Below are 144,179 nucleotides of genomic sequence, written 5' to 3' on the forward strand. Positions count from 1 at the left end.
TAGGCGTACGTCCACCCGCACAGCATAAATGTGCACGCAAACAACAAACAAGCTCAGACGCCAGGATGAACATACCGTTCCTAGCAGCAGTGGCCGTGGGATACTGCAGGAGAAAGAGGAGGATAGTCCGGGCCGGAATTTTTACACCCAGAACCAGCCTTTTTGGGATGCCTGATGACCATGTGTATGGGAGGTACAGGTTTCCACCTCACATAATACTCGACCTGGTCAGTGAGTGGGAGGATGACCTCACATCAACCACCCTGTGCTCCCAAGCACTCAGCCCCCTGGAGAAGGTCCTCAATGTACTGCACTTCCTGGCCACTGGATCATTTCAGCGGACAAGTGCCATAGTGGGGGGGGTGTCACAGGCCACGCAGTCACGCTGCCTACACCAGGTCTTGGCCATCATCACTGCACGCCCATCAGTCCGCAGGCACATATACCTGCCCAGAACACCTGCAGAAAGGCAGGCTGTTGCCCAGGACTTCTACAGGGTGGCACAATTCCCCAAAGTGCTAGGTGCCATTGATTGCACCCATGTGGCTCTCCCCCCAGGGCAACTGAGCACATCTATAGAAACCGCAAGCACTGGCATTCCATCAACGCCCAGGTAGTATGTGATGCCAAGGGAATCATCACCTCAGTATACGCCAACTATCCAGGCTCCACCCACGACAGTTTCATCTACAAAATGTCTACCCTAAACCGGGACATAGAAGCTGGGCGGCATGGCGATACATGGCTGCTCGGTGAGTATAAATGCCACTGCGCATGCATGCATGTCAGATACTGAGTAATGTCACAACCCCACTGATGATACCCATCACCACCTCCCCAGGGGACAGTGCCTACCCTCTCAGCACCCACATGATGACGCCAATTCGGAACCCCACCACACCACCCCAGGTAAGATACAACACAGCCCACATTGCAACCCGGGGCATCGTGGAGCGCACATTCGGAGTGCTCAAGTCACGCTTCCGCTCCCTTGACCGTTCTGGCGGGCAGCTGTTATACGCTCCCCCAGTAGTGTGCAGGATCATAGTGGCAGCATGTGTCCTGCACAACGTTGCAACACGCCGGGGCCTGGCCGTGGACATGGTGGTGCCCCCACATCCCCAACCACATACATGCCCACTGCGCATGGGAGGGGAAAGGGCACGGGGTGAGGCAGCCCGTATGCAGCTCTTGGCTAATTACTTCACATAAAATCACACCCCTGTGGAGTGCACACAGCCCTGGAACATACCAGCTGACAATCAATGATGATTGTTACTGACAATTATGATGTGTCAATGGACAGTCAACTGTCACAACCATACCAGCCTGAGATTGTACATCTGGAAGTGTTCCATTGTGTGCTTCCCAAACTACACAAACAGCACCAATGCTGTGTACAAAAGACACACTTCTATGCTGCTGAAATCATTACCCCCTTGCAAGACACAACATGACAACAGTGCCTTGTCACCCAACCCCTCCCCAGCACCGCCACCCAACACACCATGGCATGACATGCCATCTGAGAGCATACAAAGTCATCCCCCAAACATGACACGTGTATCAAAGTACAGTGTCCCTAATGGAAACTGGCCACACACAATATGCCCACATGAATGTAGAAACAACAACACACATGACCAAATACTTACCACAATACAATCGACATAGCATAAACATGACAGTACTAAGGCAAAGGATACGTAGTCTTACAACATGAGAATGCCAGCACATCCACCACCTCCAACTGTACAGTGTTGTTGCCACGCACATCTGGAAGTCCACTGCTCACAACATGAGCCCCATCTCCAAAGTGGACGGCCTTGTGAAGACATGAGGAATGAACCTGCAAATCAGGAGGGATACATGGATGCACAAGCACACATCAATACACCATGCAGTGCACAATACAACAACAATATGCACTAGGAATGTATACACAGTATTGACTACAGACTGCCCACACAGCTCATGGGAGTCCAACGTCACTGTGTAATTCACAGTCACTTGGGCACACCCTTTGCAAGCCCATGGAAACGGGAAGCAGGAGGGGTGTGTGTCTCACTGACCCAAGCATCTAACCCAAACTCAGGACAAGCCTGCATGTGCCCAGCCGGAATACAGTGGATGCCCACGGGAGCCACACAAGGCAACACACTGCAACAAATAATCAAAAATCAAAATTCAAAAATCAAAAATGGCCATGTGTGGGCCATGGGGGGTGGGGGAGGCCACCCAGGAGGTCCGAGGACAGGGTGCCCACCAACAGTCACCTGCGTGAATGTTGCGAAAAAAAAACACCTCCATGGGGTCATGGCCTGCACGGCTACTAAATAGTGGGAGATTCACTGCTGGATTCGCTCTCCTCAACCTCTGCTGCTGCTGCCACAGGAGTTGGTGGTGCCATGGGAGGCAGCCTACGCAATGCCCTAGTTTGGTCCTCCATGGCAGCAAGCATGCGGGCCTGGAAGGCCTCGTTCTGGAGGGATATGGTGCGGAGATCCCCATGCAACACCCGACGTGTTGCCCGGACCTCCGCCCGAGTTGCCTGCATCTCTGCTGAGAGCGTACGGGTGACGCGCTCAAGCAGCTGTTCCGTCCTGGTGACAGTGGAAGCCTCAAGGGCCACAAGAGTCTGCCTGAGGTGCCGGACCTCTCCCCTCAGGGCTTCCGTCTGTCCCTGGGCATCTATAGAAATTGATTCCCTCATATTGTCCAGGGCCGCCTGTCTGTCCCGCCTGTCTGTCCCTGTTGGACACCAACATGTCCTCCCTGACTGATTGGCAAATGGAGTCTGTTGCCTGCTGTAGTAGCTCCATCTGCCTTTCTGGGTGGACAATGGAAGTGGCCACCCTCTCCATGGCCTGAGCAATCATTTCGGATGATGCTGCCTGTTGGTTGGCCATACCGTAAATGGATTGCTCCCATGCGGTATTGCCTGGTGGCGGACGGCCACCATGTTGGCAGGCACCACACCTGTCTGGGGCAAGGCAAACTGCGCCTTGCTGTGTCGGCACTGCCTGAGGCTGCAGGACTGCATTTCCCCTCTGAACTGCTGGCCCAGGAACAGGATCAGATGTTGCGGAGTGTGGCCCTGCATCCGTAACCACCACAGGCGCACCTACCAACACTGACATCCGCATAGTGGGCTCTACCCCTGGTGCATGTGGGTCGGACAGAACAGTATCCCTTCCATGAACACATACCTGCGAATCCACATAGGCCTCATCCGAATCAACACCTGAAAAGAGTTCTGGGGAGGTGCAGCCAGGGACACCCCGGGACAGTATGGCCTGCAGCAAGAGAGGGTTCTCCCCCACCACCAAACCACGTCCCCCACTGGTGCCTGGTCGTGCTTCAGATCCCTCCTGGGCCTGCACCATCCCCTCTCCCTCAACAGCATCAGGTGCGTCATCCTCTGCAAAAACAAGAAGGCCAAGAAATGGAAACAGGCATTAGCACCATGGCACGCTATTAGGCCAGACAAGCTACAGTACCAGTACTTGATTTACACATGTCCCACATGACTATAACCCTCCCATGCATGCACTGTCCATGAGTTGGAATGGGAGGAAAATGTCAGACACTGATGACACCAAGATGGGAGAGCAACACATCAGCTGCATGCTGGCTAGCAGTGCCATCACACATTGGCCTGTGAGTGGCATGTCCAATACACATACATGACACATGCCATCACACAGATGGCATGTACCATAGGCATGACATATATGTGACAATGGGGCAAAGTGATGCGCAGTAGAACCAAGTGAATTCCTGCAATCAGCCTGAATGAACACAGCTTAATACGGAACAATGTGGTAGCAAGATGCCACTTCAAGGGCAACTGGCGCAATGTAGTGCAAAACGCCTACTGTGGCCAGAAGGGAGACTGAAATACCCAAATCCCGGGGCGCAGAATGCATTGGATTAAGCACATGGGTGGGACAAAACACTCAGGCACACACACCCTGACCTGGCACTCAACCGAATCCCCTCCCACGAACTACATACACATGGATCACACACACATGCATGTGCACTCACCGGACAATGCCTCGTAATCTGGCAGTTCTCCCACACCTTGGATCTGCTCCTCTGTGACGTAGGTCCCAGCAACATGCTCATGTAGAGTGAGTTCTATGTCCTCTTGTGGAGACCCACCTCCAGTCACCAGAGTTGCGGCATGACTTGAGGCCAGCTTTTTCTTTGCCCTACGCTTAAGGTCGTTCCAGCGCTTGTAGCACTCAACAGCTGTGCGCCTCATAAACCCAAGGGCACTTATGCTGTCCGCGATGGACTGCCAGTGTGCCTGACGTCGAGCAGGTGTAATCCTACACCCTGAAGTGACCAACATTTCGGCGTCATGTTCGGACACATACTGCACAAGTGCATCCAGTTCGGCATCATTGAAGCTAGGCTTCCTTGGTGTGCCGGACCATGCCGTGTCGGGGTCATCAGCCTGTACTGGACGAGCACTCTTCCTCTTTCTTTTTGTGGGTGGTGGGGATCCGGAGTGCCCTACGCCGCTCTGGACACTAGAGGCAGGAGCACCGGTGGACTGTGTGGTAGTAGTGTGCGATGGCACACTGACCACATGACTTTCTGCAGGCATTAGCTGAAGTGTGATGATGGCAGGGGGAACCTCAGTCTGATGTACCGGGACCAACACTGTCCTTGCTGGGGGAGTCAGAGATGCGGTGGACGGAGCTGCAGCTGCCCCTGCAGCCTCCCCACCCCGCCTACTGGGGCAGCAGATGACATGGCTGCCCCTGTACCACGTGGCCTGGTGACACTGGCTTGCGCCGCCACCCGTGGCCTAGACTTGGCGACCTGGAAGTCAGCCTGGGAGTCACCCTGTGCTAGGTCAGGTGCCACAACGGGCCGGTCCAACAAGGGCTGAGCAGGGATGGTGTCAGCCACGTTTCCCTCAACCATGGGGGGGGATGTGTGTCCCTGACCGGTCCTCCACACGTGTGGGGCTTGGGGGAGTCTGCAAATCCTGGCCACGTCCCCTTCCGCGCCCACCACGCCCACCTCTTGAGGCTCGGCCACCTTTGCCAACCTTATCACTTGCTCGCCTCCCAGCCATGGCACTGATGGAGTTGTGCGTATGGGAGTTGCAGTGGACAATTGTCCTGGGCAATTGGGGGTCAAAGGGGTAGGGTACTAGATGGAATTCGTACCCAAGTGCTCTAGCAAGGCTGTATGTAACCCCTGGGGAAAGATGACGGGTCACGCAACGCACAGGCACCCCTAAAACAGAAAATGACGTGCACGCGACCCCTCGTAGACCACGTGCGTGGGAAAAGGAACCTGCACTACGCTGTGGCACCCAGGAACACAAAAATGAACGTATGCGTGTCACACGCCGCCTACAATGACCTCTGAAGGGGTACGCTACACACGGGGCTAGCACAGTTGGTAAATACGTGCGCGACTCACCGTCTGCCTGGGAAAAGAGCGTGAAAAATACGCACGTGTGCGCGTTGGCAACACCCCCGCCAAAAGAAGAATTGTACACTGTCTGAGGAGACAGGACAAAAGGAGAAGTCAACGCTGTTTGAGGAAGCCGGTCGGAAAGAAAATCAGAAAAATACTGACAGAGGTAACAGGGAGTACGAACTGGAAACGCTGTGAAGTAAATCGCGTGTGAACCGACAAGAAGTACAGATTTCACCCGCTCGCTCGCCACGGGAAGCACGTACAAGGAAATGACGTACTACACGCACCTTTTAAACCGCAACACACGTTCGACGTCACTTCCGTGTATACGCACTGAGGCACTATCCTCCAATCACGCAGGCTGACACTCGGACGTGGGTACAGGGACACGCCCGCGCGTGTCACGTCACAGAGGCGCCTGCGCTGTCAGGGCCTTTGGTCCAATGGAATTGTGTACACAGGCCAATCGCGTGTGGAACTTCTCGCGCACCCCTGAAATACACGCACATGCTCCCCCAGGGCCGATCGCGTGTGAAACCACCCGCGCACCTCTGAAATACACGCGCCCAGGCCAATCGCGTGTGGAACTTCTCGCGCACCCCTGAAATACACGCACACGCTCCCCCAGGCCAGGCCGCGTGTGTTACTTCTCGCACTGGTACAGGGTTGGCGCAGCCCTTTGCGATGGTTTTGCGATCTTCATGGCTTTTCCTTGCGCGAGGGCGTTCTTGGGGGCGTAACTGGCGCTGCTGCAGGGTCGCTGCGCCACTCTGCGCCACGTCTGCTTTTGGAGGTGGGAATCCATGAATACGCTGTGCGCGGAAATTGATTTTATCGCACGCGGCTGGCGCAGACATTCGCACGGGCACGCTGTGCGCCAGCCGCGTGCGACACTTTTGGAAGGAATTACATGAATCGGCCTGTTAATGACAGCATGCGATTTGTTACCATGCGGTAAACACATAATAACGTCATTGTAAACAACTGGACTAATACGCGCCATAGAACGGGCTTGGGTCCAAGCACAACAGCAGATATCAGTTGAGTGTGTACGTTAAGAGGTGATTCTGTTCAAAATGTGGGAAGAACCAGTAGCCCAAAGTGAGAATGCCCAGCCATAAAGCATGCACTGTGAGGAAGCATGTGAGAACACCAACTGGTGTGGTATTTACAGATAAGTAGAAAATATGGGCCCATAAAAGGGCTTTAAAGTCTGAACCTAATACCAATGATACGTCACACATGTATCCCAGGTGAAATGTCTCCCAGATACGCCAATGGATCTATATAATGGACTCAAATACCGAAATGCGTGATTACTGGGATGCCAAAAACTCAAATAATGATGCTCTACCAACAAATTACTTATGTCACTCAAGATGTTCCGTCTCCGACGCCTTCAGTGCAGAGATGTACTGCTCTGGAGTCATCCTCGTCGCCAGTGTTAAGTGGTGCAGGCTATGCCAGGGCCCCCACCGGCATTCATACGCAGCTGCGCCCACGCATACAAGGAACCGCATGGGACGCATGTGGACTGCTCGGTTCCCCGGCTCCAACTGCCGGGTGACCGTCTTTATTATCAACTGCGCATGCGCGAGCCTCGATCCCGCTCGCGCATGCGTGATAACTGCGTATACACCACGCAACACCACCCACTCATCAAACAAACATTATCTGGATGTCCACTCCTCCACTGCAGCCAGTGCGCGACGGGATCGGAGCTCCTCCTGCACAGCCAGCACCCCGCAAGCAATATATTCAATTGATTTTGCATGCACCCAAACTTTACTCTGCTGCCCTGCTCGCAGGTCGCTCGTCCTCATCACAAGGGTGCAACACTCAGCAGAGCAGCAGGCCGGTGCACTGAGGTCACTTTGCATGTGTCTGGGGGACCCTCATGCACCGGCGCGAGGCAAGCCCGGCCGTCCCCTGTCATCAGCCCTGTGGGAACTGGCTAGGAAGAAAACACATGCGCCAGCAGGCGACAGCCAATTTCATGCGAACCACCCATGCTGGCTGGGTGATACTTCTGCTACCGCTACCCAACGAGGCCCTTTGCCCTAGACCTACCGGGGAAAGTCCTGGTGTCCCGGTGGGGCAGTCCAGCCCTGTCTAATGGGAATGCACCAAAGACAGTAAACAAACATTCCCAGTAGTCTGAGGACACCAATCACTGACCTGGAGGAACTGTAGGGTGTCAGAAACCAGGGGGTGCCTCCTAAGGTTGGGTACAGGAGAAGACTATCACAAAGCTCTCCAGCAAGAGTGAGCCCTTGACAGGGGGCGATAATGACAATGGCCTGACAATCCACCAACGACCATCGGGTCGAGGTTACAGTCGCTCGTCTATGACAGAACTGAAGAGCCCCCCCATGAACTGTGAGTGGCTTCGGATTTTGAACTCTGCTACCGAGCCTTGTTGTAATGCTGAGGAGCACTGATGAAAAGTTGACAAAATGTCAAGACCCTTTTTAAAGACAGGCTTGAAGCCTTGTGAACAATCCCAATTACTGTATGGGGATTGGGATCCGTTGATATCTGGCAAAGGCATGGAAGGCCTGGCTTTTCTGATTTGTATTAATTATTAAAATGATGCCTGTATTTCTGTCTCAGAACGGTGGTCTGATAACCAGACCACCCTCTCATTTGGCTCCGTGCCAAAAGCATAGTGGCACATGGGGATCAGTCTCCCGATCTGCAGCTTCTTCTCTCCATTGGCACAGGGCAGGTCCAAAGGTCACAGGTTCCCAGGCTGACAGCGTCTGTGAATGAAATGTTACTGCAGTGCTGGGCTACATTTAGGATGTGCAGCTCTGCTCCAAAACTGCATAATTATGATGAACCCTCATCCTGGTGGCAGTGCAATCTTTAAGCATAAGCCACACCTGTGTTGGGCTATGGTGGCTGAAGATTCACATAGCGTCACGCGTCTTGGGAGGGTAGCTCAGGGGCAATGCGCTGGCCTTGGAAGCAAGACGACACGGAGCAACACAGGTTCGATCCTTGGGTCCGCACTTAGAAACCTCCGGGTATTAAATGCGTTATAAATAACCAATCATATTGATTAAAGCCACATCTAATTCATAGCATACCAACGTTAACTCTGTGTGCTGAGATAGCAAGGTAATGCCCTCTTATTGAGCCTGTGATCTCCTCACCAGAGACAAACGAGAGCCTGGCATCAAAGAGCTAGGTGCTTAACAAAAGGCTGCCTCACATTAGAGGGTTGCACAGCGGGAGCCTTTTAGGTTGCAGGCTGAGAAGTGGGTGGGATTAGGGCAGCCAGAGATAACAGGACAGTTGGGAGAAAGTTTCTTCCATCTTTTCTTCTGTGGGCATTTCATTCCTTCTTGTCCCAATCTCTTCGTGCTGAACAAGACACTCTGGGTATAACCTCAGAAGGCAAGGGATACTTGTCTCAAGGATTGGAGTTGGACTTAAAGCAGGCTTGCTTTCCACCAATCCCCATTGGCCCTGTGCCATTCTTTGACACATTTCTGGATCATCCAGTAGATAAGGACACATTGCTCTGGACCTCTTTCGGGAGTCTATGATTTTTCCGAAGCCCTAAGCCATTGAGGTGAAGGATTGTCTAAGGCTTAGGCAAGCCCTGCCCCCCACGCACTACTAGGGCACATTGGGGATGACTCTGGCAGAGGACCAGTAAATGCAATACTGCACCCATTTACCTAGGCTGGGAGAGCAGAACCTGAAAGGTTCACCCTGTCCTAGTGACCCTGCATTGGGCCTCACTGCATCTAGAGAGCAGGACCTGAAAGGGTCACCCTGTCCTAGTGACCCTGCATTGGGCCACACTGCATCTAGAGAGCAGGACCTGAAAGGGTCACCCTGTCCTAGTGGCACTGCATTGGGTCTCAGTGCATCAGGAGAGCAGAACCTGAAAGGGTCACCCTGTCCTAGTGACGCTGCATTGGGTCTCACAGCACCTGGAGAGCAGAACCTGAAAGGGTCACCCTGTCCTAGTGACCCTGCATTGGGCCTCACTGCATCTAGAGAGCAGGACCTGAAAGGGCCACCCTGTCCTAGTGACCCTGCATTGGGCCACACTGCATCTAGAGAGCAGGACCTGAAAGGGTCACCCTGTCCTAGTGGCCCTGCATTGGGTCTCAGTGCATCAGGAGAGCAGAACCTGAAAGGGTCACCCTGTCCTAGTGACGCTGCATTGGGTCTCACAGCACCTGGAGAGCAGAACCTGAAAGGGTCACCCTGTCCTAGTGACCCTGCATTGGGTCTCACTGCATCTGGAGAGCAGAACCTGAAAGGGTCACCCTGTCCTAGTGGCCCTCCTAGTAACCCTGCATTGGGTCTCACTGCATCTGGAGAGCTGAACCTGAAAGGGTCACTCTGTCCTAGTGACCCTGCATTGGGTCTCACTGCATCCTGAGCTGAACCTGAAACGGTCACTCTGTCCTAGTGACCCTGCATTGGGTTTCACTGCATCCTGAGAGCTGAACCTGAAAGGGTCACTCTGTCCTAGTGACCCTGCATTGGGTCTCACTGCATCCTGAGAGCTGAACCTGAAAGGGTCACTCTGTCCTAGTGACCCTGCATTGGGTCTCACTGCATCCTGAGAACAGAACCTGAAAAGGTCACTCTGTCCTAGTGACCCTGCATTGGGCCTCACTGCATCCGGAGAGCAGAAACTAAAAGGGTCACCATGTCCTAGTGACCCTGCATTGGGTCTCACTGCATTCGGAGAGCAGAACCTGAAAGGGTCACCCTGTCCTAGTGACCCTGCATTGGGTCTCACTGCATCGGGGAGCAGATCCTGAAAGGGTCACTCTGTCCTAGTGACCCTGCATTGGGTCTCATTGCATCTGGAGAGCAGAACCTGAAAGGGTCACCCTGTCCTAGTGGCCCTGCATTGGGCCTCACTGCATCCGGAGAGCAGGACCTGAAAGGGTCACCCTGTCCTAGTGACCCTGCATTGGGCCTCACTGCATCCGGAGAGCAGTACCTGAAAGGCTCACCCTGTCCTAGTGACCCTGCATTGGGTCTCACCGCATCCGGAGAGCTGGACCTGGACGGATCACTCTGTCCTAGTGACCCTGCATTGGGTCTCACCGCACCTGGAGTGCTGAACCTGAAAGGGTCACCCTGTCCTAGTGACCCTGCATTGGGTCTCACCGCATCTGGAGAGCTGAACCTGAAAGGGTCACCCTGTCCTAGTGACCCTGCATTGGGCCTTACTGCATCTGGAGAGCAGGACCTGAAAGGGTCACCCTGTCCTAGTGACCCTGCATTGGGTCTCACTGCATCTGGAGAGCAGAACCTGAAAGGGTCACCCTGTCCTAGTGACCCTGCATTGGGTCTCACCGCATCTGGAGAGCTGAACCTGAAAGGGTCACCCTGTCCTAGTGACCCTGCATTGGGCCTCACTGCATCTGGAGAGCAGAACCTGAAAGGGTCACCCTGTCCTAGTGACCCTGCATTGGGTCTCACCGCATCTGGAGAGCTGAACCTGAAAGGGTCACCCTGTCCTAGTGACCCTGCATTGGGCCTTACTGCATCTGGAGAGCAGGACCTGAAAGGGTCACCCTGTCCTAGTGACCCTGCATTGGGTCTCACTGCATCTGGAGAGCAGAACCTGAAAGGGTCACCCTGTATTAAACGAGAAATCATATTGTGCCTCCTTTCGATTTATATTGGCCTAAGCATAATCGCTCTGCGAAGAAAACCACGTTGCAAAGTTCAGATTTTAGATCAAATTTGCTGCCATTTTAGAATCCCCGCCATTTTCATTTCTGTTTGTATGTTATTCTTGGTTCTAAAATGGTGGACTGTGTTTCTAACTTGCAACCAAGCCTTCCTGACCTATGAGTTCTGTTAATGGTTAGACCTTCCGAGGACTGACTGTTTAGACTAAGCAATAAGACCTTGCATCGAGCATGACTTGTTGTCCTAGGATTGTCTGCACTAACAAGCCTCACCCACGAATATACATCGAGGACAATGTTATGTAAATGTCGAAAGTGGACACTGGCAGAGCTACATTGTGAAGGGATATGTACTAAGGCTCACTGCTAAATCCAGAAATACACTTCGCCACTGTAACTTGTTGGAAGTACAAACCTATGTAATCCATGTGCATATTATTGTATGAGCTATATGTGAACTCAGCACAAACTCTAGACTGCAGATTATTAACCTGTAGAGGGGCGGGACAATAGTGTTGCAAATGTATAAAAACCCGAATGTTTAGATGTCCAGCACTCTCCCTCCTCACTCTGATGGGCTGGTACTCATTGCGAGTGTTGAGAGCCTGATAGTTGTCTGTATCAGATCTGTGTTTCTTTGTAACTCCACAGTATTAAAGATCTGTTTATCTTTATAGCCCGTGTTTGGTGTATTTCCTTTTGTGGTACTCAGCCTCAGTATTTCCTTGCTTTTACAGATGATGCCCAAATAGGGACCCTCAAGATTGATGCCATCTCATTGAAGTGTTGACGCGGCTATCAGACCGGGATCGGTCGGTGAGAAAGGTGGCCCCTTCTTGGATGAGACGCGATACCTCAACAGTACTGCACCACCCGATCCCTGGACGGGGAGCCCGCAGTCCGAGATGGCATCTTGATGAGGATCCATGTATTGAGGCGGGCAGTTTTGCCGAAATCACCAACCACGAGGGTCCTTTGTTGTCCTTTGTAATCCGATCGGACCTCCTTTAGTTCTTTGGTCAGGTGAGTCGTGACCCGATTCTTAAGTATCCTGATAATTTGATTTTGGCGTATTGTTCTCGCGAGAACAATTATTGACCAGGTAACACCAGGAATGTGATATGCCTAGGAAATTGTCTGCCTGTTTCAGGGCATTATTCCGCAGAGACAGACAATCTTTGGCATTTGGCCGTCTGTTAGGCAGAAACTTGTGCATTTCCCTCTGGGACCACTGCAAAAGATTCAAGACTACAGGTGGTTGGCAGTAAACCCAATTGGTAGCAGTCTGTACCACCCAGATTTACCTGGTAGCTGTGGCTGAGCAGTCAGACTTCTCTCAAGAAGAGTTAGGCAGCATACAGAGTATTCACAATAGGTCAAAAGAACACAGTAGAACAAGCAAACACTAACCAGAGCTTGGTGTAAAAGAGATAAAATTATTTATTTAAAAGAAACACATCTAGTTAAACACACCGGCACTAATCTCAAGCAGTTTAAAAACACCGTCACTAAAAGATATAGGGCCTCATTACACGGATGGCGGTAAGGATTTACCGGTACCGGTAAAATACCGGTATCGGTAAATCCTTACCGCCTTACTACGAGGTCCCTTTGCGGGTTGGGGGATTTAACGCCTGCTTTTTGCAGGCATTAAAAACCAACTCGCAAAGGGACCCAGGGAGCTAATTACGGTACTGCAATTTGCGGTACCGTAATTAGCGCCTTCCCCATTCCCATTGAGCCGTATGGGGCAAAAATGGGAATGGGGAAGGGCAATGGTGGAAGGGGAAATTACCGCCCTGCCAACCTTGGAATGGGGCGGTAATTCCCCTTTCCGCCAAGGCGGTGCCGGTATTTTACCGGCATGAACCATGGCGCTAATAGCGCCATGGTTCTCCGCCATCCGTGTAATGAGGCCCATACACTTCCTTCAACGATTATTAGACAAGTCTTAAGTAAAGCAACACTTATTTTCAGACAGCGGTGAGCGCTTAACGAAGATGGCACTCTAATCAATCGGTTAAAAAGGGAGAGAAAGGCAGAGCAAAGATAGAAACAGATCCCAAAACTTTCAGAAGAACACAGTAGGAGAAGAAGGCAGGTCGAAACCATAAAGTCAAAGTTAACAAGGCCGGACCCACTTTAAGAGGCTCCGGTCGAAATGTGTCCAATGTCACATAGTTTAAAGTGTCCAAAAGTCTTGCAATAGTTCAGAAGGATTTGGACCAACAGAAAGGGACCAGTTAGATGGTCAAGGTGGCCAGGCCAGTCCAGAAGGTTAAGGGATTATTGTTACCTTGTAGCAATCTTTAGAAAGGGAGGCCTGGCGGACACGGTACCTTAAAACGGTGAGAACGCTGCAGCGGGGGCAGTTGTTCCTGGCAACGGGTGCAAGTCAGTGCTTCGTCCGGGGGAACAGAGGATCTCGTCGGGGAGGAAAGCAGGAGTCTGTTGCACTGCCAGGGAAGAAACCAGCCGCGGAGTTCTCAATTAAAAGGAGTGGTCCTTTTATTTGCGGTCCAGTGGTAAGTGGCTACCCGGTTGCCGGGGTGCTTTGCACGGGCAATTCGACCACAAGAAGTCCTGGAATGCGAGAAAAGAAGGTAAACTGGTTGTGCCCACCAGTCAGGGGAAGAAGACTCTCCAGCAGGGAGATCTCCTCTGTTGTTGGGAAGTGGTGAGTCGGTTCAGCAGGGCTCCACCGGTGGTGTCATCGTGGCAGGTCGGCTCAGCTTCTCCCTCGTCGGATTTTCAGGTCCTGTGGCGACTTCTGAAGTTCCAGTCCCAAAAGCCCTGCTTTTATGCAGCACACCCCATTCACTCAGCCTAGCCATCAATCAAACCTGATAAGTGGTGAGCCGGCCTGCTCACCACTTGGGCCAATCACACAAGAGTCCGACTTGAGTTACCAAGGTAACTCTGTCCAGGGTGCCTAAAGCCCCTCCCGCAGCCCCTGTGGTACCCAGACAGAGTGGCAGCACTTTTGGAGGTTTCTGTGGAGAAGCCCGCCAAAAAGTGGAACAAAGGGCTCGACCTTTGGTTTGGAGTTAGAGGCGAACACAAATGCCATTTTAAAACCGAGTTCTGGCAGAAAATACCAACCGGTGAATTAATATTAAATAAATAACCGGCGGTATGTCAGAGGCTATGTTAAAAAATATTAGCCTCGAACAATGGGAAAATCCCATAGAGATATATTCGCGGTTGAATATAAAAAGTAGTATCCACTGCCACCAGCCAAAACTCAACGAGAGGGGACGGGACAGTGCCCCCTCGAAAAACAGACCCAGGGGCAATCGAATTGCCCCTACCAGTACATCCACAATATGATGGTTTGTAGTGGTTCTGTTAGTAATTTGGGACTGGTAAAGGCAATGGTGACTTTACATGCCCTGGGAGACAGTAGTCAGTCCCAGGGTTGGGAGTCTATGGTGGGGGGTCATTATGACACCCCTGTGTTACTGCACGGAGGGTGCTGTGTAACACACATAAAAAAACATATGAGACCCTATGGAGTAAAAGACCCCATAGCCCATGAAACACATTAACATTCAAAGGAACACCATAAATCATGTCCACGAGTGGGAGGAAAAGAGTCTCACTCTTGGCAGGAGAAAAAAACAATCTCCAGAAATCCAGCAAAGCTGCTGGGGGACTCACTAGGTTAGGAAATTCAGCCTAAACAGAGAATTCTCCCTAACACCGTCTAGCACCACAGGAGGGGTCGCCGGCGTGTACTATGTACTGTAAGCACGGCATAGGTAGTATAGTGTTTAATGATATTTGGCACAGACAAACTAGACATGCTTCTGAAACTTCAGTGGACAACCAATGGTAGCTTTGAGATTCCTTGTATAAAATATTTAGAGTCTATATTTTTAAAGAAAAAATATAGACCTGCAGCATTTGATGTATTACAAAATTGGAAGAAGGAAACTATGCAGCAACTTAAAAGTAGAGAGTAACATACGCGCCGACATATGTCCAACGCTGAGAAAGCGTTATTGTATGATCAAAGTAAACAGTCAGAGTCAGTTAGAAATATGGATAGGGCTTTTCAACTTGGTATTCAGAAATATATCCATCTAAAGATTTTCATGTGTCTGATGAATTAATTGAGAAACCTCTAAATGAACGAAGGCCTGGTGCCACTGCGCCACCTCCGTATGTACCTATCCCTGCTGCTTTACCTCTTCCTGCGGCTGTTCCTCCTCCCGTAGTAATTCCTGCTCCTCCTATCGTTCCTCCTATTGTTCCTCTTCCTCCGGTTGTTGTTCCTCCTCCTATCGATGCTCCTCCACCTGCACCTCCGCCTTCGCCTACTGTTACGGGTCTGGTAGATCTGTCTTCTGCACCAGTGATAGCACCTTTGTTACCGGTTGTACAAGATTTGTCTACTCTTCCTCTTCCGAGTGATTCTGTTCCACTCGTAGTTGATAAGGGAGTGGAATCTAAGATTGTAACTCGCAACACAGTGTCTAAAGAGAGAAATCGTGATTTGACTGCATGGGCTAGACAATGCATGGAGAAAGATGAACAATCTGATGTTTTTGCTACACTCTCTAATCTAGAAAGTTTTCCTGAGAAAAAAGTTTTAATCGAAGGACTGGGATTTCTTTTATCCGTAATGTGGAACAGACTAAATGATGTAGATCTCCCACATGACTGCATTTACACCACAGAGCAAGAAACTAAAGGCAGGATTGATCTGAAAGATACACCTCTGAACGACCCAAAAGGGGAGCTGCTTTGCGATGGCTTCTGCTTCAAACTACAGGATGGTACATCCACAGCTGCTTATGCCATCACCACACCAAGCACGATTGTGGAAACCAAAATAATTTCATATAACTCTGTGCAGGCCGCAGAGATTATTGCATTGACTCGAGCTTGCAAACTTTCCGAAGGGCTTAGAGTAAACATATATACTGATAGTCAGTATGCTTTTGGGGTAGTTCACAACTTCTGTAGACTTTGGGCAGAATGAGGTTTCTTGACCTCACATGGAATGAAGATTCAATATGGCTCCTTGATAGTGCGGTTACTTTCAGCGCTTGCACTTCCCACTCAGTTAGCGATCATGAAATGCGCAGCGCATCAGAAAATCATAAATGATGTAGGAAAAGGGAACGCTTTCGCTGACCAGATAGCCAAACAGACTGCTACTGATCTCTATTCAGATATGTACACTACAAGGGAAGCCACAAATGTCTGTACCATAGATGAAGGTATTGAATCTGTAAAGAATATCCAAGCCGATGCCACTTCAGAGGAAACTAAGCAATAGGCTAAGGCTTTGGCAAGGTTGGATGATGATGTGTGTTGGGTGGATAAGTTAGAGGGAAAATGGATTCTGCCAGATGCGTACATTACTATGATGGTCGCAATGGCTCATGGCCCCACCCACATCTGTGCCAGGAAGATTAGTATAATGTAAGAAAATGTCTGGGTAAACAATAACATCCCAAAAACAGCTGAGCGTTTTGTCCAGAGTTGCATGATCTGTCTACAGCACAATATGGGAAGGGCACATCAACACCAGGGGGTAGTTTTGGTCCACCTTCTGTCCCCTTTGAAGTGATCCACTTTGACTTTATTGAAATGGAGCTTTGTACTAATTTCAAATTCGTTTTGGTTGTTATTTGCACCTTTAGTAAATGGGTTGAAGCCTTTTCTGGGGAAAACCATGCGTAAGGAATATTTTCCTAGGTTTGGTTTGCCAAGGGTCATCTGGTCGGACAATGATCCACATTTTATCGCTGCTGTAATTCTGCAGATATGTACAGGATTACAGATTGATAAATGGTTCCATTCAGCTAGACATGCTCAGAGTGCTGGATTGGTAGAGAGACACAATGAGAATTTAAAGAACAAGCTCACTAAAACGTGTGCCGGCACCAATTTGAAATGGCCGGTCGCCTTACCGATAGTGTTACTGTCAATGTGCACCACCCCACAGACTAAGACTGGGCTCTCCCCATATGAGGTGGTAATGGGTAGGCCAGCTAACATTTGGAACCTCCCGAAACCCAGGGCTCTGAGGAACATTGAGCATGTACTTCTTTCCGATTATTGTGATCGGTTAACTAAAAATCTGTATTTGATTTACCAACCAGTGCGAGAAGCCCTCCCAGCAAAATACGAGGGGACAGGTTATAGCCTCCGACCTGGGGAGTGGGTGCTTGTTAAGGCATTCTGCGGTGGAGAGGGCCCCAACAGGTCCTCCTGGCCACACAGGCAGCGATTTGGGTGTAGGGCAAGAAGCACTGGATACATGCGTCGCATGTCAAGAGGATACCCTTCCCTTTGCCACACGACAAAGAAGATATGGAGAAACGTACTTGCTCTGCTCCCAACGATCAGTCAGCATTGAGCAGTACTGTGAGTGCTTCGGAGACACTCTCTGAGTCTGTGAAGCATGGGGAAACACCTGCTTTATCTCCAAACTCTACTGCAGATCATTTTGCATCTCTGTCTGCTTCTGCTGCAAATTAATCACTTCATCAGGAAGCACTGACGCACCGTTCACAGATCACACTGTACCAGGAGTCACAAGGTACAATCTGCGTCCATAAAGCTAGACTTACTGCATGATTCATCTCTGCCAACAAGGAAAATAATCACAGGGTTTGTCCTTCACCCCATCTTTGCATCTGGAAGGAAAGTTGTTGGCTGGGGATAGGGAAAAGACTAAGAAAACATGTGATCTGGAGATCACCAGCAAAACGGACTACGGTATTTTCATTTCAAAGGAACAATGCCTGTTATCGCCTCTACCCGTACAGAACAAATAAGTGACTGTGTGGCCAGCAAAGACAATGGACGATCGAATACATGGTCTTTCAAAAAGTATGGTTTTCTTGTAATTATGTTAACCGGTTTCACAATAGTAATTGCTTTAGGATTTTTATACATGGAAGAAATACGTCCGCTCAAAACATTTTTGCCCACTGAAATTGTACCCACTGTATATATGCCTTTTGTGCATCTGCACACTCTATCTCCTAGAGACTCTCGACACAGACAAAGTTACCACAATAACACACTACTGCTTATAATGAATGCAACACATGCCATTTTGAACAGGTCTAACTGTTGGGTCTGCTCTCATTTACCACATCATGGAGACAAAGGGTTGGGCTGGCATATTCATCCTCTGCCTCTAACTACTGCATGTTATGCTTCTCTAAGGGCACTATTCTTTGGCCGATGGAATGAAATCATCTCGGGGAACTTTTATGGAACAGTGAGGCAGAGGCAACAGTTTCACCTCACTGATGATGCCCAACAAGGCTGAAACACGTGTATGGGGTTACTGATGGTACTCTTGTTCAGAGGAGAATTGCCTAGCTTTTCGGCGCTGGACTGCCCCTGGGCAGGACAAAGGCTGATATGCGGGGAAATTTCTTCTCTGTGAAAAGGACAGTGAGCTAAAGACTTGGTAGAGTCTTTCCCAGGGGTTATTCACCCAAGAACAGGTCATTGGGCTGTGTTTGTGCTGGTAGAGAGATTCCCAGACCCCCCTTTGTTTGCATTTGTTGGAATGTAAAGCATGCATTCCTCCATGATTACGCCTGTCCCACTGCCAAGGACTATCTGGGGGGGATGAACAGTGTTTAGACTGAATCCTGCCTGTAAGGGGAATCCAGGGCAGGGTACAAAGGTCAGGGTCCTTAGGGTGACGTCTTCCTCTCTGTCCTTCTTAGAAGTAGTCTTGATAGGGCGCGTGGTGCTGTCTGGGTGCTGTGCAGAAGGTCATTGGGAACACCTATACAGAGGGTGTAGGAGTGGTCCAGTCTGGATAGTAGTGTTGCAGTGATTGTGAGAGTTTTGCGTAATAAAATGATATGGAACGAGACACTGAATAGATCCTAGGCAGCTGTCACCACATTTCATTTCAATGGAACTGATCAAATTGTCAAAGTCATGTTTTGAAAGCACAAGGTTTAGACGTTTTACAGTCACTATTAGTTCTGGCATTTACTTGAATGTAACAGCAGTGGGTGCACAACCCTTTTCAAGTACATTGTTCATATGTAAATCACTTCCTGGTGTTGTCTGGCTCCTAAACATGTTGCTCTTCTTTACTAAACATTGCTAGAACATGTGTTATATAGAGGAGTACAAGGAAACAATAAAACGGCAGATGTATTACCTCTCGGGGCCAGCAGTGCCCTCTTCAAGCCATTGTGCAGTCCAGTACGAGTCCATAAATCACATTAACAGGACAGGCCAGTTCGATGGCCAGGCTGATCCACAGAATGAGAGCTGTCTTCAGAGTCTCACACTTTCTCAGTGTGAATGGTAGGATGCACGAGTGAATGGCTGCCGGGGGTGTCATCGGCCACCGATGGCTACATGGCAAAGGTTGCCAGAGAACAAGGGTAGATGTAGCCATCTGCGACTAGAATGAAGAAAACACTTTCATTCTGGGACAACTGTCACTTTCCCCTCGGTATTGAGCACGCACTGCTTCAGCGAACTGTGTGCACATGTGCAGTAGCTATGTTTAATTTAGATAGTTTTACCTATTTCATTAACCAAGAGAAAGACATTTTAGGACTGGACCTGTGTTCGGAGTGGGGTCTATGTTTAAGCCTCTCAACAGGTAAGAGAGATTTGCTAGATACTTGTTAATATGGCCGCAAATTGCTGCGAGGCAGTGGGTAATTGTAGGTCCATCCTGATAGCATATACACCAGATCAGAAATCCGAAACTGGGAGCCGCTGAATCGGGGGTCATTCAAGAGAAATAGACCACCCCCTATTATTTACAACTCTTGACATTCAAATCTATTGCCTATCAGTGTCATTGTTCGTTTCAGCCACAGACAGTTTTTTCTTTAACCCGAGGCAATGCAAGGCAGGGTGTCGGTGCCGTAAATACCGGCAGTCAAACATCTTTTTAAATTTGCTGAGGGTACCTAGTCCCCAGCTTTCTTTTTTCTAATTTTGCAAACTGGTTTTCTAGCTTAGTAAACCGCTGCGTTTTTAGGATTAGGTTTTAGTTGTATTACGTATATATGTGCTCAGGCTGTTGGGAAAATGGACCCGTTTATTGGAGTTGTGCCCAAAGAATATTGTACGGTTTTGCAATAACTGATTTTACACCCACGCACCTCGTAAATTAATGAACTTGCAAGCCCTGTAGGCAAATTGCAGAGCCGCCGAAGCCAAGCTGGCAACGCTTTCCTAGGAGTCGCTTCCTCGACTCGGGAGGATAGCTCAGGGGCAACGCGCTCGTCTCAGAAGCAAGAAGATGTGGAGACAGACTGGGGTCCGCGCTTAGAAACCTCTGGGTATTCGGCGTGTTATAAATAACCCATTACAATTTCAATTACCTGTTTCTCCTGGCGAAGACGCCCCAAGCACAGGGACCCCCGCAGAAGCGCCAAGCCTGGGGACCCCTGCAGAAGCCCCAAGCACAGGGACCCCCGCAGAAGCGCCAAGCCTGGGGACCCCTGCAGAAGCCCCAAGCACAGGGACCCCCGCAGAAGCCCCAAACACAGGGGCCCCCGAAGAAGCCCCAAGCACAGGGACAGCAAGCTCAGCTGTCACTCTAGATGACCTCCAGCAGTAATTGCCCCTGGCATCGTGACTCTATGTACACTACCCACTGGGCATGGCCTCAACCGATGCCCAGCTAGCAATGTGCCCAAGGCATGTACTCACTAACTGGCATTTGCTACAGACAGATAGTTTCAAACCAACCACGCCACGGTTTGCCTTCAAAAGAAACAGAAACATCAAAGATCGGCTGGTACACACGTACCCCACAGAAAAACCCACAATCACTGCCCAAAATACCCTATGGCATTTACCCCCGTGGTTGGACACTATCGCTGTGGCAAATGCTCGGTATGCCGCCTCACTCAAGACCAAAAAGAAATATCCCTCAATGGTACCATATGGAAATATAAGACCTTCTCTAACTGCCTCACAACATGGAGTGTCTACCTAATCAGATGCCCGTGCAACCTATATCATATAGGTAAAAGCGAGCGTGAAATCCGACAAAGGATCTGTGAGCATAGGTCCTGTTTGAAAAACAAAATAGAGGACAAACCAATGGTGGCCCATTTTGTTGAAAAACAACATAAACACACAGAACTGAGATGGTGTGTGATCCAAACAGTTGAAGCAAAAGCAAGGGGAGGTGACAGAGATTTAGCACTAAGGCAAGTAGAGCAGAAATGCATACATCGTTTAGATACGGTGAAGAATGGGTTAAATGTTGCCATAGAGTGGAACCTCTTCTTGTAAAACACATTACGATTGTCAGAAATTGTCAAAAAACCTTCATAGAACCTCCTTTGTCTAAAAATTTCAGAAAAAATACTCTACGTTTGTCAAAAACTGGAAAAATTGTATACAATAAATGATGTCATTGTATGACAGTTTTATACATGTGTGAGGTTCTGTATGATGCATCCATAAATATGATACAACGATCATATATGTAAATTGTAATCGACAATACAACAAATATATGGTGATGTGGAAATATGACGTACCGGGATGCCATCGTATTTCATGCGATAATTAGCGCATAGACAGCACCCATTCAAAAATGAAGGAAGGCACACCATGCCACTACATGCAGCAGTTATTGGCCCCGAGCTCATAGACATCAGCCATGCCCGCGACCAAGACACTATTCCCCTCGGACAGTGAGTAAAGACACTACTTAATCGCGCAATCTGGGCGCGAACGAACGAGTAACGCTAGCTGAAATATTCCCTACGCGTGCGTAACTTGCAGACACCGCCGATGCTACAGCAAGCTGCAGTTACAATATGCGACGGTAAGGACATATTGCCGCTGGAGAGCGCCCCCCCCGCCCGCATTGAACTAATACATATTCGCTGATAGAGGGAGCACTCTTTCCAAGCTTATAGAGGTCTCTCACGGTGAACACACAGTAATCCTCAAGGAAATGTGGAGTATCCACCCACTCGCTTCCAGGCTTATACACTAAGTAGGCACTAAGCAGAAGCATGCTACATCAGTGGTAGCATTAACATGCCGATTTCTGTAAGTCGCCATCACAGCCTCTAGGCGCTTTCTTCATCAGATATTGATTTCTCTATCCTTGTTCCAGCTACCGAGCTGACGATCACATTCTAGATGTACAGGATTCAACAATTCCAGCGCACAGACGGCGCTAGAAGCAATGAACTTTAACCAGTTTCAACGCTAACCTGTCACACAGAACCGCTACGGCTCAGGTAGGACAATGTCCAAACACACCAATACAGGATTCTTGTCCCTGTAAAGACACACGCATCCCTGATCTCCAATTTTTATCTGTTTATATTTTAGATGTCCCAACCAAGTGACAGCTCAAGTCCACTGAATTTATCCTGAAGACGGCACCAGATAGAACACTAGCAATTGAGTGCCAGAAACACCATTCATGTGTCGACTAGACAGATGTGAAGTCAAATTAGACCACATTCTCAGTCACTGCCTCGTACTAACCCTCACTACAAAACAGTGAATGTAAAGAAGCAATGTGTTTTTGTTTTTATAATGCCTTAAATGCTGCAACTATCCACGATTATTTTGGTTGACCAAACAAAAGGGGCTTTGTTAATAGCTATGGGCCTCATTACAACCCAGGCGTTAAGGGTTTAATGGCGCCGTCGGCGCCGTTAACCCTTAACACCTGATTACCATTTTGTCGCCTGCTTTTAGCAGGCGTTAAAATGCAAGGCGCTAACCGGCCTTGGTGCTAATTACGGCACCGTAATTTACGGTGCTGTAATTAGTGCCTTCCCCACTCCCATTATGCCCTATGGGGCAAAAATGGGAATGGGGAAGGGTAAATGGGGAATGGGGATTTACCGCCCCACTCACCTTGGAATGGGGCGGTAAATCCGCCATCCACCATGGTGTAAACAGAGTTTACACCATGGTGGTAAAGTAGGGAACTTACCACCTGGGTTGTAATGAGGCCCTATGTCATGCAACGTGTTTTAAAATAATATACCAATAAATGTAATTGTACTGCATACAGTTTGGGTGTTTTCGTATGTGCAGACTAACTGAGATCTGTTAATTGTGTGTTGGACCCATAACCGGCCAGTGTGAAACAGGTGGGGAAGCCTAGGTTCCTTCCTTTGTTTAACTGTAATACTCCTCATAAATTATAAGTATCTATAATTGCACAATCACTTGTTGCCTTACAGCAGTGGCAGCCCTGACTTACTGACCGACAACACTGCGGCCCTTTCACAATTAGGGCTTTAGATGTAAGAGTCCATATCTAATTGCAGTTTGTCCTTGAATTCATTCTGTAAGAATGCTTCCCCTGTGTTTCAGTTCATGTCTTGATTACTGGTGAGTTCATTACAAAACGAGTTTACTAGCCCCCTGAATAGCACCCATGGGTGCTACTATATGGTGGTTATGGAAAGAGCTGTTGGATTGTTTCTGGTATTCACCTTTTGGGCACAGTTGAACAACTCACAGAGAAAGATGCAACATTCAGGCATTCGTTATTAGGAGACTGCAAACTAAAGGGGGTCATTTAGAGTTGGATGAATATTTTTACAAAAATTGCTGGGGAAAGTTACCACCTCCACAGTTGGTATTTCAGATAATCTGCCAAATTCAGACTTCATCATTGGCAAAGCTGGTATTTCAGGAGTATTTCAAGATCAGTAATACCAGCCCTGCCAGTGGTAACAAAAAGGTGTTTTTAAGTTTTTTCCAGACCTTTCACCTTCAATTTGAAGGTGAAAATGGATTATCTATAATTACGTATGCCAGTAAATTCTGATGCTTTAATATGTTGCATGGGTAAGGTGGTTAGAGGGAGGAGTAAGGTGCCCATTGTTTCACACTCTTAACATGGCCCGTGTTCACCCTGTTGAAGGGAAACGTCTGTACAGAAACAAAAAGCTTAAATAAATTGGTGGCAAATTTAGATTTTTTACCACCACCTACTAGGTGGAGGTAACAATGTATGGTTGTTCTGTAGAAAGTCTGGCTAAAATCCCTCTGCTGGTATTCACATGGAATTCTACTGGTGGAATTTGATGAAACCCTGAATTGGGAGATGTTATTTGCCAAATATTGTTAATTTTCCTGCTTTGACTCTACTCTGAATGAACCCCTGATTCTTTGATACTTTGTTATTGTCTTGCCCAGAACACTCTTATGTGGACAGCAAAGGACACAGCAGCAAATCAATAGGAGTCCAGGCACAGAGTCCCAGTCTGCCCCAGTCTCCAATTGTTGTTCTTGGCAAGAAGAGCTGCACAACGCTGTGTCCTGTTTCTATTTCCACTAGTTGTGACTTTAAAAACCCCTCCTATGCACGGAGCACAGCGCGGAGTCCAGGCACAGAGTCCCAGTCTGCCCAGTCTCCAGTTGTTGTTCTTGGTGAGAGGACCTGCACAACGCTGTGTCCTGTTTCTATTTCCACTAGTTGTGACTTTAAAAACCCCTCCTATGCACGGAGCACAGCGCGGAGTCCAGGCACAGAGTCCCAGTCTGCCCAGTCTCCAGTTGTTGTTCTTGGTGAGAGGAGCTGCACAACGCTGTGTCCTGTTTCTATTTCCACTAGTTGTGACTTTAAAAACCCCTCCTATGCACGGAGCACAGCGCGGAGTCCAGGCACAGAGTCCCAGTCTGCCCAGTCTCCAGTTGTTGTTCTTGGTGAGAGGACCTGCACAACGCTGTGTCCTGTTTCTATTTCCACTAGTTGTGACTTTAAAAACCCCTCCTATGCACGGAGCACAGCGCGGAGTCCAGGCACAGAGTCCCAGTCTGCCCCAGTCCGCCACAGTATGCCTTCTCGCTGTTCCAATAGCGCATTTGGGCATAATGACTTTAACTGCTGAAGGACCTCAAACCCGACGGAAAACGCTTCAACATGGACGCATGCTGAACCCGTGGACAGCTATGAAAGCTACTTCGGGCTGGTGTGAAAAGGTAAGCAAGTGTGTACGTTGGCCCTTACCCTTACCGTCATCATCATTGTCCACATAACAATTGCTGAGTTACTCTGGCGGAACGAGTGGTGAATCTGAAAATGTTGTCATTTATTCACCCCATCCATCTCAACAAAATCAGCACTCTTACGACTGTTCGGCTGCCCAGAACCGCATGCAAAATTGCACTCCTGTAAACACAGGAAGAATTGATCATCAATCAAGCCTGCACACCCAGTATTCCTCTTCCATCCAGCAACTGTGCAGGCGAAGTCAGTGAAAACTGAGAGGTACCCGCGGTAACTCCAAAAGAAAAAGTGCTTACCCTGTTATCACTGTGCGACCTGGATACAATGCCGGTTTCAACTCTATCAGCGTCTAACTTGCCACAACTACATGCTAACATGGCCGCGATCATTGAAAACGACGATACACCTGACGTGTTCTATTCTCCCTTCTCCGTCAATAATGATGAGTTAATCAGCGCATCTAACACACCAAATGCTGACCCTCGGACTGCAAATACCAATACGTGGGAGTCCATTGAAGGTGCCCCCCAACAAAGCACATCCAACGAAAATGGAAACGAGACATCACAAAGTCCCTGTAACAAAGCCTTTCTTATATCATCTTCAACGTGTCTTCCTACCTGAGACAGGACCTTCTACTGTGAACCCTCTAGGCATGACAGTAAATGATCGCGCATTCAACAAGGAAATGTTAAAGGACTTGTCCGAGTCAATTGCAGCAAAAAATGACATTAGTCCATGTGTCTTGGTCACTAACAACAGCAACTATAGCGACGGAACCACAAATAAGGCGGCAGCAAAGTCAACCTGTGAGAGTCAGGAGCTGCAAAAAAATACCCAGACAAAGGAAAATGGCAACCATAGTTCATATGCATGTCAAGTTCCTGAAGTGACAGGAAAGTGCATTATGGTAACTTCAGGCACGGATTTAGACAATGCTGATGACTCTGCCGCATTTCAAAGTTCACCTCAACCGACATCTAAAATGAACACTATGGATTTGAGCTCTAATGCAAGAGCACGATGCCTACAGCGAGTTATTGAGCTAAAACTAAAACTAAACCACTCAACATTTAAGGAGCCAGAAATCTTGTTGATAAACGCGAGCACGCCATGTTAAAAAATCAATAGTACTTCTGTGGAGGATCGAGCAAACAACAAACCACAAAACCTTTCGCAACTTTTCACAACTAGATGCCCAGTTCAACATCGAAAGCTTGTATGCTTCAAGGAATGGAAATGACTCATCTGCCCAAAACGAACCAGAATTGAGTCTCTCTGTTGAAACCCTAACCCAGTTACATAACAATGTCGTAGCAGCCTCATCAATTGTGCTGCTCCCGTTTACTAAACTATATGAATCACTGAATGGAGCAATCAGTGATCAAGGGGCAATGCTGTCCAACCTCGTAAATAAAATGGAAAAATTGGATCTTTTCACGGGGTTCTTGCAAAAACAAATAGAGCAGCATGCTGACCTCTCTGTGCGATGGCAAGAACGCCTAAGCAATTTAGCTGCATGGCACCATTGCCAAAACAATAATTTAATTGAAGGTTTGCTGGAGGCGGTGAGATTACCGGAGAAGTGGAAAAGAAAGCTCAGAACCAACGAGAATCCATCTTAACGAAACTATCTTCCAACAAAACAAAACCAAGCGTCCGAAGGTGCATAGGAGGTGCTCTTTAAACGAGCCAGTGACAGACAAAGGCACAAAGCCAATCACAACCACTAGCCTTAGCGCACAAACCCCGGCTTTGACCTCGGAAGGCTCATAGACTGAAAAGGGAATCCAAACTAATGGTTCTGAACAAAACAAAGGCGTAAGATAGAAGTAAACAATCAGCATCTGCTGGAATGCATCACGAATGCAGCCAACCCTCTGCAATGCTTAGCTGATGCTCCACTCGCACCAGCCAATGCAAATAAGTCCGCAGCTTCCAAAAAGAAATTCTGAGGCAGATGCCTCAACGGCGCCAATTAATAATCCACAATGTTCGTTTGACATCTTCAATGGCCCTGCTAAAACCATCGTGATGATTGGCAATTCTGCAAGACCTTCTGGAGAAGTCAACATTGTCTCAGTACGAGGAAAGAAAAAAACAATCACCAAAAGAATGTGAAAAAAATCATAAGGAACCTAACTACGCTGACAAAATCCGGTCTGTTTGACCGCACAGCAGGCACAAGTAAAAGGGTCGTTCAGTCCGCGTCTGACCAAGGACCCGGCAAAGGAAACAGTCAACAAGCTAACAAACAAACAGCAAAACGTTGTTGTCTAGAATCCAACGAAATGAGTAGTGCCAGACTATCTGCCTCATCGGCGGTAGACCTATGCGACCTTTCAACTTACTCAGTTGATGCTGAAGAGCCTGAAGAGTCCATAAAAAATGGCCTTGCTGCTGGGTGTACAGGTCTTTCATGGTCACCAGTAGCTGAAAACTGGAAACAACCAAAGGCACAATCTTCAAAAAAGTCAAATGAGAATGACCCTAAAAAAGAAAACGAAAAATCCTTGCGGACGTCAACGTCAACACTTGCCTCTAAGCTCAATCCAAAACTCACAACAAATCAGCGGAATAAAGGAGTACATATTTCATCTAGGGTACACCTTAGCAAACGCCAAAAACATAACACTCGTCTTTGGAAATTGCATCTCCAAAACATTCAAACTGATGATGATGAGGTTAACCTAAACAGAGCAAAAATATCCTCTGATGACATAAAAATTGTAGAGTACCCAACTGAGATAACGTCTGATCAGGTACTACTGCACATTAATTCTTCTGCAGTGAAAAATAGTAGGTTACTGCAAGCTATTGAGGAGCTACTTGTATTTGGATTTGACATAACACTGGAACCCGTTCAAGTGATGCAAAATGGAAAATCGGGTCGACAGGACTGCTAAAACGAGGAAAAAATAGAACTACAGCGAGCTACACTGCGGAAATTGTTTTCATATCCTTCTGCTACTCGTAACGAGAGTACTAATCAAGGAGCACTTACAAGAACGAGAACAGGAATTCAACCATCAAATGTGAAACATCAATAACAATGATTTAAGAGGACCAATACAGCCCAAATTGTGTTATCCTGGAACACACGAGGCTTCGTAAATCTGTTTGATAACTTTGAGGTGCCGATGGACTACATTTTTGCAATATGCTTGCAGGAAACCTGGTTACGCAAGCCACCGACCCGTGATGGATTCAGCATTTTTCTAAACCCTGCTGGAAAAAACGCCATTGGACGTCCTTTTTCAGGCCTAGTTACCATACTGAAAATACACAACTGGTTGATTCCCTTGGAGTCGTCAAACCCAAATCCTTTTGTACAAGGCACAATTGTACAAATAACATCTACAAATAAGAATGAGAAACAACATCTATTACTAATAAACAGATATTGGAACCCTGCTATGATAACCAAAACAAGCTTCATTAGTGCAGTAACAACATTAATTTATGAAGCAATATTGACTTAACAATTTATCAATATTCGTTTGTGGTGATCTAAACTGCAGCTGGTTCAAAAATGACTGTGAAAAAAAGACAAATCTTTAGATTCCAGCTAATGCGGTGGCAAACAGAGGACAAATCTGTTCCGATGCTCTTGCAATAAGAAATTGCACAATAGTAAACAGCAATACCAAAGGCGACCAGCCATGCAACCCAATGTGACAAGGATTGTGTAGTCGAAACACTTTGGATTATATCTGGGCCTCACGTAATGTTCTCCAAACCGTGGCTTGCCTAAATGTAATTCCAATGTCTGACAGTGATCACGACCTGCTACGCCTTGTCTGGGAAGTTGACTGGGGACAACCAACTGTCATATATGATGTACAACTTGCCTCAAATGCAGCGTGTAACCGTTTGAGGATCAACGGGCCACAATTTGAAAGACTACGATATGAATTAAATTGATTGAACAACATGGACTTTTTCCCTTTGCTGACAGACTTCAAGATGACAATGGCATCTTCAAGAATAGTTGGTCACACTTATAAACATTTGTTCAGCAAAGACATTGTCCTAGCAAAAAAGGAACTAAGGAAAGACCTGAGACAGATAGGGAAAATGAAGATACCAGCTGAATGTAAAGTCACCAAAGTGAAAGAAAGATGGCAGGCCTATCAGCATTGGCTTAAGTCTCACGCTGTGTCAATCGAACAAAATCGTGCCGAACTTATGTTGGAACTATTGATTACAAAAAACACGTGTGACATTTAGGTCATTCTAAACAAAGAAAACACAAAATCTCTACCGACAACCACAAATCCAATTGCCAGTGCGAAGTGGGTCGAGTATTTTGAGGGAATTTATATAAAGACAACAGATAAAATTAAAATCCGAATCACACAACCCATCCTCGATGTGGGACATAACTCCATCAAGTGGTGAAATTGAACTGGCAATACAAAACCTAAAAAGCTTGAGAGCTGCCAGCCCAGACCAAATCTCAAGCATTATGCTGAAGAAACATAAGGAACACTGGGCAAAGTTTATGGAAAATCGTTTCTGCAAAGTGTCCAAAGACAAGATCATTCCAGAGTCATGGCTGAAGGCAATAGTGGTCCCAATTTACAAGAAGGGCAATAGAGACGATCCGGCGAAATATCGTCCTATTGCCCTTCTCAACACAATTGGGAAAATCTTTAGCTCTTTTCTTCGTAAGAGGCTTGCCGCATCTCAGTAATTGAGCTGAGACATCAATTGGCCATTAACTCTCTCCACATGATAATTATATGGAAATCTATCTTTGCGATGGGAAACAAAGAGATGCAATCCAAACTAACACAAATGAATGTGAAAGCTAAAGTGAGATGCCATCATGGAAGCTGCTAGCATAAGCAGATCGGAGTTACTAGATCGGCCACAACATACAAACACATAATTGAGACTTGGGACTGGATTTCGAACTCTGAAAAAGGCATGAAACTCAAAACTGCTCTTCCACTAGCGCTAGGTGAAATCAAACTACATAACCAACAGAAGTACTTATTAGACTGTCCGTCACGTCATCACAGAAATCATCTCCTAAGATTCAGGATAAACGCCTTGAATAATAAGGAAATGCTCTGGTTACGACGGAATAAGGATACAACTGATAATAAATGCAGATTCTGTGGCACTGAAGACATTGAGACCTCAAAGCATCTGATAGCTGCCTGTACTGGCACCAACAGCCACCCGATTCTGCATTTGAGTAGCTTCAAACCGCAAAACAATGACATGGAGGAATGGTGGGCCTATGGAAGTGCTGGCAGGAACATCAAGCTATCATGCAGGCTAATTGACTACCTCGTTATGATCCTGAGCGACAAATAGTCAGCGACTGGTGAAAGGAAAATCAGAGGAAAAGAAAAGAGCTACTGCAAGGAAGCATAAGGGTCCTGAAATAGCCTAAGGAAATGTAATGAATGTGGACCTCGACTTAGACTTTGAGAACGATTTGGGAATGAACATGTGAATGACAATGGTTTACTAATGTAACAAAAGTTCAGTATTGGTTTATTGAACTGAAGTTTTATTAAAAAAATAAAAATAAAAAAAACATATTCAGATATATAGATACAAAGTCGCATGCACACGATGCACCCTTCCATCTATGCTTTACACAGTCGCACATACACTCAAACACATCACCACAGTCTCAGAAACAGAAACACACAGAGCCATAAACAGAGACAAGGCAAACAGACAGACAGACAGACACACCTGCACACTCCATCTTTCTTGAAAGCACAAATATACTTGATCATTTTTATTCCCTCTCCAACACTAGATCCAAGCCAGGCCGCTCTCACAGTTTCCCCTTCTTCCGTGAATTGAAATATACAGTCGACTTTCCAAGAAAGGGCAACTTGGGAGCACAATGAAAGCCAAGTCCCCCCAGTGTCTGTTGCTCGACGTTGTCCAAGGGTAGACAATGCGGTCTAACCTGGGACAACGCATAGCTGCAGTTACCAGCAAGACCCCCTCCACAACTTCGTGTCATGTGAGACAGAGGCTGACCTTTAAATCAAGGTGGTGGGTGACATGGAATTGGTGACAGTGGGACGGGGGCACATGTGACATAAGGGAAGGGGACATGCTTACGGGTTAAAGGATGAAGCATTAGGGAAACTGAAGTCTGAAAGTTAATTGCATGGGAGGGGGATTGTGAAGGGGCTTCAAGGATGTGCTACAAGGGAAAGACACCGGAGGGTGATGGGTAAGGAAAATAGGGTACATGAGACACAAGTACAAATCTGGAAAAGTAGGTTGACAGGTTTTTCGACTGTTGCTGAGATCTATGCTTGACCGGCATGCCACTGCCGAAAATTGTGGGACTCACTACACCCCTTTCTTTTTACAAACATATTGATGCATACTTGCTTTAATAGCCGATGCTTCAACTAAGAATTATCTTTTGGTCAGGTCATTATGTGACTTGGTCTGTTGAACATAGACATAATTGTACAAATTAAGATGATAATTAAAGTATGTACAATTGTGCACAATGTCATATGTTTTTGTCTCATGATACAGATGAGTAACAGACTTCCATCTTGTAGATACATTGGTGCTTTGAAAGACAGATTTATTGAACCGTGGAATAGATTAGCCCTATAATAACAACTTTGAAGAAAGTGTTTTGATGTTTCTAATACTGGATATGGAATAGAAGATGAAGTCTCCCCTGCTCTCTAAACCAGGAAGACAGGGCCCAAATCCCCACCTTCCACACTTCATACATGATGTGATCCGGGATAGCTCAGGGGCAACGTGCTCACCTTGGAAGCAAGATGGCACGGAGCAACACAGGTTCGATCCCCAGGTCCACGCTTGGAAACCTCTGGGTATTAAGCACGTTATAAATAACCTATCACAATATAATATATCCTGAGCAAATCACTTTTCATCACTAGGAAAACAGAGCTCAAATCCCCAAAGTCCACACTTCATACATGGTGTGATCCTGAGCAAATCACTTTTCATCACTGTTTTATTTCCTTAACTATCTGTAGAGAAAGAGTCTCTCATATAGGTTTATAATGTATAGTATTTCTCTATATATAGTTCTAATTGCAACTAATTATATAATATTTACTGGCGGGGAGGCAAGTTGCCAACTGAGGGATGTATGTTGCGCCGTTGGGAGGAAGGGTAGACAGGGTGCCAGGTATGCGTTTTGAGTTGTGGGCTGGGGAGGCAGGAAACTAGGTATGGGTCTTTTGCTGTGCCAACTCATGTTAGTTTCCCAGAGAGAAGCAGGGACCCTGGTTCAGCAATGGCTTGACTCTACCAATGAACTCTCTGGCTTCGTCACCGCCTTACATTAGTGTAAAACTAAATATGGGATGGGATAGGAGGAGATGTAGCCTGCTGTCAAACTACAAACTGAGACCCGGGGGAAGCCTTGCCTCAAATCCCAGCTTTCCCAGTTCACCAATTCTATTATCCTGGTGAACATTGTACCATGCTTGGTATGTGGGAGGGATTCCTGGGGTTCACCGAGAAACAAGAAACATAACCAAAATATGCAGTGCACAAAATGAAAGCGGTGTAAAAAATGTCTGAAAATGTGCAGGAGAGGGAGATGTTTGTATTGAGTTTACTTGCTGTGAAAGTCGGGGCTGCTAAATTGTGGTCTTGGGCCACTGCACTGTACCATGTGAAAAGAAAATGATAGTTGCCCCCAGGCCAAAAGCTGCCCCTCCCCTGCGATCAGAGCAGTTTGATGAGTCCAGGTTCACTAGGCACGTCTCATCAGCAAAGGCCTGCTTGGACCATGCAAAATAAAGCACGCTTTGGAAATGTTAGTATGTTTAATGCCCATTGTTAGGGAGAATTCTCAAAAAATGTGCTAATTCCTCTCTACCTTAGAGATCCCCAGCTCCTTTGCTGGACTCTAGGACCTTTTTAATTTTTACCTGGAGAGAGTGAGACCCCTTTTCCCACTCTTTCATGTGTTTTAATATGATTTTTACTCTGTGTTTCTTTTGGTTTTTAGAGTCCGACAAACTCCATAGGCATCTTTTTACATTGTAGCACACAACATCTTCAGTGTAGTGCTAAACGAAGTCTTCCACATTTCCCCAAAGGTTTAACTACCTTTCTCTTGGATAACTACTGTTTCCAAGAGCAGTAAAGTGAAATTGACTTTACTTGCACTTTTAATCTTCTGGACCCAGCACACATTATCTTACAACAGGGTGCTGGAGGGGTTACATAGTATCCCCTTTGTCTAGCTTCTCATGTAACACTTTTATGTTACCCTTTTCTCGATGAATGGCTGGTGGCAGTGGTTTACTTTTTACTACCGTGGTGTGTCTTTACCGCGGGCTGAGTTCGCAGCTACAGTAAAGCACCCTTGGGTGCCATTTCTGTCAAAATGGCCCTGGTCTTCTTTTTTAGCCATTCCTTTATCGAAAGGTCCTTCTTGAGATTTACTCTGTGTGTCAAACCAGCTTTGGTCCCTTTGTTCATTTTGTCTTTGGCGAGATTCACAAGTGAAGCCCACCTCTGGCTCCAGGGTGTCTGGTGGGGACAGTAAGTGAGGGAGGTGCCCGAAACTCTCTATGCTTAGTCTCCTAAGAGACAGAAATGAACTCCTAGGTGATTGGCCGGCTGGCTGTCCAGCAAGGACAGACACCCTGCTGAGTGACTGTTGACAGCCAGGCTGAAATGAATGGGAGAAATATGCATAAAAGGTGAGGCTTTTGGGCTTGGAGGGCAGAGTCGACCACTGGACAAAGGAATCTGAAGAAGAACTTGAAGAGATTGCCTGCTGCAACTACTGGACCAGTGAAGCCCTGATGCTGTGCTGAAACTCCAATTTCAAATCGACAGAGAAGCCCCTGCAAGGACAGCTTCTCTCTGTGAGTTGGTGGAATCAATCAACTCCAAAGTAAGCCACCTGGACATCCTTCTCTGAGCTGGTTGAATTTCCACAGAGATGATGCTGGAAACCGAAACGCCAGGTAGAGATACACCAGTTTGTGTGCGTTGCTTTTAAGGTGGCCAAGAGCTCCAAGAAGATACTCTGGACTCCCTGGAAGCAGGACTGACCGAGGATGAGCCACCTCAACAGAGTGCTGGCCCCCAGATGCAAGGAAAGCCCATCTCGACAGCCAGGAACTGCGGTGGTGCTGTTTGCGATAGATGCGAGGAGCTGAAACACTAAATTGCCACTAGTTTTAAGATTGACGGTTGCTGTCAGTAACCGTCCCATTGCAGTGCAGGAGTCCCCAGAAGTCCTCCCTCTAGTCCTCACGAATGAGGCCCAGGAGTACCAGGATCTGCAGAGCTGCACAGGAACAGAAGTCATCTGCTGTATTTTCTTGGATCTAAAGGTATTGTAAAGTCTAAGAGAACTTACCTCTTGTTGTAGATTTGTTTCTAGTCTTCACAAGCCTAACAGCTTGTGGCCCTACATTGATTCTTCTTCTTCACTAAAGACTTTTAAAACATTGTGCAAATACTGTTCTACTTACCTGCGAGAAGTGCTTCAGCTACATAGACTTTGCCTATTGACGTCGGCCTAACCTATTTCCACTGAAAGACTCTTCTCTCCTCTGACACTGGAAAGGGTTATAAAGTATTTGCCTGCTTAAGAATATTTATGATCTCTTGTTTATTCTAAGAGCCTTTGGGCCTCATTACGACCCAGGCGGTAAGGGGTTTACGGCAGCGTAAACAGCGCCGACCCTTACCGCCTGATTACGAGGTCCCTTAGCGCCATGGAGCTTTTAACACCTGCTTTTAGCAGGTGTTAAAATCCATGGCGCTAAGGGACCATGGAGTTAATTACGCCACCGTAATTTACGGTGGCGTAATTAACGCCTTCCCCACTCCCATTATGCCCTATGGGGCAAAATGGGAATGGGGAAGGGTAAATGGGTAAATGGGGACTTACCGCCCCGCCAAGGTCGGAATGGGGCGGTAAGTCCGCCAACCACCATGGCGTAAACGTAGTTTACGCCATGGTGGTAAAGTCACGGCCCAGGCGGTAACTTACCGCCTGGGTCGTAATGAGGCCCTTTTTCTTTGACACATCGCAGTGCTATTCTAAATGCTAACAGTAACATATCAATGTCCACAGTGTCCTACATATTGATGTCACCTGAGGGTGTAGGGAGCTTCTGTGTGGTATCCCAAATGGGTGCTTGCTGATTTAGGAACTAAGAGTGTGTATTCTGAAGTTATTTATGTGTTGCTATTATATTGCTCCCTTCTACAGAAGGCTTAAACAACTGACCGGAAAATAAATAAATAATTGTTTTATCAAGAAACCTTGAGTTCAAGTGTTTGAATACTTGTCTCACTGTGCATCTTTGGGTAACCACTCTAACGCTCACATTGACCCCTCTTGAGATAAGCCTGGCTGCTCTACCACACTACCAACCTGTGTAGTTCAGACTTATACCAAAGGTTGTGTACTATTGCCAGGAGGCTGGGATTGTTGTAGTGCACCCTAAGAGTACTATCTCAAATATTTGCCTAACACTGGTGGTAAAGTGGTGAGGATAGATTATAGAGTTGTTACATTGAGTATTTGCTTTGCTTTGTTCAATTAAAACCTTCACAGGGCTAAGCTCCACTAGAACAGTAATTGCAACAAGCCAAATATGGATAACTTCAGACAGGAAGCACTGTTCATTTTAACAGTAGATCAACTGAAAAAAGTTAGGAATCTCCCTGTTAAGGAAATAAAAATGAACTGATTACAAGATTGTTGAATAATCAGAGTCTGGGTACTGGGCCTGTCACACCTACTAACCTAGGAAATGTGGAAACTGAAAATGAGGATGTTAATTCAGAGTCTAACTCTAATGTCTTAGAAGAGTCAGAGGAGGAAGAGGAGTCCCAGGATAGGAGCCCCTCTTTTCCTCAACAGGCCATTTTGCCTCAACTTGTATCCACTGGGAACCCACAAGGTCCATCACTGAGTCCAGAATGTGTCTCTGGAGAAAATGAGACTTGAATTAGAGTTCAAAAGATTACAAGTCAAAGCTGAAACCAACCACCAAGACATCAAACTCAAGGAACTAGAAATGCAGCATGCTCTTGTAATGAAGAAACCATCTCTTGAAAACATTTATATCCCAGAGTCCTCTAGGTCTTCCAGTCCCAAGAGGCCTCGCAAGCCCAAAGAAGCAGTGAGTATGTATGATGTGAAACTTGATATTTTGGATTGGTTGGGTGCCTTTGAATATACTCATGTTATTCACGGTCTCACAGGGAATCAGTTGATTCCTTGGCTTTTGTCTATGCTCCCCCAAGTTGCACAGGATGCTGTAATGAAGGCGGGGGAATTTGAAAGATTGGAGTATGAGAAAGTGAAGTTAGCTTTGATAGCTAGATTTGGGAAAACTCCTTCCCAGTACCTTACGAGATTTAGGACCTTCAAAAAGACTGATGATGCCCCTTGGGCTACCTGGGTGTGTGAATGTTTGAACAACATAGATGGTTGCATTATTGGTTACAGAGTGAACACCTTTGAAGGAATGAGACATATATTTGTGTTGGAATCAATTGTTGATGCCTGCTCTCCAGAGGAGAGCCAGCACGTGGCTGACTCTAAAGAGATTGATCCTAAGAAGTTAGCAAAGGCTGCTGACTTGTGGGTTGCCAACAGGGCCCCTCACAAGGATTCTGGGGCCACTCGCAAAGAGGATGAGGGGAAGCAGCACATGAAAGATGACAAAGAAAATTCTAAAATCTCCCATCCAAAAGAGGGCCACAATCATAAGAAGGGTAACCCCCCCATGGGAAACCAGGCAAGTCTAGTGAAACCTCTGGTGCTAAATCAGAGGGAGGTCAGCTGAAACCTCCATTTGTCAAAACATTTGGAAAATGCTTTGCTTGTGGGTCAACTGACCATGTGAAAGGGGATCCCAGATGTAAGGGTAAACCTTCAGGGGTCAGCACTGCCTCCTTAGCCTTCATCCCCGAGGGAGAAGTTCATATGGCAAGTGGAAACTTTCATCTACTGGGTGAAGACCCCCTTGGAGTCTCTGCCAGTGTTTCTTTAGTATCCCTGGGTCTGTGGAAACAGCAACATTTAGATGTGTATAACTGTATTCCAGATAATAGCAAAGTATATTACAAGGACAGTGGGCCTCATTACGAGTCCAGCTTTAACCGTGCCGGAAATTCCGGCAGGTTACCGCCGGACTCGTATTACCTTTCCGCATCCATGATTCCTGGAATCACCGGGGCATTACAACCCTGGTGACCCGGTAATTCCGGAGGCGGAATTCGGTAAATCCCCATTCCCATGGAGTCCCATAGGAGTCCATGGGAATGGGGAAGTTTAAACACTGGTACCATGCTGTAATGGTGCCAGTGTTTCCACGTCTGCCTGCAGGCGGGTAGTGTTAAACCTGCCAGGTCAGACCTGGCGGGAGTGACACTCCCGCCTGCAGAACTCGAGATCAGCCTGTCCGGAAACAACAGTGGCAACGGGTTTACCGCCACCGTTATATCCGGACCGGCTGACTCGTAAGGAGGCCCAGTGTATTTGTAAATGGTCAGGAATCCCCTGCCACTAGAGACACTGGGGCCAGCATGACAGTGGTGGATGAAACCTTTTTCAAACCTGAGGATGTTGCTAAGGCACCCAAAGGCCCCACTAAGCTTGCTGGAGCCCCTATCCAGATGGTTCTAATACTACCAGCTCTAATCAAATGCAACAATAAGACTGTGAGAATACCTGTCAGTGTACAAAATGAGGTGCCTGGGAGAGTCCTGTTGGAGAATGACTTAAAAGCTCTTGTAGATGTATCAAGCACCCCCAGGCCTCCCAGTAAAAGGAAGCAGGAGCAGACTAGGAAGGCCAGATAGCTCACTATGAATGACTCAAATGGGAACTTTCAGAGATCCCTATAACTCCCATTCCACAGGAGGAACAACCTTCTAGTTCCAGGAGCGAAAGAAATAAAGTGGAAACCCATTGTCTCAGGACAAAAGAAATATAGGACAGTCCCAAGTCACACCCGTGCCTCCTATACCTGCTGAAGCTGAGTGTGAGGTTCAACCAGAGGATGGTGAATCAGCTACGGATGATACAGAGCCGGAACAAACCCTTCCCCCTGTTGGAGATCTGGATCCTAAAGACTTCCTGAGCTGCAGACTTTGCTTGCAGAAGGTGGCCCCTGCAGGGCAGACTTCAGCAGGGGTCAAAGAGAGTGTCCTACTCTTGAAGGACTTTGCCAACAAGCAGCTTTCCAGCTGGAAGGGCAAGAGCCAGGGATGCACAGGCTGTACTGGGAGGATGGCCTCCTCTACAGTGAGCCTATAGATTGTACCCCAAGGGACTACAAAGAATTTGCAATGCCTCAACAGGTGAGACCCCAGTTTCTACAGATAGCCCATGAGATTCCTTTGGCTGGTCACTTAAGCTTTAAGAAGACCAAGGTAAGGATTTCTCTATATTTCTACTGGCCCAAGCTGGGGTCTGATGTAGATAGGTACTGTAGAAGCTGCCACACTTGTCAGACCTGTGGCAGGAGTGGAGCCAAGAATGTGGCACCTTTGGTGACTCTCCCAGTGGTGGGAGTCCCTTTTGAGAGAGCAGGGATTGACATTGTTGGTCCCTTAGCCCCTCGCACATCTTCAGGCAACCAATTTATATTGGTTGTGGTGGACCATGCCACCAGGTATACTGAAGCCATACCTATGAGGACTGTTACTGCTCAGGCAGTGGCTAAGGCCCTCGTTGGTATTTTCTACCAGGATTGGGTTTCCTAAGGAGGTTATCACAGACAGGGAGACCAATTTTATGTCCCACTACATGCAAGCTATGTGGAAAAACTGTGGAATGACCTACAGGTTATAAACAACCTACCATCCCCAAACCAGAGAGGTTTAACAGAACTATGAAGAGCATGATAGGTGCCTTAGAAGAGCCACTTAGAAGGAAGTGGGACTTTCTACTGCCATGCCTTCTCTTTTCTTATAGGGATGTCCCTCAGGAATGGGTTGGCTTCAGCCCCTTTGAGCTCCTCTATGGTCATCCAGTTAGAGGTCCATTGGCCCTGATCAAGGAAGGGATGGAGAGTGTTCCCTCCCTCAAGCCAGTGAGAGTCACTTACTATGTGTTAGGTCTCCGAAGAAGAATGACACACATGATGACAGAAGCTTCTGATAACTTGAGAACAGGTCAGGCTCTGGTGAAACATTGGCATGACCAGAAGGCCAACTGACACAAGGGGAGGTAGGAGGGTATTTATACTGCTACACCAAACACCCCTCCAAACTAGGGAAACAACCCTTTACAAAAATACAAAAGGTTCGGTGAACAGTGTGTTGTTTAGATGATGCATCTATCTGAGGCCAGATCAGGTCTCCTACACTACACATTAATGGCATAATATTCTCCACAGCGGAGTATAAAAACACATGAGCTGGTTAGTGCTACTCATTGAACTTTCAAAAAGAAAATCTTATCACAGTATAAAAATGTTTTATTCAATCAATTAACAATAATTAAAAGCAGAGAATTCTTCAGAGAAGCAGTTCGTATTTCATAAACACAATACAATAAAAAGATGTAAACAGTGCAACAGACAACCTCAAACAAATACTATATGAATTGCAGTGGCATAAAAGGGAACCGACAATAATCGGGTTCCACCCTACAACGTACAGAAAGAAATCTATCGTCACAGAGAAATATTTAGTTATATAAAACGGAGCAACCTAGGGTCAACTAATTCTCCCACACTGTGCTCCACACTAAATTGCACAAAAGTACTCACACTGAATCATACCCAAACAACCCAACATGTTTCATTCCTCATACACATTCATCAACCAGAGTCAAGGGAAATTCATCAGGGGCTCATATTCAAGGACAGACACCATTCACAAAAAAACAGTAATTTGTATAACTTTAGAAACTAAAGCAAGACGGCTCAAAGGCCATTATGTTTATGAAAATTGGCTAAGCAGAACCTCCTGGCATCGTCCAGGGCTAGCCGCCAATGTGCACTGTTGTTGTGCTTCCACGGTTCAGGGGCGAACTGGGATGGTAGATACAGTTTAATTGCTCTTATCACCAACTCCTCGATTACTGAACCGGCCAAAGGAAGATGCTTGCCACCTGTAAACAATCAAATAATTGGGTGTGGGTAAATAAGGGTCTCAACAAATGGACTCTAGTCCCACCAGAATGTTTGACAACTACAATTCTGTGGAGTAAACTTAACATCAATAAAAGAGCTCCAATCCCTATAACACATTGTGAATCTGGTGCCATTATCATAGCTGAATTAAAAATTTAGAAGTCTTCTACCCATAGTCGTGAAAAAGCACAACAAAACAGAAAAAACCCACCGTAGAAGCAAATGGGGAGGGGAGAAGAAAAGGGAAAGACACTGTTCCACATCATTAGAGTTAGGTTGGTCATTTATTAAAACATCATCACTTTCTCAATCTGACTCACCCCCCACTCTATATTAGTACAGTGTACGAAAAATAATTTTAAAATCGTACCTGTACGATATTTTGTCGGTCAGTTGAAAAAAGATGCACCCAGAATTTAACTGGGTTAGGTCAAAACACTTAAAGGTCCAACCGTCGTTCAATGGCGGTAAATAGCACCGAGGGCAAATCTGGGTAATGTTTGAACAGCAAAACCTGTATAGAATAGAAAGACAAAAGGTCTAGACAGGTGTCTCATACTCAATCAACCCAGCAAGACGCTGGATGAAATAAAGTGTTAGTAAATAAATCACAATGCTGCTTTAAGAAAAAGGTGAAAACTAACAACTATCCTCAAGCAACAATTCGGTCCAACAATTACCTATTGTTGGGAGTTGAAAAAGTCCTCAGGGCGAAGTAGCTGTGCTCTCCTCGTTGTATTAAGGTTCTCGGTTCATGTCGGCGCTCAAGTCCTGAGAAAAGCAGGATATCCTCAAGAATGCTACCCGGGAAAGGTGTTTTTAAATGGGTACTAGCCAATCGGCAGCACGACTGCGTCCACGCTCGCCTGTCAACATCAGGGGCAAGTTGATATTTGCAGGTGTGTGGTTTGTCGCTGGTCCTGCTGGTAGATGGAGTCCCTGGCTCACCAGCTCTACTAGCGAGCTGGTGGCCGTAGACTAACACGGGAAAAAAAGAGTTGCATCAGAAAGCAATTCCAAAAGGTCTCTAAACCCCATTGGGTAAAGACCCATAAAAAGATGCGCAACAACGCACATCGCATGTATTTTCAAAAAAAGAAAACAAACGTTTTCTTTCCTCCCTTGAAAAACACGCTAATCGACCCGGCTATCAGCTCGATGAAACCCCCACCTCCCGAACACCAAGCGGCACAACACCATCTCGATGTGGGGGGGGGGTCAACACATGTTCACACTCCCCACTAGATTTTTTCATTAAGCCCGATCTCAGCACTGCGGGTCAGGAATATCAAATGTTGTTCTTTCTGGAGTAGCTTGATTTTATCTCGATTGCTATCACCAGTGGAGTTAATTCTCAGAATCACGTTCCATTGCAGGTCTTCCACTTTGTGAATGTATTCAATCCAATGCTCAACTAGGGGGGCATTAAGAGTCCTATTACGAATACAACTCTTATGTTCCCCAATCCTTGTCTTGATCTTACGTTCGGTTTTACCAACATACATGCGATTGCACGGGCACCAAATCACGTAGATAAGCATGTTAGAATTACAATTACTAAACTGATGTTGGCGCCATGATGTCGGGAGGCCCAAATCCAATTCAGTACTCCTAAAAGTGGAGTTACAGCAAGAACAATGTCCACACGCAGAATGACCAGTCAGTTTAGGGATACCCTATTTTTCGGGCAACGTGGTCTGTCTGTTGGGTCTTAGACTCACGTCATTTCGTGAGATCAGTTCTTTCAAATTGTGGCTCCTTTTAAAGGCAACAATCGGTTTGGTAAGTGGTTTGGGGCCTTGTTGTAAGATGTTCCAATTTTTGAGCATCATGGTTTTGATTTTATTAGACAAATGACTAAAGGTGTTGACGAATACAAGGTTGTCATCTTCATCCTTCTTAGAGTCGGTTGAGTATTCTAGGAGAGCCTGTCTATTGTTATTCTCGGCGCGTTGCTTCGCAGAGAGAATTTATTTTTTAGGATACCCCCTCTCGAGCAGTCTGGTACTCAAGGTCTCGGCTTCCTTCTTAAAGTCCTGTGTTGTCGTGCTATTGCGTTTCAGGCGTAAAAACTGTCCCAGAGGAAGATTGTCCCGAACGTGACGAGGATGAAAACTCTCGTAATGTAATAGGGAATTCCTATCTGTGTTTTTATGAAATGGCCTCACGCTAAGCTTGTTGTCAGTGGGATTAGACATGATCGTAATGTCTAGAAAATTCAGTTCGCGGTTACTCTGGGTAAGGGTGAATTTCAGGAACCGATCTTGTAAATTCAACCAGTCAAAAAATTGGTTTAGTTCCTGTAAGTTGCCTGACCATATAACCAATATATCATCAATATACCGTTTCCATGTGCGGATGTTTGACTTAAATGGATTATTTACTGATAAGATCTTATTAACTTCAAAATACTCCATGTATAGGTTAGCTACGCTGGGTGCTAAAGTAGCACCCATTGCGGTACCCTGTATTTGTCTATAATACTCACCATTAAAATGGAAGTAACTCTCTGTGAGTGCCATTTCGGCACACCAGAGTACAAAAGACATGGGGGTCGAAGAGTTTGGATGTTCAGAAAGAAGACGCTCTTCAAGCATTTCGAGGGAGGCTTTTTGAGGTATACTAGTATATAGGGCAACAACATCTAATCCCACCAGCAGTTCGGTATTAGGATCAAAAATCAAACCTTCAACTTGATTAATCATCTGGATGGTATCTTGTACATATGATTCCATTTTATGCACCAGAGGTTGAAGAAAAAAATCTGTAAATCGAGACAGTGGTTCCAGCACCGAATTTACACCAGACACAATGGGTCTGCCTGGTGGATGTGCCATATCCTTGTGGATTTTAGGTAGAATATAGAACTGGGGAATCTGAGGTTTTTGGGCACATAGAAAATTGGCTTCTTTAGCAGAAATCCAGCCGCGTTCTTTCGCTTTGGTTACTTTGGTAGTAATCCGTTGTTGTAAAGATAAAGTGGGATCTGCCACAAGGGGTATATAGCAACTAAGATCTAAAAGTTGTCTATTGCATTCGAGAACATAGGCCTCACGATCTTGAATTACAATCGCGCCACCCTTATCGGCTTTGCGAATAACAATAGACTTGTTATCAAGGAGGCCTTTAATTGCTGCCTTTTCACACTTACTAGTGTTATGAAAGACAGACTCATTAGTACTATGTGCTTCCAATTTCTTAAGATCAGACAGTACTCTTCTCTCGAATACTAATGCCTCTGCTGTTCTTTCGCTAGCTGGTACGAAAAAAGTTGATTTATTGTGCAGCCCCGTATCAGCTTCATCCACTCCCAACTCCTTATCTTGAAAGAACTGTTTAAGGTGCACCTTCCTCATAACAGCATGGAATTCTTGTCGAAACAAGAAGTTGTTATGTAGATTAGTAGAGACAAAGCCCACCCCCTTCTCAAGAACCTTGGTCTCGTCTTGAGTTAGAATATGGGAAGACAGGTTCACCACAAGGCTTGCATGCTCCTTGTTATTCGAGCCTCGGGTTCCCATTCTATTTGGTCCTGGTCTAAAAAAGTAGGTTGTTGTGCCATTGCACCTCTATTCCCACGTGTGCCTCGATTACCAGCATTTCTTCCACGGTGGTTATTCCGTCTATTAACATGGTTGAGCTTACTCAAGACCAGTTAGTTCTAGTTATGGTACCTACAAGGCAGATGGCCTTACAGGACACATGGATTGGACACTTCAACGTTGTGGGCAAACTTGGAGAGGTCAATTATTTGGTCAATCCCAAGGAGGCCCCCAGGGTCTGTCACACCAACCGCCTAAAGGCCTATGTCTCTAGACCAGAACTGGTAGCTTTGCTTCTAGCCTCTGTTCAGGAGGAAGAGGAGAGTGAACCTCTGCCTAACCTGTCTTCTGATCTGACTTTGGAACAACAGAAGGAGTTCAAAATTCTGTTAAATCAATTTGCCTCTCTGTTTTTACTATCATCAAGGTGACCCCTTGGGGCCAGCATGTTATACTCACTGGTGACTGTCACCCTGTCAAAAGCAGGGGTTACAAAATGTCATACCATATAAGAACCCACATAAATGAAGAGGTCAACAAGATGCTTGATCTTGGGGTTATTGAGCCATCTACAAGTCCTTGGTCTAGTCCTGGTGTGCTGGTGCAAAATGCAGGATGCAAAGAGTTGAGATTCTGCATGGACTATAGAGCTCTGAATTCAGTCACAACGTCTGATGCCCATCCTTTACCTAGGACAGATGAGCTGGTGGACAGACTTGGTTCAGCCAAGTTCCTCAGAACATTTGACCTAACCTCAGGCTATTGGCAAATAGCTCTGACTGACCATGCCTGGGAGAAAACTGCATTTCCAACCCCATGAGGCCTCTACCAGTTTAAGGTTATGCCTTTTGGATTAAAGAATGCACCTGCTACATTCCAAAGGATGGTAAATCATGTTCTGAATCGGATGGGGGACTTCTGCATGTCATATTTTGATGACATTGCCGTGTTCAGCCCTACTTGGAAAGAACATATTGAGCACCTATGATATGTTTTGCAGGCTCTTGAGCAGACCAATCTGACCATAAAGGCAAGTAAATGTCTAATTGGTCAGAGTAAAGTGGTCTACCTTGGACATGAGATAGGAGGAGGTGAAATAAGGCCATTGCCTAGCAAAGTACAAGCTGTACAAGACTGTGCCAGCCCTACTACTCAAACCCAGGTGAGAGCCTTCTTAGGTCTCACAGGTTACTATAGGAATGTTATAGAGAACTATGGGACCATAGCTTCTCCCTTAAATGTGATCTGCTCACCCAAAATCCCTAAAAAGGTCAGGTGGAATGAAGAGTGCTCTAAGGCATTTGAAGGAGTTAAGAAAACCCTTTGTCAAGCTCCAGTCTTGAGAGCTCCTGACTACAACCAAACATTTATTGTACAAACTGATGCTTCCAATACAGGGGTAGGTGCAGTTCTGAGTCAGCTGGATGAGAAAGGCAGGGAATACCCAATCTGCTTCATCAGTAGGAAACTGAAGAACCCTGAAACAAGGTGGGCAACCATAGAACGTGAGTGTTTTGCCATTGTGTGGTCTTTGAAGAAGTTTAGACCATACTTGTATGGATCTACTTTTGTAATTCAAACAGACCACCAAACCATGAGTTGGTTAATGCAGATGAAGGGGGGAAATCCTAAATTGTTAAAATGGTCTATCAGCCTACAGGGGCTTGATTTGACCATAGAGCACAGGTCAGGGTGTAATCACCAAAATGCTGATGGTCTCTCCAGAAAGTATGACCGACTGGATTAAGGAGTTTCATCCAGGGGTTGATTAAATCCTCCTGTCCGGTGGGGACGAGTGTTAGGGAGAATTCTCAGGAATCTATTAATTCCTCTCTACCTTAGAGATCCCCAGCTCTTTTGCTGGACTCTAGGACTCTTTCATTTTTACCAGGAGAGAGTGAGACCCTTGTTCTCACTCTCACATGTATTTTAATGTGATTTTTACTCTTTGTTTTTGGAGTCTGACAAACTCCAAAGTCATCTTTTTCCATTGTTGCACACAGCATCTTCAGTGTAGTGCTACAGGTAAGTCTTCCAGATTTCCCCAAACGGTTAACTATCTTTCTCTGGGATAACTACTGTTTCCAAGAGCAGTAAAGTGAAATTGTCTTTACTTACACTTTTAAATGTCTAGACCCAGAACATACTATCCTACAAATGGGTACTGGAGGGGTTACATATTATACCCTTTGTCTAGCTTCTCATGTAACATTTTGTATGTTACCCTTTCCTCGATGAATGGCTGGTGGCAGTGGTGTACTTTTTCTTTCACAGCTGCAGTAAAGCACCCTTGAGTGCCATTTCTGTAAAAGAGCTGCCAGAAGCACGGAAACTGCTCTCCTGAACATCTGTGAAGATCTGCTTCCAACCTTGACTCTAACCTTCCCTCTATCCTCATCTTCCTCGATCTCTCTTCTGCCTTCGTCATGGTCAACCATACCATCCTGCTCAACTGTCTCGGTGAAAACCTGGGTATCACTGATCAGGCTCTGTCCTGGCTGACCTCTTTCCTCTAGGATTGACCCTCCCAGGTCCAACTTGGGTCCTTCCTATCATCTATCTTCCTCTCTACCTGTGTTTTTCCTCAGGGGTATAACGTCTCGACCAGGCTTTTCAACCAATACCTGGCAACTCTCGCCCACAGCAATGCCATTTTCTGCTCAAATTTCCAGTGCTACGCTGATGACACTCAACTCATTTTCAGGCTGCCCTCGGCCACCTCCTCTCCCTCTTTCATCTCTGATTGCCTAACTGCCATTTAAGATTGGTGTGCCACCAATGGTCTTTGTCTGAATGCCAGCAAGACGGAGATCCTCCTCATCGGCACACCTTCACCATCCTTTCCCCTCACTCTCTGGTTGGCTTCACTTGGCTGTCCTCCTACCCCCACCTGCGAGGCTAAGAACCTTTGGTCATCTTTGACTCCACCCTTTCCTTCTCCGCCCACATCTCTGAGGTCTCTAAAAAGTCAAACTTCCTACTGCACCTCCTCAGAGGTAATCTTCCTTTCCTCTCCTTCCCCTAGAAGCTCATGGTATCCCAAGCTCTGGTTCTCTCTAGGTTGGACTATTGTAACAGCCTCTTTCTAAATCTACCTGCCTCTACTCTCCGCCCTCTGTAACTAATCCAGAACAGAACTACAAGACGTGTCCTTGGCCTCAAGCCCTGGGATCGCATCTCTCCAGCTCTGAAATCTCTTCATTGGCTCTGAGTGGATGCAAGGATTACATTCAAAACCCTCTGCATTGTCCACAAAGCTTCCTGGGTCCTGGGTCTAAATTACCTTCAGCTATCCCTCCACAAATACCTCCCCTCTTGAGCTCTTTTCTCCTCTACCTCTAACTCCCTTAGGGTCAGTTGTTTTTCAAAGAAATGAGCTGGGGGTAAATCGCTATTTTCGGCTGGGGCCTCCCTATGGAACACCCTCCCTGACACTCTAAAACTTGAGGAGAACCATCTTTGGTTCCAGAAGCACCTCAATACCTTCCTCTTTTCTTCTGCCTTAGCTCCCCCTCTCCCCTGCTGATCTGTTCTCTCTTGGCACTGTGCTCCTGGCCACCCTCTGTCCTCCGGGCCTAGGTACCTGCTCACCCTGCCACCCTTCCGCACTGCCTACTGGCCACCCCTTGCACTGGGGTCTGTATCTGTACCCATACAGCCCCCCCTTTTTCTTCCTGCACTTATCAGACCTACCCTGTCTGCTGCCTTAAACCTAGCACTTGCACATTTCTGGCTGCACTAACACTGTTCATTGCCTTTATTATTTATTTATTTATTATTATTTATCTGTTTCTTCTCTGCTTCATACTTTCCACTTCTCCCCCTTCCATGCACTTTTACCCTCCCCCTCTCCCATGCACTTGCACGTTTTCAATGTCACTGGGCCTATTAAGGTTGCTGTTTTGTGATCCCCTGTTCCCCTCCCTTGCCTTGTCACACTCTGAAACACTTGTGTGTGAGCACAATAGAAATAAAATATCAATATCAACATCAAAAAATGTCCTGGTCTTTTTTTCACTATTTCTTTGTGGAAAAGGTTCTTCTTGACATTTACTCTGAGTGCCAAACCAGTCCCTTTGTTTGTTTTGTCTTGTGATTCATGAGTGAAGCCTGCCTCTGGCTCCAGTGTGTCTGGTCTGGGCAGGTGCACAAAACTCCCTTTGCTTAGTCTCCTAGGAGACAGGAATGCACTCCTAGGTGAACGACAGCCACCCCGCTGGGTGATTGACAGCCAGGTTAGAATGAATGGGAGAAACCTGCATGAAAGGCGATACTTTTTGGCATGGAAGGCAGAGTCAACCACTGGATGAAGCAATCCGAAGAAGAACTTGAAGAGGACACCTGCTGCAACTCCTGGACAGTTGGTTTGCCCGGTGAAGCCCTGCTGCTGTGCTGAAACTCCAATTTCGTATTGACAGAGAAGCCCCTGCAAGGACGAATTCTCCCTTTGATTTGGTGGGACCAATTAACTCCAAAGAAGCCACCTGGTCATCCTTCTCAGAGCTGGTTGAACTTCCACAGAGTTGCTGCTGAAAACCAAAATGCCAGGGAGAAGAACACCAGTTTGAGTGCGTTGCTTTTAAGCTGGCCAAGAGCACCAGTGAACTGGATAGTTCAGCCCCTTTGATGAGCAGCAATTACCCTCGAGCAGGATGGGAATGCAGATCTTACTTGTGCATGAAATAATAGAGCCAACTACGGACGTTGACAGAAGGAAGACTGTTTCAATATCAATTTTCTAAAACAGGGAGCATAACATACACGAAAGCAAACGCTCGATCTTCAAACTCAGAGCATTTAAGATAAAACTGTACTTTTATAAGCAAAATGTGTCATCAATGACGTTGACCTATGTTATTACCAACGTCATCCCACGTGGCAAATTACAAAAATCTATGAGTAGCAGTGATTGACTCTGAGTGAACATCTAAGTATACGATCCATTCTAGTCTAAAAAAGTGTAACTATGTGATTGGTTACTTAACATCAGTTGGGCAACTAAGCCCTCCTCTAAAAATGACCACTATGAACCTCACTAAATACACAAAGTCCCATTGGTTTACACACTATAGGACCACTGAATATGCTGGTCCTCTATGATTGGTTGACAATCTATCCATCTTCAGTACTTATCCACCTACGTTGGCAGCCTGCAGGCCGGCCATGCAGATGCGGGTGAGATTGCCTTAACGTCAGCTTCCCACCAATTAGTATATCAATCCATCATCACCTCAGTGGTCTACTGTCAATTAGGCCTTTGAACTTCGTCCTTGAGAGTGTTCTTAGTTTTGAGAAAATTAGGGGCAAGAAGCACAGTCTGCATTCATGCATAGGTGTGATCATCTCGTTCGTCCAACGTCATGCTTTAATGTGACTAGAGACCATAAAATCAAGCCTTTTCATGTATTAAATATTTTATTCCAATAGACCTCTGATGTCTTCCTTGTTATGTTCATTCCTTCTGGACAGGAGGTTTGTTCTGTAAGTGACTTCAATCCATCAATCCAACTAAGTCAATGCTTAGGATGGGATGCCCAATGGAAGCCCTTATTTATATATTTTTATGTCAAAGTTCTTTGAATCTGGATGATGAACCCTTATATAATGCCCCTCTCTTTGGATCCTCCTGACCTCACTGAGCCAAGAAGTAGGTTTGGTTTGCAAATTCAAAGATTTATTTGAAGTATTAAACAATATATGTATATATATATATATATTCAGTGAAAAAACTTTGTTAAAGGGACGTTATGGTTCAAAGTAAAACCGAAAAACCCCTGAAATTCGGCAGTTATGGTAAGATAAGCAACCATAACTCGCGCCACCGTGCACTGCTAACACTAACACCCAGGACATCAAAGATGACATCACAAATGTCATTGATGACATCACTGATGACATCACATGTGCATTTACTTTTCATGAAAACTCTGTAGGAGGGATTCTTATAATGTTGACCAAGAAGTGTCAAGGATCATTTGAATGCATATCATGAGCTAATTAGTCCATTAAGCAATGCATTGATATAAATAGCATTCTATTATGAAGTTCTATCCAGTATACTAAGCAACTCATGCAGAAACCTAGGCAGTGTGTGCAGTATACATGATGAAGGTGCAACATTCATAATCTTGCCATGTTGAATAATGAAAAGATAACTGCTTTCTTATTTGAGTTTTGCGTACTGTGAAACATGTAATAAGTAGATAAAAAACCCACTTAATATATAATTATTACAGACAAAACACAAAGAGACAACAACACATACAAATATGAGTATATACAGGGACAGTGAAGTAAACAAAAAAGCAGAAGTAGTAGCAGAAAGAGTTCATAACCTAACTGATTATCTTTATGCAGAGAAATGATTGCTCTGTTTCAAAGCTGCTACTTACTGTATGTATGTGTATCACATGATGTGACTGCACCCAAAGGAAAGGAGAGTGAGTATAATGCATACAAATATGAGCATATAAAGGGAAGGTATAGTAATAAAAATAAAACTATGAGAAAGTGCTGATAACTCTAATGATTATCTTCATGCACAGAAACGATTGCTCTCTTTCAAGCCTGTGTCTTCCGCTATATATATATTTCATATAATATGACTTGACCCTAAGTCGACAAATATAGTACCTTTTCAATTTTTACTTCCTGACTGTTACTGAAGAAAACTATGTGGCTTAGATATGTCAGTAAAGGAAGAAAAGGGAGAGCCAGCCATGTGATGTCATCAGTGATGTCATCAATGACATTTGTGATGTCATTTTTGATGTCCTGGCTGTTAGTGTTAGCAGTGCACGGTGGCGCGAGTTATGGTTGCTTATCTTACCATAACTGCCGAATTTCAGGGGTTTTTCGGTTTTACTTTGAACCATAACGTCCCTTTAACAACGTTTTTTTCACTGAATTTCATAGGTTTTTAGTAGCGCAACTTAACCATAACGTCCCTTTAACAAAGTTTTTTCACTGAATTTCATAGTTTTTTAGTAGCACAACTTAACAATAATGACTTTCACTTTATATACATGTCCTATGGAACTGACTAGATCTCTTCTTACGAACTTGATGTCCGCGAACTTATTTAATGTTCGCGGCCATGTTCGGAGAACAGTACCACCACCTAAAAACTCTGGGGAGGTATGATGTGTAATAGTTATATCATAACATAGGAACATTTAACAAATTCACAAAGCAGCACACATACAAAGTATATGTAGTAATACTTAAAAAATGTTACCCATATATGTAACACACTATCCATTCATGTAAATACAATATGTTTTAAAATGGAATATACCAAAAAAAGATAAAGTGGCTTCCACCATAATTACCTCACAGACGCTCCACAACCAACAGCAAGACCAGACGTATACACTACTGATTACATATCTCACCAGACATAGTAAGTGCACTTCTTTTTACTCATATATTTATAAACTTTCTATATTAGAAAAAAAAAACATATTACTTCTTTGCTTTCTCACAGAAATGTGTAGTACTCTGGACTGGCTAGAGGACCATTTCCCACAAGACGAAATGTTAGAAGATAGTCCACCTAATGGCACACACTTTACTGTATAACCCAATTGATAAATATTATTTTGTATACATTCAACATATACATTTTTTTTACAGACCCTACAAAAATTGCAACTTCCAAAGAAAAAGAAGTGGTGGATAACACTCTTGAACACATTACCCACAAAATGGACCAACTTATGGCAAATATTATGGATTTAAAGAACTTTGTGGAAGATCACCTAAAACCACCAACAACATACCATTGTCCCACCTGTACTTGTCCCCCTCACCATATCCCATTCATTTATCCCCAAACTCTCTCCATGGACCACAACGTTTTGATGAGATTTCCATCCCTTCTTCACCTGATCCCACTAATATTGAAAACCCTAATTCTCCTGTTTTTGTTTCCGTTTCTGCCCCAACTTCTCAGTCATAAATTGTTTATATATGTTAAATAAAGTTACTTTTTTATATTGTGTTGTAATTACTTTCAGTTTGTTGTAATAAAACCAATTTAGGTGTCCACGGACACCGCGGTTGTTCGGAAATGTTCGTAAAGAAACGAAAATGTAACTGTCCTGATGACACTACATCTGTCCATAATGTTCTCATGCAAGTTCAAAATGTTCTAAGAATACTCGTAGTGTCCTGAAATGTTCGTAAAGAAACAAAAATTAAAGTGTTCTAAAGAACACTATATCTGTCTGTAATGTTCGCTATCAACTTAAAACTGTCCTAAGAACACAATTGGTGTCCTGAAATGTTCGTAAATAAACAAAATGATGTGTCCTGAACAACAGTACAACTGTTCATAGTGTTCGCTACCCAATTGAAAGTGTTCTAAGAACACAATTGGTGTCCTGAAATGTTCGTAAATAAACTAAATTACACGTGTCCTGAAGCACACTATATCTGTCCTTACTGTTCGCTACCAAGTTTAAACTGTTCTAAGAACACACGCGGTGTCCTGAAATATTCGCTTCACGTGTGACGCACTTTTAATTACTTCAGAACCCGAACAGTGTCCGTAGGACATCAATGCGCATGCGCTAACCAATCTCCGTGCACTTGGTGTCCTGCGGACAGGCGCTTCCTTCGCGGACTAGTTCGCAAACAGATCATATGACCGTGCCCACGCTCATCGTGTGTCCTGAAATGCGGACACTGTTCGTGTCCCAGAACAATTTAAAAGTACATTTTCAGTTAATCCATAATATTTTTAAATAAAATCTCACCATGCCACAAGTCCCACATAGCAATCTTGAGTTTCTATATACCTTTTGAAACTTTCCGATCCTTTTTTTGTGTTCGATCTGTCCGCGCACAGTGCGCATGTCCGCGGACCGCGCACAAGCACCCCTATAAAAGACCACGCCCAAGAGCTTATTCCCATTGTGTTTCTGGCTATTCTTCAGAACACAGTGATTTTTGCTGCCACCTGCAGACTACACCATCATCGACATGGCATCCTTGGCTGCTGAACTGCCACTTGGTGCTGCACCTGCTTCAGCACCACCACCACCCCCTCCACCACCACCACCTCCCCAAGGGCCTGAAGAGGGGAACAGGACTGAGGATGCGGAGGAGGAAGAAGAGGATGATGAGAATGAGGCAGAGGAAATCCCTACTACCCGCACTAGGCGTGAGTCTTGGGTGTGGCGGTTATTTTCCATTCATGGGAATGGTCCTAAGGCTCGTGCGAACCATGTTACCTGCAATGAGTGCAAAATGATACTCAGTCGCGGGAAGCACAGTAATTACAGCTTTGGGACCACTACTATGAAGCGACACCTGAGGTCATTTCACTCTGGGGCTATTCGCAGGGTTGTACCTTGCGAAGAACGTAGCAGGTTGATTTCCTCTACTTCATCCTCTGTTTCTGATCCTGTCACCACAAGGACCACCTCTGTGGGCTAGCGTCTTTCTCAAGTTGCCTCACAGGCCATACAGAATGCTGATGACCCTTACCTTTCGGGGGAGCGACTTCAGAGTGCTTTTGAGACTATCGTCTCAGAGCACGAGAAGACCTGCTCACTACCCAAATAAAACCCACTCTACATCTTCCTCTCTCAGCTCGCCCTTTCTTATCCCTGTGGTTGGTGTCCCCCCCTTTACCCTCCTTTACCCTCCTCTCCTAGTGTGTCGTGTCTGAAAAACCAAAAAAAATACAAAATTACAAAAATCAAAAAAAAAATAAGGCTCTTTTCAGAGCCGCCTTTCCCAGTTAAAAAATAGAAGTGAAAATAAATGAAGTAGGGCTCTTTGTATTTTTTAGAAAATCGCGGAAAGTTCGCGAACATTAAAAAAATTGGGTTACTACTCCATCACAAACATTGTAATTTTCTCTGGAAAGAAGTGGTGCTCTGAAAAGAGCATTTGGGTGGTGTTTGTAAGTCAAAAATTGTAAATGCTTAACATCTACTTCAAAATCGTTGTTGTAATTCCAAAAAAGGTCGCAATGCATTTTGTACATTTCTCTGAAAAATCTGATTGCCAGCATAAGTAAGATGGACTCCATCTCTGCGAAAAATGTATGTACTACAAAACATAATATTTTCATTGTGAAAAGAAGACATGCCAAAATCTCTTAGAAAGCCACAAACAGCCTTATTAACATTGCACCTTACTTTTTCCATTTGTGGACCAAATGAAGAAGAACGAAGCCACATTTGTCTCTGTGCAATCCGTGAAAATATCACTTGAGAATTAGGAAACATGTCCATAACCTTCCTCAGTCCTTCTTTCATAGCAAATTGCAAAAAAATTCCAGTCACATGCCCTAAACTGTTCCCTCCACAATGAATTACAATTATGTCTGGATGTTGCTCTGTCTCCAAAGTAGCACAGAGAGGTAGCAAATCCAACCACATCATTCCACGTACTCCATGCCAGTGTACTTCCACATGTGGGAATCCAAGATCTACAGCTACTCCACAGCTTTCTGCATGCACCTTCAACCAATGTATCCACGAATCTCCTAAAATCCAAACAATCTGTTTTCTGAAACACACAGCCATAGCTATCTTTTGTTCTCTCAGCAAAAAGAGTATCTGAGAAAATCTCTCCTGGCACAACACACCCACCAAACTTTCCTGACCAATCCCTTTCAGTGCTTATTCTCATTTGCATGAATTCTGAACCCAAAAATCCCCGGATGTAACTCCCGATGTCCGCGAACTACCGCCATGTCCGCGGACATATCGTAACATGAACAGCCCTTCTACCATTTCCACTACACTCTCTCTGCCATTCCCTCATTGGATGTACCTTAAAAATCACATGACCATGCACCAATCACATTCAAGACCTCTACATCTAACTGCATCATCATAGATCAACAGTGCAAATGTACTCTGAATCTCTCTGAGTACAAGTGTCATATCATTGGCAAGCAGCATCTACCAGAAATACTGTACAAGGCTTCAAGATTTCTACTTGCAGCTCCATGCATATCCATATGCATGAACACAAACTTCAGGTATGCATATTTTCTGTATAGTAGATGACATTGCTCTCAACCATTTTTGTTTTACAGGCGGGTGAAATCACCCGATTTTGTTTTTGGCGGGTGAGGCGCCCATGGGCGTGCAGGAGGCTTGGCGGGTGAGTCTGCCCTTTACAAGGCGTGTGACACCCGCCAAAAGCGTGTGACTTGAGAGCTATGGTAGATGAACACATTTTCAAACAGACTTTTACCTTGTAAAATCTGTAAAATGAATTTACTGTACTTTTTTCAATTTCCTAAAATCAACTATCACTTATAAACCTTTATACTATTTACTTTCTTTATACACACACACTCAAATCATGTTAAACTAACATTTTATAAATGAAATATATAGACTACATATATTCAAACAAAATTGCATGCAAACACAATCTATGTTTAAACCTTTATAAAAATACTTATACAATTTCATATTTTTTGTTTTTATTTATTTATTTACTTAATTACTTTAAATTAGACATGACATTGAGGCGCTATTACCTAGAACAGTTTACTTACAGAAATAGTGGTATTCACTAATATATTATAAATTTCACAAGACATAGTAAAGATATTTTTTTTTTTGCTACAGTTAGTCATTCAATACAATTTGTTCATTAAGAACATATCATATGTACTGAACTGATGCAATGTATCTTATGTAAATACATTAGTTTAATGGTTTTAAAGAAGGCCCTGAGGATTTCAATTAAAAAAATCAATATCTAAATTAAAAACAGTGCTATATACAAACAAAGTTACTAATTTGAAGCTTTTACAGTTGCAGTGAAGACCAGTTTCCTGAAAAGAAGCAGCCGAATTCGAAGAAGAAAAAAAAACTAAGAAGTTACCTGTTAATTTAAAAAAAAAAAGTAAGTAAAATATCACCATAATATTTATATTATTAATCAAATATACTATAACATTAATACCAGCTATTTTGGTTTCTTAAAATAGAGATTTTGTACCATTTTGTCCAAAAATTTCCATGTCGTAAACAGCGATTTACAACCAGAATGGCCCACAATTTTCTATTTTTGGACACATAAATTAGCCAACTGAACCACTACAATGTTCATATTACAGAACAAACAACTGTTTTAATTGTATACATTAGATTTACTATTTGTACTTTTCCACACCACTAGCTTACTTTTTTTTTGTCATCTGATCCCCAGTTTAGTGACACATAAATTCAAGAATACCTATCCCTACTAGTTTTAGTTCCCAATGCACAATCACACACCATTACATACATCTTTATCATCTTTCTCAAACACTCATGCACACAGCACACATACATTCCAGAACACCCCAACCCATATCTTCTATATTTTTTTCAACAGACCCTAAAGAATGCCTACCAAAAGACAACTCCGTAGAAAGCAACGCAAAATTAGAGCAAATGAAAATAAAGGAGTCCAACATAAGCATCCATCTCTAGCAGAATTTGTAAAAAAAGTTGAAACAAAACAGCTAATACAATCATTTAGTGAAACACAAGAAGTTTCAAGTACAACAACTTCGCTTCCTCTATCAAAATGTAAAACAAACCAAAAAACAATTAACAGAAAATCAGCTATCAGTACAGATAAAACTACTTCTTCAAATTTTAATATAGTGCAAAGTAAGCATACCAAGAAAAGTATTTTAGCCAAAATATACCGTCACAAAGTCCTTCAAAATCTTATAAAAACAGGAGAGAAATCAGGTTCAAAGCTTAAAACCTATCGTAGGAAATTAATCTTAGAAGCATTGATGGACAGTACAATTCTTCTCAAAAGAAATTTATTTATTTTACTGTTAAACAAAATGAAACCACTAACAAAACTAATAACTAAATTACAAAAAAGACTTCTCAATAAGTGAAATGTCAACAGAAAGAACTTCTTAAGTATCTGCGGAGGTGAATGGAATCACACTACGAGCACAGAACCATATTTTAATGAAGAAGCGTACAAACAAAAGCAAACAAATACAATTGCCATAAATAGCAGTGGTCGAGGTTATGAAAAAGTGAATAATACCATAATGGAACAAGAAGTACTCCTTACAAAAATATGCCCTGAAAACTTAGAATTACCCCTCCATTCAACTGAATCAGAACGTCTAGTGTACAAATGGCCATGCACGTCAATGTGTAACATTCCCAAACAATGTTTCAAATCTTTACACCAATTCCTCAATAAATATGTAAAAAGCAAAGACAAAATCAAAATTAAATTACTGCAAAATATAGATACCTGTCCAGTGCGCAAGTACACAGGACTACAAGGACATTCATTGGCCTGCATTACAGGACCTACTTGAAAAACCACTTTCCATGATATCAAAAGGATATCAACACATCATTCAACTATAAGAAATCTAGTCTATAAACTGTACTATGCTAAAAGTCCTGCTTAAGCACTAGCAAAGTTAAATAACATCCTTCTACATGGTACAGCAAAAGACCTACTTGAAGAAATTCACTATATCCAGAAAAAATATTTTGGAATGGAAAGCCATTTACAGAATGAAATAGCTTTAAACCAATTAAGCAACAATTCTACACATGGCAACCTTTTGCTAAACACATACAAAAAAGAAATACTAAAATTTAAAAGTACATCAGCTGAAGTACCAAACCATGTATGTGTATGTTGCCGTAGAATTTTTTATAAAAGTAACACAAAAACTGTGGACCTATCATACAAAATAGAAGACAATGAAGATTCTAAATGGTTTGAATTAGCTCTCTACCTCCTAGCAGAAAACAAATATGAAATAACTGAGCCCTTAATACTTTGCAGTTATTGCACTACAAAACTTGACAACAACCAAACTCCTTCACGTTCTATCACAAATAATTTGGAATTATACCCAGTACCAACACCTCTACAACAGCTTAATATATATGAGAGCATCATAATTCAAACAGTACACCCATTTCAAGCAATAATACGCCTTCAACCAAAAACAGCAAAATTACCTCCCTCTGAATTGGTAAAAGGCATTTGTGGAAAAGTAGTTTATTTACCATTAAATCTAAAAGAAAATGTGCATACTCTAGGAGTGCAACGTCCAATGCAGCAATCTTTAATTATATTAGTAAATGGAGTACCTACAAAAGACAAAAAAATATGGCAACAGCTGGTAGATTTATATAAAGTTAGACAAGCCTTCCAATATCTTAAAGAGAATAATGAATATTACAAAGAAATTAATATTGAAGAAAACTTGAAAGATACAACTGAAATAATTCAAGAAACACAAGAAGCTGGTCAATTTGAGCTACTAGATCCTGCTACAATATCAAATACTTTAGACCATTATACAATTCATCCTTTGCACTGTAATGACACCGTACAAGATGTACTAGAAACTTACCAAATGCGTCAAACAAAAGGATCGCCAATCAGTGTATGGGAAAAAAGTATAGAAGCACATGCTTTTCCTCTACTCTTTCCTACTGGCAAAGGAGGAAGGTATGATGATAGACCTATTCAAATATCAGCTTCAGAATACCGCTCATTACGGAAGTATTCTGAAGATCCCAGATTTAGACAAAATGTGGAATACATATTCCACCTACTCTTTGAAAGTGAACTAGCAACTTTATGTTACGGAGTTGCACACATATTAAAATCAGGATCACACTGCCAAATTATGACAGCTACACAATTATTAGAGAAAGTGCAACAAAAGGATGAGGTTTTACAATCAAATATTACAAATCTATTAGCAAATATGCGTGGTACTAAAGAGTACTGGTTTCGACGTCATGGAGATGTACGTTGTATGATCAGAAACCTTGGCCCACCCACTTGGTTTGTTACATTAAGTTGTGCAGAATATGCATGGGAAGATTCACATGATTTCCTACGCATATCAAATAAAAACAAAACAAACATAGATATTCTAACACCTGGAGAACTTTGTTCTTTGGATCCTGTTAATTTTTCAAGATATTTTCACCATCGCTTCATTGCTATGCTACATTTTATTTGTAATAAAACTGTTCCTCCCCTTGGAGAAGTGCAACACTTCTTTTGGAGAAAAGAATACCAAGCCAGAGGAGCACCACATATCCACATGCTTTTATGGATTAAAGATGCTCCTAAATTTGGTCAAGACAGTGATGCCACTGTTTTACAGTTTATTGAAAAATATGTCACTTGTGAAATTCCATCAGAAGCCACAAATAGTGATCTTCGTGCACAAATTTTACAATTTCAAAGACACAAATGTGGAAAATATTGTCGTCGCAAATACAAAAACAAAGACAAATACTACACCAAATGCCGATTTGGTTTCCCTAGACCAGTTACAAATACAGGTCAAGTAAACAACCTCATGTCTTCAGTTAGACATACTGTTAAAGGAAAGTCACCTAAAAATACATATTACATAAAAAGAAACGAAGAAGAAAAATATATCAATGATTATAATGCAATCATTGCCCACTTATGGAATGCAAACATAGATGTGCAGTACATTGCAGACAATTCTACTGCAGTTGCACGATATGTCACAGCATACTTAACTAAAGCAGACAAGACAGAGCTCCAAGACCTCTGGAATTACCTGTCATCAGATAAAACAGTATCTCAGAAATTATACAGCTTGGGCATAAAAATGCTCACCCATAGAGAATGTGGATCTTATGAAGCAGCTGATCGTTTAACTGGTACTTCATTGTATGGTCAATCTGAAAATATAGTATGGCTAAGTCTTGGTCCAGCTAAATCTAGAAAAAGAGTTCTAAAATCATATGAATATATAGAAACAATAGCCAAACATGATCCCAACAGCCAAGACATTTTAAAAAACAATTTATTGGACACATACCACCCAAACAGAAGTAATACTTTGGAAAACATGTGTCTATACCAAATAGCCCAAAACTACACATACAAAAATAATATGAAACCCGATGAAAAAAAAGGTAAATATAGAGTGACAGACTGTGAAGGCAGCTTAGTTCAACTCACTAAACCAAATTTAATTAATCATATCAAATTGTCATTGAAGACTCCACAACATAAAAAAAGTAAGTTACATGTCCCTGCTACAACTCTTCAAACCATGGAGAAAAGAAGAACAATTACTAGATAACTATGACTCATATGAGGATGCTTTCAAAGCAAATGAAAGCACTATAACTGATGTAAACTTTACACAGTACAAAACAATGTTGCACAATGAACAGCAACACGAAGAAGAACTCCAAGCCCAACTAGATAAGGACACTCCTGACAGTAGTCAACCTTCTGTAACAGGAAGCCAAGAACCACTGGGAGAACCACTAATAATAAATGAGGCAGAATTAGCTATGATAGAAGTAGAAAACACCATGTGTCAGTATGAAGATAAGGAAGACTTAACTATACTACAATCAAAACTAAACAATGAGCAAAGTAGCATTTTTCAAGAAGTAACAAAACAAATTGCACATGGTGTAAAACATGAAAATAAAGAATGTTCCTGCCATAATTATAAACCTATACTACTGTACGTCAGTGGTGAAGCTGGTTCTGGCAAAACATTCCTAATCAAAATCATTAGTAAGTTCCTTCAACAATTGACAAACAACAAACTGTCACCTGTTGTCACTGCCCCCCCACAGGTTTAGCTGCCTACAACATAGGTGGTGTTACATTAAACCGATTAGTACTATTACCAGTAGAACACCAGAACAAATTAGACTATTACAAACTTTCTGCAGAAGCTGCAATGGAATTACGCAGAGTATTGAAACAAATGAAAATGCTACTAATAGATGAAGTGAGCATGGTCTCCAACCTGATGTTAGCTTTGATTCACCTCAGATTACAAGAAGTACTCAAAACAGACTATGAAGAGCTCTTTGCAGGAAAACACATTATTGTTTTTGGAGATCTGCTTCAATTAACACCAGTAAAAGGTGAACCTATTTTTAAAACATTAGGGCACAAACTCTGCCGTAAAACTGTTGGCAGCATTGGAAATGTCAAACTTTGGCAACATTTCCAATACAGAGAATTAACAGAAAACATGCACCAATCTGCAGATCTAACTTATGCCAACATTTTAAAAAGTTTGAGAGTTGGTATACTTTCTAAAGAAGCAGAAGCAACATTGAAAACCCGGCACATTAATGCACTTTATGGCGATAATGCATGTGCTACAGATGTTATGGAACAATTAGCCCACAAAAATGTCAATTGTATGGCCTTAATGCCAACTCTTGCAAGCTGTTTCAAATAACCAATAATGGAAGTTAGCACCACAGACAAACTAGATGTACATGGTATGACACTACCCATGTGTGACCAAGCCACAACAAGACTAAATAATTTAGAAAAATCAATCTCAAACACAGCAGGCTTAGAAAAGATGTTAAAATTATCCTTAAATTGCAGAGTAATGCTTAAACGTAACCTTGACGTGGACCAAGGACTAGTTAATGGAGCACTGGGTACAGTTGTTGGCTTTCAAACATACCCACTTGACAACAAAATTCAGTTTGTCAATATACTCTTTGACAAACTTTCACAAGTAAAACGGATAGGACGCTCAACAGCTAGATTCCTTCTCTTCAAAGATATGTATGTACTTAGAGAACAATTTTCTCTAACTCTTGCATACGCAGTCACAATTCATAAATCACAAAGTCTTACCCTAGACAAAGCAATGATAGATATTGGTAACACAGTCTTTAAAGAAGGCATAAGCTACGTAGCACTATCACGCTTCCGTACACTTGACGGTCTATTTCTAATCAACTTTGATGCAAGTAAAGTAAACGCTGATATTCCTTGCATTTTAGAATATAATAGACTTCGCTCACTATACACTCCACATCTAAACACATTTTCTGTTCCACAAAAACTAAAATGTTGTAAAAGAAAACTAAATGAAACAGAAATGCAACAGGACATCATTGCAAATCCTCCAAAGAGAGTAAAAGAAACTAATACTTCATCAAGTACCACAAACAAAAAAGAATCAATTAGAGAAAGTAAACCAGGTACTTCTTTAAAGAAGGAAGACAAACTCCAAAAAAAGCAGTTAGATACAGAACTACCTGGACCATTTAAATTCTCAAATATAGTTGGTGTAAGTTGCTATGCAAATGTAGCAATGAATATTCTATTTCAATTACCACCAATTGTTGACAACATTTACTCACACAGTACAGACCCATTGTGTTTGCAAATGTTAGTACTTCACAGAAATGCAGCAAACAATCCTGACAACACATATAGTGTTTTTGGAATAAGACGACAATTGGACTACTGTGCTGGAATGGTGAAATTCACTATAAACTCACAGGAAGATCCACAAGAATGTCTAATGTACTTACTACAAGTACTGGAAAACAAAAACATACCTATAAATGAAATCTTTCAGATTTCATACATGTGGAAACATACATGCACTCTCTGCAACAATGTGACACAAGAAGAAATCCCCAATGAACGCTTCATATATATATCAATACCAAATTGTGAATCCATTCCATTTCAGCAACTTGTACAAAATGCAAACCATGGTAGATTATGCTCTACCTGCAATTCAGATAATCACTCCACGTTAGTAATACAAACACATAGTAAATACGTAATACTAATGCTTCTACGTTACAATGCAGATGGTACCAAAAACAACTGCAAGCTGACTGGATTCACACATGGTCAAATATCACTTGGTAAGAAAACCTTCACTCAATAGGTATAATCTACCACGCAGGAGCCACAACCAATTCAGGGCACTACACTGCATACATAAAAAAGAAATGTGGATGGTTTGAATGTAATGATAGTACCATTAATCTAAAGCAGAGATTACCAGCAAATCTTACAAACGCTTATTTGATGTTCTTAAAACCAAAATGTGATAAATAAACTGTATTTAAACCTTTAAGTAAATTTGTGTTACAAAAATATAAACTGTTAGAATACTCCAAAAGCTATCTAACAGCTCAAAGATTCTACAACAACTAATCAGATAAATGAATACCACTAAATTAGGCCAAAAAATACACAGTTAGAATACGCCAATTGGTATCTAACTGTCCCAAAATTTAACAATATCCAAATAGATAAATCAAACCACTAAAATATATTAAGAAAAAAGACAGTTAGAATACGCCAATTGGTATCTAACTGCTCCAAAATTTTATAATATCAAAACAAATGAAGAATCTGTTACTGCTCCAAAAAAAATACAACAAAGCAAAGTATAAAGCATTAGCCAGAAACAACAAGTGAACACTGAAAACAAACAAACAAATAAACTGTAGCATAACAGAAAAAGGGTTTTTTTTTTAATCCAACATGGATTTTTTTTCTCCCACAGACCCAATGATTTTAGCAACAAATACAGAAACTGAGCAAATTGTACTCTACTAAATATGAGGGTCGAAAAAAAATAAAAGTATATTGCTTATACAATGTAAGAAGTCATTACAAAATACTAATACTAAGTTGCTATTTTCTTTTATCACAGAAATGAAGAAGAAAAACATGGACTCCCATTACTAGACCAAACAGTAAGTATACAATAATAAGGACTACCATAGCAGCATATCACATCCATAGTATCTAATACCTTTGTTCCTTATACATTTGTTTTTCACCCAAAGTTATAAGCAAATATGAATGTGATATGCTGCGGTGGTTGTTGCCAGGGCATAGAGTCTTGGGTGCATGGCCAAATGGCCATGCACCCAAGACTCTATGCCCTGGCAACAACCACCGCAGCATATCACATCCATAGAGTCAAACATTTCAACTATGATCTATGGGAAACTTTTAATGTCGGCGAACAATGTGAGTGTTCTTAGAACACTTTGAACTTGCCAGCGAACAATACGGACACCGTTTTCAGGACATCCCCTACGAACATTTCAGAACAACGCGATAGTTCTTACAACACTTTCAACTTAACAACGAACAATACGGACAGCGTCCTCAGGACACCCCCTACAAACACTCCCCGGACACCGGGAGTGTTCTTAGAAGCGTCTTCAGAACACCACCATCTTGTTTATTTGCGAACTTTTCAGGACACTGCGAGTGTTCTTAGGACACATTCAACTTGACAAAGAACAATGCGGACAGCGTCCTCAGGACACCCCCTACGAACACTCCCCAGACACCGGGAGTGTTCTTAGAAGCGTCTTCAGAACACCACCATCTTGTTTATTTGCGAACATTTCAGGACACCGCGAGTATTCTTAGGACACAATCAACTTGACAAAGAACAATACGGACAGCGTCCTCAGGACACCCCCTACGAACACTCCCCGGACACTGCGAGTGTTCTTAGAAGCGTCTTCAGAACACCCCCATTTTGTTTATTTGCGAACATTTCAGGACACTGCGAATGTTCTTAGGACACATTCAACTTGACAGAAAACAATACGGACAGCGTCCTCAGGACCCCCCCTACGAACACTCCCCGGACACCGCGAGTGTTCTTAGAAGCGTCTTCAGAACACCACCATCTTGTTTATTTGCAAACATTTCAGTACACCGCGAGTGTTCTTAGGACACATTCAACTTGACAGAGAACAATACGGACAGCGTCCTCAGGACACCCTCTACGAACACTCCCCGGACGCCGCAAGTGTTCTTAGAAGCGTCTTCAGAACACCCCCATTTTGTTTATTTGCGAACATTTCAGGACACCGCGAGTGTTCTTAGAACACATTCAACTTGACAGAGAAAAATACGGACAGTGTCCTCAGAACAACCCCTACAAACATTTCAGCACACCGGGAGTGTTCTCAAAAACGTCTTCAGAACACCCCCATTTTGTTTATTTGCGAACATTTCAGGACACCGCGCGTGTTCTTAGAACACATTCAACTTGACAGAGAACAATACGGACAGCGTCCTCAGGACACCACCTACGAACACTCCCCGGACACCGCGAGTGTTCTTAGAACAGTTTCACTTTGCTTGCGAACAAAACGGACACATATTGACTCCTTAGAACACCCCCTAGTCAGTTTATTTAGAACATTTCAGAACACCCGTGATGGCCGCAAACAAATCGAACACAAAAAGAACATCTAACACATAAAAAACACAACTTTCATCCTATCTCATACACTCCCACCCTCCCCAAACACTCCTACACACCAACACACTCTACAAAATACACATTTTGAACAAAGTTTCACCGCGCTGTCCGGGGACGTCCGCGAATCCAATATGGCGGGCGCTACCGAAAAATCTGACGCGCTTCACGCTCCACGCCGTCCAATCAGTGAACACTTTGCATGTCCACGAACATCACGCAAGACGATTGGCCAATCAGGACACTTTCCGCGGAGCGAACAGGGAAGTGTATCCGCAAACCGAACACAGATATCACTAATTTTTTTTTACCTACTTTTTGGTCATTTTAAAAAAAACTACTGGACGTATTTTCACCAAATTTGCAAAAGCACGCTTTCGGGACCAAGCCGCTGCTCCTGGTCCAAATTTGGTGGAAATCCGTCCAGCGGTTTGGGCTGTATGCGCGACCAAATTTTTTTTCCCATCACTCTATGGAGAGTGAGTATAATGTATACAAATATGAGCATATAGAGGGAAGGTAGAGTAATAAAAATAAAACTATGAGAAAGTGCTGATAACCCTAATGATTATCTTCATGCACAGAAAGGATTGTTCTCTTTCAAGCCTGTATCTTCCGCTATGTATATGTTTCATATGATGTGACAAGACCCTAAGTCTACAAATATAGTACCTTTTCAATTTTTACTTCCTGACTGTTACTGAAGAAAACTATGTGGCTTCGATATGTCAGTAAAGGATAAAAAGGGAGAGCCAGCCATGTGATGTCATCAGTTATGTCATCAATAACATTTGTGATGTCATCTTTGATGTCCTGGGTGTTAGTGTTAGCAGTGCACGGTGGCGCGAGTTATGGTTCCTTATGTTACCATAACTGGCGAATTTCAGGAGTTTTTCGGTTTTACTTTGAGCCATAACGTCGCTTTAACAAAGTTTTTTCACTGAATTTCATAGGTTTTTAATAGCGCAATTTAACCATAACGTCCCTTTAACAAAGTTTTTTTAATATCACGCAAACAATATACAAACATGGCGTGCAAAAACCAACTTCTACAGATGGCTTTACACAGAATTTTGCAAAGTAAGAATGTATGCTCGTTCACAGTGAAGGTCAGCTGCTTCCACAACTTCTTCAGATGGCTTTACACAGAATGTTGCAAAGTAAGAATTTATGCTCGTTCACAGTGAAGGTCAGCTGCTTCCATTTTTTTCTCGGGCCCCGGAGAGGCTCACGAAGCGGACTATAAGGTTGTATTGTGTTTTGACCTTGACAGACAGAGATTGTGATGAAAGACTTCTCTTGAAGGAGTGTTGCTAAAACGTAAGAGAAGATAAAGATGAAATTTCTGAAACGAAACCACTTTTACATGTTATATCACTATACGAAAGATCGTTGGCACACGCGGAGTCGTATTTTGGGACTGCACCACTCGTAGACAATGGAAATTGCAATTGTACTGTAAGTAACCCTTTAGATTACTTTATACCAAATATAATTACAATAGCGTAGCATTAAAGACCGCTCAAGTTGAACTTGTTCGTTGAAAGTGGCATAATGTTTTCTACCGCGCACTATCACCGCCGAATTGATCTCCTATCATTTAGAGGGCTCTGAAAAAGGCAGACGACACAGGGTGGGTTAATAGAAATAATTTAACCGGTCTATAGGCGGTCAAGCGCTCTACTCGCTGTGCCACTTCCCTGTAGCCTGTCAAGTGGCACAGCGAGTACAGCGCTCGCTTTGACATCCGTGCACAGCTTGCTAACGCAAGTTTGAATCCCGGCAAGGCGAAACACAGCCTTTCATCCTTCCGTGGTCGATAAATGAGCACCACCGTGGTTAATAATAAGCACCGCTTACATACCTCACGGTTCTTAGCGCTATGTGAATGGGAAAATATTATTATTTTATTATTAACATACTCTGTTGCACTATCTTCGATAGCAAATAGTTTCACGCCCTAATAAATAAAATGATGATTTTTAATGAAGATCGGCTGGTGAGACTAATTTATGTTTTTTAAAACAGGTATGTGGCCCCATTTTGTCTATGTCACGATTTACAGACTCCAGCGGATGGGGTCTTCAACTGCCAGGTGCAAGTCCAAATATGCAACTTCATGACCCTCACCATTTTATGGGACAATCGCCAAGGACCAATATGCCCTTACGCAGTACTAGCGGCTACAAACAACATACCAACCAATAGGGTGGTCTAATGGCTCGTTGTTGGAGCAACCTTCCGATTATCAAAGAGACCATTTACTGCTTTTATCATAAACCAACAGCCTGTCTACCGCAAAGGAACAACGCGCGGCTCCAAATAAACTTTTGCTGATCGACAGCAGAGACAATAGCAAATCGCTGAATATTCACTAAACATTTCATGTGAAATAAATGTACTTTACCAAGTGTACAATCCTGCTGTTTACTTTTAAACCACAGTTTCATATTCTGAATTGTGACGCACTGAGTTGTAAGCTGATCTAACACTCTCTGTACCGCAAAGGAACATCGCGTGTCTCAACATGAACTTTTGCGGATCGACAACAAAGACAAATGCAAATTGCTAAATATTCTCTAAACATTTGATGACAAATAAATGTACTTTACAACGTTTACAATCTTGCTCTTTGCTTTTAAATCACAGTTTCATATTCTGAATTGTGGCGCGCTGTGTTGTGACATAATGTGTGTTGTCTTCCGGGTTCTGTGTAAAGTCGTGTAGTACTGGAGACGACTGGGCGCGTTTCATTACGCACCCTGTAACGTCACGGAGAGAGGCGGGGAATATGAATGCTTTGATAATATCAGGCTTAGGGGCGGGAGGTATGATTTAGTGTCGCAAAAGCAAGTCAGCCAGGTCAATAGCGCCAGTCATAGGATTATCACATAATGTCGGCGCACACCAGCCGGATTTATCATTTCTTTAGTGGACAAAAAGTCGGTTGACGCCCCTAGGAAATTGTACTATTAGCGGACAAAAGGAGTGCTCTTAAAACACTTTCACCCTGACAACGAACAATACAAAAAACGTTCTCTGAACACCCCCATTTTGTGTAATTGCAACCATTTCGGAACACTGCGAGTGTTCTTAGAACACATTCAACTAGACAGATTACAATACGGACAGCGTCCGGAGGACACCCCCAGTTTGTGTATTTACGAACAATTAAGTGCACCGCAAGTGTTCATAGCTCATTTTTACCTTCCTTGCGAACAAAAATGACACATACTCCGTCCTCTAAACACCCCACCATTTAGTTTATTTACAAAATGTCAGAACAGCCGTGTTCTCGGTGGACAAATCAAACGCAACAAAAAGGTCTAGCACATAAAAAAACAAAGCATTGAACCTATCTCATACTCCCCCACCCTCCCCAAACACTCTTACACACCAACACACGGCACTAAATACAATTTTTTATTCATTTTTCACTGCGTTGTACACGGTCGACTGCGAATACAAGATGGCGGGCGCCACAGAAAATCTGACGGGCTCCACGCCCCTCGCCGTCCAATCAGCGAACACGTCGCATGTCCGCGGACATGACGCAAGCCCATGGGCCAATCGGGGCGCTGTCCGCAGAGCGAACAGGGAAGTCCGTCCGCGAAGCAAACGCAGATATCACTAATTTTTGTTGCCTTACATTTTGGTCATTTTTTAAAACTACTGGACAGATTTACACCAAATTTACAAAAGCACGCTTTTGGGACCAGGCCACCGCTCCTGCCGCAAATTTGGTGTAAATTCGTCCAGCGGTTCGGGCTGTAGCCGTGCGCAAAGTTTTTTCCCATTCAGTCTATGGGAAAAAAAAAGTTTTGGGACCCCCCTATAACTTTTCCCCCCCTAGACAAATCCTCACCAAACTTTGCAAAAGAAATTCTGAGTGACCCAACTACTTTTTTTGCAAAGTTTGGTGAGGATCCGTCCAGGGAGAGCGAAGTTATAAGCCGCCCAAAAAGTGCTCTTCCTATGGAAACAGCAACTTAACCATAACTACATGGCCACTACCGTGGCCATGTAATATATATATCACACTTTTATAAATAAAATAATATTTGAATAGCACACTTATGAATATGGACGGTAATCAACAAGGGGTAATATTACAAAATTGACAATCTCTTTAATCACTTAGGAGTAGGAATATGAAGGATACTGTAGCAGAGAATACCTTATATGATTCAAGGAAATGCAATAATGGAAAATAATGCAACACAGACATCTCTTGATATGATTTCAATCAAAAGATAATATGATCACTTCTTCCCCTGTGACTACTCACTTCCCCCACTATTATTCAATATGAGAGATGGAAATTAGGGCACACAGGTTTTAAGAATACAATCAGTAATGCAGTTCAAATCCAGTCCCCAGCAAGCTTAGAGAAAACAGGTATGATTTTGAAACACAGATCAAAACGCTTTTGAATGTGATTGCAATGGATGGAAAAATATGCCAAAATGATTTTAATTCACTAAAGGATATTCAGAATAAGTTATAGTTACTTTGGAATGGTTAAGGTCAACACTAGCAATGATTCATGAATGATTATCAAATTGGAAACAAATTCAGCAGTTGCAAACAAGAAACAACTATTTTTACAAGTGGTGAAATTGAGCTAAATTGCAATTTGCAGCAGTTTTTCCGTGTGCGTAAATCGCGATTACGGAAAAACTATAATGAATTGGATTGTCGTTTTTTTTGTTTGTTGGAAGGCTTAGGGTCTTAGCTTTAAAATGACAGTTAAATAGATTCTATAATAGGTTAATATGGTTGGAAGAGGATTAGTTTAAACTAAGAGTTATGGACAGTTCTAGACTAGATACTCACTCCTAGCTTTGGAATGGGATGGGCCTCGTCAAAGATCTGGTCAAGGGGTTTGTCTTCACTCTCGCCACCGGATGGTCCAGGCCCTATGGGTTCTGAGTTCAGCACTGCACGGCGGTCTGCGGCCTCTTGAACTGGATCTGACAGGTTTTGGATTACAGCACTGCTTTCTGGGTCTGGATCTGGTTTCTAGCACCGGGTTCTTAGCTAGAAGCAAACAGCATGGCCCGGCTGTTGAATGGTTTGGTTAGGCCCCGTGGAAATTTAGGGGTTAGAATCAGGTTGCAAAAAATTCTGAAGGCCTGCTGGGAAGAATTCAGCTTTTGGTTTAAGCCTCTCTGCTTCAAGGTTCTAGAGTTTGGGTTCTAGAGTTCTGGTCTCTGGATCTAGATCTGGATTCTGGAGTCTTCCGGCAGAGTGGTTTGCAAGAAATTGGTTGAAGAGTGGATAAGAGTGTTTTATCTGGGTCTCAGCAGTTCCTATTTATGTGTTTCCAAAGGGGTGGGTAGGATGATTCTACATGTCCAACCCTCTAAGGATTTGATAGGTTAAAGGATTCTCTGTCTTTTGACTGGAGAAAGGATCAGAATGTCATGAGGTGTCATCATGATGGTGCCATTTACCCTCTAGGGAAGAAACCCCCATTTGCTTTTACAGAGTACATCAATTCTACCCAAAAAAAACATATTTCCCAGATACACAAGATGTTCATAATACATATACACACCACAGATTAATTAAGGCATGTCTCTGTATAAGTCCCATGTTCCTATGAGCTTTAGTTCCGAAATGACAACTTATTTGCACTTTTGGTGAGTTTCCCAATATTGGTTCTGCACCAAATTTGATGCTTGCATGCAGCTCCTCTCTGGAAATATTACTGTAAGTTCTTAGGTTCATAGCAACAACACTGCAGCTATGATATTAATAATTCCGGGGTTTGGTCTAAGAACATCACACGGCATCCAGCTTAGTCTTAAATTGTGGGTGAATTGTTCATTGTCACAATCTGAAAGTTGTACATTTTTGTCAGCTTGCTACAATATTTTAGAAGCATTTTCCTTAAACATATATTTGGTGCAATGTTAAATCCACATCCCAGTCTGGACCGCCCCCAGAGCTGGTTGACTGAGAGGGTCACATGTCCTTCTTCCTGGCAGAGCAGTTGTTGACCAGTCACACCCAAATTAGCATTTTCTGTTCAGTTGAAAGACTCTGTTGTCTCTTTCCTCCTAACAGCAGAGGAATCTCCTCCCTTGGGAAGGCCCAAGTGTGAAGGGTTCTCATGGACAGAAGGCCTCTTGAAGTTTTAACTGCATCAAGTTACTTTCTGATCAATTGTAACATACTTCCTTGTGAAAAAATATTACATGTATAAACTTAAAATAAGCAACATATCTTAAATCAAGTCTTTTTCCACATTAAATCAATGTGTGGCGCTCTATATGGCATTTTGATGGAATTCTCTTCTTTGGCATATTTCACTTCTGAAACACCAGTTCTCCTGTTAGAATTATAAATCACCAGCACCTGACAGAGGCGAGTAACAGTACTACACCCATTTTGATAGCTGTCTTTGCATCAGTATCTTTAAAATAGGATTTTGCTCTGATAGCATAGGAATCTTGCTGAAATTGTATTGATGTGGATTCTTGCAGTAGAGTAATGTGGAACACCCAACAAAGAGGTTGGATCTTTTAGGTGATTTGTCAGCCATGATTTTAGCACATTTTTGACAATCAAGAAAACGGACTCCCAAACAGCTCTGTGTTTCTTTTGGCAATCAGCATTGCTATTTCCAAGTGGTTTCAGGCTGCTTTGTGGGTAGCCCAATGGTGGTGTTTGGCATTGATCTCCTGTGCTCACTAAGATAGGCAAAAGTGGATGGCAGCCTATTTTTCAGGTTTTCACTGCGCATTTTCTGGTCATTTCTAGCGAGCAGCATGCTTTCCAGTGGCGATTATGATGTTTCTGCTGCCAGCAATGCCTAGTGATGTTGCAGGGCTTGGATGAGTGGGTTAAGACATCCAACAGTTCTTTCACACAATTTTGTATCCAAAGTCAGTTTACTCCAGTTTGATAAGACCTTGGCTTCTTGGAGCTCATCCAACCTCGCATTTCTGAGCCCCGCTTCTGTAATCCAGTGTCTGCTTTTTAACTGTGACATACTGTACTGAGGCCCTTTTTGCTAACACGAACCCGCTTTAATACGTTTAGTGGAAACATCCATAATTCTCTCATTCCTATGTATGTATACATTGCCACTTGCCACAATCTACTATAAGCTTAGAGCTAGCTTTACGATTACTTTGCTGCTTGCGTTTCTTCTGCATCTGTACACTTGTAATTTAATATCTTCATCTGTTTCTGTGGCAAAAGTTTCTTCACCTTGAGCCCAAGATGTCACTTATCCTTGTTGCTTTCTTGATGCCTTATAGAATATCCACATTCTCTGATCACTCCATCTTTTTCTGTACTTCATCTTCAGCTCCTTATAACATATACTTGGCAATGGCTAATAATATTACCATTCATCCTTGCCGTTTATTGGTTCTGCTTCTTCAGGGATCTTTTTCAGATGGCCATCATATTTCTTTGTATGTAGATAAGGTTTTCTTAATGGTTGCCTTGGCTCCCAGATTCACTTAGGTACTGGCCCTTTCACTGGCACTGGACTGAGTCCATATTCTGCTCTTTGATGATTCATCTGTTATGTATACATCACATACTCTGGTTTCCAGCATACAGGTAAAAGGGGCGGGTCGATTGAGGTGGGGGTACTTGGCTCCTTCTATATACCAGGAGGATCCTCCAGACCAAAAAGCAAGACTGACCAAGCCTGAGCCACCACAACTGAGTGCTATACCCCAGATGCAAGGAAAGCCGATCTCGACAGCCAGGATCCCCGGTGGTGCTGTTTGAGATGGACACGAGGAGCTGAAACACTGAATTGCCACTAGTTTGAAGATTGCTAGTTGCTGTCGGTAACCATCCCATTGCAGTGTCGGTGTCCCCAGAAGTCCTCCCTCTTGGCCCCACGACTGAGGACCAGGAACACCAGGATCTGCAGAGCTCCACAGGAACAGAAGTTGTCTGCTACATTGTTAGGCAGAATCATATGCAGTGCCCTTAGAGACCACTGCACACAATTAAGACCACAAGTGGTAATACATTTTCACCTTTGGTACAAGCCTGTACTACACAGAAAGAGTGGTAGCAATGGCTGAGCAGCCAGACTTATCTCAAGAGCAAATGAGCAGTAGTAGAGATTACACAAAGGACTACAATTACTGTGACCCAAGCAAACACTGACTCAAGGTTACTGTTTAAAAAATATAAGTACATTTGTTTTTAAACCATCTGTTCACAAAACAATTCACTTCTATAAAAATAAACCCACACTTTAAATATACTACACACAACCAATTCCCCTTTTGCAGAACAATTCAAGGTAAGTACATTGGGATTTGACAGACTGGTGTTGTGAAACAAAGACGTTACCGGGGGTTCATACGCGATCACTTTTTGACAGTAATGACAGTTCGGTCTTACGAAAGATTTCGTAACCGAAGTCAAACACACTTAGCACTTGAATTAACACCAGAGAATTGGGGATGACAATCATAGGCAATACTTTTGTCAAGGCGAATAGAATCAGAGGACACTTTCTCAAGTAGATAAAAAGTCAATAGGCCTTCACCAGTGTCAATTGTAACAGGAGTCCTGTTGCCGAGGATCACACGGTTAGAACTGTTCACAAGTCGAGATTTCCAGGAGTACTTAGATATTGTCACAAAGGGAACCAAAAGTTATAAGAGGGAAGAAAGAAAAGGACAAGCCTTTGGTGAGGAAGAAGGGTTCACTGCGAATCCTCGAAGACGGACACAGTACTTTATTCGTTGAAGAAAGCTGGTGCCATGGCAGTTGTACCTGGTACTTCCTGGAGACTCACGGTTCCTGGAGCATCAGTCATGGGGACAAGAAAGAGGATGTCTGGAGCAATCTGCTCTTCCCAGGGATGAAGCCAGCAGCAGCAAAGCAACGGTAAATAAAAGGTGCGCTCCTTTAAAACAGGAGAGTATTTTCAGATGGCTATCGGGACCACTACAGCTGTGTGCATCGATTTCTACCAAGAAGAGGATTCTCTAGCTGTAGAGGGTGAGCTGGTTGATCCCACCAGGCTCAAGGGAAGAAGACTCCGGACTGGATCTTCTCTGTCGTTGAAGGGTAGATAGCTCAGGACTGCAGCAGGGTTTCACCGGACTCGGGAGTTGCAGCAGCTGTCTTCTTCTCCTCTTCTCTTCCATTCTTGCAGTTCCAGTGGTGACTCTGACTTCCAGCCCAAGAGTCCTGTCTTTTATGCCAAAATCCCCCATTCACACAGCCTGGCTGTCAATCACTCAGCAGGGGTTTGTCCGGCCCGGACAACCACCTCAGCCAATCGACACAAAGTGCGACTTGGGTCTCCAAGGAGACCCTGTGCAGGGGGTGACTAAACCACTCCCTCACATTCAGCCCACCTAAATGGTGGGCAGTCATGAAGTCGAATTAATAAAGTCGAATTACAAAAATGTCGAAAACAAAATGTCGAAAAAAAAAATTTCAATGTTTTCTTTTTTTATTTATATGTGTTTTTTGGGTTCCGCAAGTAAAAAAATGGGTCAAAAGAAAAAAAAAAGAAAAAGGAGCGAGGTTGGGAGGAACCCCCCATTTTGAATAAAAAACGTAGTAAAAAAGACATTCGACTTTTTTTTTTCGACATTATTTTTTCGACTTTATGTCTTTAGACTTTATTGAATTCTACTTTATGACTATAAACCCACCTAGGCACCCAGACGCCAAAGGAGGGCTTCTGGACAGAAGACCGCCAAAGGTCGGCGAACAAAGAAGGCAAACCTGGTTTGGCATGAAAAGTACAACACAAGAAGGAATGGTGACTAAACCCGACCGGAACCAAAATAAAAAGTATTTCGTCAAGCGGGTTTATGTTTGAGGCTAATACAATAGCCTAAAACAGTACCATGTTTATATAGTATAATCGCGGTAGAAAAGTTAGGGTAGATACCACTGCCACCAGCCAAGTCTAAATGTTAAGAGAGCAAAATAAAGCTTCAAGAGACACAGACAACAAGGGGTAGGAATTAACCCATTCCAATATTCCATGTAAGATGGGATGTACTGGGGCTGTAGTTTAAAGTGAAATTATAAAGTTAATGGCAACTTTACCTGTCTCTGGGGGGCAGTAGTCAGCCCCATAAAAATGGAGTCAGTGGGAATTCTCAAAGACAACCCTGTGTCACTGCACTGAAACTGCTGTGCAACACACACAGAAAGTGGGGCTCATGGAGTGGTGTGGCTCCAGAGCCCAATATCACACAAAATGTAGAAATACACATGGCAAAACAAATGTAAGAGTGGGAAAAAGGCTCACACTCTTACCAGGTGGAAAAAATAAACCCCAGAAATCCAGCAAAGCTGCTGAGGGACTCACTAGGTGAGGGAAATCAGCCATAAATGAGAATTCTCCCTTACACTTGCCCCCCACCCCAGACTAAGGGACAGGAGGATCTAATCCACTCCTGGATGAATCTCATACCTCTCGTCGGTTATAAACATTCTAGAGAGACATCAGCATTTTGGTGGTGACTTCCTGCTCTGTTCTCAACGGTAAAATCAAACCCTTGCAGGCAGATTGACCATTTTAGTAGCTTAGGGTTTTCCCCTTTCATTTGCATCAGCCATCTCAAGGGTTGGTGGTAAGTCAAAACAATAAAAGTAGATCCATACAAGTATGGCCTAAACCTCTTCAGTGCCCACACAATAGCAAAACATTCACGTTCTATTGTTGCCACCTTGTCTCAGGATCCTTTAAATTCCTGCTGATGAAACAAATGGGGTGTTCCCTACCTTTCTCATTTAGATGACTAAGGACTGCACCTATACCTGCATTTGAAGCATCAGTTTGTACAATGAAGGGTTGGTGATAGTCAGGAACTCTTAGGACTGGAGCTTGACAAAGGGCTTTCTTCAGGCCTTCAAAAGCTTGAGTGCACTCCTCATTCCGTCTGAACGTTTTAGGAAATTTTGGAGAGGAGATAACATTCAAGGGAGAAGCTATGGTCCCATAATTCTCTATGAAGTTCCTGTAGTACCCAGTGAGACCTAAGAAGGCTCTCACTTGGGTTTGAGTAGTAGGGGTGGCCCAGTTTTGTACAGCCTACACTTTGCTAGGCAATGGCCTTATATCATCCCCTCCTACCTCATGTCCAAGGTAAACCACTTTGCTCTGGCCAATTTGACATTTACTTGTCTTTATGGTCAGATGGGCCTGTTCAAGCGCCTGCAAAACATATCCTAGGTGATCAATATGTTCTTTCCATGTAGGGCTGAACACTGAAATGTCATCCAAGTATGCCATGCAGAAGTCCTCCATCCCATTCAGAACTTAATTGACCACACTCTGAAATGTAGCAGGTGCCTTCTCTAGTCCAAAAGACATTACCTTAAACTGGAGGAGGCCTGCTGGGGTGGAGAATGCAGTCTTCTCCTTGGCATGTTCTGTCAGATATATTTGCCAATAGCCTGACCTTAGGACACATGTGCTGAGGTACTTGGCTGCACCAAGTTTGTCCACCAGCTCATCTGCCCTAGGTAAAGGATGGGCATCAGTCTTTGTGACTGTATTTAGAGCTCTATAGTCCACACAGAATCTCATCTCTTTGGATCCTGCCTTTGGTACAAGCACAACTGGGCTAGACCATAGGCTAGTAGAGGGCTCTATAACCCTGAGATCAAGCATCTTGTTGACCTCATTCCTTGTATGGGTTCTTACATTGTCTGACATTCTGTACCCCCTGCCTTTCACAGGCAAACGGTCACCAGTGAGGATATCATGCTGGCCCCAAGGGGTCAAGCCTGGTGAAAGTAAGAAAAGGGAGGCAAACAGATTTAACAGTAATTTGCACTCCTCCTGCTGGTCAGATGTTAGACTGGAAGAGAGATTAACTCCTTCCACTTTCTCATCTAAAGGTAAGCCTCTAAGGAGGTCAGGCAGAGGTTCACTCTCCTCCTCTTCTTGATCTGAAGCTAGAAGCAAAGCTCCAATTTCAGGTCTAGAGACATAAGCCTTCAAACGGTTGGTTTGAAAGACTCTGGGAGCCTCCTTAGGATTGCCTAAGTCCACCAGATAGTTCACCTCTCCAAGTTTATCCACAACTTTGAAGGGTCCTCTCCATTTGTCCTGCAAGGCCCTCTGCCTTGTGGGCACCATAACAAGAACAAGCTGGTCTTGAGTAAACTCAACCATGTTAGCCTTCCGGTCATGCCAATGTTTGACCAGAGCTTGACCAGCCCTCAAGTTATCTCTTGCCTCTGCCATCATGTGTGACATTCTCCTCCGGAGACCTACCACGTAGTCAGTCACTCTGACTGGCTTGGGGGAAGGAGCACGTTCCAACCCCTCCTTAATCAGGGCCAATGGAGCCCTGACTGGATGGCCATAGAGAGGTTCAAAGAGACTGTAACCTACTCCCTCTTGAGGGACTTCTCTATATGCAAAGAGAAGGCATGGAAGTAGAAGGTCCCATTTTCTTTTAAGGGGTTCTTCTAAAGCACCTATCATGCTCTTCATAGTTCTGTTAAACCTCTCCACCAATCCATTTGTTTGTGGGTGGTAGGCAGTAGAGAACTTGTAAGTGACTCCACAGGTTTTCCACATGGCTCGCATGTAGTGGGACATACAATTTGATCCCCTGTCAGATATCACTTCCTTAGGAAAGGCTACCCTGGTAAAAATACCAAGTAGGGCCTTAGCCACAGCCTGAGCCGTAACAGTTCTAATAGGTATTGCTTCAGAATACCTAGTAGCATGGTCTACTACAACCAGAATAAACCTGTTACCTGAAGATGTGGGAGGGTCAATAGGACCAACAATGTCAATCCTAACCCTCTCAAAAGGAACTCCCACCACTGGGAGAGGCACCAGGGGTGCCACATTCTTGGCTCCACTCTTGCCAGAGGTTTGGCAAGTGTGACAGCTCCTACATAATTTTTCTACTTCTGAACCCATCTCAGGCCAGTACAAATAAATAGATAGCCTCTCCTTGGTCTTCTTAAAACTTAAGTGAACAGCCGAAGGTATCTCGTGTGCTAACTGTAGGAACTGGAATTGGTTCACTAGAGGTACTACAAGTCTTTTGCGGGGTTGACTCAGTTGGTTCACCGAAGAAGAGGCCATCTTCCCAGTGTAACCTATACTTCCCAGGCTCTTCCCCATCAAGCTGAGAAGCTGCCAATAGACAAAGACCTTCAAGAGTAGGACACTTTCTTTGTCCTCTGCTGAAGTCTGCCCTGTTGGGTCCACCTTCTGCTAGTAAAGACTGAAGCTCAGGAGGCTCAACAGGGTCAAGATCTCCAACCAGATTAAGATATTCTTCATGATCTGAGTTCTCAGTATCTGGTGGAACCACACAGGGTTGAACCTCACACTCAGCCTCAGCTGGTGGAGGAGTCACATGTGTGACCTTGGACAGTCTTGGTGATACAGGGATGTAGGCACAGGGATGTAGGCACAGGGATGCTTGAGGTTTTCTTGCTGGTAGACTTGGGGTTCCCCTTTGTCTCCTTGTTACTTGCAATAGCAGTAAGTATGTCCTGTGGACTTGGGGTGATAGCTTCTTCTATCAAGTCCCAAGGAGAGCTTCTGAAAGTTCTCTCCCTTGCAGTCCTTGTGAGCTCCTGCTTCCTTTTACTGGGAGGGCTGGGGGTACTAGACACAACTCCAAGAGTGTTCAGGTCATTACCCAACAGAACTCTCCCAGGTATGTCAATTTTCACACTAACAGGTATTCTGACAGTCATGTCATTCCACTGGATGAGAGCTGGTAACTGGGGAACCATTTGCACAGGGCCTCCAGCTAATTTAGTTAGGTGTGTGGGTGCCTTAGCAACATCCTCCACTTTGAAAAAACATTCATCAACCACAGTTATGCTGGCTCCAGTGTCTCTGATGGCAGGAGTCTCCTGACCATTCACAAGAACACTAACTTTGTAATACTCTTTAGTATTATCTGGGATTGAGTTATAGACATCTAAGTTATGTTGTATCTAAAGAAACACTAGCTGAGATTCACAGGGGCTCATCAGCTAGTAACTGAAAGTTTCCACTGGCTATAGGTACTTCCTCCACCTGGGAGAAGGCTAAGGAGACAGTGTGGACCCCTGAAGGTTTACCCTTACATCTGGGATCCCCTTTCACATGGTCAGTTGACCCACAAGCAAAGCATTTCCCAAATGCTGTAATGAATGGGGGCTTGTCTGACCTTCATCTGGTTTGGGACCAGATGGTACACTAGCCTGATTCGGTTTCCCTTGTGGCTTACCCTGGTTATGTTTGGGGCCCTCTTTTGGATGGGAGTTGCTGGAGAATTCTCCTTGTTATCTTTCTTTGGCTGCTTTCCCTCATCCTTCTTCTGAGTTGCCCCAGAATCCTTGTGAGTAGCCCTGATGGCAACCCACAAGTCAGCAGCCTTAGCTCATTTCTTAGGATCTATCTCCTTTGAATCAGCCAAGTGCTGTCTAAGCTCAGGAGAGCAGGCATCAAAAATTGACTCCAACATAACAAGATTCCTCAAACCTTCATAGGTGTTTACTTTGTAACCCTTAACCAACCATCTAAGTTTTTCAAACATTCACACACCCAGGTAGCCCAAGGGGTACCATCAGGCTTATTGAGAGCCCTAAGCCTCCTAAGTTACTGGGAAGGGGTCTTCCCAAACCTAGCTATCAAATCTAGCTTCACACAGTTATAATCCTGCTTATCCCTCTCCCCCAACTCCATGACAGCATCACTTGCAACAGGGGGAAGCCTAGAGAAAAGCCAAGGAATCAACTGATTCCCTGAGATACCCTGAATCCCATGAATATACTCAAACATTGCTAACCAATCCAAAACATCAAGTTTAGTCTCAATTATACCAATCATTTCCTTTGGCATACAGGGTCTCTTAGGGCTGGAAGACCTAGAAGATTCTGGGAGAGAAGCATTTTCCAAAGACAATTTCTTCATCTCTACAGCATGAGACATCTCCATTTCCCTGAGCCTTATCTCTTGATGTTTCATTGCAGTTTGTGCCTCAATATGTTTCATTTCCAATTCAAGTCTCATTTTCTCAAGGGCAATAAATTCAGGAGTGAGTGTAGGACCTGATGGGGTCCCTGTGGACAGAGGTTGTGGTTTCTGGGCAGGTAGAGGAGTGGTAGGGCCTTCTGACATAGACTCATCTACTTCTTCTAATCCAACACTCTCAGAATCAGACACATCATTATTCACATGTGCTGGAGGGGGGGTGGAGGGGGACAGGCCCTTCTGACCCACTCTCCAGACTTTGTTTTCCTAATAACATAGCAACCAATTCAGATTTCTTTCCTTTACCAGAGAGGCTCTGTTCTCGACACATGCTTCTTAAAACCTCAGCAGTGTAGTTTAAGAGGTTCTCTTCATTGTAGCTTCAGTTAATAGACTCTAGTGGTGTTAGCCTTGTGGTTAGTTGACCCAAGGTAATAGCAGCAATCTTAGTGTAATCACTATACTTAAAAATCCCACCGCTGTACACCAGTGTTAGGCATAATCACATGTAGTGCCCTTAGGGACCACTACACACAATTAAGACCACAAGTGGTAATATAATTTCACCTTTGGTACAAGCCTGTACTACACAGAAAGAGTGGTAGCAATGGCTGAGCAGTCAGATTTATCTCAAGAGCAAATGAGCAGTAGTAGAGATTACACAAAGGACTGCAATTGATGTGACTCAATCAAACACTGACTCAAGGTTTCTGATTAAAAAATATAAGTACATTTATTTTTAAACCATCTGTTCACAAAATACTTCACTTCGATAAAAAATAAAATCACACTTCAAATATACTACACACAACCAATTCCCCTTGTTCAGAACAATTCAAGGTAAGTACACTGGGATTTGAAAACCGGTGTTGTGAACAAAGACGTTACTGGGGGTTCGTTTGCGATCACTTTTTGACACCAATGACACTTCGGTCTTACGAAAGATAAGCATACCCGCGGGAAGAAATGTAACCGAAGTCAAACACACTTAGCACATGAATTAACACCAGAGAATTGGGGATGACAATCATAGGCAATACTTTTGTCAAGGCGAAAAGAATCAGAGGACACTTTCTCAAGTAGATACAAATTCAATAGGCCTGCGCCAGAGTCAAATGTAACAGGAGTCCTGTTGCCGAGGATCACACGGTTAGAACGGTTCACGATTCGAGATTGCCAGGACTACTTAGATAGTGTCACAAAGGGAAGCAAAAGTTATAAGAGGGAAGAAAGAAAAGGACAATCCTTTGGTGAGGAAGAAGGGTTCATCCCAATTCTTCGAAGTCGGACACAGTACCTTATTCGTTGAAGAAATCTGGTGCCACGGCAGTTGTTCCTGGTAGTTCCTGCAGACTCACGGTTCCTGGAGCTTCAGTCATGGGGACAAGAAGGAGGACGTCTGGAGTGATCTGCACTACCCAGGGTTGAAGCCAGCCACAGCAAAGCAATGGTGAATACAAGGTGTGCTCCTTTAAAACATGAGAGGCTATTCAGATGGCTATCCAGACCACTTCAGCTGTGTGCAGCAATTTCGACCAAGAGGAGGATTCTCTGGCTGTAGAGGGTGAGCTGGTTGATACCACCAGGCTCAAAGGAAGAAGACTCCGGACTGGATCTTCAATGTCGTTGAAGGGTAGATAGCTCAGGACTGCAGCAGGGCTTCACCCTGACTCGGGAGTTGCAGCAGCCGCCTTCTTCTCTGCTTCTCTTTGGTTCTTGCAGTTCCAATGGCGACACTGACTTCCAGCCCAAGAGTCCTGCCTTTTATGCCAAAAAAAATAGCCCCATTCACATAGCCAGGCTGTCAATCACTCAGCAGGGGGTTTGTCCGGCCCGGACAACCACCTCAGCCAATCGATACAAAGTGCGACTTGGGTCTCCAAGGGGACCCTGTGCAGGGGGTGACTAAACCCCTCCCTCACATTCAGCCCACCTAGACACCCAGATGCCAAAGGAGGGCTTCGGGACAGAAGCCTACCAAAGGTCGGTGAACAAAGAAGGCAAACCTGGTTTGTCGCCAAAAGTAAAATACAAGAAGTATTTGTTCAAGCGGGTTTATGTTTGAGACTAATACAATAGCCTAAAACAGTACCACGTTTATACAGTATAATCGTGGTAGAAAAGTTAGGGTAGATACCATTGCCACCAGCCAAGTCTAGATTTAAGAGAGCAAAACAAATCTCCAAGAGCCACAGACAAAAAGGGGTAGAAATTAACCCTTTCCAATACTCCATGTAATATGGGGTGTACTGGATCTGTAGTTTAAAGTGACTATATAAAGTTAATGGCAACTTTACTTGTTTCTGGGGGACAGTAGTCAGCCCCAGAGAAATGGAGTCAGTGGGAAAGTCTCAAAGACAACCCGGTGTCACTGCACTGAAGGTGCTGTGTAACACACACAAAAAGTGGAGCTCGTGGAGTGGTGTGGCTTCAGAGCCCAAGATCACACAAAAAGTAGAAATACACATGGCAAAACAAAAGTAACAGTGGGAAAAAGGCTCACACTCTTACCAGGTGGAAAAAATAAACGCCAGAAATCCAACAAAGCTGCTGAGGGACTCACTTGGTAGGTAAATTAGCCATGAAGGAGAATTCTCCCTAACATGCATTTTCTTCTAACTAAAGGTACTGTAAAGTCTAAGAGAACTTACCTCTTGTTGTACATGTGCTTCTACTCTTCACAAGCCTAACAGCGTGTGGCCTATATTGATTCTTCTTCTTCACTAAAGACTTCTAAAACTCTGTGCAACGACTTTTCGTACTTACCTGCAAGAAGTGCTTCAGCTACAGACCTCTGCCTATTGACTTTGGCCTAGCCTATTTCACTGAAAGATTCCTCTCTCCTCTAACACTGGGGAGGGTTGAAACGTGTTTGCCTGTTTAAGAATATTTGTGATCTCTTGCTTGTTCTTCATATCCCTTTTCTTTAACACATCTCATTGCTATTCTAATTGCTAACAGTAGCATATCAATGTCCACAGTGTGCTAACTATTGATGCCACCTGAGGGTGTAGGAAGTGTCTGGCATCCCAAATGGGTGTTTGCTGATTTTGAAACTAAGAGTGAGTATTTTGAAAGAATTTGTGTGTTGCTATTATATTGCTCCCTTCTACAGAAAGCTTAAACAACTGATCGCTAAATAAATAAATAATTGTTTTATCAAGAAACCTGAGTTTAAGTGTTTGTTTCAATACTTGTCACTGTCAATCTTTGTATAACCACTCTACTGCTCACATTGGCCCCTCTTGAGATAAGCCTGGTTGCTCTACCACACTACCAACCTGTGTAGTTCAGACCTATACCAAAGGTTGGGTCCTAATGCCAGGAGGTTGAGATTATTGTAGTGCACCTAAAGGGTACTACCCCAAATCTTTGCCTAACACTCATACATTCCGGCCTCTGGGAAACTTGGCAAACCACAGCTCCTCCTTGCAGACAAATCCTGGCATTGAGGTAAGGGTTTGGCGCATCATATCGTTTCAGGTGTGGATGTAACTGCCACAACGTAATGCGTAGTTGGCAGGAATGGTGTTCTCTTATTCGACCTGCGCTTCTGATTACTCTTGTACAAGGCACATTTGTGTACTTTGCTTCAATGGAATGGCTGGGAATTTTAATTACAATGTTGGCAGAGGTGGGCCTCTGCGCCCGCTGCAAGCGGTGGACTGACCTGCCAGGAACTCTGGAGATTTCTCCGTAGGCCTCTGCACCCTGGGCAGGGGTGGACTGACCTGCCAGGAACTCTGGAGATTTCCCGGTAGCCCTCTGCACTCTGGACAGAGGTGAAATGACCTGCCAGGAACTCTACAGATTTCCCGGTAGCCCTCTGCACTCTGAGCAGGGGTGGACTGACCTGCCAGCAACTCTGGAGATTTCCCGGTACCCTCTGCACCATGGGCAGGGGTGGACTGACATGTCAGGAACTCTGGAGATTTCCCAGTAGGCCTCTGCACCCTGGGCAGGGGTGGACTGTCCTGCAAGGAACTATGGAGATTTCCCGGTACCCTCTGCACCATGGGCAGGGGTGGACTGACCTGCCAGGAACTCTGGATATTTCCCAGTAGCCCTCTGCACTCTGGGCAGGAGTGAACTGACCTGCCAGGAACTCTAGATATTTTCCGGTAGCCCTCTGCACCCTGGGCAGGGGTGGACTGACCTGCCAGCAACTCTGGAGATTTCCCGGTACCCTCTGCACCCTGGGCAGGGGTGGACCGACATGTCAGGAACTCTGGAGATTTGCTGGTAGCCCTCTGCACCCTGGGCAGGGGTGGAGTGACCTTCCAGGAACTCTGGAGATTTCCCGGTAGGCCTCTGCACCCTGGACAGGGGTGGACTGACCTGCCAGGAATTCTGGAGATTTCCCAGTAGCCCTCTGCACTCTGGGCAGGGGTGGACTGACCTGCCAGCAACTCTGGAGATTTCCTGGTACCCTCTGCACCCTGGGCAGGGGTGGACCGACATGTCAGGAACTCTGGAGATTTCCCAGTAGGCCTCTGCACCCTGGGCAGGGGTGGACTGTCCTGCAAGGAACTAGGAGATTTCCCAGTAGCCCTTTGCACCCTGGGCAGGGGTGGACTAGCCTGCAAGGAACTATGGAGATTTCCCGGTAGCCCTCTGCACCCTGGGCAGGGGTCGACTGGCCTGCAAGGAACTACGGAGATTTCCCAGTAGGCCTCTGCACCCTGGGCAAGGGTGGACTGACCTGCAAGGAACTCTGGAGATTTCCCGGTAACCTCTGCACCCTCGGCAGGGGTGGACTGACCTGCCAGGAACTCTGTAGATTTCCTGGTAGGCCTCTGCACCCTGGGCAGGGGTGGACTGACCAGCCAGGAATCCTGGAGATTTCCTGGTAGGCCTCTGCACCCTGGGCAGGGGTGGACTGACCTGCAAGGAACTCTGGAGATTTCCCAGTACCCTCTGCACCCTGGGCAGGGGTGGACTGACCTGGTAGGAACTATGTAGAGTTCCTGGTAGGCCTCTGCACCTTGGGCAGGGGTGGTCTGACCTGCCAGGAACTCTGGAGATTTTCCGGTAGGCCTCTGCGCCCGGTGCAGGGGCTGGACTGACCTGCCAGGAACTCTGGAGATTTCCCGGTAGCCCTCTGCACCCTGGGCAGGGGTGGACAGACCTTCCAGGAACTCTGGAGATTTCCCGGTAGGCCTCTGCACTCTGGACAGGGGTGGACTGACCTGCCAGGATTTCCTGGTAGCCCTCTGCACTCTGAGCAGGTGGTGGACTGACTTGCCAGGAACTCTGGAGATTTCCCAGTAGGCCTCTACACCCGGTGCAGGGGGTGGACTGCCCTGCCAGGAACTCTGGAGATTTACCGGTAGGCCTCTACACTCTGGGCAGGGGTGGACTGACCTGCCAGGAACTCTGGAGATTTCCCAGTAGGCCTCTGTAACCTGGGCAGGGGTGGACTGGCCTGCAAGGAACTATGGAGATTTCCCGGTAGCCCTCTGCACTCTGGGCAGGGGGTGGACTGACCTGCCAGGAACTCTGGAGATTTCCAGGTAGGCCTCTACACTCAGGGCCTTTTTTGTGTGGTAGCCTAACCTATTTCGAAATGTTATCATAGAGAAAGGGCAGCACTTGCTGAAAGTGTGTAATATGGGGCCAATTTGAAGATGAATCCCAGGACCACTTTTGGTTCACAGTCCCTCCCACCCCCCCGAATGTAGGAAACGCCCCTTATGCACAGTGCCAGTCTCCTCTCAATTTCCAAACTTGGAACAGTTCCTTCTCTTTGAAAGATGCAAAGAGATCTACCAAGACCAGCTCAGCATTATAGAATGAGCCTGGATTACCTTCCATTATACCAAAGGCCTCACAGCAATGGAGTGGTTCTGCCATTTGCAAGTGATCTCTGCTTGTGCACACAGGACAAACGAGACCATGAGTATTTATTTAGTTATTTATTGGATATTTGTAAGGCACTTTTACAACAAATGGTGTTTCAAGGCGCCACAAGCCAAAGAAATGGGGGGACAAGGGTGAAAGTTAACAAAAATGGTCCTACTAGGTCTTGTGTCATTCGGATCATGAGGTGCGAAGTAGAGTGGGTAGGGGAGTGCCGATCTGCTCAAAATGCAAAGTGCTAGGGTGCAAAAGGGAGTGCAGAGTAAAGAGGAGAGAGTGCAAGTGAAAAAGTGGGGTGGAGAAAGGGGAGGGGAGAAGAGGGCCACGGGGCTAGGTGAGTGCTAAGGGGGAGGCCAGGAGGGCAAGTGCCATGGATTGGCTGGGGTGCAGGGGGTGAGGGTCCCCATGCTAAATGCAAGGAAGGGGTGGACTGGGTGGGGGGGCCTGGTGCTCCGTAGATGTCAGAGGGAACCAGGCAACAGACAGATCCGGGGCTTACACTCAAGGCCTGATTTACAGAACGTTTTCTTGTGGGATTGCGCCATTTTAAAATGCTTCTGTGAATCAGACCCTAGGTGTCCCAGGCCTGTATGCTGGAGGCAAATACCATGGCTGATTTCAGATCCCGCCGGCCTGTGATACGCTTGGTCCAATGGATATAGTTGCTGCCTGGGCACTCCTTCTCTTCGCTTCAGAGGTGCACGCGGACAGTCCACCTGGGATAAATTGCAAGGTTGTTTGAACCTGGGATACTGAGCCTTGCAGTATGCCCCGGGTTTCAACCAGCCTGACAAGCTGATGAAAATGGTCTTCTTTGCACATTCCAGGGTACTCAGCCTATGGACCACTACGCCTGCCAGCCTTTTGCCCGTTAGCCCATTGCAGAACTGCAGTGTTGTGTCTGAACAGAAGACACACTTTGATTAGTCTCGGCTTCACAGTGATAGAGTTCCGGAGTGTAGTACCTTGTATTGAGAAGGTCCTGCCGCCATATTCTGTCAATCTGTAGGTGATGGGACACATATCTTAGATTTCTAGTAGGGACACATTGTATACACATGCCCTCTAGTAAACTATGGCCCTGGTGATGACGTGACTGATATGCTATCCATGATGAGTTGATTAACATACTTGCATTAATAGGCAGCAACTGCAAGGCAGGCAAAGCAAGTGCAACATGGCATCTCTGGCCCAATCGTGTTATTATTCTTGCAGCTCAGTATTGGATAATTTGAGGTTTAGGTAAGAGGACTTTGGGGAGCCCCAGACAGATGGTGTTGCAATAGTCCAAAAATCTGAAGATAAATGCATTCATTAATTGCACTGTGAGGGAATAGACTATAGTCAAGGAACCATGCAGGGTTGGGAGATAAAACATGTATGGTCAGGTCCAATGCACTGACCTGAAGATTCATTCATGAACAGCGTAGAGTCCATCAGCAGTCACAGGCCATGGACTTGAGCTACAGAGAGGTGGAAGGTACCCAGGGCAGTGGTCATACAGGGCCATAGGGTCATTAGGACTTTTCCAGTATCCCGCAGGTAATTCCAGCGAGATTCCCGCAAAAGGATCTACCATTACCAGCGTCTGATATCCTGAAATTCCCAGGATATTACAGGTGCCGGCAACAGCGGTCATTCCCCATTCCATGGAATCCCGTAGGAATCCATGGAGAGATTTGCCAGGATTACCAGCTGTTCTTTGCTAGTTGGGGCCCGATTTACCTCCAGCTCTTGGCTGGAGGTAAATCAGGTATCCTGCACCAGCAGACTTGCAGTTTGGCGGTGCAGGAAAAGTGGCTGTAATGGAATACCACCACTTTTCCTGCCACTTTTCCCACACCGCCAACCTTATAATGAGATCCATAGTCTGGGAACCAGCTCTTTACACAATCACTGTGTAATATAAGTGCAATAACTTCTGAGGCGAGCTGTCAACATGACATGATCTCTGTTTTTATCCATCCAATGACCCGACTCATCTCTAGAACTATTATCTGCAGAACCCCGGTCCTTCCCAGACAGAGGATGAGTTGTGTTTCTTCTGTGTTCATAATAACGATAGACCACAGGCATGGACGAGCACAGCAGGAGGACTCATGTACAAAATTGAACTCCTTCTGTGATAACCATTGGTGTAGGTTCAAAAGGTTGCAACTGGTTCTGTACAACATCTGTCAGATAGCACATCCAGTAGAGCGCTCACTTTGACATCCGTGCAGAGCCTTCCAATGCAGGTTTGAATCCCGGCAGGGCCAAACTCAGACTTTCATCCTTCCGAGGTCGAAATAAGATGATTTACGTGCATTAGTTGGTTAGAAGTTTGGAGACAAAGCAGATATTTTCCAGATGTCCACCTGGTCAAAAGGAGGTCTCATAAGTAAGGTGGACACAACTGCTGTTCTAAGCTTAAGTCCAAAGAAAAAGGAACTGTAAATCCTTAGAGTGACGAGGAGAAGTTATGTTATATCGATTTATACCACACACCGCTACCACCCAGGGGCAGTCTCCGGGCACTCACGTGGCTCTGCAAGAACGAGGACGAGGTTGGTTAGCGAGGGAAGAGTGATAGGATAGGTCCAGAACCAGGAGAAACTGGCGCTTATGTGTGGTGGCTTTCCGATGGTTGGTTGCGTGCACAGGGTTATTGTATCCATACGGGTAAGGTCCAATGCCTGGGTTGTTTCTATGTGACTGTTTGTTATGTAGCAGTGTGTCTGTGTGTTTTATGTGTAGATTGGATGGTATTTCAGGGTGTGCAAACCGGCTTGTTGTATCGGTTTGGGTATGGTCCAATGCCTGGGTTGTTTCTCTGTGACTCTTTGTTATGTGGGAGTGTGTCTGTGTGTTTTATGTGTAGATTGGATGGTATTTCAGGGTGTGCAAACTGGCTTGTTGTATCGGTACGTGTATGGTCCAATACCTGGGTTGTTTCTCTGTGACTGCTTGTTATGTAGGAGTGTGTCTTTGTGTTCTATGTGTACATTGGATGGTATTTCAGGTTGTGTGCACTGGCTTGTTAGGTAAGGTCCAGTGTCCAGGTTTGTTGATGTGAGCTTGCGTGTTAACATATTTATTTATTTATTTATACATTTATAATGTGCCAGAGCGCGCGGGCATTAGGGCGCAGAGAACAGGAAGTTAATAGTTATAAAGAGGCAAAAAGCCATGACAAAAGAGAACAAGAAAGGCATGTTATTCAAATAGAAGGGTTTTCAATTTCTTTCTAAAATTCAGTAAATTTCATCCAACTGTAGTTGCTTGGGGAGTTCATTCCACTTTTTAGTTGCAAGCATAGACAAAGCTCTGCCCAGACCTCTTGTTCTTTTGCGCTGGGGTACCAGCAAGGACGCCCCATCGCTTGACCCTGTAGTTCGCCCTGAGGAGTGAGCGGTTAGGCCCGCGTTCAGGTACACAGAGGCATTAAAATAAAGACATTTATGAGTCAGGGTCAGCACTTTAAACTGAATGCGTGCTTTCACAGATAGCCAATGTAGACTCCTTCTGTTTGCTGAAATGGGCTCATGTCTATCACTATCCGTACAGTATCATTTTTAAGCACCTGCAAGAGTCTCTGACCGTTAGTGCCAATGCTGACCATGAACACATTACAATAATCTACTCTAGGTGCTATAAGTGCGCGTACCAATGTAGCACAATTAGCCTTGGAGACATAAGGCTTAATCAATCTCAAATGTCTGAGGAAATATTGCGTTTTATTAGAGACTTTTGTAATGTGAGCATCCAAGTTTAAAGATGATTTGAATGAAACACTGAGGTTTTTAACCGTGCCCACCCCCTCAATGAGGTGTTGCTCGATCATGAAACCTTAATACTGACAATCCAGCTTCGCTCTGACCTGGGATGAGCCAAAGAGCATAAGCTCGGTTTTGCCAGCATTTAGGCACATGCCATTATTAGTCATCCAATTCTGGATTTTGGTGTATACCATGTTTATCCTCTCACAATCTCTGGTGTGAGAGCCGCTCAGCTCGTGCATGAGCTGAGTGCCATCAGCGTAATTGGCAAAGTGGACTCCTAGTCCTTCCAGGAGATCACAGAAAGGGCGACAGAACACCTTAAAGAGGGGGGGAGACAAGCATGCACCCTGTGGTACTCCACAGATGAGATGAGAAAACATTACCCCAAACAATCGGAGAGACTCGGTTTGATGAGAACAAGCTTATCCAGGTAATAACTTCGGGTGAATAAATACCAGCACCTTTCATGTTCATCAAGAGTTTATCGTGGTTGACAAGGTCGTAGGCTGTTGACAAATCTCACAACATCAGCAGCCCCGCCCTGCACTCGCCCATAATACGTAGCATCTCTGATTGCATGTTCAACAAGACACTTTCCCTCCCAAAGCAGGCTCTGGAGCCCGACTTCTGGTGATGAAGCACTCCAGACGTCCCCAAAAAGGCCTGCAGTTGTGACGCAGCCACTTTATCCAGCACCCTAGGGGCTTTCAAGATAGGTCTAAAGTTCGAATATATTTTACGGTCCAGCCCAGATTCTTTTAGTAAATCGGTAACCAAGACCATCTTTAGGCCATTCAGAACTTGACAGTCTCTTAGACTAGTGTTGGGAAGACGCACAAGGAAAAGCAAGCATAAATCCCTATTGGCAAGAATAATTCTAGTCGGTAGCATGTCCCCCAAACAGGTGGTGGGCCTCATTTCTTTTCAAAATGTTATCCAGGAATTCAGTGGATGTGTCAGAAAAGTAGAAAAGAGATGTATTACCCGAAGGGACTTTTTCTTCATCAGGATAGTTACCAGACAGCTCCGAGCTGCACAGCTTATCAGCAATCAGAGCCTTTGCAGTGACTATTTTCTGTGCAAATGCTTGTTGAATGGCGTCGCAATCAAGAGTACGAGAGGAGCATTCTTGCAACCTAGCCTTAGGTTTCTCATGTTCCCTGAGAACTTGGAAAAGTTTCCCAGAATTATTTTCAGCCCGTGTTATTTGGTTATCAAAATAAGTTTTTTTAGCAAGTAGAATCACTGAGCGGAACTCCTTTTCTAATCGTTTCCATTTGGCTCTATTGGCCCGGGATTGATACTTCGCCCAGTCACGTTCTGCTTTCCTCGTTTCTCTTTTACGATCCTGAAGAGCGTCGGAGAACCTTTTCTGGTCATTAGATCTTTCTCTGACTCTCTCACAGGTCATAGTGGCAATGTAATTCAATAACTCCAGAAAAAGCCTATTGTATTCCAGGACTTAGTTGTCAGGGGAATCTGAGTCCGAGGTACCTTGCCTAAGGATTGCTACGCAGAGTTCTAAATCTTTGTAACACATTTCTCTTGTAATTCCTACTTAGGGCAGCAGAAGAGTGTTTCTTTTTGTGGACTGTAGGAATCTGCAAAACCGTGGTATAGGTTGGGTATCCCAGTGGGCGTGTTCAATGTTTGGTGGTGTAGTGGAGGAATCAGGGGTGGGGTGGTTAGTACCTTGCCTGCTCTCTAAGTTCTTCTATGTGGCTAATCAACACAATCTAATTAGTGATATGCATGTTTAATTGCAGTCTCTCTAAGTGTGTTGCGTGGCCAATCTTCACAGATCTATCTAAATGTGCTGCATGGTTAAACTTCACAGTCTAAGTGTGACGCGTTGCTAATCTTCAAAAATGTATCTAAAAGTGCTGTGTCGCTAAACTTCACAATCTAAAAGTGCTGCATGGCTAATATTCACAATTCTATTTAAGTGAGAAGCGTGGGTGGTCCGTGCAATTGCTAAATGCAGAGTGTGGCTACAAGACACAATTGGGCTAACAGCAGAGATTTGCTATCTGGCACAAATAGGCTAAGAGCAGAATTTGGCTAGCTGGTGCAAATCTTTTGATCTCTCCCCCGCTTTTGACACGGTTAACCACAACATCCTGATCTCACGGTTTTGTGGCACGCTGAGAATCACAGGTCAGTCTCTGGCCTGGTTAATCTCTTTTCTCTCCAACCGCCCATCCAAGGTCGAACTTGGTGCATTTCTCTCGACTATCACCCTCTCAACCTGCGGCATTCCCCAGGGTTCTAACCTATCCCCCTGGCTTTTCAATGTCTACATGGCCACTCTGGCATGTGTGATTGCCACTTTCACCTCTAATTTCAAGTGTTACGCAGATGACACCAACTATCCTTTAGGCTACTCTCAGCTGCCTCCTACTCATCACTCATTTCTGACTGTCCGCTATCCAAGCATGGTGCACTGCAAACCACCTTTGTCTCAATGCCAGGAAAACTGAGATTGTTCGTATTGGGACCCCTGCCCCCGCTTTCCCCCTCTCACTCTGGCCGGGCTACCTTGGCCCCGTGCCCACCCCCACCTTTGAGGCCAAAAACCTTGGGGTCATCTTCAACTCCACTCTCTCTTTCTCCTCTAACATTTCTGACATTTCAAAAAAGTCTAACTTACAACTACACCTCTTCAGAGGCGCTTTATCTTTTCTCACTGTCCGCAGAGCCCTGGTTCTCTCTAGGCTGGACTGCTGCAACATCCTCTTCCTCAACCTCCCTGCTTCTTCCCTGCTCCCTCTGCAACTCATCCAGAACTGCAAGACTTATCCTTGGCCTCAAGCCCAGGGACCGCATCTCTCTGGTGCTGAAATCACTGTACTAGCTCCCAGTGGCTGCAAGGATCACATTCAAGACCCTCTGCATTGTCCAGAAGGCTTTCTGGGGCCTGGGACTTACTTACCTTCAATGGTGCCTTCCTAAATACTGGCCCTCCCGATCCCTCCACTCATCTACCTCCAACCTTCTGCAAGTGAGCAGGTTCTCCAAGCAGAGATTTGGAGGGAAATCTTTATTCAAAGCAGCGGCCTCCCTCTGTCTTGAGCCTGATATTCTCATGTTCCGGAGACTTCTCAAGACCTTTCTCTTATCCTCTTCCTTCTCTCTCACCCTACCCTGCTAACCTAGCTCTCTGCTCTTCCTTCTCTCCCTCCTTTCCCCACAGCTTACTGGCTGGTCGTCTGGCGCACCTCAGAGTCTCATAGGACCCAGGCGCCCCTGTCAGTTCTACCTGCACTTGCCTCAGGGCCTGACACCCCACCCACTCACTGCACTTGCAATAAAACCTTGAGAGCTTCTCTCTCCGCACTTCCCCAGTCACTACTGACTGGGTGCACTTGGTCCCATGCCCCTCCCTGTCCTGTCTGCACTTGAACGATCGGTGTAAAAGCTCTGCCGGATAATCGTTCTGTCTGTCCTTCCTTGTCTCTCCACTTAATGTGCACTTGAAAAAATCACAGAATCGCTGTCAAGCCCATTTGCTGTATCAAAACTGTTAAATGTACTTTATTCACTTAAATCTGCCTGTGCAGACCATTATCGTCTCAGAAATTCAAGGGCTCTGAGTGACTGTTGTTTTTTCCAGCCTCCTTGAGCGCTTTGAAACACTTGTCTGTGTATAGGCGCTTTATAAATAAACATTGCCATTACCATTACCATATTAGTTAATCGGAGAGGTGTGGTTTTACACATAATAGGGTAAGTGCGAGATATGGCTGAGCAACACAAATGAGCTATAGGCAAAGTGCGGCTACCCTACACAATTAGAAAAAATGCAACATATTATTACCGCAGACAAATAGGCTATATTTATAATAGGTAATAAGAGTGGTAGGGTTGTAATGGGGTACAGTAATGGCTGCACTCTCTGCCCACACCAGGCTTACCTTAAAAGTCTCTGCGACACATAAGTGATGCGTAAATGAGCAGGTTCAAGTGGCGCAAGAGGAGAGATGGAGCCTATATAGGGAGGGGTGAGATTGGACAGCCCATTCAAGAGGACGAGAAAGAACTATACGAGTGTGGAGGGGGGTGAGCTTCTGGAGCTTTCTAGCATTGCTTGAGTTGCATGTTAGTGATTTTATAAGATGCTCAAAGTTTGACAAGATAAATGGTGTCTCTCATAAGTGCCATCCAGGTGAGGTCAGTGTGCTGCTGCAGCACTTTTCTTGCTTTGCCCAGGTTTTCAGTAGACCAATATGTTATGTCCTGTGCACTAGGCTGAAGCGTAGCTTCCTTGTATTTTGCAGCGGGCCGAACACGTGATTGTCAGTTACTGCCTGTCCAGCGTCCAAGCGGCTGTTTTTTTCCATCGCCAATAAAGGCTTGTGCCACGCTGTGCCATCTTTATTTCTACGCTGGCAACTAATTGCCCCTGGGCATCAGCCGAAGGGACACAGTTGCCCATGAATCGCAATGTGTCTTCGAGTATCAGTGACTTTGTTCATCAGGCAGCTGCTGTGGAACCCAGTTCGAAGTCATGGGCCTCACTTTGCCGCCACGTCATCCTCCTGAGTGGGAGTGACTTCTGCACATGTGCCCCCTTACCTCTGTACAGGGACAGAGCTCTGTTCCTTTTTTGTGACAAAACAGGATGCCTCCTTCCTCTGGAGAAGCTCAGTGTGCAGCCCTCTCCACCCTGCTATGCCTCCCGCCCCAGTGCATGCCCATCACCAGCATCACAGAAGCGCCCAGGTGAACCTCTTGGCCTTCTCCTTCACTCCATGGGCTCATACACCCTTCAGTTGCTGAGCAGGTGCACGTGGATCTAGGTCACATGGCCTAAGCCCCACCCACCTGTCAATCACTGCTAAAATGTTGGTTCCTTCCTATTTTGCCACCCTTTCCCCCTACTTAAGCAGCCCTCCAGACTCTTTTCCTTTGCAGTTGGCGAGCAGGTGCAAGGGGATCTAGATCACAAGGCCTGAGCCCCAACCACCTTTTTAGCCCTGCCTCTTCCTTTCTGATCTTAACTCTTAGATCAAGGGCGTCTCTCGACCAGGCATCCAAAGTGAAGGGCAGATGAATAAAAGCGAAATTCCTGTTTGTACCTGTTCGGACTCGGAGGAGCCAGGGCCTGAACCACTGATCAGACAACAGGTAAGCACATGCCGACATGTGCTTTCTCCCTCCATCCCCAGGCAACACCAACATCAATGCCCTCCCCTAAGGCATGGACCCTCAACATACACTTAATCTACTGTCCCCCTTGGCCCACCCATGCCTTCGAGACTGAGGTCACGCAGGTCTTTGCCTCCAATTCCACACCCAAATCACAAGCCACCCTACTTGGGGACTTCAACCTAGAAATGAATGACTCCCTGGACACCAATGCCCTATCCCTTTCCAATACTCTTTCATTGCACGGTGTAACTCACAGAATCCGAGATCCTACCCATGTAAAAGGTTGCACGCTATGCTGGTTAGCAGACATTAACTGCACTAACATCATCACTTCCAACTCCCCCTGCCCCATGGACAGACCATCAACGCATCACATTCAACATCAACACCGTGATCAGCCCCAAATCCCCACCCACATAGCCCCAGTAGTTACCTCTAGAAAGAAAAAAAACATCACAGCTAATAACCTGCTCCCACTACTGCAACCTGTGCTACCTTCGCCCATGGCCGATTCCACAGACCCCACCACTATAAGCAGAATTTACAATGACACTATACTATTTGCTATAAATAAAATAGTTTGCTCACGACTCGCAAAACCAAACAACCCGCCCACCTCAACAAAAATTTAAGAACAACCAAGAGAGAAGCAGAAGCACTTTGGCAAAAAATACCCTCACCCAATAAAATAACTCTCTTTGACACAGCTTCCAAGGACTACAAGCTAAAGATACTTCGAACCAAAGCTGATATTTACAATGATAGATTTGCCAAAGCCAGCTCCAACACCAAGGAACTATTCCTTATCCTCAGGGAGTTAGAAACACCCATCCCTCCTCCCGAAAGCTGCAACAAAGATGCAAACTGGTGCGAGAACATTCAAAATGCCCCCCAAAACAAAATTAGTCACCTCCAATCTGCCATCAAAGCCAAAATAAACAACTTAGATACGCTCCACACACCTTCTGTCACATCCACTCTCTCCCAAGGAGCTCCCCTTATTTGAATTCACTGAGGTCTCCATCGCAGAAGTTCTGAAAATAATTTGCAACCTAAAACCGTCCAGATGCCAAGGTGACCTATGCCCACCTACAGTCATCAAAGAATGTCCACCCCAACTAGCCACCTTCATCACCAACCTGATTAATGCCTCCTTCAAAGGTAACTGCGTACCATCTGACCTAAAAAAAAAAGCTTGTACTCCCTCTTTTAAAAAAACCTACCCTGGACCCCAACAATCCCATTAACTACCGTCCCATTACCGCAGTTCCCTTTCTCCTAAATATTCTTACCTACAGATCCAGAACTACTTGGAAGAGAACAACGCCAGTTAGGTTTCCGCTCAAGACACGGGACGGAAACAGTATTACTGGATTTAAAAATCCAAATGGACAAACTGAGAGACAATGGGAAACTGGCTGTGCTTCTTCTTCTTCTAGACCTCTCTGCTGCCTACGATCTGATGGATCACAATATTCTCTATGAACACCTCTCATCAGCAGCGATCTTCTCCCGCAACGCCACACTCTGGATAAAATCTTTCTTCAGTGACAGAACTATGAATGTTTTCTCCCCTAAAGCTGAGGCAACCCCCCACCCCAGTTACTTGTGGAGTGCCACAAGGCTCCTGTGTGGCACCCACCATGTACAACATATTCACAAAGCCACTCTTTGACCGCCTGAAAGACCTGGGTGTCATCTACACCAACTAGGCAGATGACACAAAGTTCCTCATACCCATCTCAGGAGACCATGACACTGACACAGCCACCCTCAACGCCATCTTCCGAGTCATCCAAGACTGGATGGCACAACACGGTATTTGCCTGAACGATGACAATACCAAGCTGCTCATCATCGTTTCCCAACCCAAAATCACCAATCTCCATCCCCTCTTAAACCATTCATCATAGATGGACACACAATCAAAGTCTCTACAGAGGCAAAAAGGCTCGGCTTCCACCTAGACTCCTCACTTAACCTCAACAAACAAATACATTCTACCACCTCAGCAACCGCATACACATGCAACCTCATCAGAGCTTGCAGAAAATTCCTCTCCCTGGATAGCTGTCTCACACTGGCCAGATCTCTAGTCCTCACGCGCCTCGAGTATTGCAATGCTCTTTACCATGAAACAGAATATCAGAACGTTGCAGGTCCTACAAAACAACGCGCTCAACGTCTCCAGAGCAGTGCACATATCAGCCTCTAGTCACCAGGAACACTGGCTCCCAGTACAGGAATGTATCATGTTCAAGTCACTCACCCTCGTCCACAAATATTTCCACCAGATGGCTCCAGCCTACATGGCCAGTAGCTTCACGCTGACACAACGATCCAGACCCACCGGAGCAACCTATCAGCACTGCCTCACCACTCCTAGATTCAAGCTTCTAAAGGCCGGGGGTAGCCGTTTCCCCACGTTTGCCAGCAAACTTTGGAACACTCTACCTTTGTCACTCAGAGCCGTGGACACCTTCTGGATCTTCGGAAAACAACTTAAAATGCACCTCTTCACCAATAGCCCAGCCCGACAAAACTCTGTTCCCATATAGCTACACACCACTGTGCCCACAGACCTCTATGTTAGCTTGTCACTTTCATTCCTATTATTAAGCCCTTCTCCTACCATCTTTGTCTTGTAGTCCCTGTGCAATAACTGTAACTCGTTTTTCTCACTCTCTGCCTGTAAAGACTGGAGTGGGGTGTCTGTACTTCCGCTCTCTATTTGGTAGAGGAGAGGCACAGAGGACCCCAGTCAAGATTCTCAATATTGGTACATGGTCGAGCAATCAAGGCCTAGCTTCTCAGGAGGTGATGCAGGCTGGTTCATAAGTACAGTGTAGTCCCCAGGCACCCACAAAGGAATGTCCGCACACTGTATCGGTTAAAACACAGTCTTTATATAATTAATATTCAAGGTTATGTACACTATCACAACAACCCACTTTGTGCTCAGAAAATCAACAATGGTAAATATATACAGTTCTACAGTGGTATCACAAATATTATCAGATCTCATTAAAGTGCATCAACTATACTGTCAAAATGTCACACAGACCAACAAAGAGGAAACCAGCAGTAGAGAGAGGAAGGAAAGCAAGATGGTTGAACAATTGGCAGAATAATGGTCACTAGCATTAAACACAGCTCTGTGTGGAGATCCCCCCACCTGTGGAACCTGTAGAATAAAGATACAAGCCCACTCCATATATTTTTCACAATAGACTTCCCAATAGATCTGCAACCCCAAAGTACCTGGCGTTGTAATGTTCCTCGGCGGGGAATCAACGGCCCTTTCTGAGTGCCCTCCCTTTACATCGAACGTCTGACGGAGAACATGGTGAGTTACGACAGTGAAGTGGCAGCTTCATTCCTAGCAATGCTCGTTGACGGGGAAGCATAAATGTCCTGCAAGGATGAGGCTTTCGGGGCACCTCGGTGTCGAAAGTTCTGGACCGCAAAGAGTTTGAAGAACTGTGGCCCAGCAAGGGCGTTGAGTCGTCTGCGTCTCTGTGGTTCTGGATTGGCGGGATACCCACCGGTGGATGCTCCTTGGCACGTTGATGGTCAGGCCTTCTCCAGCAGGATACAGCAGTGACGATGTGGACGAGAGCGTCCTTGGATTAAATTAAGTTCTTAGGCAAACGGGAGCATGGCGGCTACGGTCGGCGACGGCGGACACTCACAACAAGTTATGTGTATTGGGACAAGTACCCGGCCATTCAACACTCTGCACTGCATTCATACCGGTTTTGGGCAGGGTTGTCTCAGTCATTGTGTCAAACACCAGATACTAGACACCCACAACATAGAATGTGTATTCGTCACACACTCCATTCACCCAGGTCCCACCCACAGGCGTACCCACAACATACGTTCGTTGGGACCGCTCCAGCCATTCTGGTCAGCACTTCCCCACACTACCATATACAGAACTTCCACCCAACAGCCAGTCAGGGGGAAGGGACAGAGTCAGGGCTTCCCGGGACTTCGGGAAGATCAAGGTAACAGGCGATGGAAGACAAGAGGCCATGGGGGTCATCTTGTCTCCATCATGAATCTACCGATTCCAATGACAGGGCCTGGGCATCCCAAAATGGAGGACGCTCAGGGCACCAGTTAATTCAGCACAGAGCTGCCACCAGCCCGTACCCTGCTCTGTGGGCCACACTCAGTTGCCCGAAAACATACACTAGGGGCACAGGGTTGCACTCCTACCCATGGGTGCCATAAGGGTATCCCATGGGTCTGTTCACCAAAACCAAAGGAGAGAGCTGCACCGCCAGGAATCCCACATGAACTCCTGCGCAGAAAACACGGCAGAACACATGATAAAAAGCAGAAAAGGACAAGGATACGGAGGCCTTGTCCCTCCGATGCATTTACAACATCACAGTCACCACCCCCCCCCAGTCTGAGGTTAGGGTGCCTAATCTCCCACGAGATAGACACCCTCATCCAGATGGTCAACATACCTTCTGGAAAGGCAATCTGCATTATCGTGACTCTTCCCTGGTCTGTGCTCTCAGGTGAAGTCTAGCCCTTGCAGGCTAATGGACCACCTGAGCAGTTTTGGGTTCTCACCCTTCTACTGCATAAGCCACTTCAAGGGCTTATGATCTGTTTGGACCTTGAAGGTAGACCCGGTAAAGTAGGGCCTAAAACGCCTTAATCTCCAAACTATGCTAAAACATTCCTTTTCAACAGTAGCCCTCCTAAGTTCTCTACCCTTGAGTTGTCTGCTGATGAATATGATCGGATGTTCCCTCCCTTTGTCATCTAACTGGGACAAGGCAGCTCCAATTCCGGAGTCGCAGGCATCAGTTTGAAGGAAAAGGGCTTCCTGTAATGAGGCGCACACAACACAGGTGCCCTACACAGACTTTCTTTCAAGCCATTAACGGCCCTCTGAAAGTCTTCCGTCCAATTAACCTTCCTAGGCTGTTTGGGTGAAGTCAGAGCTGTCAGGGTTGCAGCTATGGTTCCATAGTCTGCCATGAAAATTGTCATGATGCCTACCTCCGGAGCACCAGGCCAGGCCCAGCACCCCCGGGAGCAGGCATCACGCCCCCAGGTAAAAGCCCAGCGGCCCCTTATAGGGGCTCTTTGGACTCTGTCCTGGCACCTTTGGTGCCAGGCTCATGTTGGACATCAGTCCTGGAGCCATAGGTGCCAGGCTCATAAGGGGAAGTGTTTGGTGCACTTACCTGATGCAGACCATGCTGCATACTCACCTGATGCAGACCATGCTGCATGAAGACCCAAGCCAAATGAGGCTTAGGAGGAACTATTTTTCTGAAGGAACTATTTTGTTACTTGGGTGGGGCTGTGGAAGAATACTTACCTGGGACTTCTTCCAAGGCTATTTAAGCCACGCCCGGACAGCCACACGTGCTTCGCGTTGTTCTGCAACCCAGCAGCTGAACGCTCACTGTGTCTGCTCCTGCACCTAGACTCCAGCCACGCCCGCCTCGAACCTGGAACACCTGTAAGGAAAGAAGAGAAGAGAAAGGTGAAAACCAAGAACTTATTCAAACTTCTTACCTGCATCCGGAATCTTCACGCCAGCATTCTTGAAGAGAGACTTCCATTTAAAAGCATTGTGTTGCTCGCTGCAGCACCTCGCTTCACTCACCTGTCCTCGAGACATCTCCCGGCTCCGTCGCGGCTGTCAGCACCGGTCGCCACATCTCTGCACCTAGGGGAGAGAAGAAGAGACAAAAGGTGAGCAGAGGGAACACAGGAGGAAAGCCGAATTTTCAGCCATAATACTTACCGGCTTTTCGTGCTGAACCATTCCACATTTCGGGTCGGCGCCGCTTCTTTGGCAGGTACCGCACCCCGGCCCCTATGGGGAAAGGACAAAAGACATTACTGGGGAATTATAAAGACATTTAGAGGGGTCGCCCGCATCACTAAGTCACCTGATTTTACCGTCGGCAATTTAACCCCTCAACGCATCGCCTTCGTTCTGCATCTGAAATAAAGGACAGATCACAGGTTAGGAAGACAACATTAAAAGAGGCTCACACTTGAACTTTTGAATCTTCATACTTACGGCGTATCGCTCCGAAAAGTCAAGTGGATTTTGCCAGCGCCATTCTGAAAACCAGTGAAGTAACTGGATGAACGCGCTCCCCTGCACCAGAAGCAGGATGGAGAGTTCATCCTTTCAAACCATAAGGTGAGCTTAAACCGGGGGTTTTGGAGGAAGTCAGAGAAGAACGAAGGGGGAAAAGGGGAAGCAATCACACTATTCTGCAGACAGTCAATTCCCCTTTCTCATCTGCAGAAGGATATTCCTACGGGCCAGACAAGTAAGATTTGGGGTTCCTGTTCAATCGGTGGTCCGAGTTCTGCGCTTCACGCTTGAAGAGGCCACAGCAACCCAGACTAGACCAGCGCCTCCGTGGGAGCCAGGTGAGCGTTACAAAAATGTGGTAATACCCAGTGAGGCCCAAAAAGGCTCTCACCTGGGTTTGAGTAGTGGGAGTCTCCCAGTCACATAGATCCTGTACCTTACTGGGGAGAGGTTGGATTTGACACCCTCCTACCTCATGACCAAGATACGTGACTTTCCCCTGAGCCATCTAGCAGTTGGTGGCCTTGATAGTGAGGTTAGCCCTTTTCAAGGCCTGCAACATCTTATCCAGGTGTGTCAAATGCTCTTCCCAGGTAGAACTGTAGACGGCAATGTCGTCTAGGTAGGCGACACAAAAGGCCTCCAGCCCACTGAGTGCATGATTGACCAATCTCTGGAAGGTGGCAGGGGCAATCGTCAACCCAAAAGGCATGACCCTAAACTGGTAGAGTCGCTCAGGTGTTGAGAACGCCATCTTTTCCTTGGCATGGGCCGTCAGAGCTATTTGCCAATAGCCTGAGGTAAGGTCAAAGGTGCTCACAAATTTGGTAGCACCTATGTTGTCCACGAGCTTATCAGCCCCGGGCAATGGGTGCACGTCAGTTTTGGTGAAGGCATTGACTTCTTGGTAGTCCACACAGAAGTTCCAATCCTTGTGACCTGCCCGGGAACTTGCCTTGGGGACAAGGACCACTGGACTGGACCAGGGACTGGTTGAGGGTTCAATAACACCCAGATCCAACATCTTGGTGACCTCAGGCTGGATGTGGTTCTTAACGGTATCTGACATACGGAAGCACCTGCTTTTGACAGGCACACTGTCACCAGTGTCAATTTCGTGCCTACACCACAGTGTAAGTGTTAGGCAGAAACCTGTGCAGTTCCCCCTGGGACCACTGCAAAAAGTTTAAGTTTTCAGGAGTTAGCAGTAAACCCAATTGGTAGCAGTCTGCACCACCCAGATTTACCTGGTATATGTGGCTGAGCAGTCAGACTTCTCTCAAGACGAGTTAGGCCGTATTTGGAATATACAGGATAGGGCAATTTACACAGTAGAACAAGCAGACACTGATCAGAGCTTGGGTGTAAAGATATATAATTATTTATTTAAAAACACATCTATGGAAAACACACTGGCACTAATATGGCAAACCACTTCAATCACAGTTACTATAAGTAGATATCAATCCCCTAACAATATTTTGACAAGTCTAGGTTCAACGGCACCTCTTATTTGCAGACAGAGGTGAGTGCTTAACCTAGATGGCACTCTAGTATTCGTTAGAAAGGGAGAGAAAAAGGCAGGGTTTAAAACCAACTCATTACCAACACTTTTACGAAACAAATGCAAGGCGAGCAAGGCAGGGTCTACTGTAAATCACAAAGTTCAGAGGCCAGGCCCACTCGGAGAGAGGCAAGGCGGTATGTCCCAAAAGTACCACAGTGGAAATGCACTTCAAGTCTTTGTAGCAAAATGCCACAGAAAGGTTGGACCAGTTTATAACAAAAGTTTAAGAAGGTCTGGAGGCGACCCAATGGAAAGGTAAGGATTTAAGACACCTCAGGCTAACCGTTTCAAGGGAAGCCAGACGGACACAGTACCTTGAGAGTGAAGAGGGAGCTCCGGCGGGGGCAGTTGTTCCTGGTGGTGGATGCAAGTCGGGGCTTTGCCAGAAGATGAGATTATCTCATCGTCGAGGAAAGTTGTAGATCGTTGCACCACCCGGGAAGATACCAGCCGCGGAATGCTCAATCACAAGGCACCACCTTTTGGTCGCGGTACAGTGGTTAATGGCTATCCGGTTGCCGGGGTGCTCAGCACGGGCAATTCGACCACTAGACGTCCTGGAAGCGAAGAAAAAGCAAGGGACTGGTTGTTCCCACCAGTCAGGGTAAGAAGACTCTCCAGCAGGGAGATCTCCTCTGTCGTTGGGAAGTGGTGAGTCGGTTCAGCAGGGCTCCACCAGAGGTGTCGTCGTTGCAGGTCGGCTCTGCTTTACCTCGTCGGATTCTTAGGTCCTGTGGCGACTTCCGAAGTTCCAGTCCCAAAAGCCCTGCTTTTATGCAGAAAACCCACATTCATTCAGCCTAGCAGTCAATCAAACAAGCTAAGTGGTGAGCGGGGCGGCTCACCACTCGGGCAAATCACACCAGAGTGCGACTTGAGTTGGCAAGGCAACTCAGTCCAGGGTGCCTAAACCCCCCCCCCACACCCCCTGTGGTACCCAGACAGAATGTCACCACTCTGGAGGGCTTCTGTGCAGAAGCCCGCCAGAAGTGGAACAAAGGGCTCAACCTTTGGTTCGGAGTTACAGAGGCGAACACATACGCCATTTTAAAAACCGAGTTCTGGCAGAAAATACCAACCGGTGGATTTATTTAAGACAAATAAACCGGCGGTATGTTAGAGACTAATGTGAAAAAGTATTAGCCTCGAACAATGGGAAGAATCCCATAGGGATATATTTGCAGTCGAATATAAAAAGTAGTATCCACTGCCACCAGCCAAAACTCGACAAGGGGGATGGGACAGTGCCCCCTTGAACAACAGACCCAGGGGCTAATCGAAATACCCCTACCAGTACATCCACAATAGAATGGTTTGTACTAGTTCTGTTAGTAAATTTAGGTCTAGTAAAGCCAATGGTGACTTTACATGCCCTGGGAGACAGTAGTCAGTCCCAGGGTATGGAGTCTATGGTGGGGATCCTCTAGGACACCCCAGTGTTACGGCACGGAGGGTGCGGTGTAACACACATAGCAAAACACATGAGGCCCTATGGAGTAAAAGACCCCATAGCCCATAGAACACATGGACATTCAAAGAAATTAACCACAATCATGTCCAAGAGTGGGAGGAAAAGAGTCTCACTCTTGGCAGGATGAAAAAAACAAACTCCAGAAATCCAGCAAAGCTGCTGGGGGACTCACTAGGTTAGGAAATTCAGCCTAAACAGAGAATTCTCCCTAACAGTAAGGTCTGGTGTCAGTGAAAACAGAGAGACATACTGTGGGAGCAAAGCCCTGCTCTGTCATCAGATCGGGAGAGAGATGTACTCCCTCCAGAGCGCCATCCTGAGGGATGCTATGCAGCAAATCAGGAAGGGGCTCACTCTCATCCTCTTCTTGCTCTGAAGCTAGCAAGAGACATGAGACTTCAGCTCGCCTGTGGAAAGGCTTGAGCCTGTTAACATGGAATACCTGAGGGGCTACCCCGAGGCTCCCATGTCCACCAGATAATTGACCTCGCCCACCTTGGAGATTATCCTGAAAGGTCCAGTCCATTTATCTGCCAATGCCCGAGGCGTGGTAGGCTCCATCATGTGGACCTCCTGTCCCGGGGTTCAATCCACTTGCGATGCTTTAAGGTCATATCAGTATTTGTTCAATTCCTGGCTGGCCTTGAGATTCGCTGTTGCCTGACCCATTATCTGTGTCATCCTCCATCTGAGTCCTAACACATAGTCCCCCACTTGCTTGGCAGGACCTGGAGGGGTGGCCTCCAAACCTTCTCTGATTAAGGCAAGGGGCCCCCTCCAGGGATGTCCAAAGAGTAACTCAACGGGGCTGAAACCAACACCCTCTTGAGGTACCTCTCTGTATGCAAACAGCAGGCATGGCAGTAGAAGATCCCACTTCTTCCCTAGGGGCTCTTCCAAAGTGCCTAGCATGCCCTTGAGAGTTTTATTAAATATCTCAACCAGACCATTGGCCTGGGGGTGGTAAGAGGTGGAGAACTTGTAGGTTACACCACACTCTTTCCACATGGTTTTCATGTAACTAGACATGAAGTTGGATCCTCGGTCAGAGACAACCTCCTTAAGGAATCCAACACGGGTGAACATGCACAAGAGAGCCCTGGCACCCACCTTGGCAGTAATAGTCCGAAGGGGTATAGCCTTAGGGTACCTGGTGGCATGATCGACCATGAAGAGGATGATCTTTTATGATCTGAATGACACTTGGCCTAGTAGGATCGTTGTCTGTCCTCCCTTTGTCCCCCCCTTGCTTCATCACACCTTGAAACACTTGTGTATAGGCCTGTTATAAATGCCATATCATATCATATCGATCATATCATGAACCGATGTCGACCAGACGTGGGAGGATCAAGGGGACCGACAATGTTGATGCCCACCCTCTCAAACGGTGTGCCAACCACTGGCAGCGGCTGCAGTGGGGCAATGACATTGCCCCCAGTCTTGCCAGACAACTGACAAGTTGGGCAGATCCTGCAGTGGGACTCCACTTCTACTCCCATCCGGGGCCAGTAGAAATGGGCAGGGAGCCTCTGCTTAGTCTTCTTGGTACCAGGATGACCAGCTAAGGGCACCTCATACGCCAACTGCAGCAGGAAGGACCTGTAAACCTGGGGTACCACCAACCTTTTGATGAAACCAGGTTCAGGCTTAGTGGGCTCACTAACAAGGAGCACCCCCCCCAATAAATCCGGAATGTCCTAGGCACTTCTTCTTGTGCCTGGGACAGGGCCTGTTTCCTCAGACCCTCGAGAGAGAGTGGCACTCTCTCTGTCGATTACAGAAGTCTGCCTGGGAGGGTTCCCCTTCAGTTTACAAGCATTGAAGGTCGGGATAATCCTCCGGGTTGAGAGCCTCTCCCACAGGAAAGTCTTCTGGCTCTTCTCCCACAGGAGTTGAGATGGGATTCACCACTGGACCCAGCCCGTCCGGGACATGGATCCCAATTGGTGCTGTTGGAACAGCAGGAAGAGCACGGGCTCCCTCCCCAGAGGTGGCCTTCTAGTCTTTCGTTTCCTTCGTGCCTTGGGTTTCCCCATCGGCAAGGATACCGGGCTCACAGCCGGACCCTATGTGACTTGTGATCGGGTGACCGTTACAGCAGCCATGGGTAGACCATCCGTGAACATCCCCAACTCGACCAAATCGTTTCCTAACAAAATGTTTGCAGTCACGTTGTCCTGAACCAGGACAGGAAGCTTTGCTGTCTTGTCTCCAATCGTAATGTTGACTAAGGCTACAGGCGGAAATTTTGGGAGGCCCTCCAGCTAACCTGGTGGTTCTCAGAGGAGCACCTACATAGCCCTTTGGCTTGAGCAGGGTGCTGTTCACCACTGTCATGCTTGCCCCAGTGTCTCTCAAACCAGTAGAAGGCTGGCATTCAAGAGGACACTTCTCAAAAACATATGAGCGTTCTGTGGGATAGTCACCAGTACTTCTGCGTACTGGTCCCAGGCCCCAAGGGACACTAAGAAAATCTCTACGGGAGCACCAAAGGTGATCCCAGGAGGAGGGGAGGATAGTGGCCTTCAACTCAGGTACGGAGTTGGGGTATGTCATGCTGAAAGCCTGGACTCCAAGTGCCTTACCCTTACACTTGGTGTCACCCCTTCGGTAATCCAGAGCCCCACAATCCCAACAAGTGCCAGGAGTATGGGGTATGGTACTGGAACCACTGGGACCCTGCTTTGCAGCAGGATGACCACTACTCTTACTCCCACCTGCAACAGACTTATCCCCACTAGGTTTTTGGGTCTTCGGAGAGGAAGGCTTTGGTTTACCCGACTGTGACTGCTTTTGGGACTCCTCAGCTTTCTGAGAGGCCCCCTTTTCTTTGTCCTTGTCCTTCCCACTGGAGTCCTTAGCGGACACCCGGTGGGAGACCCACTTGTCAGCCAGCCTAGCCAGCTTAAAGGTGTCCAAAATGTTCTGGTCAGCAACATACTGATGTAGCTCCGGTGAACAGGCTTCCAAAAAATGCTCAAAAAACAAGAGGTGAGGCAATCCAACAAAAGTTTTCACTTTGTAACCATCAATCCACCCCATCATGTTCATGTGCACAGCACTCACCCAGTCAATCCAAGACACATTCTCTTGTTTCTTAAAATCCTTGAACCGTTTAAGGTATTGGGTCGGTGTCTTGCCAAACCTGGCAATTAAAGCAGACTTCATGCACCCATACTGACCACTTTCTTCCACACTGAGTTTCAGAATACAGTCATATCCAGTTTGAGGCACTCTGCTTAACTGACATTAGCCCAATCTCTCTTATCAACATTGTGAATTGCACAAGCCATTTCAAATGCTTCAATCCATTGGAGGATATCAGAACCCTCCGCATACACACCAACCAAATCTTTCATAAAGTTGGTGGCTGGGGACCTGACACTCGCAACTGGTTTTGCTGAAGTCTCCACTCAAGCTTTCTCTAACTCGATTTGCTGACATTCAGTGTCCTTGTCTTTGAGTTCAAGATCCCTATTCTTGAGTTCCACTTGCTGTGCCAGCTCCTCTTTCCTAAGATCAGCACCTATTTCCAACTTGCGATATTCAGAGGCCAATTTCATCCTTAATAACTCAAGCTCCAAGGAATTGCTGGGTTTCAGAACAGAGGTAGCAGGAATGGTGGCATTCCCAGAATCAGATTCAGTGGCAACCCTTGGGGTAGAGTCCTCATTGGTTGCATCCCCTCTTCACGAGTTTCACAATCAGTCTGGTAGTCCACCAGGGCAGCTATCAGCTCAGCCCTAGACTTATGCACAAAGTCTAACTCCCTGGCTTCACAAGCCCTCTGGAGAGCCTCTAAGCTCATCCTAGTCAATTTACCATTTGCAATAGATTCCATTGCTTGTTTAGTTTAGTTTAGTTTATTCATTTGTATTGCGCACCAGACCCGAGGGTATGAGGGCGCATGAGCAGCAAGGTGATTCAAAGCTTGGTTACAGGATGCTTATACTTTACATTACATAATTACAGTGTGACGATGAAGGAACATGTGTACAGTTTGGCAGGAGAGAATGCAGTAAATGTATTTAAAGAATTACAAATATATACAAGTTTAGTATTACAAATTTACAGATTCTCTTAAAGCATGCAACGCGGAGAGCAGCCGTGTGGTGTTAGAGGTGTTAGTGGTTCGTGTTCTTTAACCAATGGATGTAGTTGCGTCTAAAAAGTGAGTAAGGTTGGGGAGTTCTGAGCGATGGTGGTAGGGAGTTCCAGTGTTGGGGTGCTTTCACCTGGAAGCTGTTGCCACCCATTTTAGTGCGTTTAAACCTGGGGACGGTGAGCAGATTAGCATTGGAGGTTCTGGTGGGTCTGATGGGGCTGTGTTTGCATATTCTGTCTGCCAGATAGCGTGGGGCAGCATTATTCAGGCATTTGTGGGTGAGCGATGCTACTTTAAGCAGGATTTTGTCTGTTGTGCTGAGCCAGTTATGGGATTTCCTGATTTTGGAAATGTGTTCCCTCCTGGGAATATTGAGTGCTGCCCTAAGGGCGTTGTTTTGTAGCGTCTGAATTTTGTTGGTGATTTGTTTGGTGGCTCCTATGTAGAGGGCGTTACAATAGTCCAGTTTGGATAATACCAATGCTCTGGCAAGTGTAGTGCAGCTGTGGGTGGAGAGGAAGGGTTTGGCTGCTCTTATGAGCTTACATGTGTAGGCCGTAGAGGATGCCATCGAGCTAACCTGTTTGTGGAAGGTTAGGGAGGAGTCGAGGTATATTCCTAGGGTTTTTACTTCTTTCGAAACCTTGATTAGGTTCCCATCTATGATGAAGTTGGCATAATTGTGGTCGAGTTTGGTTAGGTTGGACGTAGAACCAAGGATGATGAGTTCAGTTTTGTCATCATTCAGGCATAGACTGTGCGAAGCCATCCATGCCTGGATGATGAGATACACCCTGTTCACCAAGGCCAAATCCTGGTTGTAATCTCCCGTCAACGAGATGAGGATCTGTGTATCATCGGCGTAGTTAGTGTAGGTGATACCCAGGCCGTCTAGATCATCAAACAGGGGCTTTGTGAACACGTTGTACAGAGTGGGGGAGACGCACGAGCCCTGTGGGACTCCACATGTAATGGGGATGGGTTCGGCGGCGGCAGAGGAGGAGAAGACTCGCATGGATCTGTTGTTGAGGAATGACTCAATCCAACTGATGGCTTCTTGTGAAAAGTGGGCAGCTGAGTCTAAATGATTACATAGGATTTTATGGTCAACTAGGTCAAACGCCGCAGAGAGGTCTAGCAGGAGTAGTAATGCAGTTTTCCCGTTATCTCTAAGGTCGTCTATTTGGGCTTTCAGATCTATCAGGGCTGTTTCAGTTCCATGTTGGGGTCTGAAGCCGGATTGTCTTATTCCTAGAAGGTGATTTGTTTCAAGATACTTTTGAATTTGCAGGTATGCTGTCTTGTCTAGTATCTTGAGCAGGAATGGGACGGTGGTAATCGGTCTGTAGTTGGTTGGGATGGACGGGTCAAGGGAGGGTTTTTTGAGGAGAGGGAGGACCCAGGACTCTTTAAGGTTACTGGGGACTGTTCCTGAGGAGAAAGAGGCATTGATGAGTCTGGTGATGAATGGCGAGAGGTCTCGTGCCGCGTCTTTAATGATTTGTGGGGGGCAGAGGTCACCTTTGCAGTTGGAGGGTTTAAGGCCAAGAATTATTTTTTCTACTTCGAGGGAAGAGACTTTGGAAAAGCTGAAGCGAGCAGAGTTAGGTGTGTGGTGTGAGGGTGGAGGGCTCGAGTGGGCGTTGATGGGGTTGGTAAGATTGGTGAGGGAGTCTTTCTTATTTTTCATTTTTGTTTGAAGGCCAGTGACTTTGTTGTTTAGTGCATTTTGGACACTGGTGCACCATTGTTTGTTTTTAACACAAGTATCTGGGATTGTTACCGGGGTTTCCAATTCTTTCAGGATAGTAAATAATTCTCTGGAGCTGGAGTTGGATTGGGAGATTCTCAGGTTATAGGATTCTTGTTTGGCCGCTATGATTTCTTTTTTATAGTTGGCCGTTATTTTGTTAAGCAATAGTTTGTTGTGGTCAGTCGGAGATTGTCTCCAGACTTGTTCCAGTTTACTCTTTTCCAATCTAAGGGTTTTAAGATGGCTGGAGAACCATTGGTTGAGGTGCTTTTTTGGTTTGGATTTTCTAAGTTTCAATGGTGCAATGGCGTCTAAGGCTATGCGCATGGTGTTGTTATAGCCTTCTACGAGGTCATGGGGATTAGAGTCTTCGAGTTGGCTTAGTGCAGGAAGAATGAGTGGGATCAGTTTTTCTGCGGTGATATTTTTTTTGCTTCTCGTGTGGATGGCTGGGGCTAGTGCCATGTTGGTTGTAGGGCTTGAGGCCTCAAGTGAGAAGGAGAGGAGGTGGTGGTCGGTCCAGGATTGGGGAGTGTTGTTAGTGATCGATTCGGCACAGTTATAGTCTGCTATCCAATCAAGGGTTCTCCCTTTGTTATGGGTGGGGCTGGTTACTTTTTGTGTGAAGCCTAGTTCAGACAGGGTGTTACTGATGAGAATGGCTTGATTGTCTTTGGGGTCTTTGTAGCCTAAATTGAAGTCTCCTAAGAGAAGGCATTGTGAGGAGTTTTTTAGGTTGTCGGTAAGGATGGCATTGAGGTCTTCCTCGAAAGATCCCGGGGGTCCGGGCGGTCTGTATAGTAAGTGAATGGATATTGTTTGGGAGTTAGCGATGGGTAGTTTGGCTGTAAGTGATTCACATGAAGGGAGGTGTGTGGCGGAGTTGAGTCTGATGTTAAGGTGGGTCTTGGCAATGATGGCCAAACCACCGCCTTTAGCTTCAGTTCTGTCCGCTCGGATGATGGTGTAGTCAGTGGGGATGGCTAGCGAAAGGGCTGGGCCTGCGGCTGCATGAAGCCAGGACTCTGTTATGGCTAGGAAGTCTAGATCTTCAGCTAAAATGAGATCAGCGATGTCCGTGGCATGGGCAATCATGGAGCGTGCGTTGATGAGGGCACCTTTTATAGGTAGGGTTTTGGCTTTGGCAGGGGTGGGGGTGGTAGTTGTGCTGAGCGCTCTATTGTTGGTTGTAGTGGAGTTGACGGGTTTAGGTTCGGTTTTTTTTAGCGTAAGGTTAGCGCAGGAGCTAATGGATGTTCGGTGTGTGAGTATGGATTGTGTGGAGTCCCTGGCTCTAGGCTCGTGTATTTTGGGAAGTCTGTATCGTAATCTGGTCAGCCTGTCCGAAAGGCATGGGGGAGCGAGTAGGGTAAGCATGATTGTGGTGCTGGGCTCTGTGAGGGTGGGTGATGCGGTGCCTAGGCTGGTCAAGTTAAGGGGTGAGCTGGGCAGGCATGCGGAATTGGTGATGTGGAGAATGGTTCTCAGTAGTATAGAGTAAAGGCCCGGGAGGAACATTGTGTGAGGGGGGTAAGGTGCAGTGTGTGTCCTGTCTAGGGTCGAAATCTAGCAGTGGACAGTGCGGCCTGCTTGGAGTAGCCGAATCCTACCTAATCCATGTAGCGCAAGGTTGCAGATTGGCATCTGACTCAGGTGCAGGTAAGCAAAGTGGTCATAGTAAGCGTTTGTCAATTAGCACAGCATTAGGTTTAGAATTGCGCCAGTGTACCAATTAACATCTTGGATCAGAGTAGCATGTATTCAGAATAGCGCCTGGAATGGGAATAGCACCTAGGTTCAGAGTAACACTTAGTTCAAGATAACACCTAGAATCAGAATAACCCCTAACTTCAGAATAGCACTTAGAGCAGATTAAGCACAACATTGAGTTTAGTGGCTATAAAAGTATGTTGATGGGGACACATTGGATTCCAGGTCAACAGATCTAGAGGCAATTGGTGGGCAGATCAGCAGAACAGAGCAGATGGTCACAATGCGGTTAAAAATGGCAACTAGAATTGCATAGGGTAGCCGAGCAGCAGTGAGGCACAGTGCAGTTATATGTTACAGGGATGACTAGCGACACAATAGTCTAAATACGACTGAGCACCTATGTACTGGAAATGGCAGCAACTTTGGGCACAGTTACAGCATGCAATAAGGCCTGAGTGCACGAGAGTGGCAATAAGTAGCTTGTGGTAACAGAGCCTTTTCCAGAGTCTAGGCAGTTCAATTTAAAAGCGAAGTGGCGTTTACCGTTGAGGTTGGTCTGGAATCCGGCAGGGGGTCCGGGCGAACGGCGAGGAAGGCTGGGACAGGTGAAGACAGGTATTGGCCTTATTATCCTGGGCCTTGCTGAGAGTGGGCCGGCTTCGCCTACCGGCTGGCGATAGGCTGCTTAAGGTGGCTCAATGGCCAATCGGATGCGAGGACAGTCGGATGTGCTCAGTTAGGCACTGGGGTTCCTTGAGACATGGCGGGCGGCCATCTTGGAAGTGTAAAAACCTTGTGGTGGCTAATGGTGGCAGGGGCAAACACAGCAGCTGTTGGCATCAAGTTTAAAACATGCAGGCTGTGTAGATATTCTTGCAGGTCGGCGGATCACTGGTGCAATTAGCAGCGAGAAAAAACGAATCTCGCACGGAATAATGATTCTTACCCGAATTCGAGGGCAATTCAGGATGGATCCAGGAAAGGGAGACCACTGCTCCTGCAGGGTCCGGGGGAGCTCCTGCTCCTCTGGTGAAGGAGGGGGTCTGCTCCACGGCTGGTTTCATGCAGATCCTCATGACAGCGGCAAGGATGTCCTGAGTGTTGGACATGGAGAGATGAAGGTTAGTAAGGGCTGTGTCAGAGTGAGAGTCAGTGGCAGGAGTAGTAGGGGGAGTGAAGGTGGCAGCAGAAGTGTCAACTGACATTCGCTTCATAGGTCGAAAGATCAAGAAGGAGGCGGGCAGTGCAGGTGGGTACTTAGCAGAGGGAACGCAGGAGGTCCAGGTAAGAAAACAGGAGCGCATGATCAGACCAGCAAAGAGGAGTATTGAGAGGGTAGTAGATGGGGATGTTTGAAAGTTGAGAGCATCCAAAGTGAGACCGGCTGAATGTGTCGGCACAGAGGGAAGAATTGAAATGAAAAGAGAGTCACAGAGGCTGCGGAAGATCCAGAGGCTGCACCATGGGAGTTGAGGTGAATATTGAAATCTCTGAGGAGGAGAAGCTTGGGGGAGGAGGCAAGGAGAGAAGATGTGAAGTCAGCCCATTCAGAGAGGAAGTGGGAGACCTGGCCAGAGGGCCTGTAGATGGTGGCCAGAGTCAGAGAGAGGACAGGAGACAAGTCTGCAGACAAGGCATTCGAAAGAGAAGTAGGCCTGTGTGGGAATGAAAGTAGCAGGGTGTCATGCCTGTGCCATGGGCGCACACATTGGCAACCATCATGGACTATTTGTTATTCATTTATCTTCAGAATACTTTTGGAACAACCCCTATTCACACTTTGGTACTTAATTCCCATTTGCGTGACTTTGGTGCCTTCTTATATAACTCAACTAACTACATGTACCACAATGCACCTTGCTACAGCTATCAATTCCTGGCCATTCCCATTCGTCAGCATTGGAACCACAATCCCCAGAAGCCCTAGGGATCAGTGCTGCTTCCACCATCTCAGGACCAGAGAGGGAGGAGGCAGATTGTATTCAGGTGTGCTGCTCCAGGTGCTGCCAATTATCCTGCCTCAGTACAGGGCAGGGCGGTATTTAAGCAGCTGCCTGGAGGAGCTCAGTCTCTTGCATCAAAAGTCCTCCCAGCCCCTTTTTGCCTTTTGTCTCTTGTCTCAAATTTGTATGCTGTTCCTGCTGCTGCATTTTTCTGCTTTTGTTCCAGTGCTCTTTCTGGGCTTCCTGCCTTGCAGCCTGCTACACCCTGCTGCCTACAGCCCTAGCCTTTTGGGCTCCCTGCCTCACAGCCCTGCTCCGCTGGGCTTCCTGCCTTGCAGCCTGCTACACCCTGCTGCCTACAGCCCTAGCCTTTTGGGCTCCCTGCCTCACAGCCCTGCTCCTCTGGGCTTCCTGCCTTGCAGCCTGCTACACCCTGCTGCCTACAGCCCTAGCCTTTTGGGCTCCCTGCCTCACAGCCCTGCTCCTCTGGGCTTCCTGCCTTGCAGCCTGCTACAGCCTGCTGCCTACAGCCCTAGCCTTTTGGGCTCCCTGCCTCACAGCCCTGCTCCTCTGGGCTTCCTGCCTTGCAACCTGTTACACTCCGCTGCCTACAGCCATAGCCTTCCGGGCTCCCTGCCTCGCTGTTCTGCTCATCTGAGCTTGCTCCTTGCTGCTCCGCTCCGCTGGGCTCCCTGCCTTGCAGCCTGCTACTCTTGTCTGCTTTCAGCCCTGACCCTCGGGTCTCTCTGCCTCTACGCCCTGTTCCTTTGGGTTCACTCCTTGCTGCCCTACTCCTCTGTGCTCTCTGTCTGCCGCCTCCTACAGCTCTCAGTCCTGCTCCTCTTGACTCTCTGCCTAGCAGCCTACTACAGTCCTCTCCAATCCACTACAGTTTTTCTGTACCTTGTACCATTTGGTACTGCAGCCCTGCTTCCTTGTTTGCAGCCCCCCTCTTTCCTGGCTGCTGCTCCCTTGCTCTCTTCCTTGTTTGCAACCCCTGGCTCTTGATCCCTGTCCTTCTCTTCCTTGACTCCTCTGTCCTCCCTTTTAGTTTACCCATTTCTATTGTACTTTTTCTTCCTTCATTCCCTTCTCCAAGATTTCTCTTAGACTTCCTTGTCCCTGGTTATTTCTGTTCTTGTCTCTCTTGTGTCTTATGTTGATCCTTTGTACAGAGCTTGACTGTTGGTTTCCGGCAGGCAACCTCTGCCCCTTCCCTTGTCGCGTTTTCTGTTTAACAGACACCCACAGCTGTTGTTCCCAGCCATGAGCAGACAGAATGGGCCTCTGTAATAGTAATCAGTGCAGAAGGATGGAGTTTCCAAAGGTCAGTGGAACACTCTTTTTCCATATCTGCATACACCCCAAGAAGGAATCCAGTTTGTTTGTATTTCCTGCCCCTTTCTGTTCACAACTACAGTTGCCTACTTTTCTTTCTTGATGAGTTTCCTGCTGTGTGTGTACTTATCTGTCACCTTGCATCAACACAGCCACCCAAGCCCTACCTGGGGGCACTGTGCCACTCTTGACGGAGTGCCATCCTTAACACAGGGATCCACTCAGCGAAGATCAGGGCAACTCCCACCCCCCCCAGGGCTTGCTAGGCCTGGGCTTAGAGAGAATCTTGCACCCCACATGGAGGAGAGTGTACAAACTAGTGACAGAGCTAGCAGTGAACCATGTCTCGGTGTGAGCGAGGATATCTAGGTTGAGGCCTTCAAGGAGGTGGCAGATGTTGGAGGAGTGTTTTACAGCAGAGCGAGAGTTCCAGGTAGCTAAGTGGAGCATGTGGCCACTTTTGAAGGTCTTCCGAGGAAGGTTGGAGGAGTGTGGTACAGCCAACAGAGGTGGCAGAGGGGCCCAAGGGTTGACGGAAAGAGGAGTGGCATGAGAGGGGAGGAAGTTGATGAGAGAGGGAAGACGCCTATCAGGAAGGAGGAGGGTAGGCTGAGAGCGCAGGACCATGACAGTGCCATATAGGTAGACATTAATGATGACCCCAGAGGACAGGAAGTATGGCAAGAGTTCCTCCCAATGGTTGCCACCATTAATGGGAGAGGAAGAAGAAGGGGAGAGCACAGAGACCATAAGGGGAATCCAAAGGTCCGGCAAAGGGATGGCAAAGAGGATGTCAGTAAAAGTCTGCATGGAAGAAGCATTGACATAGGTGTCAGTGATTGGCAGGCCTGGATTGTAGAATTGGATATCTTTCTTGAGCCTTTTCCTTCCATACCTCGTCAGAGGGATAGGATAGAAGATAGAAAAGCAATTAGAAAAGATAGGGGAGATTGAGAGAACCATTGAGGGAGAGTGCAGAGAGAAGGAAGGGGGAGAGAGGGAGATACTGCAGAGCACGACACCAGCTACAACCAGCACTGACAAAATCTAGAGTCAAGTGTCCAGGAGGGAAAAAAAGGCCTAGGTTACAACATATAGCAGAAAGAACCTAGATAGAGGGATAGAGGGTAAAACCTAATTATTACACACAGCAGCAAATGCAAGAACAAACAGATTTGACTTTCCTAAAAAAGAGGGAAAAGCCTAGTTATAAAAACAGCAGCAAATGCAAGAGCACACAGCTTCAACTGTCCTAGAAAAGAGGGGAAAAGCCTAACTTGTAAACAAAGCAGCAAATGCAAGAACATACATCTTCAACTTTCCTAGAAGGGATGAAAAGACATACAGGCTAATTAAGTCAAATCACTGATGCCAGATAAGGATATCATATAACTGCCAAGTGCAGTAGACTGCAGTGTTAGATAATAGACGTAACAAGACACTAGGGACAGTTAAACAGGGAGCAGTAATGGCTGTTCCCCCTGCCCGCACCTTTCTTACATTGTCAGTCGCTGCTGATTGACAGCTGTGCTGCATGCTCCCATGGCGAACACTGGCAAACACCCTGTGGAACTGCAACAGTGGGAGCTGCCCTTTGCCTCGGGGCCCTTGGCCGTAGGGAGGCTGCATGGGCAGGGTGCTACCCTAGGGTCTTGACTTAAGGGGCAAATAAACCAATCAGGGATCAGGGCGGTCTGGGAGGAGGGCGGGCAGGAGGGAGCTCAGAAAAGGGCTCAGAGAGCCAGGGCCAAGAAAAGCCGAGAAGGCTACTAAGGGATTATTTAAATCAAGAATCCTGGCACACAGAGCAGAAGTTCCACCCCTTACCACGAGGATGTGTGCAGCATAGAAAGCGGGCCACTCCTTGGTATCCAGTAATTAACACACGTTTAAATGGAGCCTGGTTGTACCAATCACGGATCGGGTAGGATTTGAGTAGGGCGGGGAAGAGGGAACCCGGAAAAGGGCTCAGGCAGGGAGCCGGGGCCAAGACAAGCCTAGAAGGCTACTAATGGCATATTTAAAATCAAGAATCCTGACACAAAGAGCAGGCGCTCCACACCTTACCATGAGGACAGTCTTAGCATAGAAAGCGGGAAGCAGGCCCCTCCTTGGTATCAAGTAATTAACACAAGGTTCAATGGAGTCTGGGGAAACAATGAGGGTTGGGCGGCCTGGGGGGAGGTCAGGGAAGGTATCCAGTGATGTTACCAAAATGTAAATAACGAATGAAATATTAACGAATAAATACAGAAAAATAAATCTATAGGAGTTGGGGTAAAGGGTTAAAAGTTGTAGGGGTGGTTTAGGGTGGGGTTACAAGCATGGGGAAATGGGGTGTTGGGGCGCCAAATTTAAAAAGAAATGGATATTTTTTTTCCTGTAATATTTCATTCATTGAAATACATATTGGTAACATCACATGGAACCGGCGGGGAGGAGGGAACCCAGAAAAGGACTCAGGCAGGGTGCTTGCGCCAAGACCAGCCGAGAAGGCTACTAATGGATTTCATGCACATTATGACGCAATCCTTAGTGTTTAGTTGAGGTAGGAAACCCCTCTTGGAAGTTAGGGACACATACGGATTTCTCTTTATTTTTAGAAAGAATAAAAGTCTATAGCCAATACCATTCCTCTTCTGTACCCATACAATACATAACATTCAGGTACAGGAGAGTGGACAAAGTGCAACGTTATGAGGTTTAGGCGACAGAGGAAAGTACAGTGGGCATTGCGTAGATATGTCAGGAGAGAGGCAGAATAGGTGAAAAGGTGATTCCTCTTCTGACAGTAGGAGGACTTTAGGGTTGGATTTAAAGAGTGGTAGAGAATGAATTGAGTGGAGCAGCAGAGGAAGTCTGTTCGTGAGTAGGGGAGGGACAAGATATATAGAGATTGGAAATGAAAAATAGCACAGGGGAGGGAAGGAGTGGCGGCCAGGAGGTGTGCTGAGGATGATCTTAAAGTGTGTGGGGGAGAGTAGGTGGGGAGGGGGGCAGTTAGGTAAGGAGAGACATGATCATTTATTATTTTGAAGAGGATGAGAAGAAGCTTGTATTTAGCTCTTAAATTTCACCAATGAATTTGGTGGTGGGACGAGGAATTGAAGGTAAATCGAGGAAGGTTGAAAAGTGTGTGGACAGCAAAGGTTAGGACGTTGTGCAGTGGTGAGAAAGCATAGTTGGGAAGGCCATAGTGTAGACCTGCACAGTAATCAGTTTTAGAGAGGACTAGTGTGGTTATTATGTGTTTGTCAGTGTTGAAAGGACGAATATGGTGTATTTTGTTGATATTTAGGAGGTTTAGTCTGGCAGCCGTAGCAGATTTCAAGATAAAGAGCAAAACGTTGTGAGGTGGATCAAACACAACACCAAGGTTGCGAGCAGAAGGAGAGTAAAGATGGTAGTCAGGAGAGAAAAATAAGAGAGGGGATAGTGGGGGATTGTGTGTTGGGTAGTTAAGGAGATAACATTGGTTTTCATGGAGTTGAGCATGAGCGAGTGAGATGCCATCCAGTATTGTATGGCAGTGAGACAGTGAGAGATGCTGTCTCTTAGTTTGTTAGATAGATAAAGAAAATCTAAGAATATCTGGGTGTCATCAGCAAAAAGCTGTTATTTGAATCTGCAGGAGGAGCTGAGGGCACAGAGAACAGAGGTATATAGAGTGAAGAGAAGAGGACCTAGGACTGATGTAGGACTGACCCTTGGCAACTTCCAATAGTAAAAGGGGTCGCTGTGAAGGAAATTTTATTCCAGGGCATTTGGAAGTGCCTAGGGGCAAGGAAGGTGGATATCCAATCAAGGGCTTTATCTTTAATGCCAGATAATAGACGGTTTGGCTAGGTGGTCAGAATGGTTGTGTCAGACCTGCGTATAGCCGCATTCTCAACCCAACCATGGAATCTGCATGCGCACAACCCTCCCACCTTGGTTGGCAAGAGATGCCTACTTTGAATATGCACCCCACCTCCAGGCAATCAATCGGGGGAAGAGGGTTAGGCAGATGTTGTGTATAGGTATGGGGTAGTTGGGGTATCCAGAAAGAGGGTTTGGAGCTGCAAATGGATAGACAGGGGGAAAGTAGTCCAAATGCATAGAATACAGACATGCAATTACATTTAAAACCTGTCTCACACTTTTGCCCTGTTGCCTCACTTATTTACAGACCTTCCTGCCATCTAGCCACCCGATGTATGTCTTTGAATTCTACAGTGATTCATTTGACCTTGACCAAAATGCTCTTCTTTGAGCCAAATTCACATAGACCTCCCAACTAGAGTACACATGACTTCCTTTTTTCACTGCTGTTCCATCAATGTCCTGCTCATTTCCCAAACACTTGCACCCCACATCCCCCCTGTTGCCAAATACATCCTATGTGCTCCCACCCTAGCACAGTAATTTCCACACTCCTCGTATGATCTACAGTTACTAACATTTCAAACATTAAGCCTTTGCTGCAATAGAAATCAGAACACGGTGGTCATAAGCCCCCTGTTACATTTAGAAATTATAACGTGCACTGTGTGTGAAATGCCCATTAGCTGAGGCCCTCCAACCCACGAGCGAGTTCAGGGGCATGGATGAACCGGTGTTGAGCAGCTAGAGGCCATACCACCACCACCTCCTGCTGATTACCCAACTCAAGTTTTGCGCTCTACAGTCACTGCTGTGTCCCGGGAACTAAAGAAGTGTTGTCTTCTGCTTATTCAAGCAAGAGTGCACAATCACCACGGCAGCCTGGCAGCCTGAATGCACACTGCCACGGCCTAAATCCTTTGCTGTGGTCTGGATGAAGAACGCCAGCCCAGCGTTCTAAGGTTGCAAAATCCTCGTGGTGGCTGAGAGCATGGCATGCATGTGCTTCCAGGTGCAATCACAAGCACCAGCTGAAGCACACCACCTGCTTATCAATGTTGAGCAGCACGTGACTTTAGCCCTCAGATGGCTGAGTTATGTAGTCCCAGCCAGAGCCTCCATTTCCCTAAACTTCAAACCACTCTGGCGCAGGCTACAGATCCTCCTTTCCCTTTCTTAACATGTTGCCAGTATCAAAGGCCACAGAGAGGTCAATAAACGATGATGATAGAAGACAGGCTGGCATGACGAGAGGAGGAAATGAAGTTTTTTAAATTGAGAAGGGTTGTTTTGGTAGAGTGAAGCCAGATTGCAGTGGGTCTCAAAATCTTTGCGTATACAGATGTTTGGAGAATCAGTTAAATAAAATTGTTTCCAGGATTTTGGAGTATGGAGGAAAAAGGTAAGTAGGGTGAAAATTGACAGGATTGTTAGGGTCAAGGATGGTTTTCTTTAAAATGGGATGACATTGATCAATTTGTAAGATGAAGGGAAAGTGGATGTATCAAGGGGCGTAAGGTACAGGAAAACTGTGGGTGTTATACGTTTCACTAGTTGAGGGGAGAAAGGGTCAGCGAGGGCACAAAAAGGGTTCACTGCAAGGTGAAGGGAATATATGTCTTATTTATTTATTTATTTATTTATAGTGCGATTTTAGATGACTAGCATCTTTTTCACACTGGCCACACATAATACAACTTGTAAAAATAAGAATATACACTTTTGCACATTTTCATCTTAAAACATATAAAAATTGTTACAATCCTATTAATATTAATAAACAAAAATATACCATTCACCATGTAAAACAAACTCAAAATCACTTTCCATTAATGTCCTCCATTTTGGCTATTCTTTTGATGATTATCTCTCACACATGGAACGCTGCATTACTTAAAACTGATGACTTGGCTGCAAACAACTCACTGCAAGACAAGTCAGTATTGGAATTGCTGTATTTTTCATATGCTTGCTTGTATGCAACCCCTAATTCCTCACATTGGGTTAAAAGGTGTCTGGCCGTCTCAATGTATCTCCCACATAATCTGCATAGTCTTTGCTCTCTTGGGATGCCTCTCCAAGCACCCGTATTTTCCAGCATATATGTCTTCAGTGTCAGTGGGGTTGAAGGTGGGCATGGTGGTGACAGTGGAGGGTAGGTGTGGTGGAGTGTAGTGGGCAGGAGGGGGATAGGTCATTTCTTCTAATGGTAGATATGTTAGAGGCAAAGTAGACAGCGGGATAATTAGCAGAGAGAGTGGAAGAAATGGAGGAGAATTTAGGGAGGGAGAGAATAGAGTTTAGATATTTTTGGAGGTGTCTAGGTTCAGAGGATTGAGAGGAAATAAGAGCAGTAGAATTCATGTCTGGCAGCATCAAGAGCTGCCGAGTAGATTGAAAGAGCAGAGAGGTAGATATGGATATCAGGGGCAGATATAGTTTTTTGCCAGGTGCAAAGGTTTTTTGCATGGCTGTTTTCAGGGTGCTGCTGGGAGGTGTGAACCATGGTAGTGGCGAGGAGGTTTTAGGACTGAAAGTGGATAGAGGGAAATGGGTGCACAGGGGGGGGCCTGAAGAACAGTGTTGAAATTGGAGAAGGCTTCATCAGGGGTTGGGAAGGTGAGTCAGGCAAATGAGGAAAGCGAGTGGTGTAGGTCAGAGGGGTAGATGGGGAGTACAGTGGTGGGAAACTCACGCTTAGTAACAGTCATAGAAAATGGCAGGAGGAAGGAGGAGGAGGGTGCATGATGGAGGCAAAGACTATTGAGTGGTCAGACGGAGAGGGGGCAGTCGATATTTTGGCGGCTGAGAGTAGAGATGAGAAGAAGGTTGAGGGAATCCCGGTTTGCATGGGTGGCCAGGGAGTGGATGCAAGAGAAAGAGTGATGATGGAAAAGGGAGGTAAAGTCAGAGGTTGTGACTATGGAGTGAGAAGAAAGGTTAAAGTTATCTAAGACAATGAGATGGTGATCGGGAGAGAGTTAGTCAATTAATTTGAGGAGGTGGTCAAAAAAGTTGCAGTGATAGTAGAGGTAGTGTATTCGAATAGGGAAATTGGTAGGTTATTGCGGGGAGTAGAGATAGGGAATTTGGAAGATGAAAATAGAGTCACTGCACCAACCCTACCGTGAAGAGAGTGGCAGAAGGTATAGAGGGGGTCGTGGAGGGCAGCAGTGTTGCAGAATCAGAGGGAGAGATCAAGATTTCAGTGAGGGGAATATGGTTGAGAGAGGGGGACTGGGAGTCCTTGTCTCTGTCTGTGAGGTCTCATTACCACCAGCCCTGGGGGGAAGACTGCATAGCAGGCTCACCTCCTTAGCCTCACAGAAAAGGGCTCCTCTCTAGGGAGTAGTGACGACATGCCATGAATCATCACATCTGGTAACACCTGAGAATGCTGCAACCCATAAACACACAACCTTTCTATTCAATCCTTTTTTTCAATATAAATAGAATTCTTTCTACATTTTTAAAGTCGTATGAGTACTGCGAAGTACACGGACGAGAGGTCTTTTCTCCAGACACTTCATGATATTGTTAGCATTTGAAAGATGTCACTTTATGACAGTTGATTTCAGTTAAAACCTTAAACGGACATTGTGTTCCAATAAAATAGTTGTCAGATTTGTAAACCATTGAATAAGCTCAGCTTCGCAACCTTTTGCAAAGCTCAGTAAAGGAAAAGACCTTATGTAACGTTGCACATGTGGCAATCCTGATAGGTAGTAACATTAATTTATTGGCCTATTAATGCTGGAGTAATCAAAGTATTCAATTTGTGTTCTGCACAAGGGCTAGGGAAGCCTGTATGTTTGAATGAACTGCAGCATTTTTAAAAAAAACAGCCAACATGTGTTTTTCAAACAAAGGAAGAGTCTTTGGCAAGGCAATTGGGGTGGCCTCTATGGTCCACAGAGAGACTCAGTCCTTCCTTGAGAAGACTGGTTACTGACTTAGATAGAAGACCATGGGCCTCATTCCGAGGTTGGCGGTAGCCATGCCTGTTTTACAGGCAGGGCTACTGTCAACCTCGCATCCGTCACCGCCACCCACGAATGGGCAATTACCAGCCCATTACGAGTTGAATGGGCCGGTAATTGCCCATTCGCGGGTGGCGGTGTTACCGCACTCCCCATCCCCATTGTGCCGCATAGGGAAGAATGGAGATGGGGAGCATGGATGCACCGGCACCGTTAATAACGGTGCCGGTGCATCCGCGGGTTTTGCTTGTGGGTGCCGCACTGCCCGCCAGGTCAGACCTGGCGGGCTGTCAGGCATCCGCGAGTAAAACTCTTACTTTGGTGGTACAGTGTGAATAGTGCCAGTGCCATACCGGCACCATTCACACCGTATCGCCAAAGTTATAATGAGGCCCCATGGATGGTCAGTTCGGATGACTGATTATTGATGGAATGTTCCTCTTGGCAGGTACACTATAACGAGCAATCTCTTGTTTGTATTGCATGTGTTGGTATAAGGCAGCACGTAGGTGCTGGAAAAGCCTTGGCAATTAGAATCTGTGTGGGGCTGTGAGAAGTGGATTGCAATGTGCCTTTCAGCATTCAGAGGTTGCCAGTCCTTTCATGGAAGGAATGCATCTCTAGGTGGACCATAGAGGCAACCCCAATATGTTGATTACTCCAGCATTAACTGGCCAATAAATCACTGTTACTACCTATCCTGACTGCCTCATGTGCGAATTTGCCTCAGGTCTCTTCCTTTACCCAGTTTAACATTGTACAGTCTTTGTTGGGTGGGCGCTCACCTACGCACATGCAGTAGGCATCACCATTGAAATATTATCCTCTCAACATAGCCCCAGCATAAGGGATTGCTTGGTTCATCATCATTCCTGTTTACAAAGCTCCTTTAATCATTTCACAAACTTAATGTGTGCCAATGGTTTACAAAAATGTAAACTACATGCAATACCTTGCATTTACAATGTCTGCTTTTTTGTAAACCTAACCAATATGATGGTTGAAAAGGTTTGCACATTTTCGTGAATCATTAAAACAATAGGTATGCAACATCGTTGGAAACCGTTGTAAATCTTTTGTTAAAGGTTTACAAAACATTTTGTAAAACTTTCAAACCATAGGTTAGGTATGGTTTACAAACAAGCAAACAATTGTAAACACTACGTTTTGCACGTAGTTTACATTTTTGTAAAATGTTTGCAAACAAAGTGTACACGCAGTCAAATGTTTTGTAAACTCCAAGTAGACATTAGGTTTGCAAAATATTTACAATAGCTGTGTAAACTGTTGTAAAGTTGAGGTTATGCCATGGTGTACCAATCTCAGAACATTTGTAAACTATCGTTTTCATGCAGTGGTGGGTCTGGGAGTGATCCTCACCCAAACCAGTGGCCTAGACATGCATCCAATACACGTGATTGCATATGCCAGTAGAGCCCTGGCTTCCCCGGAATCGACTTACTCTCAGGCAGAGAAAGAAAGCCTAGCGTCCGTCTGGGCCTGCGAACACTTTCATCACTTCATCATTGGCAAAAAGTTCACCCTCATAACCGATCATCAAGCCCTCTTATCCCTCTTTGGAAACCCACATACCAAAATGCCCCCTAGAATTGAACGATGGCGAATCTGCTTACAAGAATACAACTTTGAAATCATCCACAGACTGGGGGGGCGAGCACAACCCAGAAGACTACCTATCATGCAACCCCATCGGTGTCCCCGCTCCAAGGCCAAGGAACTCGGAACACATCGGCTACATCACTGCCAATGCTTTACCCCCAGTCATCTCCATTGAAACTGTTGCTGCGGCCTCAGTGGGAGACCCATCAATGGCTGTGGCCATCAGTCCGACAGGAAACAATAAATTGAAAGACTTTCGGAGGGCAGTCCAAAGACATCCAGGAGCAAGTCGAGACAAACTCGAGAGGCTTGCCAGAGTGCACACTGAGTTAGCAGTTCAAGACAACTCCATTCTGCTCAAAGGGTGCAAACTAGTCATTCCCAACACACTAAGAGCAGAGGTCATCAAAACCGCTCACGAAGGCCACAGAGGCGCGGAAAATACAAAAAGACAGCTACGGTGCCATGTTTGGTTCCTGTTCATGGACGATATGGTTGACCGGTGGGTACGGAACTGCACAGCCTGTCAATGCACCCCAAAACCAGAACCCCCAGTGCCACTCAGAATAACCACGATTCCAGATCGCCCGTGGGAACGAGTTGCGACAGATTTCTATGGACCATTAGCATCAGGTGACTACCTACTACTGCTCATTGATGAACACTACAGGTTCCCCATCGTGAAACGAGTCAAGTCCACAGCGTTTGCACATGTTGTGGCCACCCTCAACGAGGTCATCAGCAAATGGGGGATTCCAGACACGATAAAGTCAGACAACGGTCTGCCTTTCAGTGGGCATGAATTTGGAGTGTTTGCAAAACACATGGGGTTCCAACACCAAAAAGTCACCCCTAGGTGACCCCAGGCCAATGGCATGGCAGACGGGTTCATGGCATCCATCAAAAAGACCATGCAAAGAGCACATCTCGAAGGGACTGACCCGCATCAAGCCCTGTGCAGAATGTTGAGAGATTATCGAAACACACCTCACGAAGCAACCAATAAAACCCCAGCTGAGCTCATGAAGAAATATCGAGTCAGAACAAGAGTCGTCAACAACCCTGCATTAAGGCCGGAACCAGACCAGGAAGTCATCCAAAGAGATGAAGAAAGGAAAGGGAAGGCACGAGAACAGACTGACAAAAGGAGGAGAGTACAAACTAAAGACTTCCAAATAGAGGACGAAGTATGGGTGCAACAAGCCGTGCACAAAAAGACAGACCCCCAATTTTCACCAGAACCGCTTCAAGTCATCGCTGTGAAAGGGACAATGGTAGCGGCAGCAAATGATGAAAGAGAAGTGACTCGGAACAGAGTCACGAGAGGAGCGCAGGAAATGCTACCACCCATCGACCCGGACCCGGAATATGTTGACATTCATGATGAGGAATGGGTCCACCTCGAACCACATCTTCCACTAGAGGTTGACAGCGACCACAGCCAAGGGTCACGAGGATGGCCCCAAAGGACAATCAAGAAGCCTCCGAGGTTAGTAGAGGAGTGCTAATCATTTAGTAAACAGTCAAGTTAATATTGTTGTAGGGACATTTATCCGGGGGTGTTGTTGACGCGGGCTGCCCCTTTAAGGCAGCCCCAGAGAGACGTGACGTTCCGATGAAAGGGGACAGAAAGGGAAGCAGCAGGTGTTTGAATAAAGAAGACGTGTTTACTGCACCCGCTGGCTCCTGTGTTTATTTGTGGCAGCATGCCGCTGCTATCAGGAGTCACTGGAGCTTATTCTGTGGATAGAGAAGGTTGTTGGAGACTGGGGGGGGGCGGGGTGGCGCTGGAGATAGAGAAGATTAATTAATCAATACAGAATTCAGTGAGGGGAAGAAGCGGGGAGTAGGTTTGCCTCAATGTGAAGTGCGAGAGAATTTCAGGAAGGTAACTTTCCCACTTGGCAGCTACTGGGAGATGCAAGCAAGTGGAAAGGCATCTCCAGGAAATATTGCCTAATAGTGGGGTTCTGCCTCATGGTCCACAGACTCTTATTTACCCTGGGCTAATCACTTTTCTGCAGCAGGCACACATACACCCACGGTATTTCCTTGCAAACAAGGAGCACAGACTCAAACCACTCGTTTTGCGGATAGCAGACGGAGAAAACGCCCATCCACTTGTGACCAATGGGGTGGGGGGTTGTGTGCAATGTATTCTCGCTTTAAGAACCCACACGACGTTAGAAAAGCTGGCGGTTTGGACTCACTCTGACATGCTATCTTGCCAGCTATGAGTGTCTACCGACCACCCACTCCCATACACAATTAGGCCTCTAACTGATGTCTCCAATGATTGCCTTTTAAAAGATTCCACTTAACTCATTGACTTCTGTTAATATGAACATGACTGTCTAGTGTCACGTGTTGATCAGGGAAGTCATCTATTGGCTCTGCCCCTCACTCTTCAGATACTCATGCTTATGAGTTCATCTTGCGTGCTCTCTCTCTCTGATATATTGTTACACTATGTACACAGCATCAGAATATTCATGCCTGCTGCAGCACATCCATGAGTGGACTCCATTTCAGGTTTTGGCTTGGGTCTCGGTCACTCTAGCGACACCTCCTGGGGTGCATTTTTGTGTGGATAGTGGTAGATGAATGGGCATCGGCCTTACTGGTGATGTGTCATTACTCCTGGCAGACGGCTTCTGCAAAGTGTCCTTTGAGTTGTGCATGAAGACAGGTGATGATTAACTGGAGGGATGCCCCTACTGTTAGGTCCAGTGGCCAAGAGCAAATATAAGACAGAACTGGCCTAACAAGATAGTTCTCATGCAATGTATGCTTATGCCTTATTTTTTATCGACACTGAATGCTCTGTTACATTTGAAAGTAAAGCAAATCGTAGCTAATGTTAATGTTAAAGGACATTTGTACCGCGCACTATCACCACCGGAGTGGTCCCTTGGCGCTCTGGCGGTTCTGAAATCGGAGGGGAGGTTGAGTTAGTGGGAGGAAGCAAGAAAAGTGCAAGAGAGCAGTGATGTGCTGTTGGCGGCCTCAGCCCGGTGGGTCCGTTGGCTGGGCCTGGGGTGTTTGCGGCCGGTAGTCGTTGTGTACTGTTGTGCAAGACTATGTGTGTTTTTGTTTTGTTGTTGCGATGTAGTGAAGTTTGTGCGGTTTGCTGTGCTGTAGGTTTTGGTTGCATTTGGTTTGGAGTTTGAGAGGTGTATGCAGAAAGGGAGATTGTTAGTGGGGTTGGTTAGTTTGCGTCTCTATCCTGAATTGAGGCGCTCGGCTTGCGTGGTCTCCCCTGATGCGGCTCTGTCCTGATCTGGGTGTGACTGGCATACAGGTTCCTTACTCCTCTAGCCCCCGCCTCTAATATGCTCTCTCATAGCTCCCCTTATCGTCCCTTCATACTCCTGTGGCCAGTGCACCTGCCAATGACAACCTCTCAGGTAGTGGGGTGATTGCCAATATCTCGACAATTCCACACCACTGTGGTACCTGGCGGTAACTAAGGGGCGGGTGAAAGTGTTGGTGGGATTGTCTGGGGTAGTTGACTCAGTCTCCGTGCGTGCCGCCTGTGGGAAATTCGTCTTCCCGATAAAGTCCAAAGCCAAAAGCTTGGCACACAATTATTGAAATTACGTACACACTTTTAAGAATGTGTCTCTGTGTATGAGGGACGTTTTGGACAGCAAACCATAAGATGTTCCAATGTCTGAACTCATTTCAGAACAGCGCACAGCCACAGAGTCACTCGCCCTTTAGATTTGCGTTTCTTGCGCCCTGAGCCTCATCAGTGACTAAGCCATAGATAGAAGGGGAAACCCCCCCAGTGACGGCTAATATAGCAGGTCATCTTGTGATGTGGAAAGGAGAAGTGTGAGCTGTCGCTGCTAAGGGTTGTAAATGTGTGCACAAGAGCAGTGCTTGTGTGCAGTGCACGTTCACACAGGCCCCTTCTAACCGGATCGTTTGGACAGAAGGAACGTATATTGGGGTCATTTGCAGAAGACGGTAAATCTTCAGGTGGTTGTTAGTGAGAATGTACATTTTGTTTAACTATCTTAAGTTTAAATGTTCAGCCATCCACTGTCATAGTTTTCTAGCCAGGGGCCTGGTTGGCCTCTCTAGGGGCCTCTGCTTTCAGTGGCATCACTCATTCCTTAATGCCCCCCGAATCAGGAGAAATGCTTTGAATTGGTGAAAGCCGTCTGTGATAATGGACCAGTGGTTTAGTGGACAGCGCTTACAAGCACATTGCAGATTGTGCGGGTTTCACACGTGATTACTTCATAGAAAACACTTTCCGTTTAAACGTTTGCTACATACCTAGGGGAGAGCAGGCTTTTCCAAGCAGTGTCAATGAGGAGAGTAGGCTTGCCAAGCCTGATCACCTACAGAGCCATTTCTGATTCCTACTCCAAAAATCTAGTTTGCGTAAAAACACATATTTGTGCCCATCGGTGAACACACATTAACCAATAAAATACCGCTCAATGTGAGATTTTGACTGAACAAGGTGCTGCACCCCAAAACATGCTGCACACATCTGACCAATATAGTTGCAAAAGATGACCGTTGAGAGGGTATATGTTTCCAAATATGTTCCTGCTCAAACACATTTTGTTTGCTTGCACCATTGTGTAAATATGCAAGAAATGACATGGATATAGCTCCACTTATAATTCATAACTATCTTTGCGCTACATCCTATCGCGTTGTGTCGCGTGTGTGCGGACACACTAGCGAAAGCACAGCCTTGAGACCACCAGCACCTATAACAGCTCATGATTCAACTCCAAACATAATGAAATCGTAGATGTGAAAGTGTCACACTTCATCGATGCCGTGAAGAAGTGGAATTGCGCTCTATTACGTCATAGGGGTAATAAAACACCCATGCGTGTCTCACTAATGTGAGATTGATCTAGGAGAATTCAGTTGCGACACACCAGATAAAGCGGACAAAGGCAGGGAGCAGCCAAAGCGCTTCCCTAAGACCTGCGGCCTCAGTGCGCTGAACGACGTCCGCTTGTTAACGATTGCCAGGTTGAAATGAATGACATACAAACACCTTGTGACGTCATATCATGCACCCCGTGAAGTTGTGAACAACACGCTAGAGCGTGTTTTTACCACTGAGGTTCTTAAGAACGCAACTGAAAAGTAAACGTAAAACTCAAGCTTGGCAATAATTGATCTCGTGAATGATGACATGTTACTGAACAATCATGAATTAAACTACACATTAAATGACAGCATGCGACTTGTTACCATGCGGTAAACACATAATAACGTCATTGTAAACAACCAGACTAATACGCGCCATAGAACGGGCTTGGGTCCAAGCACAACAGCAGATATCAGTTGAGTGTGTACGTTAAGAGGTGATTCTGTTCAAAATGTGGGAAGAACCAGTAGCCTAAAGTGAGAACGCCCAGCCATGAAGCATGCACTGTGAGGAAGCATGTGAGAACACCAACTGGTGTGGTATTTACAGATAAGTAGAAAATATGGCCCCATAAAAGGGCTTTAAAGTCTGCACCTAATACCAATGATACGTCACACGTGTATCCCAGGTGAAATGTCTCCCAGATACGCCAATGGATCTATATAATGGACTCAAATACCGAAATGCGTGATTACTGGGATGCCAAAAACTCAAAAAATGATGCTCTACCAACAAATTACTTATGTCACTCAAGATGTTCCGTCTCCGACGCCTTCAGTGCAGAGATGTACTGCTCTGGAGTCATCCTCGTCGCCAGTGTTAAGTGGTGCAGGCTATGCCAGGGCCCCCACCGGCATTCATACGCAGCTGCGCCCACGCATACAAGGAACCGCACGGGACGCATGTGGACTGCTCGGGTCCCCGGCTCCAACTGCCGGGTGACCGTCTTTATTATCAACTGCGCAAGCGTGAGCCTCGATCGATCCCGTTCGCGCATACACCACGCAACACCACCCACTCATCAAACAAACATTATCTGGATGTCCACTCCTCCACTGCAGCCAGTGCGCGACGGGATCGGAGCTCCTGCACAGCCAGCACCCCGCAAGCAATATATTCAATTGATTTTGCATGCACCCAAACTTTACTCTGCTGCCCTGCTCGCAGGTCGCTCGTCCTCATCACAAGGGTGCAACACTCAGCAGAGCAGCAGGCCGGTGCACTGAGGTCACTTTGCATGTGTCTGGGGGACCCTCATGCACCGGCGCGAGGCAAGCCCGGCCGTCCCCTGTCATCAGCCCTGTGGGAACTGGCTAGGAAGAAAACACATGCGCCAGCAGGCGACAGCCAATTTCATGCGAACCACCCATGCTGGCTGGGTGATACTTCTGCTACCGCTACCCAACGAGGCCCTTTGCCCTAGACCTACCGGGGAAAGTCCTGGTGTCCCGGTGGGGCAGTCCAGCCCTGTCTAATGGGAATGCACCAAAGACAGTAAACAAACATTTGCAGTAGTCTGAGGACACCAATCACTGACCTGGAGGAACTGTAGGGTGTCATAAACCAGGAGGTGCCCCCTAAGGTCGGGTACAGGAGAAGACTATCACAAAGCTCTCCAGCAAGAGTGAGCCCTTGACAGGGGGCGATAATGACAATGGCCTGACAATCCACCAACGACCATCGGGTCGAGGTTACAGTCGCTCGTCTATGACAGAACTGAAGAGCCCCCCCATGAACTGTGAGTGGCTTCGGTCTTTGAACTCTGCTACCGAGCCTTGTTGTAATGCTGAGGAGCACTGATGAAAAGTTGACAAAATGTCAAGACCCTTTTTAAAGACAGGCTTGAAGCCTTGTTAACATTCCCAATTACTGTACGGGGATTGGGATCCGTTGATATCTGGCAAAGGCATGGAAGGCCTGGCTTTTCTGATTTGTATTAATTATTAAAATGATGCCTGTATTTCTGTCTCAGAACGGTGGTCTGCTAACCAGACCACCCTCTCATTTGGCTCCGTGCCAAAAGCATAGTGGCACATGGGGATCAGTCTCCCGATCTGCAGCTTCTTCTCTCTATTGGCACAGGGCAGGTCCAAAGGTCACAGGTGCCCAGGCTGACAGCGTCTGTGACTGAAATGTTACTGCAGTGCTGGGGCTACATTTAGGATGTGCAGCTCTGCTCCAAAACTGCAGAATTATGATGAACCCTCATCCTGGTGGCAGTGCAATCTTTAAGCATAAGCCAAACCAGTGTTGGGCTATGGTGGCTGAAGATTCACATAGCGTCACGCGTCTTGGGAGGGTAGCTCAGGGGCAATGCGCTGGCCTTGGAAGCAAGACGACACGGAGCAACACAGGTTCGATCCTTGGGTCCGCACTTAGAAACCTCCGGGTATTAAATGCGTTATAAATAACCAATCATATTGATTAAAGCCACATCTAATTCATAGCATACCAACGTTAACTCTGTGTGCTGAGATAGCAAGGTAATGCCCTCTTATTGAGCCTGTGATCTCCTCACCAGAGACAAACGAGAGCCTGGCATCAAAGAGCTAGGTGCTTAACAAAAGGCTGCCTCACATTAGAGGGTTGCACAGCGGGAGCCTTTTAGGTTGCAGGCTGAGAAGTGGGTGGGATTAGGGCAGCCAGAGATAACAGGACAGTTGGGAGAAAGTTTCTTCCATCTTTTCTTCTGTGGGCATTTCATTCCTTCTTGTCCCAATCTCTTCGTGCTGAACAAGACACTCTGGGTATAACCTCAGAAGGCAAGGGATACTTGTCTCAAGGATTGGAGTTGGACTTAAAGCAGGCTTGCTTTCCACCAATCCCCATTGGCCCTGTGCCATTCTTTGACACATTTCTGGATCATCCAGTAGATAAGGACACATTGCTCTGGACCTCTTTCGGGAGTCTATGATTTTTCCGAAGCCCTAAGCCATTGAGGTGAAGGATTGTCTAAGGCTTAGGCAAGCCCTGCCCCCTACGCACTACTAGGGCACATTGGGGATGACTCTGGCAGAGGACCAGTAAATGCAATACTGCACCCACTTCCCTAGGCTGGGAGAGCAGAACCTGAAAGGTTCACCCTGTCCTAGTGACCCTGCATTGGGCCTCACTGCATCTAGAGAGCAGGACCTGAAAGGGTCACCCTGTCCTAGTGACCCTGCATTGGGCCACACTGCATCAGGAGAGCAGAACCTGAAAGGGTCACCCTGTCCTAGTGACGCTGCATTGGGTCTCACAGCACCTGGAGAGCAGAACCTGAAAGGGTCACCCTGTCCTAGTGACCCTGCATTGGGCCTCACTGCATCTAGAGAGCAGGACCTGAAAGGGTCACCCTGTCCTAGTGACCCTGCATTGGGCTACACTGCACCTAGAGAGCAGGACCTGAAAGGGTCACCCTGTCCTAGTGGCCCTGCATTGGGTCTCAGTGCATCAGGAGAGCAGAACCTGAAAGGGTCACCTTGTCCTAGTGACGCTGCATTGGGTCTCACAGCACCTGGAGAGCAGAACCTGAAAGGGTCACCCTGTCCTAGTGACCCTGCATTGGGTCTCACTGCATCTGGAGAGCAGAACGTGAAAGGGTCACCCTGTCCTAGTGACCCTCCTAGTAAACCTGCATTGGGTCTCACTGCATCTGAAGAGCTGAACCTGAAAGGGTCACTCTGTCCTAGTGACCCTGCATTGGGTCTCACTGCATCCTGAGCTGAACCTGAAACGGCCACTCTGTCCTAGTGGCCCTGCATTGGTTCTCACTGCATCCTGAGAGCTGAACCTGAAAGGGTCACTCTGTCCTAGTGACCCTGCATTGGGTCTCACTGCATCCTGAGAGCTGAACCTGAAAGGGTCACTCTGTCCTAGTGACCCTGCATTGGGTCTCACTGCATCCTGAGAGCTGAACCTGAAAGGGTCACTCTGTCCTAGTGACCCTGCATTGGGTCTCACTGCATCCTGAGAACAGAACCTGAAAGGGTCACTCTGTCCTAGTGACCCTGCATTGGGCCTCACTGCATCCGGAGAGCAGAACCTAAAAGGGTCACCATGTCCTAGTGAACCTGCATTGGGTCTCACTGCATCCGGAGAGCAGAACCTGAAAGGGTCACCCTGTCCTAGTGACCCTGCATTGGGTCTCACTGCATCCGGAGAGCAGAACCTGAAAGGGTCACTCTGTCCTAGTGACCCTTCATTGGGTCCCACTGCATCCGGAGAGCAGAACCTGGAAGGGTCACTCTGTACTAGTGACCCTGAATTGGGTCTCACTGCAGCGGGGAGCAGATCCTGAAAGGGTCACTCTGTCCTAGTGACCCTGCATTGGGTCTCACTGCATCTGGAGAGCAGAACCTGAAAGGTGTCACCCTGTCCTAGTGACCCTGCATTGGGCCTCACTGCATCCGGAGAGCAGGACCTGAAAGGGTCACCCTGTCCTAGTGACCCTGCATTGGGCCTCACTGCATCTGGAGAGCAGTACCTGAAAGGCTCACCCTGTCCTAATGACCCTGCATTGGGTCTCACCGCATCTGGAGAGCAGGACCTGGAAGGATCACTCTGTCCTAGTGACCCTGCATTGGGTCTCACCGCACCTGGAGTGCTGAACCTGAAAGGGTCACCCTGTCCTAGTGACCCTGCATTGGGTCTCACCGCATCTGGAGAGCTGAACCTGAAAGGGTCACCCTGTCCTAGTGACCCTGCATTGGGTCTCACCGCATCTGGAGAGCAGGACCTGAAAGGGTCACCCTGTCCTAGTGACCCTGCATTGGGTCTCACCGCATCTGGAGAGCAGGACCTGAAAGGGTCACCCTGTCCTAGTGACCCTGCATTGGGTCTCACCGCATCTGGAGAGCAGAACCTGAAAGGGTCACCCTGTCCTAGTGACCCTGCATTGGGTCTCACCGCATCTGGAGAGCAGGACCTAAAAGGGTCACCCTGTCCTAGTGACCCTGAATTGGGTCTCACCGCATCTGGAGAGCAGGACCTGAAAGGGTCACCCTGTCCTAGTGACCCTGCATTGGGTCTCACCGCATCTGGAGAGCAGAACCTGAAAGGGTCACCCTGTCCTAGTGACCCTGCATTGGGTCTCACCGCATCTGGAGAGCAGAACCTGAAAGGGTCACCCTGTCCTAGTGACCCTGCATTGGGTCTCACTGCATCTGGAGAGCAGTACCTGAAAGGGTCACCCTGTATTAAACGGGAAATTATATTGTGCCTCCTTTCGATTTATATTGGCCTAAGCATAGTCGCTCTGCGAAGAAAACCACGTTGCAAAGTTCCGATTTTAGATCAAATTTGCTGCCATTTTAGAATCCCCGCCATTTTCATTTCTGTTTGTATGTGATTCTTGGTTCTAAAATGGTGGACTGTGTTTCTAACTTGCAACCAAGCCTTCCTGACCTATGAGTTCTGTTAATGGTTAGACATTCCGAGGACTGACTGTTTAGACTAAGCAATAAGACCTTGCATCGAGCATGACTTGTTGTCCTAGGATTGTCTGCACTAACAAGCCTCACCCACGAATATACATCGAGGACAATGTTATGTAAATGTCGAAAGTGGACACTGGCAGAACTACATTGTGAAGGGATATGTACTAAGGCTCACTGCTAAATCCAGAAATACACTTCGCCACTGTAACTTGTTGGAAGTACAAACCTATGTAATCCATGTGCATATTATTGTATGAGCTATATGTGAACTCAGCACAAACTCTAGACTGCAGATTATTAACCTGTAGTGGGGCGGGACAATAGTGTTGCAAATGTATAAAAACCCAAATGTTTAGATGTCCAGCACTCTCCCTCCTCACTCTGATGGGCTGGTACTCATTGCGAGTGTCGAGAGCCTGATAGTTATCTGTATCAGATCTGTGTTTCTTTGTAACTGCACAGTATTAAAGATCAGTTTATCTTTATAGCCCGTGTTTGGTGTATTTCCTTTTGTGGTACTCAGCCTCGGTATTTCCTTGCTTTTACAGATGGTGCCCGAATAGGGACCCTCAAGATTGATGCCATCTCATTGAAGTGTTGACGCGGCTATCAGACCGGGATCGGTCGGTGAGAAAGGTGGCCCCTTCTTCGATGAGACGCGATACCTCAACAGTACTGCACCACCCGATCCCTGGACGGGGAGCCCGCAGTCCGAGATGGCATCTTGACGAGGGTCCATGTATTGAGGCGGGCAGTTTTGCCGAAATCACCAACCACGAGGGTCCTTTGTTGTCCTTTGTAATACGATCGGACCTCCTTTAGTTCTTTGATCAGGTGAGTCGTGACCCGATTCTTAAGTATCCTGATTTGATTTTGGCGTATTGTTCTCGCGAGAACAATTATTGACCAGGTAACACCAGGAATCTGATATTCCTGGGAAATTGTCTGCCTGTTTCAGGGCATTATTCCGCAGAGACAGACAATCTTTGGCATTTGGCCGTCTGTTAGGAAGAAACTTGTGCATTTCCCTCTGGGACCACTGCAAAAGATTCAAGACTACAGGTGGTTGGCAGTAAACCCAATTGGTAGCAGTCTGTACCACCCAGATTTACCTGGTAGCTGTGGCTGAGCAGTCAGACTTCTCTCAAGAAGAGTTAGGCAGTATACAGAGTATTCACAATAGGTCAAAAGAACACAGTAGAACAAGCAAACACTGACCAGAGCTTGGTGAAAAAGAGATATAATTATTTATTTAAAAGAAACACATCTAGTTAAACATACCGGCACTAATCTCAAGCAGTTCAAAAACACTGTCACTAAAAGATATAGGGCCTCATTACACGGATGGCGGTAAGGATTTACCGGTACCGGTAAAATACCGGTACCGGTAAATCCTTACCGCCTTACTACGAGGTCCCTTTGCGGGTTGGGGGATTTAACGCCTGCTTTTTGCAGGCGTTAAAAACCAACTCGCAAAGGGACCCAGGGAGCTAATTACGGTACTGCAATTTGCGGTACCGTAATTAGCGCCTTCCCCATTCCCATTGAGCCCTAGGGGGCAAAAATGGGAATGGGGAAGGGCAATGGTGGAAGGGGAAATTACCGCCCCGCCAACCTTGGAATGGGGCGGTAATTCCCCTTTCCGCCAAGGCGGTGCCGGTATTTTACCAGCATGAACCATGGCGCTAATAGCGCCATGGTTCTCCGCCATCCGTGTAATGAGGCCCATACACTCCCTTCAATGATTATTGGACAAGTCTTAAGTAAAGCAACACTTATTTTCAGACAGCGGTGAGCGCTTAACGAAGATGGCACTCTAATCAATCGGTTAAAAAGGGAGAGAAAGGCAGAGCAAAGATAGAAACAGATCCCAACACTTTCGGAAGAACACAGTAGGAGAAGAAGGCAGGTTAAAACCGTAAAGTCAAAGTTAACAAGGCCGGACCCACTTTAAGAGGCTCCGGTCGAAATGTGTCCAAGGTCACACAGTTAAAAGTGTCCAAAAGTCTTGCAATAGTTCAGAAGGAGTTGGATCAACAGAAAGGGACCAGTTAGATGGTCAAGGTGGCCAGGCCAGTCCAGAAGGTTAAGGGATTATTGTTACCTTGTAGCAATCTTTAGAAAGGGAGGCCTGGCGGACACGGTACCTTAAAACGGTGAGAACGCTCCAGCGGGGGCAGTTGTTCCTGGCAGCGGGTGCAAGTCAGTGCTTCGTCCGGGGGAACAGAGGATCTCATCGGGGAGGAAAGCAGGAGTCTGTTGCACTGCCAGGGAAGAAACCAGCCGCGGAGTTCTCAATTAAAAGGAGTGGTCCTTTTATTCGCGGTCCAGTGGTAGGTGGCTACCCGGTTGCCGGGGTGCTTTGCACGGGCAATTCGACCACAAGAAGTCCTGGGATGCGAGAAAAGAAGGTAAACTGGTTGTGCCCACCAGTCAGGGGAAGAAGACTCTCCAGCTGGGAGATCTCCTCTGTTGTTGGGAAGTGGTGAGTCGGTTCAGCAGGGCTCCACCGGTGGTGTCATCGTGGCAGGTCGGCTCAGCTTCTCCCTCGTCGGATTTTCAGGTCCTGTGGCGACTTCTGAAGTTCCAGTCCCAAAAGCCCTGCTTTTATGCAGCACACCCCATTCACTCAGCCTAGCCGTCAATCAAACATGATAAGTGGTGAGCCGGCCGGCTCACCACTTGGGCCAATCACACAAGAGTCCGACTTGAGTTACCAAGGTAACTCTGTCCAGGGTGCCTAAACCCCCTCCCGCAGCCCCTGTGGTACCCAGACAGAGTGGCAGCACTTTTGGAGGCTTCTGTGGAGAAGCCCGCCAAAAAGTGGAACAAAGGGCTCGACCTTTGGTTTGGAGTTAGAGGCGAACACAAATGCCATTTTACCAACCGGTGAATTAATATTAAATAAATAAACCGGCGGTATGTCAGAGGCTATGTTAAAAAGTATTAGCCTCGAACAATGGGAAAATCCCATAGAGATATATTTGCGGTTGAATATAAAAAGTAGTATCCACTGCCACCAGCCAAAACTCAATGAGAGGGGACGGGACAGTGCCCCCTCGAAAAACAGACCCAGGGGCAATCAAATTGCCCCTACCAGTACATCCACAATATGATGGTTTGTACTGGTTCTGTTAGTAATTTGGGACTAGTAAAGCCAATGGTGACTTTACATGCCCTGGGAGACAGTAGTCAGTCCCAGGGTAGGGCGTCTATGGTGGGGGGTCATTATGACACCCCTGTGTTACTGCACTGCACACACATAAAAAAACATATGAGACCCTATGGAGACCCTATGGAGTAAAAGACCCCATAGCCCATGAAACACATTAACATTCAAAGGAACACCATAAATCATGTCCACGAGTGGGAGGAAAAGAGTCTCACTCTTGGCAGGAGAAAAAAACAATCTCCAGAAATCCAGCAAAGCTGCTGGGGGACTCACTAGGTTAGGAAATTCAGCCTAAACAGAGAATTCTCCCTAACACCGTCTAGCACCACAGGAGGGGTCGCCGGCATGTACTATGTACTGTAAGCACGGCATAGGTAGTATAGTGTTTAATGATATTTGGCACAGACAAACTAGACATGCTTCTGAAACTTCAGTGGACAACCAATGGTAGCTTTGAGATTCCTTGTATAAAATATTTAGAGTCTATATTTTTAAAGAAAAAATATAGACCTGCAGCATTTGATGTATTACAAAATTGGAAGAAGGAAACTATGCAGCAACTTAAAAGTAGAGAGTAACATACGCGCCGACATATGTCCAACGCTGAGAAAGCGTTATTGTATGATCAAAGTAAACAGTCAGAGTCAGTTAGAAATATGGATAGGGCTTTTCAACTTGGTATTCAGAAATATATCCATCTAAAGATTTTCATGTGTCTGATGAATTAATTGAGAAACCTCTAAATGAACGAAGGCCTGGTGCCACTGCGCCACCTCCGTATGTACCTATTCCTGCTGCTGTTCCTCCTCCCGTAGTAATTCCTGCTCCTCCTATCCTTCCTCCTATTGTTCCTCTTCCTCCGGTTGTTGTTCCTCCTCCTATCGATGCTCCTCCACCTGCACCTCTGCCTTCGCCTACTGTTACGGGTCTGGTAGATCTGTCTTCTGCACCAGTGATAGCACCTTTGTTACCGGTTGTACAAGATTTGTCTACTCTTCCTCTTCCGAGTGATTCTGTTCCACTCGTAGTTGATAAGGGAGCGGAATCAAAGATTGTAACTCGCAACACAGTGTCTAAAGAGAGAAATCGTGATTTGACTGCATGGGCTAGACAATGCATGGAGAAAGATGAACAATCTGATGTTTTTGCTACACTCTCTAATCTAGAAAGTTTTCCTGAGAAAAAAGTTTTAATCGAAGGACTGGGATTTCTTTTATCCGTAATGTGGAACAGACTAAATGATGTAGATCTCCCACATGACTGCATTTACACCACAGAGCAAGAAACTAAAGGCAGGATTGATCTGAAAGATACACCTCTGAACGACCCACAAGGGGAGCTGTTTTGCGATGGCTTCTGCTTCAAACTACAGGATGGTACATCCACAGCTGCTTATGCCATCGCCACACCAAGCATGATTGTGGAAACCAAAATAATTTCATATAACTCTGCGCAGGCCGCAGAGATTATTGCATTGACTCGAGCTTGCAAACTTTCCGAAGGGCTTAGAGTAAACATATATACTGATAGTCAGTATGCTTTTGAGGTAGTTCACAACTTCGGTAGACCTTGGGCAGAATGAGGTTTCTTGACCTCACATGGAATGAAGATTCAATATGGCTCTTTGATAGTGCGGTTACTTTCAGCGCTTGCACTTCCCACTCAGTTAGCGATCATGAAATGCGCAGCGCATCAGAAAATCATAAATGATGTAGGAAAAGGGAACGCTTTCGCTGACCAGATAGCCAAACAGACTGCTACTGATCTCTATTCAGATATGTACACTACAATGGAAGCCACAAATGTCTGTACCATAGATGAAGGTATTGAATCTGTAAGGAATATCCAAGCCGATGCCACTTCAGAGGAAACTAAGCAATAGGCTAAGGCTTTGGCAAGGTTGGATGATGATGGGTGTTGGGTGGATAAGTTAGAGGGAAAATGGATTCTGCCAGATGCGTACATTACTATGATGGTAGCAATGGCTCATGGCCCCACCCACATCTGTGCCAGGAAGATTAGTATAATATAAGAATATGTCTGGGTAAACAATAACATCCCAAAAACAGCTGAGCGTTTTGTCCAGAGTTGCATGATCTGTCTACAGCACAATATGGGAAGGGCACATCAACACCAGGGGGTGGTTTTGGTCCACCTTCTGTCCCCTTTGAAGTGATCCACTTTGACTTTATTGAAATGGAGCGTTGTACTAATTTCAAATTCGTTTTGGTTGTTATTTGCACCTTTAGTAAATGGGTTGAAGCCTTTTCTGTGGAAAACCGTAAGGAATATTTTCCTAGGTTTGGTTTGCCAAGGGTCATCTGGTCGGACAATGATCCACATTTTATCGCTGCTGTAATTCTGCAGATATGTGCAGGATTACAGATTGATAAATGGTTCCATTCAGCTAGACATGCTCAGAGTGCTGGATTGGTAGAGAGACACAATGAGAATTTAAACAACAAGCTCACTAAAACGTGTGCCGGCACCAATTTGAAATGGCCGGTCGCCTTACCGATAGTGTTACTGTCAATGGGCTCTGGGGAGACTGGGCTCTCCCCATATGAGGTGGTAATGGGTAGGCCAGCTAACATTTGGAACCTCCCGAAACCCAGGGCTCTGAGGAACATTGAGCATGTACTTCTTTCCGATTATTGTGATCGGTTAACTAAAAATCTGTATTTGATTTACCAACTGGTGCGAGAAGCCCTCCCAGCAAAATACGAGGGGACAGGTTATAGCCTCCGACCTGGGGAGTGGGTGCTTGTTAAGGCATTCTGCGGTGGAGAGGGCCCCACCAGGTCCTCCTGGCCACACAGACAGCGATTTGGGTGGAGGGCAAGAAGCACTGGATACATGCGTCGCATGTCTAGAGGATACCCTTCCCTTTGCCACACGACAAAGAAGATATGGAGAAACATACTTGCTCTGCTCCCAACGATCAGTCAGCATTGAGCAGTACTGTGAGTGCTTCGGAGACACTCTCTGAGTCTGTAAAGCATGGGGAAACACCTGCTTTATCACCAAACTCTCCTGCAGATCATTTTGCATCTCCATCTGCTTCTGCTTCAAATTAATCACTTCATCAGGAAGCATCGACGCACCGTTCGCAGATCACACTGTACCAGGAGTCACAAGGTACAATCTGCGTCCATAAAGCTAGACTTACTGCATGGTTCATCTCTGCCAACAAGGAAAATAATCACAGGGTTTGTCCTTCACCCCATCTTTGCATCTGGAAGGAAAGTTGTTGGCTGGGGATAGGGAAAAGACTAAGAAAACATGTGATCTGGAGATCACCAGCAAAACGGACTACGGTATTTTCATTTCAAAGGAACAATGCCTGTTATCGCCTCTACCCGTACAGAACAAATAAGTGACTGTGTGGCCAGCAAAGACAATGGACGATCGAATACATGGTCTTTCAAAAAGTATGGTTTTCTTGTAATTATGTTAACCGGTTTCACAATAGTAATTGCTTTAGGATTTTTATACATTTTTGCCCACTGAAATTGTACCCACTGTATATATGCCTTTTGTGCATCTGCACACTCTATCTCCTAGAGACTCTCGACACAGACAAAGTTACCACAATAACACACTACTGCTTATAATGAATGCAGCACATGCCATTTTGAACAGGTCTAACTGTTGGGTCTGCTCTCATTTACCACATCATGGAGACAAAGGGTTGGGCTGGCATATTCATCCTCTGCCTCTAACTACTGCATGTTATGCTTCTCTAAGGGCACTATTCTTTGGCCGATGGAATGAAAGCATCTCTGGGAACTTTTATGGAACGAATTTGAACAAGCTAAATGTCGCTTGCATTAGGCCTTCTGATAGACCGTCTCAACCTTTTCAATCTTTGATCTCTTCAAGATGGCTCCTATAGGCAATAGGGATGCCACGCCACCTTCCTAAACTGTTAACCATAGCCCCAACTCAGTTTCTTTCTGCATACAAAGGAATGGTACTCAGTCAATGGGTGATTTCAAGGGTTGCACCAATGTTGCAAACTTGACCAGTGAGGACTGACCTTTGTATGTAGGCGAACCTGTCTATTTCGGTTGCGGTAATGAAGCCTTCCCATGGCTACCTAGGGATTGGCATGGAACCTGTTATTTAGGAATTCTGTTGCCAGGGGTATTTATAGCTAGTACCACAGAAATCTCTAGGGCTCGTCCAAGGCGGGACGAGAATGGCAATACTCCTCCACAAATTCTGGGTGATGTAGCAAAATCCTTTGTACGATTCTGGGGTCAGATTATGAATTCCGAGGATATCAGAAGACTAGCGAGAGAACTGGAGAAAACCATACACCGGACCACTGACATACTCTATAACATGACTATCAGAATAGAAGGCTATCAGATTAGTGGCACTACAGAGCCGGATGGCATTAGACGTCATCCTGGCTGAGCGTGGTGGAGTATGCAAATTAGTGGGTCCGCTTGTTGTGTTTTCACACCGGATTGCTCTCCAACCATCTTTAAGGCTATACAAAATCTGCACGTCCTTAGTTCAGAAGTGCATGTTCCCGAGGGAAATTGGGATCTTAGCGCTTGGTTCTGGGACTTCTTACAATCTTGAGGATGGAAGCTTCTTTCAGTCTTATTGATTATTCTGGGTATTCTGTTGTTCTGATGTTGCTGTATACAATGTCTTCCTGCCATATGTTAAATGATAGGGGGATGTTGTGCACAGACTATGGGAACTTTAGGGCAAAAGGTACGCGCACCGGAAAGAATGACCAACGAATGTGTGTTGAAGGAAATTTCTGTTACAGAGCATGGCGATTGATATCTCTGATGATCGTGATTCAGGATGTATGACCATTGAGACATGGAATTACTCGTAAAGTGACTAGTTGTAGTTTAGCGCTTGGCTTAGGCCAAAAGGAGTGTTTGTTAAACGGGAAATCATATAATGCCTCCTTTCGATTTATATTGGCCTAAGCCTAGTCGCTCTACCAAGAAAACCACTTTGCAAAGTTCCGATTCTAGATCGACTTCACCGCCATTTTAGAATCATCCGCCTTTTTGATTTCTGTTTGTATGTGATTCTCTGTTCTAAAATGGTGGACTGTGTTTCTAACTTGCAACCAAGGCTTCTTGACCTTTGAGTTCTGTTAATGGTTAGACTGTCCGAGGACCGACTGTTTAGACTAAGCAACAATACAATGCACCGATCATGACTTGTTGTCCTAGGATTGTCTGTGCTAACAAGCCTCATCCACGAATACACATCGAGGACAATGTTATGTAAATGTCGAACTTGAACACTGGCAGAACTGCATTGTGAAGGGATATGTACTAAGGCTCACTGCTAAATCCAGAAATATACTGTGCTATTGTAACTTGTTGGAAACACAAACCTACGTAATCCATTTGCATATTATTTTATGAGCTATATGTGAACTCGGCACAAAATCTAGACCGCAGATTATTATCCTGTAGAGGGGCTGGACAATATTGTTGCCAATGTATAAAAACGTGAATGTTTAGATGTCCAGCACTCTTCCTCCTCACTCTGATGGGCTGGTACTCATTGCGGGTGTCGAGAGCTAGATAGCTACGTGTATCAGATTTGTGTTTCTTTGTAACTGCGCAGTATTAAAGATCTGTGAATCTTTATAGCCCGTGTTTGGTGTATTTCCTTTTGTGGTACTCAGCCTCGATATTTCCTTGCTTTTGCACCTGTCCTAGTGACCCTGCATTGGGTCTCACTGCATCTGGAGAGAAAAACCTGAAAGGGTCACCCTGTCCTAGTGACCCTGCATTGGGTCTCACTGCATCCGGAAAGCAGAACCTGAAAGGGTCACCCTCTCCTAGTGACCCTGCATTGGGTCTCACTGCATCCGGAGAGCAGATCCTGAAAGGGTCACCCTGTCCTAGTGACCCTGCATTGGGTCTCACTGCATCCGGAGAGCAGAACCTGAAAGGGTCACCCTGTCCTTGTGACCCTGCATTGGGTCTCACTGCATCCGGAGAGCAGAACCTGAAAGGCTCACCCTGTCCTAGTGACCCTGCATTGGGTCTCACTACATCCGGAGAGCAGAACCTGAAAGGGTCACTCTGTCCTAGTGACCCTGCATTGGTTCTCACTGCACCTGGAGAGCAGAACCTGAAAGGGTCACTCTGTCCTAGTGACCCTGCATTGAATCTCACTGCATCTGGAGAGCAGATCCTGAAAGGGTCACCCTGTCCTAGTGACCCTGCATTGAGTCTCACTGCATCCGGAAGCAGAACCTGAAAGGGTCTCCCTGTCCTAGTGACCCTGCATTGGGTCTCACTGCATCCGGAGAGCAGAACCTGAAAGGGTCACCCTTGTCCTAGTGACCCTGCATTGGGTCTCACTGCATCCGGAGAGCAGAACCTGAAAGGGTCACTCTATCCTAGTGACCCTAGTGACCCTGCATTGGGTCTCACTGCATCTGGAGAGCAGCACCTGAAAGGGTCACCCTGTCCTAGTGACCCTGCATTGGGTCTCACTGTCCTAGTGACCCTGCATTGGGTCTCACTGCATCCGGAAAGCAGAACCTGAAAGTGTCACTCTTTCCTATTGACCCTGCATTGGGTCTCACTGCATCCTGAGAGCAGATCCTGAAAGGGTCACCCTGTCCTAGTGACCCTGCATTGGGTCTCACTGCATCCAGAGAGCAGAACCTGAAAGTGTTACCCTGTCCTAGTGACCCT

This window comes from Ambystoma mexicanum, chromosome 7q (assembly GCF_040938575.1).
Source record: "Ambystoma mexicanum isolate Mex_15411 chromosome 7q, UKY_AmexF1_1, whole genome shotgun sequence".
Classification (NCBI taxonomy): Eukaryota; Metazoa; Chordata; class Amphibia; order Caudata; family Ambystomatidae; genus Ambystoma; species Ambystoma mexicanum.